The sequence below is a fragment of the Polypterus senegalus genome, chromosome 12 (genome assembly GCF_016835505.1).
Source record: "Polypterus senegalus isolate Bchr_013 chromosome 12, ASM1683550v1, whole genome shotgun sequence".
Lineage (NCBI taxonomy): Eukaryota > Metazoa > Chordata > Cladistia > Polypteriformes > Polypteridae > Polypterus > Polypterus senegalus.
In genome coordinates this window covers 26,182,126-26,300,577 of record NC_053165.1, presented here as the reverse complement: position 1 = coordinate 26,300,577, position 118,452 = coordinate 26,182,126, and the positions used below count along the sequence as shown (strand labels likewise).

Below are 118,452 nucleotides of genomic sequence, written 5' to 3'. Positions count from 1 at the left end.
ACCTCAGACTGTCCAGGAGCTCAGTGATGCCCTGGTCCAGATCTGGGTCCACAACACCATCTGTCATCTCATTAGAAGCATGCACCGATGTTGTCAGGCATGTATACAAGAACACAGGGGCCATACAAAGTGCTGCGTACAATTTGGAGTTGCTGCAATTAAATTTTGGCAAAATGGACTAGCCTGCCACATAAGTTTTTCACTCTGATTTTTGGGCGTCTTTGAATTCAGGGCTCTGTAGGTTGATCATTTTCATTTCCATCAAACGATGTGGCATCCTTTCGTTCCTAACACATTACCCAGTCTATATCAGTATAGATATCCAGGAGGATTTCTTTTTCCCATTGAGATCTGATGTGTTTTCAAAGTGTTCCTTTAATTGTTTTGAGCAGTTTATATATATATAAAGAACAGACAGGACCATATTAAAAATGTGGGGTGCCACCCTGGTAACCCCGTATAGCTGAGTAATTTAAAACATGCAACCATTGCAGAAATGTCTTCACAGACATGAGTTCATAACAGAACTGACTCAATATGGGGGATCATCCAGTTTTAAGTCCTTCAGGCAGGAAGATCCGGGACAAGGTGGACAGACACCGGAAGTGACCTCAGTGGTTACAATAGCCAGAACCCATAAGCTGTCCCTTCTGCGTGCACACACGTGACTACAGTACTGTATATGTATATGTGTATATAGGGTGGTCCAGATCTAATTATGCAATTTTCATTATGCTATAACTTATTAAGTTTATTACATAGAAAATCACCCAAAAAATCCCGGACCATCGAGAAGTGTGCGAACTGACGACATGAAGAATTGTCTTCGCGCCGAACTGGAATCGTCCCTGCATAAATCAAAGTCATCCAGACTGAGAATTAGATCTGGACCACCCTGTACTTATAAATGCAGTATATATTCTGTATACACACACACACTCACACATATCACCCCAGTATAAAGACCGTCTTTAAGTCTCTTCTTGTTGATAAGAGGCCAGCCTGACTCCGAGAGCTCGACTTCCAGCAGTGCTGTAACTCGCCGTTGCTGACACTGCACAGTTCACAATATTTTCCATTGATGTGGTTTCTCTGATGTTGACTTTATGGTGGCTCTACACACTTTCAGGCCTTTTTTTTAATTATTCCTTTTTAAGTCCTTCTTTATTGTCAAAATGTCAGATATTTGTGGCTGTAATTACTACAAATTGTTGCACTCAGCATTCCATAATGTCTCCATTGTAGATCTCGCATGTACAGAGCATGATATACATTTGAATAAAAAACATGTTTCTTTATTTTTTACACATCACCAGGGGGTTGGGTTTCATTTCTGGGCACTGCCTGTACAGCTTGAACATCCTCTTTTTGTGCATGTGGGGTTTACTCAAAGGTACTCCAGTTTCCCTCCGTTGATCTATTTTGTAAACCCACTTATCCAGGATAAAGTGAAAAGGCAAGGATTGGGCACAAGTCTTGAACAAGAATACACACACACATCAGGGCCCATTTAACACTGTCAGTACACCTAAATCTGCAACTGATAGAAGGAAACCATGCAGACATGGGGAGAACACGCAAGACAAAGACTTGCTGAAAGAGAGAAGTGCTGCCACTGTGCCGTCCCCAATGTTCCTCCTACCCTCCAGAACAATGAATGCAAGGCTAACTCACTGACGTCATGAGTGTCAACTTGGCCAAGACTGGTGGCTCATCAAAGGATGTTTCTTGTCTTGCGCCTGAGACTCATGGGGTCGACTCAAACCGATGCAACTCTGAACTCTCCACACATGACCACGGTCTAGAGTCATGATAAGCAAGAAATAAAACCAGTTTACCTAGCATGCTTCTCGTCCCCTGTTACCATACATATGGCTATACCTATAAAAGAGAAAAAAAATCTTTTCAAAGGTATGTGTGTCTTCCAGAATGTATTATCAGGGTCACCCTAGCTGCCTGTTCCTGTCATCTCCCCCTCTAAACACACTTTTCAACCATATCATTAAGGAGTCTGTTTGTACTCTCCGACTTCCATTATATTAACACAACATCAGCCAAGTGGAAAACAGTGATATGTGACTCAAGGCTTGCACCACACATATATACAATGCATTCCTTATGCCCGGCATATTCAGGAACACAGATCTGTAAACTGAAAATGCCTGTGTGCCTTCAAAAGAAGCTTCTTATTTTGCTAGAGTAAAGGAAGGAAGTTTGTTTTTCAATTAAATTCAATGCTGCTTATCTATCTATCTATCTATCTATCTATCTATCTATCTATCTATCTATCTATCTATCTATCTATCTATCTATGTCATATAGTGCCTTTCACATCTATCTATCTCTCTATCTATTATATAGTGCCTTTCCTATCTATCTATCTATCTATCTATCTATTCAATCATCAATTCACTTTTTGTAGCCACTCCTTCCATTTTCCTTTCTGTCCAGTCGTGGATTCTCTCTCCTGCCTACAGAGTTCAGTGATGAGTCCAATTAAGGTGAAGGGGCTGGCAGGGCGCCATTAACAACTTCCCCTGGGGCACCAACGACGCTGGCGCCAGCCCTGAATACATGGCATTGTCGCTATATTCATTATAAGACCTGATCTCGTGTGGCACAGTGGTTGAGGTTTAGAACTTTAAATCCTGATATGCTATGCGTTCAAATCCTATTAGTGGTACTGTGTGACAACTTCACCTGCTTGTGATCATATGAAAAAAAAATCTAACGAAAAATAAAGAAATGTAAGTAATTGACCTCAAACGTTGTAAGTCGACTTGGATGAAAGCGTCAGCCAAAGAAATAAATGGATTCGGCCGTTACGTGCTCCTTAAACATCGCGGTTATCGGAGTGCGATCAGCTAAACTAGCAGCACACCCTGAACTTTTCCAGTGCGCGTCTCTTGCCAAACGGAGCTGCCGCCAGTAGCGTCGGTCTGCGAATGACTAACTGTGGATTTGAACTTATTACATAAACGCCACCGCCAGCTCCAAAACAGCACTGGGTGGGGGGCGGCAGACCGTTATCTGGCCCGGCTGGCCTCCTGTTCATCATTGTGTTTACCGCATTTTTTTTTTCTTCCTATTTAGTGGCTGAGACAGGAGCGCCGGGGAGCAAGTCGAGCCCCCCAGCTTTCCAAGAGGCGGCCCGTCTCCAATTCCCTAAAGTCAGGGCCAGCGAATAGGGTAACAAATCAGGAATTTCCTTCTGCCACTCCTGCAGCAGAGCAAGCGAAGCAGCACTCCCAGTTGCAAACTCCCATTTCCGCCCCCAAAAGGCAGATGTGGGTTGCCTTTTCTTTGCTTGCTCGTGCTCTTTTTTCATTTCCTATTTTTGTCTGTTTTGGGAAATAAAATCTTTGTTTTTAATAGCATGAATTGTGTTCTCAAAAACACGTGACGGAATAGCGTAGCTTTGCAGCGATTCCCTCAGAAAGCCCCCTAAACGTGATGAGTGTGTCGAATCGGATCAGAGAAAGTTTATGATTTCTTCTGAACGAATGCATCTTGTTTGGCGAAGCGAGCAGGCAGAGCACAGGCACGCCAACTGGAAGAGATTATAAAAAAAGTCTGGATTCTGCCGCCACCGCGCCTCCTGAAAGGGACGACGGCCCGCAAATTGGCTTTCTTCTTTTCTTCTCTTCTGTTTCTTCTACTGGGATGACCGGATGGTTTACAGTATCTGCATCTCGACTCTCCGGATTAGCCCTGACCTCCATGGGAATATACTAAGTCTGCCCCGTCGGGATCGGCTAACTTTCTCCCGGAGTTTATTCTCTTTTTTGAAGGGATGACCGAGGAAAGGAGCGACTGTGATGGGGTCTCCTGTTGGACGACTAAAAAGAAGCCGAGCTGGGAAGTTCTGCTGTTACTCGTGTTGCTGTTCTGCCAAAGTTGTTCCCAGGAACTGAACCCCAAAGGCAGGAACGTGTGCAGGGCGCAGGGGTAAGCGAGCGCACTTTACGGGATTTCTCGTCGAACTATTGCTTGACATTCTCGGAAGGGGTCTCTGCATGTGAAGTTGGTTCTTTCTGCTTTGAAAAGCTTGCTAATAAATGAAGAAATAAAACCAAAAACTAAATCTTTAATGTATGGTAGGCTGCCTAGCAGGATACTTAGAGAATAAGAAACCCTGAACTTAGCCATGTAGTCATGGTCATTTAACCTTAAGGAGTCTGGTACGCATCCAGATAAATAAACGGTTCTTTCTGAAAGCTTCATGTGGATAATAATAATAATAATAATAATAATAATAATAATAATAATAATAAATAATACATTTTATTTATATAGCGCCTTTCCCATGCTCAAGGCAAGATGGAGCTCTTTGGAACCAAAAATGGTTCCCTTATGGCATCGTTCTGAAGAACTGTCTTTATTTTTAGGAGTGTATTGTATATAGCGCCTTTCAGGGCTTAGTAGTCAATAAGTCAAGGGTACTTGCCATTTGACTATTTTAATGCAGCAGCTTCAGACTAAAATATGTGCCTTTAACAAAACAGCTGTATTACATTTGAAGAGAAACAGCACTTGCGTGAATAGTTACACTGCTCGTATGAATAAATAAATACAAATAAAACGTCTGAAGTCTTCCAAGTCTTCCAAGTATAACGCAACTAGCGACCAGGTGTTTCTCCGAATGCCCCCAATCCCTCGACCGCAAGCCCCCCCACCCGGCCCAGGTGCAAAGCTGCTAACTTGTGGGGTCGAGGAGCCGAAATCCCCGCGAAATGCTTGGCCCAGCTGGATCCCGTTACAAGTGGCGGGCCGCGCCGCTTTTTGGGGGGTCACAGGCGGTGTCCAGATGTTGACAGCTGGACGGTCTGTCGCTGTAACCTCCACGAGGGGGCGCAGTGTCACTTCGTGCCACGCCACGTCCCAAAACACGAAATGGGAAGCGGCCCTGGCGAACGCCATCCATCCATCCACGCCATACATTCAAAAATAACGGATCTGTAATTGGGTGTGCGTGGTTCATCGTTAGGGCTTTTAATTTCGGGAAGGATCCTTTGCATATGAACTTTAATTTTCCTAATATGTGCACAAACCTGAAATCTTTCATGTCTAGAAGGCTACTTGCAGGATACAACTGATAAGGAAAATTCAAACTTAACCTGTGTGATTGTATGCAGCAAGAGCCCTTATAAAATTCTGGAGCCCATTGATATTTCAAAACATCTGTTATGATCTTTTCATGGCTATTTATGAAGCCTGATGCAAATCTAAATAAACAAAGGGTTTTCTTCTGAAACCCTCATGGCTCCCCTATCCAGTATTCTGCTTCAAGTCTCACATTTGGTCGTTGTCTACACTCTTAACAGCTAATGGCACTTTACTCAATGGTGTGGCTTCTTGTCGAGCCATTGACGCAACGTACTTACTGCTGGAACTCAAGAGTCAACTTCATTAAGACACCATAAGGCTCTCCGCCAGCAGCTGGCAGCTTTACATACCGCGTGTGTTATCTGGACAATGCCTGGCTGTGCGTGCGTGTGTGTGTGTGTGTGTGTCCAAAAATAGGAGCTCAAGGAACAATAAGGAGCAGCTGATTTGCCAAATGGAAAAAGCCAAAACAATAACTCATAGTTTTAGCAGTAACTGTGCACTGCCTTGTGGTATGTGACCTCCGTTCAGACAACATGTGCGTAAAGTTTTGCAGTCGTTTTCAGTTTAAAGCTTTGTGGGGAAAAATAAATAAGAATGACATACTTTTGCTAGGAATCCCACTGACACTCTATGTCAAGGTCCTCCTTTAAAAAGAGTGCAGCAAACACTTGTGTGCTTTGTTCAACTTACATTATTAGTTTAAGAGTCGAACTGGGCTGATTTTATTGTTATGAAAGGTGCTATATAAATAAAGATTAAGACAGATTAGATATGGGTTTATAGGGCCATTATTGTCACGTGTGTTTACTTGCATGTGCTAAATAACCTGCCAACACATCGCCACTCTCTGGCGCCATATTACTGAGTGTTATGACCTTTCCTTGAAATGTCTTCTTTCATACTTGAAATAACTAGCTGACATAAAGGCTTCTGTCTACTTTATCTGAAACAACTGTGTCACCTGAAAACGTTACCATACATACTGTAACTGTGCCACCTCAGAACGTATGTTCTATTTATCCACCTTAATTAAAGGATAGGGTCTGTGTATCTATGAGTAAATCTATGTGTAAATCCAGTAGCCCTGTCTCTGCCACTCAAACAGATGGCTCATCACAAACATGTGTAGTAATAAAATGCCTTGCATTTCATATTTTTTAACTGATGGCACATCACAAACATTAATACTGCTTTTACAAACCCCAGACCAAACGGTGTACAACAGAGACATATGCATTGGGTTTGTCATTCCAATACATGGTGCATCACAAACGTTTGTAGTAATAAAATGCATTGCATTTGTCATTCCAACAGATGGTTTATCACAAACATTTGTTGTAATAAAATGCATTCTATTTGTCATTCCAACAGGTGGCACATATCAAACACTAACACTGCTTTTATGAATCCCATAGAAAATGGCATATAACAAAGACATGTCCATTGCATTTTTCATTTCAACAGATGGCACATCACAAACATTAACACTACTATTGTGCATTCATACTAAGTGACACATAACAGAGACATATGCATTGCATTTGTCATTCCAACAGATGGTTTATCACAAACATTTGTTGTAATAAAATGCATTGCATTTTCCAATCTAACAGATGGTGCATCAAAAACATTAACACTGATTTTATGAATCCCATACCAAATGGTGTACAACAGAGACACGTGCATTGTGTTTGTCATTCCAATACATGTTGCATCTATTAGAATGACAGATGCAATGCATTTTATTACTACAAGCATTACAACATACATTCTAACAGATGGTGCCCTGCAAACATTAATACTGAGGACCATGTTTATTACTTAGATTTCAACCCATTTTAGACATGTAGCACTGCTAGCCTGGAATAACTGTGTTACCTTAAACCTTCTGTATTCCTTACCATTACTGTAAATAGCTATCCATCCATCCATCCATTATCCAACCTGCTATATCCTAGCTACAGGGTCACGGGGGTCTGCTGGAGCCAGTCCCAGCCAACACCGGGCACAAGGCAGAAAACAAACCCCGTACAGAGCACCAGACCACCGCAGCCTTAAATAACTATGCTACCTCAAATTGTCTGCCTTCTTTATCTAAAATAACTATGCTGGATCAAAATTTCTTATTTATCCACCTTAATTAAAGGACAATGACTGTATATCTATGCGTCCATCCGGTTGCTGTGTCGCTATCTGTCCAACAGATGGTGCATCACGAACATTTGTAGTAATAAAATGCATTGCATTTGTCATTCCAACAGATGGCTCATCACAAACATTAATATTGCTTTTACTGATTCCACACCAAATTGCAGGCATTATGTTTGTCATTCCAGTAGATGGTGCATCACAAACAAATTTATTATTATTATTATTATTATTATTATTATTATTATTATTATTATTATAATTATCATTTGCAGTAATGCATTTTTTTACTACAAATGTTTGTGATATGCAATCTATTGGAATGACAGTTGCAATGCAGTTTATTTCTACATGCATTTCAAAATTCATTCCAGCAGAGGGTGCACTGCAAACGTTGCCACTAAAGTCCTCATTGATTAATTAGATGTCAACCCATCTTAGACATGAGGCACATTTAATCTGAAATGACTATTTTATCTCAAAACCTCTGCCTTCTTTATCAGAAATAACTACCCTACCTGAAAACATCTGTCTGATTTATCCACCTTAATAAAAGGACAAGTGTCTGTTTCTGTGTACCTATGTGTCTATCTAGTGGCTCTGTCTCTGTTATTCCAACAGAAGGTGCATCACAAACAGTTTTTTTATGATTACAATTGTTTGTGATGTGCCATCTGTTGGAATGACAGATGCAATGCATTGTATTGCTACATGTATGACAAAATACATTCCAATAAATGGTGCACTGCAAACATTAACACTGAAATCCAGGATGATTGCTTAGATTTCAGCCAATCTTAGACGGGTGGCACAGCTAGTCTGACATAACCATTGTGGTCTGCACGGGGCACACTACCTCTCCAAGGCTTTTATTCAGCTGTTCGTTTCCCACCTGCACATCACAGTTACAAAGCACAATAATAATGCACACAGCACATGTTGTTGTTCTTCTTCTTCTTGTCTTTCTTGCTCTCTCTTTGTCTTTGTCTTCCTTCCACCTCCACTCCTCCTCCAGCAAGCTTTGTCTTCCATGTCCCGTCTCTGTTGCAGTTGGCTGCTTTTATTCCAAACCTGGGAGCACTTTTGGTTGGCCATTAGGGTGGTAGCACTTCTGAATGATCCCTGCAGCACCCATGGAATCCAACAAGGCTGTGCTGAACTCCAACTCCCATGAAGACCTGTGGGGATCCAAAGTACCACTGCAACCCAGGGGGAGCTGCCATCTAGTGCTCCGGGGGAGATAATGCCTTGTGTTTATCCTCTCCCCTGGTCCTTCCACCATGGAGGCATCCTGGCCGGGTAAGGGCACCAGCTGCCCACCACACCATATTACCTCAAAGCCTCTGTTTTTCTTACCTTAATTAACTACAATACCTCAAAACTACCGTCTGTCTTTTGTTAGCTCATCACTTCTGTCTTCTATAGCCAAAAAAAAAACCTCAGAAAATATACAAATTGCTTTCTAAGCCAACTTCTCATTTACACATAAAAGGGAATGGAGTTCATATTTCAGAAGACGCTGAATACAGTGCAGTTGCACAGTATGACATCTCTTCATTCACGTATACAGTTGGAGCTTGGCATGGTTTGCTCTTATCTAGAGTGGCACTCACCAGTTGGCCCAGTAAAGAGTTATAAAGATTGTAGAGCTTAAGTAGAGCACCTTTAACCTTCAAAAAATCTCAGAATGAATCTGTCCTATAACAAACTGAAAAAGAAACTGTATATTATACATTTTAGTTATTGTGAGAAGCAATGGAAGATACAGGATTTAAGATTGGTAGAAAGAAGTCGGATTATATGTGGTTTAAAGAAGAACTTTGAAAAGAGAGCATTCAGTTATGGTCTGAGAGATTTAAAAAAGTAAATGAATTTAAACACCTTGGTTCCCATGTGACAGCATATCGTGGATTAGATAGCGAGGTACACCGCAGAACCAGGGCAGGTTGGAACAACAGGAAACAGCTGTTTGGTGTGTTATGTCATAAAATGGCTAACTGTCACAATCAAAGGATGACGCTCTAAGACGGTAGTCAGACCAGCGTTGACCCATGCAGGTGAAACATGGCCGCTGAAGAAGGACCAAACAGAGAAAGCTAGAAATAGCTGAGATGAGGACGTTGAGGTGGATGTGCGAAGTGACAAAAATGGATAAAAATGAGAGGATAAAGAAAACAGCAAAAGTTGTAGAAATCTAAAAGAAGATGCAAGAGAAATGGCTGCAATGGTATGACCATGTTGAGAAGAAATGACGACTATGTAGGCAAGAGAGTGATGAGATTGGATCTTGAAAGAGGGAGAAGAAGGGGGAGACCGAAACAGAGGAGTATAATTAAAGATCTGAGGAAGAACGGGTTAAATGAGAACAAGTATTAAGATTGCAGAGTGAGGAGAAGTTCAGTCAAAAATAGTAACCTTCATATTCTGTAAAAATGGGAAAGGCTAAAAAAGAAGAAGATGAACAAGAAGGTTATGGTGGTAAAGCTGGTAGCGCTGCTGCTGCCACACAACCTCCGAGTTCAAATTCCAGGCCAATACTCGTAGACACAGTAGCCGTCTAGTTTAGACTGATAACTTTTAATGGGATTGCCTTGTGGGTTATGGGGGGGGGCTTTGCTGGTCAGTACCAATAAAGAAAGTCAAGTTAAGTGACTTTATTATCACACCATTGAACAGTGCATGCTCCCCAACCTGACCTGACCAGAAAGTTGTAAGGCACCAGTACTATCCACCTACCGCCACCCTGTATGCTAGTCAGTCAACGCTCTTCTGGATTCAACAGTTAGTGGCTGTAAGCCCATTCTTCTACACATTGAATACATAAATAAGAATAGATAAGAAATCTGACAAGCAGGGGGAGACCATTCAGTCCATCAACCCTGTTTGTTTAGCTAATAGCTAAGCTGTTCCAACATCTCACCTCGATTCTTCTTAAAGGTTATCAAGGTTTCTGCTTCAACTCCATAACTTGGTAGTTATTTTCCACAGTCCCAGAACTAATTGGTGTAGCCAGTGGATTTAGAAGTCCCATCATAAGAAGATAAATCTGACGAGTGAGAGGAGACCATTCAGTCCATCAACCCTGTTTGTTTAGCTAATAGCTAAGCTGTTCCAACATCTCACCTCGATTCTTCTTAAAGGTTATCAAGGTTTCTGCTTCAACTCCATAACTTGGTAGTTATTTTCCACAGTCCCAGAACTAATTGGTGTAGCCAGTGGATTTAGAAGTCCCATCATAAGAAGATAAATCTGACGAGTGAGAGGAGACCATTCAGTCCATCAACCCTGTTTGTTTAGCTAATAGCTAAGCTGTCCCAACATCTCTTCCAGATTCTTCAGATAGATAGATAGATAGATAGATAGATAGATAGATAGATAGATAGATAGATAGATAGATAGATAGATACTTTATTAATCCCAAGGGGAAATTCACATAATCCAGCAGCAGTATACTGATACAAAGAAACAATATTAAATTAAATAATAATAAAAATGAAAAAAAATTTAAATAAAATTAATGTTCGCATTTACTCCCCCGGGTGGAATTGAAGAGTCGCATAGTGTGGGGGAGGAACGATCTCTTTAGTCTGTCAGTGGAACAGGACAGTGACAAAAGTCTGTCACTGAAGCTACTCGTCTGTCTGGAGATGACACCGTTCAGTGGATGCAGTGGATTATTCATGATTGACAGGAGTTTGCTTAGTGCCTGTCGCTCTGCCACAGATGTTACACTGTCCAACTTTAATCCTACAATGGAGCCTGCCTTCTTAACAAGTTTGTCCAGGAGGTGTCTTTCATCTTTATGCTGCCACCCCAGCACACCACCGCGTAGAAGAGGGCGGTGAATAAAGGTTCATAAAGGTTTCCAAGGTTTCTGCTTCAACTTCATGTCTCTGTAGTTTGTTCCACAGTCCCAGGTCTCTAATTGGTGCAGCCAGTGGGTTTAGAAGTCCCATCATAAGAACATAAGAAATCTGACAAGCGAGAGGAGACCATTCAGTCCATCAACCCTGTTTGTTTAGCTAATAGCTAAGCTGTTCCAACATCTCACCCTGATTCTTCCTAAACGTTGTCAAGGTTTCTGCTTCAACTCCATGACTTGGTAGTTATTTTCCACAGTCCCAGGTCTCTAATTGGTGCAGCCAGTGAGTTTAGAAGTCCCATCATAAGAAGATAAATCTGACAAGTGAGGGGAGACCATTCAGTCCATCAGGCTCGTTTGTTTAGCTTATAACTAAGCTGTTCCAACATTTCATCCTGAAGGTTGTCAAGGTTTCTGCTTCAGCTCCATGTCTGGGTTGTCCCAGAACTTCATGCTTCTCCAGCCACAATGCCACATGAGGAGACCATTTAACCACTACCTCCGGCATTTGCTCGGCTCGGCATACTGGGCCACTTGTACTTCTTTCTTTCTCTTTATCTTGAGGTGGTCCGGAGCGACCCTATATAAATGGTTTGTCTAAGATTGTGCCTGTTGGGAGGACCCTCTTGAAATCTGAAAAGCAATAAGCGATCTTCTCTTACTTCTGATGCTAATCTGTATTTTGGTGTTTTTTTTTTTTTTAATGAGCCCTCATTTGACAAAGTGGTTTTGTTCCTGGACGGTTCCTTCACTGTTGCCTTTTGTTTTACATGACTTTCAGTGACAGAAGGATGTAATTAAAAGCTTAGACCTGAATGGTTAGCTGCTTCCGCTTTCTCCTGGCAGTCTCTTTAGTTGTTTGTTTGTTTTCTTGTGCTGGTGTTTTGCATGGAGAAAAAAAAAAAGATGACGAACACATGAAAACCATCTAAAAAACAAAAAATAAAGGAAATTACCATTTAAATTAGAGGGTCCCGAATGTTTTAGCCCTCCGCAGCCCCTTTTTATTTTGGTCTGACGCTTGGATGTATTTATACTTGTCTGAGTGAGAAATGTGTCTTGGTCCTAAATCAGACTCTTCTAAGCCTGCCACCGTGACCTTTGCTCGGGCTCTGTAAATACTGACGTTAAAGAGCTGTTCTGACTCCATTTTAGACAAGCCCTGTGGGAGCCGGGGAGGCTTTCGATGAATTGCTTGTCACTCTTCTTACCTTCAGGCCACAGACGTTTTAATTCTTTAAAATGGTTCCATGTGACTGCCTTCCCAAAGTCCTCCGCTCGACCAGAGCTGCAGTGCCTCTCCTTAAACGCGTAAATCAAGCCACTTGGATTGTTGGTGGTTCAAGAAGCTTTCATGTTTCTTAAATTCTCCCGTGTTTATTTTATTTACCCTTCCACGTCCTTCTTTTTAAACCGGGAATGGTTAAAAACTCAAAACTGAACACATCTGTGTGACATCAATCCACCTCAAGAAGGAAGAACTTGAACTAAAATGGTTCAACATTTGTTAAGATCGGAACTGTTTCAACCTGAGTGTTTAATTAGAAACCAATTGCGTTCATAAGAATTGCTTTGAAATCACGTATTTGTCTGATGCCTCTGACTTAGCGGTACGAGTAAACTCCCACATATGTTCCACCATTTGACTCGTCTTGATGTCTGAAGTAAAGCTCATGAAGGTTTGGGCCACCGAAGTGATCCCCATATAATTGCATGATCTTAAAGTAGTCTTCCTCAGACATGCGCCAAGAATTGACTGCCTCATGATGAAGGAGGAGCCGGTTCTAAGAGCTGGGAGGTGGAAGAGGTGGGTTCAGGTGGCTGGATGTAAAAAGGTCTGTCAAGGAGACGGGTTCTTAAGTGACAGTGCCAACCCCTGATTCGGAGTGAAATTACAGACTGTTAATCCCGGAAGTTGAGCCCCGCCAACTAACCGCACGTGTGTGACGCTAATTATGCAAGACATTAAGCTTTTCGGGGTTGCCTCCTGTTTTTGAAACTCTGTCCCCAAAACCACCTTCATCTGTACGCCATTTTTGGATCATTTTCTGTGCAGAAAATGACACCCTTAGGACAAAGAGAAAACCAACTGGTGTCTTCATCAAAAATGATCTAAAGGACGTGAAGTTGTGCTTGACCCCTAATGCAATGTGAGGGGGTCAAACAAACAGGAGTAACAAAAGAGTTACTCCTCTTCACAAAACTTAAAAAAACAAAATGTGAATCGGAACTATAGGCATGCAGAGTTTCGTTATAATGCTATTTAATGGTTTCTGATCATAAGAAAGATAATATTTTTGAGCATTTACCCGTGGTCGGACCCCCCTAAGAGCAAATTTCAAATATACACATGCAGGGTATCGTTTTAGACCATTTCAAGGTCAGCAATTGTGAATTTGAGGTTATTTTTGATTTTGGATGTTTTATGAGGGGTCTAGCCCTCTATGGACCTCTATTAGAGGATGAAAATGACAAATTTCTATTTGATTTAAATTGTAGCACACATTTTAATATTTCAAATTTGACGCAACAATTCATATTTATTATGTACTTCTAACTCAAGAAGTGAATCATTACATTTCTTATGAACACCCTGAATTAGAGCGGCTTTTGCAAATTCAGACTTTTTCAATTTTATGATCTTTTTAGTGTTTTTATTCTGACATGTCAGGTCATTGTGATATCACAGATTTTTTCCAAGGATATCATCTGCCTAAAGCAGAGTAGTAACTCTCCATCCTTCACTTTTTTGTCTTCAGTTTTCTTCCACATATTTTATTAAACCAAAAAGGTCACGCTCAGTGGTGTAAATGGAAACAGGTTAGATAAAGAATTGTTGGTTCCTTTGTCATTTACTAATAAGGAACCATTAAAACTGAGAATGTGGCCATTTAAGAATAAAAGAAGCAGTGAAAGGTGGGGAATCTTAACAGGCGAGACCACTAAAACGAAGCTGAAAAGGCAATAAGAGCTTTAACACCATTAAGAAAATGGGCTGGAACAAAACCCTGCAGTGACTAAGACCCCTCCAGCACTGAGTTTGAAGACCCCTCGTCCAGATATTAACTTTATGGGTCATTATTGTCATGCTTTAAATGGTTTTATACCTGCATTGTTCTATACAGGGGTAGCTTGACCTCTGCATTTGGAACTGGAGGCCATTCAAAGGCTTTTCTCTCTCCTTTCTGCATCTAGTGGAGCACATGGCCTCTACCAGCATCTTCCTCTTCCTTCTTCAATCCTTAGTAACGTGTTTGACCAACCCCTTAGGTTAGTCCTGTCTCTTTCAATTCCTGCATGTCGCAGGTCTCTTTGGGGTATCCTTTGTCCCTTGGAGTTCCACTCACGTGGCAGCCTGGTGATGCCCGAGTGGTCTTTTCTTGATGTATCTCCTATTCATCTCCAATTTCTTATCCTAATTTTGATCCATGTTGGTCATAGTTAAAATGGTTTCATTTGGGAAATGTGGCTGATGGAAAGAAAGCAGTTGGAAGCGGAGAGAAGTGTTGTCAGCAGCCATATCACATGCACCTCAAAACAGGTCATCCACCTGAAGCTAAGCATTTTCAGGCCCGGCCAGTACTTGGATGGGAGACCAACCAGGAAAAGCTTTGGTTTCTTTTGGAAGAGGTGATGATGAGGCCAGCAGGGGACGCTTACCCCGTGGTCTGAATGTAAACCCCAATGCTCCACTGCAGTGACGGGGACTCTGTGCTGTAAAAATGGCACTGTCCTTCGGGTGAGATGTAAAACTGACGTCCTGACTCTCTGTGGTCATTAAAGATCTCTGGGCATCCTTTGGAAAGACTAGGGTGGATCCCGATGTCCAGGCTAAATAGTCATTCTGGCCCCCTAATCATCCACTGTCATTAATTGAGTCTCTCACCACTTCTCCACCTAAGGGCTAATGTGTGGTGAGCGCACTGGTGCAAAAATGGCTGCCGTCACTTCATCCATGTGGGCGCTGTACATTACTCGTTGTTGAAGTGGTTCCTCACTTGCTATGTAAAAGCAATTTGAGTAATGAGAAAAGTGCTATAAATCTCAAGAATTATAATTATTAGGCATACCACACTGGTAACCTTGCTTATTCAAACAATAAAATAAAAAAACAAGCTTTAAAGACACTGATGAAAGGCTTTTTCATGTTCTGCTCTCTCTTCTATAAGCATCTCTGGCTCTGAGCAGACTCAGGTCCGGGTCAGCTTATAGACGCCACCTCCCTGTTCCATCGCTTTATATGATGGAGCGCCCACAAGGGGGCGGGGCTTACTCTGGATGTCACAGCTGGCCAGGAATATGGAGAAAGGACAGCATACCATTAGTGACAGTGCCCCCTCTCACCCAGAGTGGTATTGCTTAGTCAAGCTTGTTTGGGTACCCCCAGAATGCACACATTGAGCAACTTCAGGAGCAACATCTGTCTAACACATCTGGGTATTAGAAAGAGATTCTATGACTGAGCTGAGCAAACTGGTTAAGTCAAGTGGCTTTATTGTCATACCATCCATACAGCATATTGCAGCACATAGTAACATGAAATAACACGTGCCAGGACTGTGAAATACACATAGACACAGGAAAAGTGCAAGACAGATATAAATACATAAACTATGGGAAGGAAACCAGGGCATCACCAAGCCCAAACCCCGACACGAACACACAAGCACAGTCCCAAACCCTATCTCTAACCCTAACCCTAACCCTAACCAACTCCTCTCAAATATATCACAATAAGTACAAAAACATAGGTTTTATTCTCCTCACAGTAATTTTCTCACCACCACACTGCTCTCCTCCTTCAGTCAAGTATGGCCTCTGTACCTCCCACCTCCGATTCGCCTGGATGAGGGAGTGTGGTCCCTTTTATTACAGACCAGGAGTACTTCTGGTGCCAGGGTGATCACCCGATCAAAATACTTCAGGGTCACATGGAAGTCTATCACAGTAGGAAGCTTGTCTTCCTGTAGTGCCCTCTTGCGGTACCCTGTGACCCCAGTACAGTAGGGCTGCCCTGCCAGACTACCTTTCCTAGCATGCCCTGCTGAGTCCCAGCTGGGCGCCATCTAGCGTGCTGGGGGAATAAAAATAACCCAGCGATAATCTTTTTTTTTTTAATGGGGTCTCTGTCCACCCTTTCTGGTCATTCCTTCTAGGTCTGCTCCCTCTCCTGGTCGGGATGCCCGTCCAGCCCATGTGGCATCTACAACTATATTATACATAAATATATAATACAGGATTCTGTATTACCTGCATTACCAGCCAAGGTTCTTGCAGACATAAATCAGCCCCATCTATTTGCTTCTCTCCCAGTTGTCTTTTTCGTACCCCCAGATAAACAGAAAAGTATGGCGTTGCTAGAAAAATCACAAAATGCCAGAAATTCTGTATAAATAGGATTGTTATGAGTTATTTTCTTTTTCCTGGTTGTTGAGCTCATATTTTTCATGGAGTCTGGGAGTTTTGAACCCCAAGGAATATGAATTTCACACTGTTTTTGGAAAATGGTAAATGAGTTGAAGTTTAGTAACATGTTAATCGGGATGCTGTTTTGTTTGTTCATTGAATGTCAGCTTTTTGAGGAGCTGGCATTGGTTGTTAGCATAGCGATCTGTCCCAACAGTCCCTGGGTGTGTGTGGCACGTGACGTCATTGGGAGCAGCAGTATAAAAATCTGCTAAAGATTCCATGAGCACCCTTTATGATTACATGCAGCTATTCTCTCTCACTGACTTATTGATTTTTCTGGATTTGAGACGATCGGTTGGAGATACTTGTAGTGTTGATCTCGGCCTGTTTTCTGACCACACCATTTCTCAAATTTTCACTGTCTTGCCTTGAGTCAGCACAAAGGTCACTTTAGAAAAAATGGACAGCAACAAAAAAATGTTCAGTGCTTGTATCTTAAGCACGTGATACACAAGGCCGCTTGTACAGTTGCCACCACAGGCTCACTCTATCACTCTGAGCAAGTTGCAGAAGAAACCAGTGCCCACGTTTTTGATAGAAGTAGACAGTAGAAGCAGCTTGGTGTGTAGCACTGCGAGCACAGGCCAGGTTGCGCAGGCGTTTGTCTGTCTTTGTCACGCGTACATCCATCCTGTATCCCGCACTGTACGCTCAGCAGATGGCACTGCAGTTCCTTTCCTTTCTGCCATGTCACCCTCTTGAGTAGTTTGCTGTAAAAAAAGATGTGAACCACGATAAATTCTTGGGGGTTGCCACTACCCAAATTTTTAGCTTTCTAGTCTGTATCATGTTATAAAGCTTTCGATTAAGATCAGTGTTTTTATGGAGTGGATTACAGTCGCTCTCTGAAGCAATTTCTTATCAGCCTGAGCTAGAAGAGGTTCCTCGATCTTGGGTCAAGCAGATGGTTTTTCTGAACACTGTGAAAGAAGCTCTTCCAATTGATGTCAGCTGAAATGTCTACTCATCTCCCACCATCCTGGGCAGCACTTATAACACACTCCTTTCTCCACAGTGCAAATCCTACTGACTACGCCAAGTGTATTGCCATGGATTCACACCACAAGCCATCTCAGTTCACAGATTTGTAATGTGCTAACAGTGGTGGCCAACCTTGAACCTACAGCATGTGGATTACAGTCCTTCAAGCGATTTCTTATTGGCCTGAGCAAAAGGAGGCTGTCCCATCTTGGGCCAAACAGATAGTGTTTCTAAAGATGGTGAGTGGAGCACTTCCTGGTGATGTCAGCTGATGTGTCTACTCATTCCCCCACCATCCTGTGTGGCACCATTCTAACACTCCATCCTCCACAGTACATATCCTACCAACTACACCAAGTGTATTGCCATGGACACACACCATAAGCCATCTGAATTCACAGATTTGCAGTGTGGTAACAGTGGTGCCCAATCTTGAACCTACAGCATGTGGAGTACAGAAGCAATTTGAGCAGTCTGAGGTAAAGGAGGTTCCTCAACCTTGGGCCGAACAGCTAGTGTTTCTGAACACTCTGAGCGGAGCTCTTCCTGATGATGTCAGACCTCTTACTGCACAGTGCCTCCATAGGGGCCTTTGGGTCTGGAGACCCCCACCCCACCCCCCACCTTGCGTGGGTCGTGCCAATATCTGTAACACTAACGGCTAATGTAGAATGGCTCTTGACTATCTTTTTTTTACATTATGTTAATTTTATTAAAATCAAATAACATTCCATACAAGTTGGTCAAGTTTAACATAACTGGGTTCAAAAGGCTCTTGACTATCTTTTAAAAATAATAGTCACTAGTGGATGTCAAATCAAAAATCCGTTTACGGATCATTTAGGTTTTGATTCCATTTATCTCATCCATCCATCCATCCATCCATTATCCAACCCGCTATATCCTAACTACAGGGTCACGGGGGTCTGCTGGAGCCAATCCCAGCCAACACAGGGTACAAGGCAGGAAACAAGCCCCGGGCAGGGTGCCAGCCCACTGCAGTTATCTCATCTAGACAGATAATATAAAAATGTGGGTATCGAAAACAGACAAAGTGATATGTTAGGGTTGAAAAAATTACAGTTTATAAGAATTCTAATTATGTATGATATCACCTCATATATGACATTCTGCATACGTCATTACCCTTGCTTTTTCATGAATTTATGCTTCTTCGTATCTGAATAGCAATTCAAAGAGCTCAGCAGATAATTTCCCAGATCGCCTTACTTTATTTAGACAGAAGGGCTCGGAGAGACCTTGAGATAGGCCCGTGAAGGCTGCATGGAGATATTTGCGGCTGTAGGACATTGTGTTGGCTGGGATCAAGTCAATGCCCACGGGACGATGAGCAAACATTCAAAGTATTTAGATTGAAAGAATGGAGAATTGAAAAGGAAAAAAGGACTAAATGAAATAAAAAAAAAACGTCAACTTCCTGCCTGCCTTCAATCAGAAGTCCCATTGCAGGTTTAAGATTGAGTTGCAAAGATATTATCGTCTGCCTGTAGAATTTGTAAAGATAAATTTTGAGCACAGCTGCTAATAAATCCCTATGATCCTAATGGTGGGGGATGGATGAGGTCCTTTTGGTCTGACAGGAGATACTCAAATCACACCTCTGTTCCAGAAGAGCGCTAATCCAGTGACAGATGACTTGTTCCTTCAAGAGGATTAACTGATTATTGTTATTATTACAATATCAGCTTGTGGTTAAGGGGGCAGCCTGCCTTTTTTCAATGTGCCGCATGGGCTCCATTTGTCATGTTTCCGTGTAAGTTAATGAGCGCCAGAGGACACGGCCTACGCTGGTCCATTTATTTCACTTTTGCCTATAATACAGACGTTAGAGTGCCTGTCAAGTCTGAAGTATTCATAGAACGTGAAGGAAAAGCATATTTGTTTTTTACTTTTTCTATTCTTATTCTGCATACATAGCTAAAGGAAAGGTTTATACCTTGCACCCAGTGAATCACTTTACAACAAAGTGGTGAAAAAAGTAATAAATACACCTTGTACTGTAGTTTCTCAGGAGGCAACAATAAATATGGTCAGGAAGTTCCTCTATAATTTATAGACTAATAAGGGGAGAGGCTGGATATCTATCTATCTATCTATCTATCTATCTATCTATCTATCTATCTATCTATCTATCTATCTATTCATTGGTCAAGAGTCCTGTCTTTAACTCAAATTCTCAGTTTTACAGGAATGTCTGCCTGTTTATGACTTTTCCAGAATTGGGAGCTTTGGGAATATGGCGTACTGGGCCTAATGTTATATTCAGTCCTTGATAACTGAAGTGAAAGGTTGGCTCCCATTACTCCCTGAGTAAGTCAGACCCTCTCCCGGTGGCTGTGGAACTCTACCAGACCTGCTCTTTGTTACTAAATCTGTTCATAATTTTTATGGACTCAATTTCTAGGCATAACCAAAGGGTTGAAGGTGTCCAGTTAGAAGGTCTCATAATCATTTCTCTGCTTTTTACACATGACGTGGTCTTGTTAGTGTCATCAGGTGGTGACCCCAGAAATGGACTGGGGTGGTTTATGGCCAAGTGTGAATCAATCACAATGAGGGTGACCACCTTCAGGTCCAAGGTCATGGTTCTCAGTCAGAAAAGGGTGGAGTGTCCTCTCCAAGTTAGAGAAGAGGTGCTACCTCAGACAGAGGGGTTTAAGTATCTTGGGATCTTGATCACCAGCGAGGGAAGAAAGGCATGTGAAATCGACAGATGGATCAGAGCGGCCTCCACAATTATGCCGATGTTGTATCAGTCAGTAGCGGTAAAGAAAGAACTGAGCTGAAGCTGAAAGGCAAAGCTTTTGACTTACCTGTTGATCTATGTTCCTACCCTCACCTATGACCTAAAGCTTTGTGTAGTGACCAAAAGAAGTATATTGTGGATGCAAGCAATGGAAGTGAGCTTCCTTCGCAGGGTGTCTAGGCTCAGCCTTAGAGATGAGGAGCACAGACTTTTAGTAGAAGGTCAATGTAGAGGTGCTGCAATGGTCATTACAAATTATGTGACATAAGTAACATATAAAAATAATTTAATTGTTGGGTGTGGTATTCCCCACATATGACATTAATCTAAAGCCCAAGAAATGAAAAAAAAATAATTAAATAAGACAGCAAATTATAATGCTTCCCAGCCTTGCTCTTGAATGGTCAGTCATACCAAAACTACATTATCTCATAACTTTGTACTACACCGTTGTCCAGGGCATGTTGTGATCTTTTGCTTGTTCTCCCCAGACTCACGCTTTGAGCGTCCCTCTCTTTAAGGGTCGAGAATTTCTGCATTACTTAGCACCCTGGGGGAACCTTGGATGCTTCCACCCTTTCTACAACTCTTACATTTTCCTGTCACCTGGTAAACACACTGTGCATACAGCACCCTAGTGGACCCGGTGCTCCCACACAACAAAGTGCAGCCAGTGTGGATCTTACTCCGAGTCCGGTATCTCTGCAGTCCGAAGCCTCTATCCTGGAGCTTCAAGCAGGTGGAGTTAACTTTCACCACAGTACTTGTCATTATTTGAGTCAGATAACCCTCCCATAAGCCTAATGTTAACCACAGTTTGATGGGGCGGAGCTCTGGAAGGCTGCAGCTGGACTCTATGGGTGCATTGGAGTCAGCTCCACCCACCTAAACCACCCATTGGAGTCAACTGCACCAACCTGGACCACCCTTTGGAGTCAACTCCACACATCTGGACCACCCACTGGAGTCAACTACACTTACCTGAATCACCCATTGGAATCTTCTACACCTACCTGAATCTCCCATTGGAGTCAACTCTACGTATCTGGACCACCCATTGGAGTCAACTACACCTACCTGGACCACCCATTGGACTCAACTACACCTAATCAGAGCTCTACGCTGGAGGCTTGGGGTTGCAGATATATATACTGGTGGTTTTTCCCAGCTGACCTGAACCATGTTGGGGTTGCCCTTGCCCCAGAACTCCTCAATATTGCCAGCTGGGCACCCCTCCATTATATAAAACATTTTAATGTTCTATAAAACAAAATTTTGAATGATGCTCCCTACAGAAAGATCCAGCTGTGTATAAAATAGTGAGTTCACTTGTTTGTACCACATGGAAATTAAAGCATATTAAGCAGAATTAAAGCAGGTTGCATCCTCACACTAACCCCCAGGGATCACAAAGGGCCCTTTCCTTTTCAGTGATGTTTCAACAGTGGTGTTATAGTGTTTACACTGCAGAACTAAAAGCTCTTTTTCTTCTTCGATCCATCTTTTGTCTGATAGGCTCCATTTATGCTAGAATGCAAACTATGTCTGATCCCTGTGTTTATCCAGGCAGCACTTCAAAATGACCAAATCAGTGACTGTGGGAACTGTTGACATCATGTTTATGCCCAACAGTGGCACACAAGCAGTTGTGTTAACAAAGGGGATACCATTACCTTTTTACTTTTAAAGATAAGGGTTCTTTGTTGGTGTTTTTGTTTTTTAAATACCAGTAGGTATGTTATATGCTATGCTATGATATATTTTTGGAAATACCAGTAGTCTTCAAATCACTGATTTACAGTATAGCTTTAACTGCACTGGCACACTCATTCTGGTCTTTTAGAAATTACACTGAACTTGTCAAGTTGGGCTTTCATTCGATGTTCACGTTAGATACGACACTAATGACCAATTAATGATGTAGCAATATACAAAAATGACATCATAATGTATGAAGTATAGTTAATATGCTTACAGCCTGGGGCAATTTGTAGAATGCAGTTAGCTGTTTTGCACATCCCTGTGATGCAATGTGTGGCCTGACTTAAACACACAGTGCCTGAGAAATCGGAGTTGACAAGTGCAAAGACCTAACAGATCATGGACACCATACGTTACACACTTTCAGCTTTCACGTACCTTTAGTACTACAATGATATGATTTTTGTAACAGCCGTGGAAGGGACATAGGCTTCTACATCATCAGAATAGGTCTTGGTGAGTTCTTAACATTGACAGCTCATGTCTGCAAAGTTAAACAATGAAATGAACACAATTTTTACTTCTTCATAAGAGCATAAGAATGAGAGGAGACCATTCAGTCCACCAAGTCCGTTTGTTAAGCTAATAGTTAAGCCATCCCAACAGCTCATCCAGGTGCCTCTGAAAAGTTACTGAGGTTTCTGCATCCATGCCTTGGTAGTTTATTCTAGATTCCTGCAACTCTTTATCTTCAGCCTTTAATTTCCACAGGAGTCTGTAATTCACCATTTAGTTGAAACAATTCAGCTCAATGCATTTGGGAATTTTGAAGTCCTGGATTAGGACCCCACATCGAATCCTCTGCTTGAAGGGGACACCTGTTTTCCAAAAAAATGCGCATATTGCTTTCTCACCAGTTTCAATCAGTCCGTTCTGCACTGCAAAGCAAATTTCTGATTTGGTTCTGTACGCCCATATATTACAAACATCTAGCCGAGGGGTGTCTGCCATGCACAATTACATTCAGTCTTCTTGATGAGTTTGTGATTGAGTGTAATTATAGCGACGCAATTCCCTACATTTAATTTATCTCATTTGAAAAGCTTCCAACAGAGGCAGCAGACTGGAGTACGTTCAAGCCGTTCTTTTCCATTAGCACAATTTGTGAACTTAATTAGTAAATAGCAGTTCTTCACCAGCAGTTGTCAAAGCCACAATGAAGATCATTTTTTCACTTTGAATCCTTCCTGTCTATTTTTTCTTTCTACTGACATGATACACGGACAGGCACACTGTAAGCCGTCACATAGTCTCTCTCGTATCGGTGAGAATGGGAAATGCTTTGCAGTGATTTCAAAGCATTTGTCAGTCATTTTTGTACAATACAGTTTATTTTTTGTATAGCCCAAACTCACACAAGAAGTGCCGCAATGGGCTTTAACAGGCCCTGCCTCTTGACAGCCCCCCAGCCTTGATTCTCTAGGAAGACAAGGAAAACCTCCCAAAAAAACACTAGTAGGGAAAAAATGGGAGAAACCTTGGGAAAGGCAATTCAAAGAGAGACCCCTTTGCAGGTAGATTGGGTGTGCAGTGGGTGTCGAAAAGAAGGGGCTCAATACAATACAATACACAGAGCAAAACACAAGTAACCCTCAATACAATATAATAATGCAATAGAAATATGACAAGTACAGATTAGAACGAAACAGTAGACATTATCACATAATACAATTTGGATTTGTTCAGAGTCCTTGAGACATCGGCCATCAAGCTGCCTCCCCCTATTGGTCATTCCACAGCTGAGTTAGTGCTGGGCCAGCCAATCCGATAAAGAACCCATCTACCTGATGATTCCTGTGATCCTCCGTCAGAGATGATTTTACCTTAGGCAGGCAGAACAACTTGGCAGGTGGGCCGTGACACCAAGTGCCACATTTGAGTACCGAGAAGAGACACAGAAAATAGGTGAGGGTTAGCAAAATTACAACTATCATGTTACTTATGTTTAAGTGCTATTGACTAACAACAGAGATGCAGTCTGTACAGTTAACCAGCAGCTCTAGTCAGGGTATGCTAAACTGAAGTAGTGAGTCTTCAGCTGGGGGCATCTCTTATCAACGCAATACACATTATCGGTCACATTAAGTGACTTGTTGCTGTGGGGTCTATCAGATGTGCCGATCGCATTGTGACACCATGTCAAATTACACGACTCAGATTTGCTGCTCTGATGTGCCAATCTTCCAGCGCAGTCATGCTCGCCCCTTCTTCTGACAGCCAACAGTGTGTTTCCTGTTAGAGTAGCGTTTTATGAAGGGTTAACATCTGCAGCAAGATCAACAGCATCCTTTCATTCTTTTTTCATTCTGTTAGGGTATGTAAAATATGAGACATCAGATGGACGAGCTTCTTTTCTACTTCTGAGGTACAAAACACGTGTTCCTTATTCCTTGTTGTTGCATTGTATGCATTGTACAGTACTTCCAGATGAACTTTCGTTGGTTCATTTGGTTGTCAGCTCTTTTGTGCACACAGCCCACCCCTCCAACTAACGAGAATATCAGACCTAGTCATAGACTAGTTGGTCTCAGCCATTGGGTATGTCACATTAGGCGATCAGCTTCACAGTAGTGCCTCTGACTGGCTGAAATTATGTAATGGAAGGCCACGACTGATCACTGGAAAAGTCATCTAATGTGTCATAGGCTTTAGGCAAACATTTTTTTTGATCCCAGTGACCCATGATGTTTTGCAAGGCCAGCTGACATCACAGAGCTGTATAGCAGCAAGTACAGCAGCCGATCTGCTTTATGCATGCGTGATGTCAGGACCCATTTGATGCTCTAGCTAGATTTATATCCCATGTGTATAAAAATGAAAACAATCAAAGTAAATAAGCAAATAAATAACTTGCAGTATTTTCATTTGAGGGGTACGTTAGCTGAGCACAGTGAGTATTGCCACTGGATATATAGCACTGATCCCCGGGAGTTCCTTTGCAGCACTGCATTGCTAATTTGCATGTCATGCGATCTCAAAACAAGCCTTCGATCTCCCCCTCCTCGAATCAGAACAAGACCCTGTGAAACAATAAGAACTATGTGCAGGCCATTTCTTTGTTGTTGATGGAAGAAAAAAGTGCAAAGCATCTGCTCGGAAACAAAAAAAAGACGTTCCGGCTGCGCCCAGAGCTCAATGTGGCTCATTCATGACTAATGTTTATCTAGTGCCACAGTCAATGCATGTCATGTCATTTTCTAACCCGCTTAATCCAGACCAGGGTCACGGTAGGAGGAGGGCTGGAGTCCATCCCAGCTAGCATTGGTTGCAAGGCAAGAACAAACCTTGGACACTGTGCCAGTCTGTCGCAGGGAAAACAAACACGCACCCATTCACCAAACACATGCTCATTTAGTGTCACTAATTTAGCTAACCTGCATGTCTTTGGACTGTAGGAGGAAACTCAAGCAGACACGGGGAGAACATGCAAACTCCATGCAGGAAGGGCTTAGGATGTGACCCCTGGTCTCCTTACATACACAGCACAGGCAATGCACATCTACTCAATTCTCATATCACACAGCTTTTTATCTACTTTTAATCTAAACTCTATCTAAACCGTGAAGAGCAATGCGGTGCACATATGTAAGCGATGTCCAGAGGCAGGCGTTTCCCCATACCACAATTGTCCTGCATGTTAGACACTCCCAAAAGACCTCGGCTCCTCTAAATGCCAAAGAACAGGCATCGGGGAAATAAACAGGAAGTGACTAACATCGTGCGGCTGTCTGCTGGGCCACATCTGCTTTTAAGCTGTTCTGAGGAGCAGCCATTCTTCAGGACGATGGGCTTCACCCGCTTTGTTTTTCAAAGACAGTCAATACACCTAGAAGACAGACACATGTGCTACAAGGAGCCCAAAGGCTCAATCCATTGCACATGCAAAATCACAGACGGCACGTCACCTCAGTCAACCTGGCGGTGATCCCAACTCCCGAAGAGAGAGCTCACTTGGAAGGCTTCAGCTTCTTGCAGCTGTTGAAGATGCGCGGTTCGTGGAGATAAAACAGAGTTGAGGGATGTCAGCTTCTGGAAATATCTTCATGGTACTCTTATGGAGGGGGTGCAGGTTCTTTTGATGTAGATGATTCATTCCTATTAGACTCTCCCATGATTTTCTGCTGGGTTTGTCATATTTTTAACGGCTGTAACTTTATTTCAGTTGCCTTTTCTGTTTATGATAGTATTCCTATGATACCATGCTGTGATGCCTGGGCTGATGCGTCTGTGTTTAGGTAGGTGGTGAACAGGTGCCAGTCCACCAGTGTGTCCATCATAATGTACAGGGCAGCCCCCTTGGATAATTTCATGTTTTATTGTTACACAACATTGAATCTCAGTGGATTTACTTTGACACGGATCGACAGAAAAGACCCTTTAATGTCAAAGTGAAGACAGAGATCTGCAAAGTGGTGTACATGAATTCCAAATATAAAACACAAACTAACTGATGGCATTAAGTATTCAAGAGATGGCAGCCATGACAGCCTTGAGTCTGTGTGCTCAGGTCTCTCTTTCTCTATCAGCTTTTCACATCGAAACTCCACACTTGCTGTGAATCCAATCCTGGCTCCTCACATATCCACACAATGTGTACGAAGTGTGCAATCCAACAGTCCTTTTCAGATGTTTTCAGTTGCCATTAAAATGTGTGTAGTTACTTCACAGTTGTTTTGTTTTTGTCCTGCCTTATTCTGCATATAAAATCACTTGTGACCTCAAACCCACTATATGTGCACCATCTACATTATTGAAATGGAATCCCCAAATGTCTTCACATTTGCTTAAACAACTTCATAAAGAAAGTCAAATGTTTTTGAAAAATGCACTTTTGTCCTGATGTCAGACAAAATAATAACTAAATAAGCAGGGAAAAGGAATGTACAAATTCCTTGATGAAGTATGTAAGTGCAGAGGAAAAAAACATTTAAGGCAAAGACCAAATTTAAGAAAAGAATAGCAATGGTACCAAGGAAATATTGTCAAATATAGCCACAAATGTCAGGTAAGCGTCAGGCACTGGAAACAATAAAGCGAAAAATAAGGATGACAGCCTAAACACTTACTAAGATGTGCAGAGCCATCTGAGTGTGGAGATATACTGTATGCTTCCATGAAAAACACCAATTATTTCATTAAATATGTTTATAAATGAAAACACTTGTATGCTAGGGTTTTAATTGGCCAACAGTTAATGACCACCGGAAATATTTAGATATGCTTGATGAACTTAATATGTACTGTCACTGCCCTGGAGGTGAAATTTAAATAGTATAATATTTCTCATCACTTAATAATAAAATACCCTTGTGTAATCAATTTTTTGAGGGAAATGAGATTTGTCCCACAATACATACATAATAAAAATAATAATACTCTGGAACCACTGGAGGTAGTAGTGACGGACAGAAAAGATTAAAACAGACCTGAGGACCATTATAAACAATGTTGCACATCCTCTCCATAACACACTAGCACTGAGAAAAATGAAATATTCTGCAGAAATGTGTCAAGAAAACCTATAGAAGGGAGCTCACTGGGTCTGTAACTGGCAAGTCAGACATTTTCTTTCTTTTTAGTCATTCTGGTGCGTATATTTATTTATTAAATGAACTTCTGTAAAAATGCAAATATCCCCCTGGGGACTAATAAAATTAAATCATACAGTGCCTTTCATATCTATCTATCTATCTATCTATCTATCTATCTATCTATCTATCTATCTATCTATCTATCTATCTATCTATCTATCTATCTATCTATCAAATACTGCCTTTCATATCTATCTATTTTGACCTGCAGGGGGCGCACCAGCTGTCCAATCCCAAAACAGACAGATGCAGACACAATTTCCAGCACATCACAGGCTTTTATTCAGTATTGTGAAACACTTACCAAAAGTTCCCCACAAGTCAGCACATAGTATAAAACACAAGATACAATAATAATGAACACAGCACTTTCTTCTTCTCTTCTCACTTCTCCTCCCTTCTCTCTGTCTCTGTCTCTCTGTTTCTGCATCGACTCCTCTTCCAGGAAGCTTCATCTTCTCCCTTCCAATTCTGGCTCTTGGAGCAGCAGCAGTGGGCTTCTTTTATTCTGTACCTACACGCTGCCTGCACCCCTTCAGATTTGTGAAAGACTACCGCTGATTTGGTGGGGGACTGGAAAGCTCGGATGTCAGCATCAGCAAGCCACTCTGTCTCATCCAGACCTTGTCTTTCTCCCCCACTGCAGAGAGGTTGGTCATCATGCCCACATCAACTGTCAGACTTCTGGCTACTCATCTCCCTTTCGTACAGAGCTCCAGTTTTCTGTACAGTACCGGTGTCACTCACCTGTTCCGCCATATCTATCTGGGAAGGAAGTCTGCTACCAAGCCACCATAAGCACTCCTCCGTCTTCAGTCGCACCTTGGCCACCACCTCCATTCTCTCAATCATCTTTCTCAGCTTCTCAACGATCTGTAAGAGATCACGAATGGGTCAGAGCACCACTTTCAACACCCATACGCGTCACATCATATTAGTTGTTTCGGACCGCAGTGGACTTCGGCTTTGCTCATCCCCCACTACACCTGTGCTTCTCTATTGCAGGCTTAGGAGTGGATTGGCTTGTCACCAACTTGGTTTTGCTTGTACCGGGTTATCAAGGACATCCCAGACACCCCCTTCCCTCCTAACCTTTATCAGAAGCGACATATCTGTCGCTCATTTCCTCCTTTCACTTCTGCTTATTCCCATCCTTGGGGCTGGGCAGCAGGCAGTACAAGGGCCACCTTCTGTTCCGGTCTTCCCATACTCCTTTTCAGCCAGTGTTGTTGGTCTTTCATCATCTGGGGATGTATTTCGGCCATAGACGGGCATCCAGGCATTCACCATCTAGGAGGTACAGCAAACAAGAAAAACACTTGCAGGGCATATCATCCCTGAGCTTGGCACATACTTCTGCTTGGACCTTGTTCTCCAGCATTCTATTTTCCCGGGCAGTCTTGTTGCTCCCTGTGTTTAGGCTCCCCTATTGACGATGGCAATATGTGTTTGGCTCCTCCTGGTTATATCCGGACTGCCTACTCCTTTTCCTTCCTATCGTGGGTGGGTGAGGTCTTTGATGGAGTTCTGTGAGCCACAGTCCTTAGTCTGCATGTGCTGCTGCACTGCCATGTGTGTGTGCTCGGGCTGCTGTGTTGGGGTTTGCCACAAGAAATTTAATTTGCAGGTTCCTGCCTACCAGACGGCCAGGAATCCTGCCGACTATGCCACTTGTGGCCTTCAGGGGGTGCACCAGCTCCCCAAACCCGACACAGACAGACACAGACTCAAGTTCCAGCTTGGTCTTTTCCCTCCTGACTCTAGCTCCTAGAGCAGTAGCACTGAGCTTCTTTTATTCTGCACCTGGGAGTATTTCTGGTGGCCCATTAGCATGGTGCAGAAGCACTTCTGGGTGAGGCTGAATCCTGAAAAAGTAGGGCTCCACAGTTTCTGCAGCACACCCTGGCAGCACCCATGGAACCCAACAGATCTGTGCCCGAACTCCATCTCCCATGAAGCCCAGTGGGAATCCAAGTCACAGCTGCAACCCGGGGGGGTTGCCATCTGGTGCTCTGGCAGAGATAGGCCCTGTGTATATTCTCTCCCCTGGTCTTTCCAGTTAGAAGGTGCCCTGGTTGGACAAGGGCACCAGCATTCTGCCACACTATCTATCTAATGATTGAAATGAAACAAAACAAACTGCAGTTTTTGCACATTTCATTCACTCCATTTCCAGATCACAGTCTTCGTAGCACAGGGTCGTGTGACACTGACCCCTATCCATATTTTGTTTTTTTTAAAGGAGAAACAGTGAGCCAGGGATGCAAAGACCAGTGAAAAGCCAACCCCACTGAATATGCTTTGCCCCTGAGTTTGCTGAAATTATAGAAATGTTTAACTTCCCTGAGCTCCACGAAATACATCAAAGTAAATGGTGAAGGAGAAGCTGGACTTGTTTTAGTGCAGTGGTCTTTCAAGTGTCCCTGACCATCTGCCAACTATGCTGGATGGATTACTGTGGCCATAAATGTGACCTGAACTGTGAGGCAGCATTGTTTCACTGTGTCTTCCTGAGTTAAAATTCATAGAATTAAGTATCAGAACATACCAACAGGAAGTATGAATTCACTAAGGCTTGATCTGCACAAATTCCACAGCAGATATTCGCCTCTACTGAATCAAAAAGCACAGTTTGTTTTTTATTTCTGACATTTTTATTTGTTTGCTGCCACCGTTACCAAATAAGTGCAACACTATGGCCCATTGATTCTTCAGTCCTTCCTGTTTGCACCAGATACACAGCACTCTGGGTAATATTATTAAAGTGGTAGGCTTACGTGTTACACACAAGTCAAGTACAACTCCTTACAAAAAGACATTACCTTTAAGACCTGAATAGACTGACATGTTTCCAGTGTCTTGTTTAAATATATTCATGAGTTTTTTGCAAATTGTTAGCCCACTGCTAGGATCAGGATTCTGTATGCGGACTAGGCTACCCCATTTGACACTGGCAGCTACAGCTTTGTGATGTCACCTTGCAAAGCATCATGGGGTACTGTGAAAAAAGTTAATCAGAACAAATATCCAATATGTGTTGGGCGAATTTCTCCAACACATCGTTTCACGTGTTTTTACACATGTTTTTTAGTAAAAAAATACCAAATAAAGTACAGGACCAATTTTGACTTACATTGGCAACAGAAGAACGATAATAATAAGTTTTACACAGTATATGAAATGTCATGTGCTGCTGTTCCATCATTCCTTTGTTAACAATTCCAGTAGACCATGTCTGCAGACCTCCAGAACTCCACTCCATTGAGGAGGTTGTCGTTTTATATTACACGTCAGTGATACGCCTGGTTACACTATAGTTAAGATTAGGGTGGGGAGAGGGTCATCTGACTCAAGTCAAGTAAACTAAGTGGCATAAACCTGCAGTCCAGTGGAGTTCCTGAATCATAGATCTGCAGTTGGACCCATCTCAACGATTCACTGCCACACTCTACCATTATCAGACTTGCTAGATCTAATAAGGATCGAGTGTAGTGCTGGGTAGGAGGAGGCATTGAATTTTAAAAGTGACCAGGAGAAAAGACGTGGTCAAAAAACAGAAACGAGTCGAACACCAGGTGATCAAAAAGCACAAGACAAAGACAAAATTGAATGCGAAAGATTGTTAGGAACAAAAGGATTTAACAAAGGCAAAGGTTTGATTTGAATCCGCAAACTCGGACTGAATGTATGACCTTCAGGGTGAACTTTTATCTCGCTGCATTGTGATTGATAGTTCACAACCCCTGGAGGACACGCCCCTAACAATGTGGGTGTTGCCCTGACAACGGAAGATCCAAGTAATGCCACTAGTAAATAAACAAAATAGCGCCAAAGCAACCCAAATAAAATTAGGAAAAGAAACATAAGCTGTAAGGTGAGAAACTAATGTGACCACCAGAACCTTTGAGGTGGAAAACCCCTGCAGCAGCACTGGGTTCAAATCAGGAAACAGCCTTGGACAGGGTGTTAGTCCACTGCATTGCCCACAATTCAATGCCCAGCTTAATATTCAATTTAAATCACTGAGGTTTACACAATTAAAATAATGCACACTCTCTAAACATCTGACACACTTGAAAAGTTGAAAGGATGGCCAAGAAATTCTAAGCTATAACTTCTGAGTGATAAAACTTCTGACCTTTATCAAGCAAGCCTATCTTCTCTCATGCTCTGTTTGCTTTATTTTGACTTCTTTTTGATACTTGTTCTGCATGAAATTCATTTCCTTTATTAGTTTTCTGGAATTCCCATGTCTTGAAGGTCCAAAAAATGTTTTACATCTTCCTGTGACGTCATTTTGTTTCTCATTGATGCTACAATTCTGTGCAGCATTGTTGTAGTGGTTGCTATGGCGTTGCTATGGTGATGTTCGGGGTCATGCTGCACATGTCGTCAGGGGTCATAAAGGTATGAAGGGCATCTCCATGCACTTTCCGGTGTCCAAGATTAGATTACTATTATTATTGTTACTATGATAAAATGTATATATATATAAATATATATATATATATATAAATATTTATATACTTTTAATATAAAATATATAAATATACAGTATATAAGTACATATTTATAATATGAAATATCAATATTTATATTTAAATATAATAATAATAATAATAATAATAATGTATTTATGTCGTGCCTTCCCCATGCTCAATGCGCTTAAATCAAATTTTATTTGTCACATTCAAATTTTAGATGCAACACAATATGTGCCTTAAAGAATAGCATACAGTAAAAGGACAATAAGTGATGTGGATATCAAGGTATACAAAACTGTCTACTCTCTCCATCTCACCACTGTTGATAATGAGGAGATAGAAGAGTTAAAAATAATACTTGAATTATACAATATAATCAGTAAGGGGCTCCACCGAACCCCAGACCCAATAATGCCCAACAAAGTAACGGGTTCAAATAATGGATTTTTAATCCACCAAGTTGAATGTCACCCACTGTCTTACCTCGAGGCTCCTTTTATGGTGGACCCGGCCTGACTTAGGGGGAGCATTCCCGGGTTGTTTGAGAACCAGGCTAGTGAACAATAGCACCCCCTTGCGGCACTTGCAGACTTCCCATGAACCCCTGCAGCCACCTCCAGTGGACCTCTGCCACCTAACGTATAGGGCCTCCAGCTCCTGCTTGTCCATCCCCTGCCACCTTCCAACTTGACAAGAGGTCATGCCTTCATCCAGCCAGGAGTCCTCTCTGTCCTCCATGGCACTCATAACATTAAACACTCTCTGTTGTAATAAAATACAAAGAGGTTTGAAAGCCATCAAATTATTGTAATTTCCAAAAGTACACTTCAGTGTCACAAGAATAGAAAATATTATTATTACTGGGCTGACCCCGTTTTCCAAGGTAACTTACAACATTTCGCATAGATGTCTTTTATTTTTACAGCTGGAGCACAGACAGGTGAAGTGACATGCTCCTGGTCACCAGGTGTCAGTAGTGGGATTGGAACCCACACATTCAGGGTTTTGAAGCCCATGGCCTTAACTACTGTGCTACACTTCCTCTCATTGGGTTGGGAGAAGGGAGACACAAATGTTTTTGCTGTGTTTGCATGCAATCTTAAGTCTAATACCCCTGACAAATTCAATACCATATCATACCGTTTTCTAAGCCTGCTTAATCCTCAGCAGGGTCACAGAGCGATGGAGACTAAACCCAGCAAGCAAAGGGCACAAGGCAGGATCAGTCCCTCATATGGGGTGACAGCCCATCACAAAGTGAATACAGATACATGCAGTTGGGCTAATTTAGCATCATCAATCCACCTAACCAGCATATCTTTGGATTATGGAAGGAAGCTAGGGTACTAAGAGGAAACCCACAAGGAGACACAGGGAGAATGTGCAAACTCAGAGGACCTGGGACACAAAACTGTAAGACAGTAATGTTAGCATTGCACCATCTCTAAACTCAATGGCATTCATCAATCATTGTTTACACATCAGCACTGTCAATCTCAGTATATCCAACATTTCCTCAAGCACGTACCTATGCTTACTCAATTTAAATCATAACATATTGTAGCGGCACACTGCTGCTCTTGACATTACTCTTGTAGGTAACTGGCTGTCTTTAGTTGGACTGCACTCTGTTCATATGTGACTTTTGCCGGCCTGAAGATTTTCTAGACTCCCTGGAGCTGCTCATTTGAATACTGCAATCCCAGCTCCTACTGTTGGTAACTCATCACTGATCAGTGTTGTTACAATATTATTAAGACTATCTGTGCAACCCATCTAAGGTGCATTGTAATCACCATAGACATCAGTGTTAATGTTTACAGTGCACCCTCTATTGGAATGTGTTTGTTAAGGCATGCAGTAATAAAATGCATTGCATTTGTCATTCCAACAGATGGTGCATTGCAAACATTTGTAATAATAAAATGCACTGCATTTGTCATTCCAAAAGATGGTGCATCACAAACATCTGTAGTACTAAAATACATTGCATAAATCATTCCAACGGATGGCATATGACATGCATTTGCAGTAATAAAATGAACTGTAGTTGTTTTTTCAACAGACATCGCATCCCAAACATTTGTAGTAATAAAATGCACCGCATTTGTCATTCCAACAGATGGTGCCTCACAAACATTTGTATGACTAAAATACGCTGTATATATTATTTCAACAGGTGGCACATGATAAGCATTTGCAGTAATAAAATGAACTGTATTTGTTTTTTCAACAGACAGCGCATCCCAAACATTTGTAGTAATAAAATGCACAGCATTTTTCATTCCAACAGATGGTGCATCCCAAACATTTGTAGTAATAAAATGCACAGCATTTGTCATTCCAAAAGATGGTGCATCACAAACATTTGTAGTACTAAAATACACTGCATAAATCATTCCAACGGATGGCATATGACATGCATTTGCAGTAATAAAATTAACTGTATTTGTTTTTTCAACAGACAGCGCATCCCAAACATTTGTAGTAATAAAATGCACAGCATTTGTCATTCCAACAGATGGTGCATCACAAACATTTGTATGACTAAAATACGCTGTATATATTATTTCAACAGGTGGCACACGATAAGCATTTGCAGTAATAAAATGAACTGTATTTGTTTTTTCAACAGACAGCGCATCCCAAACATTTTTAGTAAAAAAATGCACAACATTTGTCATTCTAATAGATGGCGCATCCCAAACATTTGTAGCAATAAAGTGCATGGCATTTTTCATTCCAACTGACATTTGGTCAGACTGGCTTTGGTGTGATTGGTCAGTTTGGGTTTGCCGACCCTACTGAAAGGGGAAGTTTGAGTTTGAGACACACAAGGAGGAGTAAAGGTGTAGGAGGCACGCTGAGAGTCTCCTTCAATGATGGGATGTTTAAAGGTGGACAGAAGGTGAGCAAGGCACCTGGAAATGATAGAGTTTGAGAAGCAGGCTTTACAGGGAGGCATTCGAGTGATGGAGTGACGGTCAAGTGAAGTTCAGGTGCATGAGGATGCAGAGGAAAAGTGCTGAAGGTACACATGGGGCAAATAGTTTTAAATGTATGCTATTACCTGTAATATGACCCTCATATAACACCACTTGCAAATCAAGTATTTATATTTTATATCTCCTATGGGAAAAATAGGCATTGAAATAAAGAATAATAATTACTGCTCTCATCTCTGAGGGGCTTGGTGCTTAATAAAGCAACGCTAAAATCTGTAATGTGTGGGAAAAGTAAAAGACCTACTGTGCTATGCTAATGAGCTTCTCTTGAAATAAAAAAATATATATATCACTATGGCAGTAGTACATATTTAAAAATATTTATTAAAAGAAAACATGAGCATATGACTTTTAATGTGTGGAAAGCTTAATGCCGGAATAAAGCCATCCTTCAAGCAAAATTTATGAGAATGTGATTTTTATCAGATCTGGAATGTTTTCTTGGCACCGTAACAGTCAAGCAGTTTATGAACAAACGCTGAAACACAGAAGAAGAAATAATCTGTCATTGCAGTAGACGGGTCATTCATCATTCTGCAGTCCTGCTCAGTGTCAAAGTGCAAGGCAGTGAATGAGGCCAAGAGGGTTACACAGGGGAGGTCATTAATTAGCGGCCCTGAAAAATGACCACGGGTTAAGAGGCAGGCCTGATCAGGTGTCATTAGAAGTCATGGATGTAAGGAATCAGAAATAAAGAACTAAGGTGAGAGACATTTTAGAGGGTTTGTAGCATATCTTCTACGCAAGGGAACAGCTGTAATATTAACAAGTGAGGGTTTGGTGTGCTCGGTGGGTCTGATGAAGTATTTGCTAACAATGAGATATACGTTTGTGCTTCTGCCCTCAGATGTGTATGTCAAGATTGATTTTTATTTTAATTTTAATATGTCCTGACTGTTCCTGTTGTCTCTTTCCAGTTTAGTGTGTGTAACACGGTAGGTGAACCTGACTTGTAGATTTATTCAGCCTCCTCTTCCCCTGGTCTAAGATGTTTCCCAAACTATTGTGAACACCATGGTGGATGGACAGGCCGATTCCTTTACATGGACATGGTGGAAGTTCAGTATGGAGGGAGGCGAGATGGGGCTTGGGTCGTGTCCCAGCCAGATTGGAAGGACAATGGACAGACTCAGTCCTGTCCAGCGCAGTTCATCCCCCAGTGTGAGAGGTGGCAGTGTTCTGCTGGAGTGGGTTCAGCTTGTACACCCAGAAGGCTCCCTGGGATATGTCATGGAAAAGGATGTCCCTGTTGGGGTCTTTGGGTGCCACCAGAGGGATCTGTGGGAAGTGGCATAACACTACAGCACCAGGATACGTCCAGGTCCCACATAAAAGGAGCAGTTCTACCTCCTCCAGGCGAGTCAGAGTCGTGAGATAGTGGGTAACACTGACAACAGAGGTTTGAAAGGAGACTACTGAACAGTAGTGATGGACTCATCTTAAAGCCTGAGAATGTGTCTGTGTGTTATAAATACCTTTATTTTTAACCCTAAACTGTGTTTTGTGGACTTGCGTCTGGTGTTTGGGGCTCAGTGGAGCCCCCTTGTAATCACACCACATAGTGCAAAATAAGACGAGACTGGTTTGAACTTTACAGACTATTCAGGTTTTGTGTTTTATTGTTTTTCACATTTGTGGTATATATATTAATTTGCCAGTGGAACCTGTGCTCTTAAATTTATGTTTTCTGAAAAAAGTGCCTACCCCAGAAGCTTACAATTGCAGCCTGGGGACAATGGATTACAATGAAATAAATGACCTAAAATGTGCCAAATGCATAGTAATGCCACCTCAGTCGGTCACGCACTGGGGGACGCCAAAGCCAAACTCTGTCCTCCCACCACCATCCTTTGGCATCCATAAGTCGACGCCCACAGCCCTTCAGCTGCTCCTGCTTCCCTGGATGCTCAGCAGGGTGTGCCTTACCACCTCCAGACCGCCATGCCTCCTGACTGCCACACTGACTCGCACTCATGGTCTTCTCCTTGTCTTGCTTTTTGTCAGATTCTCTTGATCTCTCCATTATCCTCTCTGTCCTACTCACATCTTTCTACTCAATATCTCTTGAGGGTGGGTGCAGGTGCTTTGCATGATGAGAGAGTGTTAATGAACAAATTGTTTGCATGTGAATGTGCCATCAGCCAGTTTCCCCATTAAACACTATAGGGCTTTACACCACAACAGCGGCCTGCAGCAGCACCCGCTAGCCTAAGCCACACTGTTTTTATCTGAAACTGCCGCAGACCCCTAACATGCTTTACCGCATCATTATCTCAGTTTCAGAGTATGTGCCTTCTGTGCTTCTGAGTTCTGCTTACCTCACCAAAACAAAGCTGGAAGTCACGTCATTTTCTTCACGCATTCTTTGCATCTTTTTGGCGGAGGTATTCACATTCGCTTCTCTGTTCTCAGCAACAGGCATTCATGCAGACAGCCAGTGCAACAAAAGCTACGGTGCAAACCTGAAGTGCTGGAGTAGAATATCACAAAGGTGTCTGCAGCCACCGTTCTCCTTTCTTCCAGCTGGTAAACTGTATAGGACCACTAGCACTCTGACCAGGTTTAGGGACAGTTTGTATTTATGGATTGAAAGATTGCTAAACTGTCAGATATAATGACAAAAAATCTAAGAAATGATGAAACTTCATGGCTTTGAAAAAGTAATCAATACCACCCGAGATGAGAAGGGGCACCATCACCATTTACACCTGCAGTTCAGATGGCACACTTCCACATTCACCATCGAAGCCCCGCTTCGTCTAGGGGAGCACTATAAAGATGCAGGCAATTATTACAGACCAGCGGAGCTCTAATTCAGAAGAATCTTGCTTTTGCTTACGTAGCCCTCCATATTTTTGTACCCTAGTGTGTCTTTTCTTTTCAATTTACAAACACTACCATTAATTAGGGTTACTGTAGTGGTTTCAACAACCCTTCATTCTGACTCTTAACGGTGTATGTATGTATGTACAGTATATAATGTGACAGAGCTGACAAGTTTCATCAGCTTAAGAACATTCCATCATTCAAATGAACAGCTTCAGCGTCAGTTGCTGAGGATCATAAAAATGACAAGCCTGTGTAGCTGGAGAACGGGCGTCCTGGTTGATTGGAGGATAGTTCATTATCCGGATGGGTCACCAGTGGGAATGGCGGGAGCCGATTGGCCAAGGAAATAATTTTATAACCAACTGGTATGATGTCATGGAGGTATGGGAGCAGTTCCATCCCCCATACATTAATTTGCAGTGGTCCTCATATGTTAACCCAATCAGGACATCTGCAGTGGTGCTTGGGACTTGGAGCCTGGAAGGGGTCCCCGGGGATCGATAGAGCTTTGGGTCAGGGGGGGACCTCCCTATTTTTTCTGTGCTTCCACAAGGACTCAGCGTGTCACCAGAGGCATTTCCGGGTCTGACTTAAAAGGAGTCCACTGCCTCACTTCATTTGAGTCAGTGGGCAAGACTCAGCAGAGGTGGTAAGGAGGAAGAATTGCGTACTTTGTATCATTTTGTGGCTGATTACCGGAGAGAGGATTGTGAGAAGTGCCCTTATTTTCTTTTATTCTAATAATGTGTGGTGTATTGTTGTGTCTTGGGTTTGGGTCTCAGTGGCGCTCCCTTGTGGTCACACTTGCCAAGTCTCTACTTAGTGCAGCAACAGAGAGCGTTCCTCCTACAGAGAGAAATTTCTGAATATGTAAAGTCAAATTCTAAATAAATAGAATCAAAATCTGAATATATAAAGTCAGACTCTAAAAATATAAAGCAGTGTCTGAATATACAAAGTTAAAGTCCAAATATAGACTATCCACATACCGCTGTTCTGTAAACTCAAAAATCTGCCCAGAAGTTTCTGACTACCTAGGGTGGAATATAACTTGACCCCAGACAGACACCATGACACAAGTCCCAAAAACACACACTTTTAATTCTCTTCTTCAGGTACAGCACAACACAGTGCACAGGTCACCCACAAATATTACTCAGTCCCTTCTTCTTTTCCCTTTCTCTTCCTCTGTCTTTCCTTTCTTCTGCCCCCACTCCTCTCTCACAAGCTCTGTTTTCCACTTCCCAACTCCAGCTCCCAGAATGGAGTGAGGCGGCCTCTTTTATATCATACCTGGAAGTATTCCAGGTGCTCTCCGATTACTTTCCAGCAGTGCTGCATGGACATCCAAACGTACTCCAGGTGCCTTTGGACCTTCTTCTGGCAGCACTTCCAAGTGTGAGTCCAGGACTCCTCAAGTGACCAGGCACCAACAGGGCTGAGCTTCTAAACTCCAAGCCCGTGGTCCCATCATATTCCAGGGGGTTCGTCCTCTCGTGTTCCAGGGGAGGTGTTGTCCCCAATATATCATCTCCCCCAGTCCTTCTGTCTTCGGGATGTCCTGGTCAGGGAGCTTCCCTGGCCATCTGTCACACTGGTTACACTTGGAAGGATGATGGGAGCGAGAGTGAGTGTTCAGGAACCACATGTCATGATGATGAGTGGATTGTAGGAACTAAAAAGAGAGGAATAAACTCACTGCTGGGGTTATGTCACCATGCCACAACTGAGCGGGCGTACTGGTGGTCTTGCTGTCTTGCTAACAGGATTGTCTATGTCGTTCTTTTGTTTAGATCTTCAAGCCTGATATGCTGCCCTGGATGGAAACTACAAGGGGATGAGTGCATTGTGCGTAAGTATGAAAACGGGCCTAAACGTGTGGGCAAGGAAGACTAGGTCTTACCGATCGATCGATCGATTGATTATTTGCCCACCTCTTTACTTTCTCAACAGAATAAAGTTTGATTGACAGATAGCTTCAAGCCAGAAGATGTTAGGCTGTGATTTAAATGATTTAAGCGCTTTATGCTTCTAGTTTTTGGGCTTGAAAGGTGAAATGCTTCAAGAAGGTGTGCCAGATGAGTGGGCACACTTACATGCTGGTAATTCTTTTTAACTGGCTGCGTTGCTCAGAGGAGCAACATATATCCTTAAATAACTGGAGAAGAATCACTCTCTGCTTGAAGGCTGTCACATTATGAGTTCTAGGCAGCAGAGAATTTTAGTTTTAGACAAATGTAACTCTGGGTTATGTATTTTGTTTTATTGTTCACTGGTAAAGGTTATAATTATGTTCTGGAATGTTTTGCGAAAGGCTCATCTGAACGGTTGTATGCAGTACTGAGCTCCATTTCACATTGTTAGTGAGTCGTGATGAGCGAAACAGCCAGCTTTCGATTTGCGTACTGAAGCTAACATTCTCTCCTCAGGAAATTTCACAATGGCAAAACTCATTAAAGATTTGTTAGGGGGTTTAAAAAGTTTTTCAAGGTTGGAAAGCAAATGCTTCTTGTTCACACTTCACGGTTTACCTCTGTGCTCTGCAGCAGCGGTGTAACACATCTGTAAAATCAGTTATGTGTGTTGCTCTTATTCGCACCATCAAACTTCCCAATTTGTGATGCAAATTTTTTTAATGTAAGTTTAGAAAGTACAAAAATGCATTTAGGAATCATTAAAAAAAGACGACATTGTAACTGTAGAAAGCAAGAACAAACCGTGCCCCCAAAGGTACCAGAATCCTCAGAGTGTCCTGTAAAAAGGGCTCCATACAAAAATAAAAACTACCGATACCTGTGCAGACCAGTGAGACTGACACGGCGAGCCCCAGCGGAGTAAGGGAATAAGAGAAGCGGAAAATTAAGGATTAAGATTAATGGCGTGACGCGGACCCCTCACCAGCCGGCTCTGAACCAAATGCACAGCAGCTTGCAGTTCACTATACGGGGTGGTCCAGATCTAATTATGCAGATCCAGATCATCTGGATGACTCTGATTTATGTGGGGACAATTCCAGTTCGGGGCAAAGACAATTCTTCATTTCGTCATTTCGCACACTTCTCGATGGTCCGGGAATTTTCGGGTAATTTTCTATGTAATAAACTTAATAAGTTAAAGCGTAAGGAAAACTGCATAATTAGATCTGGACCACCCTATACTGGAGCCTGATGATCCACTGATCTCGCAGTTCAAAAAAGGTAAGGATGAAGAAAGACGATTACCGAGAGTGTGATGGTGCCCAGAGAGAATAACCTCTGCTGGGTAGAAGTCAAGGTAAAAGAAGAGAGGCCCATAAGAAGAAATACAAGAGGAGAAAAGGGAAATAACAGAATAACAGAAAAAATATTAGAAACATTCACCCAAAAAGCAGAAAGAGCAGTACACTATTTACATGCTGTAAATTTGACACATACCAAAGCATACCATACTAGGTCTTCTCCACAGGAAAACACAGTACACAGGAAGCCACCCTACTCCGTTACCTAACTGAGGATATGCACACTTTCAGTGTTTTTTATTTATTTATTTTTACTAGCAGTCTTTATTTAAATATTTAATTGAGAGACGGACACACGCTGAATTCATACGTGAAAACACGTCCCCTGTCTCTCTTTCAGTGTGAATGGCACACATTTTGACTGTGAGTTTCTGCTGCAAATTCAGTTCTGGGTGAATCATTTCCGCTCATCACTGTTAGGGGCTCACCAGCTAAGCTGCAACTGGACTGCTTCCTCTTCCTCTTTATCTTGTCCCACTTCTCTGTGGGGCTGACGTTTTATAGGTTTTGTGTGATTTTTTTTACAGTCAGATGCCTTTCCTGACGCCATTCCCATTCCATTTGTGGCAGTGTGAATGTTGTGATAGACAGCATTATCGTGGATATATCAAAAGTCTCTGGTGCTGCTCTGTTTAGAGATAAAGGCCATCATAGCAGACTAACTTACTAGGCTGCAATCAATCAGCTAAAAATACAACAGTAGTGCTGAAAGATGGATATTATAATGGCCGACTTGTTGTGAAAGGCGTGTGGTGACCCAACGGACTTGACTCATATCACCACAAAACAAGAAGATATGGCTGCAGCAGACCAATGAACACAAACACCAGATGATTAGAGGACTGGAAACACATTGCTTGACTTGATAAGACCCAGGTCCTGCTGACTTACACTGTTGGTGGCAAAAACTGTATACCTTCACGGACCCATCCTGCAATGTGTGAACAATAAAGACCTGTGGTGCTGCCCAAGTTGTGTGAAGTGTGGCTTTATGGCACCAACTGGGCCACTTGAAATGTAGAGAGCGACGTGTCAATGCTGTAGGGGGTCGGAGCTTATTGCCAGTGAAGTGCATACTTTTCATGCCAGTGGTGTACTCATCTGTGAATGGGTTTTTTTCACCCTGCATCACGGATGGGAAAGTCTTCCTCTTACTCACACCTGCAGATCTTCTGCTCTGGGGCCTCTTAATGACAACTGTGAAATCAGCTACCGAAGCAAACCCAAAACCCATGAGATATGTGACAGCTCCTCTTCTGTACAGGCCAGGTTGAGCAGTTTTCCATCCTAACTCTAGAAGTGGCCCACATTCAATGTCAGTGCTTTCTCACCCTGTTTGCATCCCGCTTGCATTTGCTGTACTTGCTAACTCAATTTGAGACCACCTGAAAGTCATTATGTATTGACTAAGGGTTTTCTTCCAGTGACTGGTGGTCACATGTAGAGACACGGGTGGCAGCCTTCTTAGCTCTCTCCAATACATCTTTATTGTTGCTATCTCCAAGATCATAACTGGCAAAGTGGGCATCATACTAACCAAACATGACAGGAAATTTTATTTTTTAATAGAAATCTTAATTTTAAGTATTAAATGACAGGGAGATGCATGTCGAATTAAAGAATATAAATGCTTCCAGACAGGACTAAACATTTCATTTTACCTCTGCGAAACTCAATTTAGATAGATAGATAGATAGATAGATAGATAGATAGATAGATAGATAGATAGATAGATAGATAGATATGAAAGGCACTATATGATAGATAGATAGATAGATAGATAGATAGATAGATAGATAGATAGATAGATAGATAGATAGATAGATAGATAGATAGATAGATAGATAGATAGATAGATACTTGTTTTACAAAGTGAAACATGGAGTTTTGCTGAAAATTCAATCTTACGCAAATTGTTTGGCTCATCACTGCTTTTACAGACAATGCTCATCTTCTGGTCTGCTCTTATTTCTTCCCTTGCAGTTTGCTGTACTGGTGGGTCAGTATGTTGAAAATGCCCATGATTTTAAGAAAAAAAGCAGTATAGTTGTCTTTATATTTCCAAATGATTATTGGAATAACTATTGGACTTGATCCTGCAATCTTATGTTGACCCGGGAGTACTACATTTGCTCTCTTTCATCATCTCACATGCAGCTACTCTAACACCATTTCTGGTGGTGATACTACAGATCATCTAAAGGCTGTAAATGATAGGGAGGGAATATCACCATTATATATAACCTGGTGACCATTTTATTTTATAATGAATTCTTTCCCACAGAGTATCTAAGATCCTTCTAAATGTTAGCCTTTTGGCCTTTCATCAATCTAGCTCTGGGCAGAAGTGTTTGCGCTGACTCTTTTTGTACAGCTTCATATGTGAGTCAGGAGGCGGCTCTCAACAAGAAGCTAGTCCATCACAGAGCTCACTTCCACTGTCTTGGACTAACTGTCCAAGCACTGAAGAGTTTCAAGGCCCGTAGTCCCAAACACTCCCAACTAGAGGGGGAATCTCACCATCAAACCCCGGCTAGAAATAAAGACAAGCACCAAATCTTTTACAAAAGGATGTCAATCACAATGAAGCACAAATGGCAAAATGGAATTGCCTGTAACAAAAGCAATACAAACTGAATAAAGTCCCAGTACAGAATTCCAAAGGCAAGGTCAGTAAAAGAGCAAAAAGTCAAAAATTCACAATAAACACAAGTGCGCTCACCTCCTCCCTAGCACATTCACAATGATCTACCAGGAACAGTGGATTACCTCCAGAATTATAGCAGTTCCTGCTGATGATTAGCAGGTGGCCCTGCCTCTTGGAGGACCGCCCACAAAACACATGGATGGAACAAAACAAAGGCATCTTATATGTTGTAAAAAGGAAAGGCCAATAGACATAAAAAGATTTGGGGATTGCCACCCCGTATATTGAAGAATGCAGAGCAGAAGAAAACACATCTTTACGGAATGGAGTTCAAAACAACTGCACTAACAGAGTGAGTCTGATCTCTACTGTGTATATATATATATATATATATATATAAATGGCAGGAACAGGAAGGGGTGGGATCAGGGAAGCAGGAATAGGAAGTAGGTGTAGGTAGCTGGGTAGGTGTAGGTGGGTAGATGGGTTCAGTAGGTGGGTTCTGGATACTGGAGGTGACATCATCAGAAGTGACGTCATCAGTGGGTGAGCTGGAGGTCTTCACCTGGGGCCTCGTGTATAAATTGTATGCATGCCCGTTTCCTCACACACTTCAAGATGTATAAAAACTAAACAATGCCCCCTACCATGCATACTGTATGCACATTTTCGCTTGGTTTTGCAAACTGGCGGCACCCAGCATCAAAGCAGTGCTGCTGTTTGTGTCATTTCCCTTCCTTTTTCAAATTTGAATCCATGACGTGGGTTGTATCAAACACACAGAAATTAACTACATCATCGTTTACAAATTTAATTCACTTGATTGTAATGATTCTCTAGCAATATAATGGTGCTCGGAATGGAAAAACTATTCCAACTACCATGGCTGCTTTAGTGTTGTTAGAAGACATCGCAATTGGAAGATCTAAAAGAGAGAGCATATTTACAGATGATGATGACTGGCTTCTAAGTCGATTTTGATTTCCAAGTGCTATTCTGTTGGAGTTGTGTACTGAAGCTGTGTGCAAGCTTTACAAAGGCAGACTTTGAGGAACTGTGCTTTACCTGCTCTTTCGTAAGTTCTGTCCACTCTCAGGTTTTTAGCCACAGGAACTTTTCAATGTGAACTTGCTGACGATCGGGTATTTCACATACAACACTGAGTCATTCCATGCCTGCTGTATAGGATGGGATTATCCGCTTAGCATCCAGATAGATAAGATTTCCTAACACTGTGGTTGAACTGGCAAACTTAAAAGTGCAATTCGCAGCAACGTATGGTTTTCCAAATGTAATCAGAGCAGTCAGCTGCATGCACATTGCTATTTCAGTAGCGCTGGACAAGTTACATCAGCCAGGGATGAATCACCAGAAGAATGAGCTGACATTACATCATATATAGCTGGAGAACCTATGAAAATGGCAGCTCTGCACAATAGCTGGTCCTTTTTCCAATTAGTGTGGCAAAATGCAAGCAGACCTTTTAAGGACATGGGGTCACCTCAAAGTAAAGCACAGAGAATCGATCCGTTGTGGCACTTGGTGCCATCGCTACACTATAAAGGCACCTTCAGGGAATGAATTTGCTTATGTAAATTAAAAGCAATTCCACTCTATTAGTGTGCTGCTGTATTGTGCACAGAAAGCGTGTTGCAGTGTGCATCAGATAGCATTACAACTTCATTTGAATGTAATTAGCAGAATGTAAAAACAGGTAATCAGATGCAGCATTTATTTTTTAAGCAATTCATTTGATTTGTGGTCAGTATTGTATAGTACAGCTTTTACATTCCTTAGTTCATTAGCCACATTTCTTACAGCATCCACTATTGCATTTCATGACTCCAGAACAATGTCCCTCACCACACAGCCAGATGGTTGCTTGGCGCTTTCCGAGGCAAGAGGTGTGTGCAGCAACACCATCAACATGTGGATTCACATCTTCAGCACGGAGGTCAGCTTTTGTAATATTGTCTGAAACAGAATAAACGTTGACTTTGATATCTGACTATTTCTTTTTTATTTCGGGCACTGTGTGACTTTCTGGATTTTAACTTTTGAGTGTCTCAACCACGCTGTATCACTCCATCAATTTTCTTTTGATGTTTATACCACTACTTAAGCCAACAAATAGTACTTTTTTCCTTGCCTCCACTTTGCATTTGCTGAAATTCTTTTTTTCCATGTACTTTTGCCATTGTCTTTTAGCAAAGCACTGAAGAAAAGGGGCTATTTTAATTGATTTGTATATCAAAATATGCAAAATTCTGGGAGGAGTTGGGGTGGGGCTGTAGGCACGTGCAAGTGCATTAAATTTCACGTTCATTTGGACTTGTAAAGGAGAAGTGCGTGGAACTTGGCATATGCACAGATTTATGCATCTGGATTGTTTTGTGCATACTCACATTTCCACTTTTGTTCATACGCCATGTTTTAGTTTTAATTCTATGCATGGCATTATACATGAGGCCCCTGGAGCCTCATGCATAACGCCGTGCATAGATTTTGCACTATAACATGATGTAAGCACAAAAGCTGAAATGTGCTTACACATGGAAAAATCCAGATGCAGGAATCTGTGTGTACTCCAACTTCCGCGTTCTTCATAAATCCCGGTCAGCGTGAAAAGTAATGCTCGTGCACGTGCATGCTGTCCCGCCCAAACTTCTCCCAGAATTACGCCTCTTTGAATTTGCAAATCAATATAAATAGCCCTTAAGCTCAGCGTTCTGTGAAAAGACAATGGGAAAAGCACAGGGGAAAATATAAGAATTTCAGCAAATGTAAAGTGGAGGCAAAGAAAAAATACACTATTTGTCGATTTAAACCGTGGTATAATCAACAAAAGGAAGTTGATCAAGTGACATAATGTGTCGGAGAAACTCGAAAGCTCAAGTTCACAAAGTCGCACAGTGCCAAAATAAAAATGAAGTCACATATCAAAGTCGCCACGAAAAGGGAGTCATAGCCCACCATCTGAGCTTATTAAGGTACAGACAAATAAAATAGGCACACAGTGGGAAAAAAACATGAAATGTCAACTTTAATCTCGAAATTTCCACTTTAATCACGTAGTTTATTTTGTCATTAAAGTAGAACATCGTAAACTTCATCCTAAAATCATTTAATTTACTAGTTTCTCAAATCCCATAGTAACTAAAGTAGCACGTTAAATGCTTTGTTTTGTATTTGGTCTTCAATGTGCTGTATGTGTGTGAATCACTACATGCTTCTGTTCTTTCTCTTTCTCTGACAGGACACAGAATCCATTACAGCTCTCTGAATAATTAAAATACTGAGATGTATACGTGATATCATTTTCATGATGATTGGAATGAAAGCATGTTATTAAGAACACAATGGTGCAGTGATTGTTCATGTCTCAGATGCTTGCTGCGCCATGCGTGACCTTCGATGAAATAATTTATTGTAGCAGTACTGTCTCTTTCAAACATACTAACCTCCAATTCCTACCCAATCACTACACAATCAGCTCTGTAATAGACGTTAAGCCATCTGTAAGCTTACAACGATGATTCTTCAAAACTTTTAAGGAACATTAAAATATCTTCATAGTACGTGTTTAATTATTCTATTCGTCTATCCTTCCAGTGTCACGCCAGCCCAGCAAATATACAGCGTGAGGCAGGAACAATACGTGAACTTGCTAGCGCTGCGGCACCGTGTCCTCACATGTTTAATTATTAACAATACAGATTATTTAAATGAAGTTTTATCTGTATAATATAATCAACATATTTTGTTGCATTTCATCTTACAAATGATACCGTCATCATATGTAAATATGCGCTTTATAAAGTGGTGCAGGTTGTGCAATATTATAACTGTAGTGCAAGTTTACAGTGGGGTGATTGCACTTATAAGTACAAACCGTTCTACAAGGAGCAATTGATTGAGTGCGTTTATAGTTCTTGGGATGAAACTGTTTCTGAACCGCGAGGTCCGTACAGGAAAGGCTCTGAAGCCTTTTGCCATGGCTTTGGCAGCGTGGGCTTGATGCTGTATACCGATAATTCTCTTTTTGATCAGCTGCTGTTATTTCCCAATCAGATACAGTTATATAAATACTCCGAGTGGTGCAGTGAGAGTAATATGGAAAAAGATGATCTGCTGTGGCAACCCTTAAAGGGAGCAGCCGAAAGAAGAAAAAGAAGAAGAAGGTGCAGTGAGAGTAACAACACTAAAGCAGTTATGGTATTTGGATTACTATGGCTATTCCCTGGGCCAATATATTGTTACAGGTAATAAGGAAGTCACTGCGCACTGGAGAGATACCGAAGGACTGGAAAATGGCAAAAATCATCCCATTATATAAAAAGGGTGACAGGGCAGATCCAAGCAACTATAGACCAATAAGCTTAACAAGCATCACAGGAAAATTAATGGAAGGAATTATTAAGGATAAGATTGAGCAACACATGGCAAGGACAGGAGTTATTAGGAACAGTCAGCATGGGTTCAGAAGAGAGAGGTTGTGTTTTACTAACATGCTGGAATTCTATAAGGAGGCAACAAATGGATACGATCAAAGTGGAGCTTATGATATTATTTATCTGGACATTCAGAAAGCATTTGATAAGGTGCCACATGAGAGGTTGGGCATCAAATTAAAAGAAGTGGGAGTTCAGGGTGATGTTTTTAGATGGGTGCAGAATTGGCTCAGACACAGGAAGCAGAGAGTGATGGTGCGAGGAACCTCATCAGAAGGTTGGCCGATGTTAAGAGAGGTATTCCACAGGGATCGGTGCTAGGGCCGCTGGTATTTTTAATATACATAAATGATTTAGATAGGAATATAAGTAACAAGATGTTTAAGTTTGCAGATGATACCAAGATGGGTGGATTAGCAGATAATTTGGAATCCTTTATATCATTACAGAAGGACTTGGATAGCATACAGGCTTGGGCAGATTTGTGGCAGATGAAATTTAATATCAGTAAATGAACTACACATAGGAAGTAAAAATATTAGGTTTGAATACACAATGGGCAGTCTGAAAATCGAGAGTACACCTTAGGAGAAGGATTTAGGAGTCATAGTGGACTCCAAGCTATCAACTTCCCGACAGTGTTCAGAAGCCATTAAGAAGGCTAACAGAATGTCAGATTATATAGCGCCTTGATGTGTGGAGTACAAGTCACAGGAGGTTCTGCTCAAGCTTTATAATGCACTGGTGAGGCCTCATCTAGAGTTCTGTGTGTAGTTTTGGTCTCCAGGCTACAAAAAGGACACAGCAGGACTAGAAAGGGTCCAGAGAAGAGCGACTAGGCTGATTCCAGGGCTACAGGGGTTGAATTATGAGGAAAGATTAAAAGAGCTGAGCCTTTACAGTTTAAACAAAAGAAGATTAAGAGGTGATATGACTGAAGTGTTTAAAATTATGAAGGGAATTAGGAGAGTGGATCGAGACTGTTATTTTAAAATGAGTTCATCAAGAACATGGGGGCACAGTTGGAAACTTGTTAAGGGTAAATTTTGCACAGACATTACGAAGTATTTCTTTACACAAAGAACGATAGACACTTGGAATAAGCTACCAAGTAGTGTGGTAGACAGTAAGACGTTAGGGACTTTCAAAACTTGACTTGATGTTTTCTTGGAGGAAATAAGTAGATAGGACTGGCGAGCTTTGTTGGGCTGAATGGCCTGTTCTCGTCTAGAGTGTTCTAATGTTCTAATGTAATCTACAATCAGATGCATTACACTTATAAACAATATGCGGTTAGTTTCAGTGTATTTATAAAGCCGCGTCAGAAATGTGGATCTAAGAAATAAAGAGTAACCACACAGGAACAGTAGCACTGCTTTGATGCTGGGTGCTGCCAGTCTGCAAAACGGAGCGGAGCTTGCGTGCGACAGGGTATGAGGTACCGTGGAAAAGTGCGTGGCTTTATGCCAAGTGTAGGTTTTATACATCGCGATTTGAACGTGGAAACGTTCTTATGCAACATTTCTGTGCGTACGCACCGTTTATGCATGAGGCCCCTGGTCTGCAGAGGGACAAAAGGAGAGAGAGTCAGATGACAGATGATTGAGAAATAACACTATTTGAGCCCATAAACTGTCTGCCATGTGCACATGTATATATAGATAAAATCAAAAATAAAGAAAGATGCACATGACCAGCATAAAAAGAATCCCAAATGAACGAAGGCGACATCAAACATGAATTTGAACCCCAGCCATAGGGAGAACCCTAGCTGAGACATGACATCCATATTCAATCACACTGAGCCAACTGACTGTTGTTTTTGAGTAATGAAAGGAAAAGCAGAGCATCTACTGTATTTGGTCTAAGTATTTGGACCTGAGTGTTTGAATGTAAAAACCTTGAAGAGAAAATTGCAGTACCGCCTGCAACTAGAACAAGTTGGACCAAGTTGGAGAAGGAGAAGAGCTCCTGAACAAAGAAAGAAAAGCACGCATTGACACCCTATAGGTGACCAGGACAGGAACAAAGCCTCACTTACTCCAAACCTCAAGTACACCTGCTTTGATTTCAAGAACTATTAATTGTAACTTAATACAGTAGTATTATGGTTTGATGCCACACTAACTGGAAAGTAATAAACTTTATGAAGGACAAATCTTTAACTGTTATATGTTTCTCTCCCTAAATCCAGTAGGAAATTTAGACCAGCATCTCCCACACACACAAACTTTGTATGGCGGAGTAAACCAGTGCAGACTAGTTGTAAGCAAATCAACACTAGACTTTTGAAGCTTAATAACCAGCTAAAGAACTTATCCATCTTGACCACATGAATCGAACACTCAGAATTCATAAGTTAGGTGCTTTGTCACACATGTGTGCCTGGGGACCACCTTCCTGGCTCTGAAGAGGTGAGCACTTCCGCCCCGGACCGAGAGGGGTCACTCCTTTTCCAGAAGCACAGGACAATGCACCAACAAAGCCCCGCCCCTTCCGATCCAGATAATAAAATAAAGGCATCTTAATCTGGAAGAAGGTATCTCATTTGGATCCTAGCCTTGGAGGAGGACGGAACTCTGACTAGTTCTGGCTAACCTTCTTTCTTTCATTGCTGGCTCTTTAAGAAGCCCCCTGTGACTGTTTGCTAGTCCAACCTACTAATTTTCCTTGGTCAGCTTACCCACCTGCACTCACATCCTTTTTCTATAGGACAGAAAAAGACCAAACTAAGCTAGTGTAAATGTATGTTTTGCGTTGTTTTCTATTGTCCTTCATCTATATAATTATATTTTGTCAGGCATTTGTGCCAGAGGGTTGCCTTCCAGGCTTACCTATGGCATCACCACCAAGATGAGATGGGGTTGGGAGGCTCTGTCGCTAACAGTCTTGTTTCTTCTGTTGCTCGAGAATAATCACCTCTTGAGGGCAACAAAGACAAGGAAGCTCCATCCCTTCCGGTTTACTTGGCATAAAATGGAGACACTCAAGGAAGGTGGTGTCTTTTTCTGGACCGGACCACGATAGTGAATGAGAGAGAGAGACAGAAAGAGAGAGAGAGAGAGAGAAAAAAGAAAAAGAGAGAGAAGAAAGTACGACTTGGAGATAGTACTGATTCAAAGGAATTATCCCCAACAAAGAAGGGAATTATTCCTAACAAAGAACGTCTACAAGCGCGTGTTTTTGTTACCTTTTTATTTTTCTGCTGGAATTAATCAGGTATTTGCTTGGTTGCCACTCCAAGCATTTGGCTTTTGCCCTGCCTCATCATTCGTCCCACTATAATCTATATACATAAATATACATTGTGACCACTAGAGGTTGCTGTTGCCCCTTTAACCCCAACAGACAGGACACAAAGTAAAAGCACCAAGAAGATATTTAATTATTTTCTTCTCAAAAATAGTGCTCAAAGCACCACAGCCACAATATCACAGACAAGTGAAATATCAAGCACCAAATAAACACAAATCTTTCTTTAACTTCTCCTCAACACCTCCCAGCAAGCTTTGTCCACCTCCACCCGACTCTGACTCACTTGCTTGGTCTTCAGCAGTCCTTTATGTAGTTCTTGACCCGGAAGTGCTTCTGTATTTCTGTCCTCATGACTTGACAGCACTTCTGGACTATAAGGGAAGCACGACTACCTCAGTCCTTCCGTACCACCCACTGGCAGCACCCGCGGCACCCAACACAGGCCGAGGTAGCAAACTCCCAAAGTCCCAAGATGCCCTGTGGGAATCCGGGGCACCGCTATACGCCAGGGGAGCTGCCATCTAGTGTCTTGGGGGAGGCAGTGTCTAAAAGTTCATTCTTGGGGCGTCCCAGCCGGGTTGAGCTGCCCGCCATCCATCACAGCATATATCCATCTTCAATTTTCCTTATGCTATGAATAAATTGTATTATTTGGTTCACTGTAGCAAGCATGTTCATGTTATTCATTGAAAAATGCTCTATTACGTCAACCGAACCACAACAGAGAAAACGAAAGTGATCTAAAGTAAAGTTTTCATAAATTGTACAGATCTCTTCATATTCCTGGCATCCCCTGCTGGTGTCGTGATCAGAGCTGAAATTTAGGGTCTTATGGTATTTTCAAGGGGTGTCGTCTCCAGGGTCATGACCTTGAGTTCTTCAGCCCATCGGGATAAAAGGTCAGCATCTGTCCCAAAATTGATCGGATCTGTGGAGAAATCCTTTAAAACTTTAAAAGAAACCCTCTCTTTGTTATTGATATTTGTGATTTTTGCCTCTCATCTGGGTTTGCGTTCACTTTGTTCATTTCGTGTCTATTTTGTTTTGTCTTTTGCATGCATTTCAAAAAATCTACTGTCTGTTTCCTGCTGAGCCAGAAGAGCTGGAAGGTAAAACAGAGACCCCTCCCTCACACCTGCACTGAGGGGTGTTCGGAAAACAATCCCCCCGGTGTTGACTTCAGTTTTCGTTTAATGGCTCCTCTCGCAGTGCTGTTAGCTATCTTTGTTCTCTTACTGGACTTACAGTACACGTGTGATAACTTTGTTCTTTTACTGGAGCCACCTTGTGTGTCATGATGTTCTCTGAACCACTTATGTGTGTTTCATATCTGCAGCAGTTGTTGAGATCAATAAACGATAAAGAACTCTTATTTTCACAGCCGTCTGCGAGGGGAATTTTACCTGTACGGACAACGAAGTGTGTGTGAGGCCCAACGAATGTCGCTGTCGCCATGGGTACTTTGGTGCCAACTGTGAAACCAGTAAGTGCAGAAAGATTTTCTTTTATGTTTTTGATGTGGATGATTGTAAATAAATGTTGTGATCTGAACTTTCATTCATTCATTTATTTATTTTCACCATTTATCTAAAGCTCACAGTCTTGGCAGTGAGCTCCAAATGTCCTTTTGCTCAGCCACACTTGCCAAGTCATACTGTGGGATCCCAAAGTGTTCCCAGGACATCATCCACCAAGTAAGCCCTGTGTCTTCCCTGGGGTCTTCTTCCAACTGGTTCTGCCCATAAAAACTCCACAGGGAAGCGACCATATCAGATGCCTGAACCACCTCAATTGGCTAATTAGAACCAAATGTGGTTCTCTAGAGTGATGCCATAGGGGAACCATTATGTTCCATAAAGTTCCAACCACATGTAGGTTCCAGAATGAACCTTTTATTTATTTAGACCTGTAACAGGTTCCATAAATATTCATGATTAGATGACAACAGATTTGTGAAATGCCAGTAGACCCCTGATTTTAAAAGGACTCTTGCCTCATGCAATAGCACAAGTTAAGTTCAGGTTGTCTTGACCATTCAGTAGCCTACCAGACATGAAGGATTTCTGTTTTATCCACACATTAGGAACATTTTCAAAGCACAAAGGACTGAACACTTCTCAGAATGAGACGGTTCTTGGTCAAGTAACAGTCCCTTGAGGATACACACAAGTGGAAACTTGGAAAGACAAAGTTAGACACAGTCACAATCCTGAAGACCCTGGCCAACTGGCTTCCCATTTGAATAATCTGACACTGCTGCATCTTTGACTTAAATGCTAGACCAACGGTCCAAGATTTATCACGGACCTGGCCAGCTTCTATAGCATATGAGTCTTTTATGTGTTTTATTACTACGACATTCGGGTTTTCTTTCTAACAAGCCAATAAACCAAATAATGACTCTAAATTTCCTTGAAGTGACTGTATGTTATTCTGTCTTTTCGTGAATGTCTTTATTTCTCCAATACCTAAACACGTGTCTGGATAGGCTCAAGGTGCCCGGATTATGTGCATGTACAGAATGAATGACTGAAAAAACATTTCAGATAAACAGATTTTATAAATTGTCTGAAACACATCTAGTTCTGAAGATTCATGCCAGTTTACCAAGCTATGTGTAAGTCAGTCCTTATTTAGAACTTTTATTCTCTACCCCACTCTTGACTTTCTATTTCTTGTCTGCAGAGTGCCCAGGTCAATTCTGGGGTCCTGACTGTAAGGAGATGTGCACTTGCCATCCCAATGGACGCTGTGAAGATGTGACAGGGAAATGCACATGCAACGCTAACCGCTGGGGCGCCAACTGTGAGCATGCCTGCCACTGCCAGCGTGGGAAATGCGACCAGGAGACGGGAAAATGCACGTGTGATACGGGCTGGTGGGGGCCGCAGTGCTCCAATGCCTGTTACTGCAGCAGCAATTCTGTGTGTGAGCAGAGCTCGGGCCGCTGCATCTGCCAGCAGGGCTGGTGGGGCCGCCGCTGCAGCAACCAATGTGCCTGCCACAACAGTCCCTGTGAACAGTTTAGCGGGCGCTGCCAGTGCCAAAAGAACCTGTGGGGGCCACGCTGTGAACGGTACTGCCAGTGCAACCATGGTACCTGCAACCCGACTGATGGCTCCTGCACCTGCGAGCCAGGATACCGGGGCAAGTTCTGCCGGGAGCCCTGTCCAGCTGGCTTCTACGGGCTAGGCTGCAGACGCAAGTAGGTGGATGAATCTTTAATAACAAAATCGTCACAAGGCCATGAAGTTGTCATGTAATAGTCACTTTCTTGATGCTGTGGCTTCATGAAGTCAGTCTGGTTGCTGTTGCTGAAAAGCCTTTGCAGATATATGGAAATAAGATGTGGTAGATGATATTTCACTAAAGTGCTTTGCCAGGGCATAGAGACATACAGAAACCAAAGCAAGCAAAGATCATCAGACTCATTGAGTGCTCAACTTCTGTTCTCGCTATGTTCACGTGTAATCAGTTAACGATTTGCAGAACATCCTTGGGGTTCATTTTTACCCCATCAACCTTTAATGACAGTAACTTGATTCTGCTTTTCCTATTTCAGCCAAGTAGGTTTTTTTTTTCTTGTAGGACCTCCTCCATGTTGATCATTTAGAACCAAATGTGGTTCTTCAGAATAATGCCATAGGGGGACCATTATTTCTCATAAAGGTCCATCCACATGTAGTTTCTACAATGACCCTTTTCTTTATTTACTTAGATCTGTAACAGGTTCCATGAATAGATGATAACAGATTTATGAAATACTAATGTTCTCCTGTCTCATACAATAGCACAGGCCAAGTTCAGGTTTTCTTGACCTGTCAGTATGCTGCTAGACATTAAAGATGTCTGTTTTGTACACATTTTGCAGAACATCCATAGGCTTCATAGTTCCTCCATCAGCCTTTAATGACTTTAATTTGGTTCTGGTTTTCCTGTTTCTGCCTTTTGTCTCTGTGTTCATCAACCCTATTAAGATGGTGAATGAGGAATGATGGGCTGTTTCCATTTGTCCTCACTCATAAGCTCCTTGGTTTTTAATTTGGTAAAAAATGCCCAATCCTTTCAAAAAGTACTCAGACCCCATCACTATTTTGACAATTTGTAATTTTGTGGCCTTATTTTAAAATTATTTCAATTAATTTTTTCTCTCATCAAATGACACTCAATGCCCCTAATGATAAAGCAAAAAACATGATTTTAATATTAAAATAATATATATATATATACAGTGATCCCTCTCTATATCGCGCTTCGACTTTCGCAGCTTCACTCCATCGCGGATTTTAAATGTAAGCATATCTAAATATATATCACGGATTTTTCGCTGGTTCGCGGATTTCTGCGGACAATGGGTCTTTTAATTTATGGTACATGCTCCCTCAGTTGGTTTGCCCAGTTGATTTCATACAAGGGACGCTATTGGCGGATGGCTGAGAAGCTACCCAATCAGAGCACGTGTTACATATTAAATAAAACTCCTCAATGATATAAGATATGCTTCCCGCGTGGTGCTTCGCACACTTAAAAGCTCTAACAGCCAGTATTGATTTTTGATTGTTGGCTTTTCTCTGCCTCTCTCACTCTCTCTGACATTCTCTGCGCCTGACGGAGGGGGTGTGAGCAGAGGGGCTGTTTGCTTAGAAGATACGGACGCTCCTGTAAAAAATGTTGAAAGACTACCTTCACATTGATCCCTTCATTGCGCTGCTTTATCGCGGTGCTTCCCATACTTATAAACAAATAAATAAATAAAACTCCTCAATAATATAAGATATGCTTCCTGCGTGGTGCTTCGCACACTTAAAAGCCCAACAGCCCTATTGATTTTTGATTGTTTGCTTTTCTCTCTCTCTCTGCTCCTGACAGCGCTCATTTGAAGAGAAGATATGTTTGCATTCTTTAAATTGTGAGAAAGAACTGTCATCTCTGTCTTGTCATGGAGCACAGTTTAAACTTTTGACTAAAGGGTGTTATTTCATGTCTAGAGGGCTCTAATAATGTTAACAAACGTATTTAGAAGGTCGTAAACAGGTTTTCAATGCTCTAACTGAAAAAATATTAGATTTAAAAAATAAAGAATCCTACTTCTTGGAAATTCATATATCTGTCTGGAGCGGATTAACTGCGATAAACAAAGGTTTACTGTATAACTGTGCGGAGAATATTTATAAACAGTGTGGAGAGTTTCTAAGGGCTTAAAATATATAAAAATAACCATACAAACATATGGTTTCTACTTTGCGGATTTTCACCTATCGCGGGGGGTTCTGGAATGCAACCCCCGTGATCGAGGAGGGATTACTGTATATATATATTGTGCACAGCGTCAGTCCAATACTTGGAACACTCACGTACCTACAACTAACCTAATATTTGTGAGGAAACCAGAGGAGCTTGGGAAAACACCTCAAGGAGAAGGTGCAGACTCTACATGGTCATGGGGTCAGTATTTGAATGGAGGATTGTGGGCCTATGATGTGAAACTGCTAAACATGGAACAAATGTGCTACTCTGAAATACGGACAACGTCCAATTCTTAAAATTGATGAATCAGGCTTAGAGCCTAACCTGTTAGCATCTTTCACAAGTGATAGGGAGCTGGTCTTGGACGAGACCCACTGATGGGCACACTCAGAAGGATCCCTTTATTATCACTAATTGAAATAACACACACATATCTAAGAGAAAAAACAGAGTATTGGGAGAAAAATCCACAGAGACACAGGGAGAAAATGCACATTCCACACAGGCAGAATTAGAATCCAAGATGGTGAACCCATAAAAAAGGCAAAGCTAGCTTGTTGTAGTGTGGTCCTGCCCTTAACTATACATCAAAACTGAGAAAATATCTTTGATTGTTGTAATGTAATACTGTATAAGTATCATAGATATAAATATTTATGTATATTTTGGTATATGGGGTTTCTATAAAAATGGTCATCAGATTTGAGCTTTCATGTCTTAAGAGTCTTCTTCTCCTCATTGTCTTGTAACACCTGCAGATGTGGACACTGTAAGGAGCTACAGCCTTGCACCATTTCAGAGGGGCGCTGTCTGACATGCGAAGCTGGCTGGAACGGCACCAAGTGTGATCAGATCTGCTCCCCGGGTTTTTTTGGTGATGACTGCAAGGGAGTTTGTCCTCCATGTCGAGACGGCCACACCTGTAATCATGTGGATGGCAAATGTTCACACTGTAATCCTGGCTGGCTTGGAGATCGGTGAGTACACTTCGATAAACCCTTCAGTTTAAGAATATGCAATGTGTGCTGTGTTGGTCCGGTGACATCACTCCAAGAGAGGCCCACCAATGTAACAAGCTATCTAGTTATAGGACTCACTCCGGACCCCCTGGAAGTACTGGTGGAGAAGAGAATGAAAACAAAACCGAGTGCCATTATGACCAATGCTGCACATCCTCTCTCTGACACACTGCTGACACTGAGGACTTTCAGCCAACAAATTATTAAGCTGAAGTGTGTCAAGAAATACCACGGGAGCTCCTTTATACCAACAATGATACGTCTTCACAATGCCTCACTGGGACTGAGACTGGCATGTCAGAGGTTTTAATTTCTTTCCGGGGTGTGTGTGTATATATATATATATATATATATATATATATATATATATATATATATATATATATATATATATATATATACAGTGCATACTATGAGGGACAGCTGGGGCCTTTACCCGGATGGGACACCTCTGTATTGGAAGGACATGGGAAGAGAGCGTGCATAGTGCTTTATCTCCCTTGGAGTGCTAGATGGCAGCCCCCCTGCCATCGGTATCCCACAGGGCATCATGGGATTTGGAGTTCTCTGACTCAGCCCTTTTGGGTGTCATGGGTACCGCCAGGGAGTGCTGTGGGAACTGGGGAACCTGGAACTGTTCCCTGGCAACATCTTCTGGACACTGGAAGTACTTTAGGGGATTTACTTAGAAGGAGCTGCCTGCCACTATTTAGTGAGCCAGAGTCAGGAGGAAGAGGGATGAAGCTTGTTGGCAGAGGAGTGGAGGCAGAAAGAGAGAAGAGAAGACAGTGAAAAGAAGTGCTTTGTGCTGTAAATATTGTGCTTTGTGCCATGTACTGTACTGTTTGGGTGGAAACATTTGGGAAGAGTTTCCCACAGCTAAATAGAAGCCTGTGTTGTGCTGGAACTTGTGCCTGGTGTCTGCCTGAGTTTGATTTGGGGAGCTGGTGCTCCCCCCAATGGTCACAATATATATATATATTGATTCATCTATCTGTTATTAAATTCAATATGTTCTGTAAAAAGCCAAATTTCCCCATAGGGACAAATAATAAGGGTCTGTTCTATTCTATTCTATTCTCCAGGCTAAGCCTGGCTCCTGGCTTGTTTTGTATTAATTTTACAGAGGCTGATGAAGCCCCCTGTAAAAATTCACGGTTGGCCTAGCTCTGTACAGTTAGGTCCATAAATATTTGGACAGACAACGTTTTTCTAATTTTGGTTCTGTACATTACCACAATGAATTTTAAATGAAACAACTCCGATGCAGTTGAAGTGCAGACTTTCAGCTTTAATTCAGTGGGTTGAACAAAACGATTACATAAAAATTGTGAGGCAACTAAAGTATTTTTTTAACACAATCCCATTCATTTCAGCGGTCAAAAGTAATTGAACAAATTAAATAACTGGAAATAAAATGTACATTTCTAATACTTGGTTGAAAACCCTTTGCTGGCAATGACAGCCTGAAGTCTTGAACTCCTGGACATCACCAGATGCTGGGTTTCCTCCTTTTTAATGCTCTGCCAGGACTTTACTGCAGCGGCTTTCAGTTGCTGTTTGTTTGTGGGCCTTTCTGTCTGAAGTTTAGTCTTCAACAAGTGAAATGCCTGCTCAATTGGGTTAAGATCAGGTGACTGACTTGGCCATTCAAGAATTTTCCACTTCTTTGCTTTAATAAACTCCTGGGTTGCTTTGGCTGTATGTTTTGGGTCATTGTCCATCTGTATCATGAAACGCCGCCCAATCAATTTGACTGCATTTAGCTGGATTTGAGCAGACAGTATGTCTCTGAACACCTCAGAATTCATTCGGCTGCTTCTGTCCTCTGTCACATCATCAATAAACACTAGTGTCCCAATGCCACTGGCAGCCATCACACTGCCTTCACCATGTTTTATAGATGATGTGGTATGCTTTGGATAATGAGCTGTTCCACGCCTTCTCCATACTTTTTTCTTGCCATCATTCTGGTAGAGGTTGATCTTGGTTTCATCTGTCCAAAGAATGTTTTTCCAGAACTGTGCTGGCTTTTTAGATGTTCTTTAGCAAAGTCCAATCTAGCCTTTCTATTCTTGAGGCTTATGAGTGGCTTGCACCTTGCAGTGCACCCTCTGTATTTACTTTCATGCAGTCTTCTCTTTATGGTAGACTTGGATATCGATACACCAACCCCTGGAGAGTGTTGTTCACTTGGTTGGCTGTTGTGAAGGGGTTTCTCTTCACCATGGAAATGATTCTGCGATCATCCACCACTGTTGTCTTCCGTGGACGTCCAGGTCTTTTTGCGTTGCTGAGTTCACCAGTGCTTGCTTTCTTTCTCAGGATGTACCAAACTGTAGATTTTGCCACTCGTAATATTGTAGCAATTTCTCAGATGGGTTTTTTCTGTTTTCACAGCTTAAGGACGGCTTCTTTCACCTGCATGGAGAGCTCCTTTGACCGCATGTTGTCTGTTCACAGCAAAACCTTCACATGCAAGCACCACACCTCAGATCAACTCCAGGCCTTTTATCTGCTTAATTGATATGACATAACGACGGACTTGAACACACCTGCCCATGAAATAGCCTTTGAGTCAATTGTCCAATTACTTTTGAGCCCCTGAAATGAAGGGATTGTGTTAAAAAATACTTTAGTTGCCTCACATTTTTATGCAATCGTTTTGTTCAACCCACTGAATTAAAGCTGAAAGTCTGCACTTCAACTGCATCTGAGTTGTTTCATTTAAAATTCATTGTGGTAATGTACAGAACCAAAATTAGATAATAGTTGTCTCTGTCCAAATATTTATGGACCTAACTGTATGTAGAAGCCATGCCAGTCTGGGACTAGGGGCTAGTGATATGTGAAATGATTTGAGTAATAACTGAATTGGCAGTATATGTCAGTGTTTCACTTCACAAAAGATTTTGTGCTATAAATTATATTTGCCTTCCATTGAAATTTGTGGCATTAACACAAAAAGTAAAACATTTAGTTCCTGACCGGAAGCTTTTTCATGTATTAATTTCCATGTGTCTGTCTGGTATTTAGTATTTAAATAAAGATCTCTAGCAAAAGAAGAAATAAATCAATGAACATGTGCATATCCTCAACTAGGATGAGGCAGTCAGTGGGTGGCTTCCTATGAAGTGAGATTTTCCTGTGGAGAAAACACAATAAATGTGCACAGCGGTCCAGAATACTTGCAGAAGAAAACAACGATAAACACAGAAGTGTGAACGAGGCTCGAGCGAATGGAATTCCTTGTTTTCCAACCCCCCAAAAAATTTTTTAACACTCCCAAATATTTGTCTGTGCTTTGCAATTGAGGGGTATTTCTGAGAATGGGATTAAGAATTATGTGCATGTCTTGCTTGGACTGTGTAGCTTCAATCAGGATGTAGCCCTTGTGTAACCATTGCAGGCCAGCTTGGTGCAGGTGACAACTTTTTTGAATTCAAGTCAAATACCATTTGTAGCTGTCATATAGGTGTGCATTTACTAAACCTGTTAGTTACTAAAAAGTGACAAATGGAGCTGCAGGACTCTTGATTATTAAAACACTGGAGATTTGCATTCTGAGGATAACATTAGTGCGACTACGATTCCAGCAAAATATAGCCAACTCCTCGACTCCAATTCCAACTCCACAGCAGTGGTCTATACTGAAACACATTGGGACTGTGTCACAAAAATACATCTGGCTTTCTTACATCGCTTAATGTATTGAAAAGTATAGCGAATTATGGAGGCAGCTAGAGTCTGAATTAAAATGCATGGATAATCGTATCCTTATCAGCCTGCTGTATCCAATTATTGAACACCTCTGTCCTCCACACATTCTTGTCCTTTTGTTTCACTTAAACCGCTCCTGTTCTGTCACGTTGGCTCTCATTATGCAAACATTTATTTTTTAGGTGTGAGAAGAAATGTCCCAATGGTACATATGGTGAAAACTGCGGAAATGTCTGTAAAGACTGTTTTGATGGAGAATGCCATTTTGTCACTGGGGAATGTCACTGCAATCCTGGCTCTCATGGGACTCAGTAAGTATGGTTAACTAAGGGTGAACCACATACTCGAGGACTTGAGTGGAAATTAAGGGGGCGTGCATTTAAAAGTGAAGCCACTACTTAATGCAAAGAGTTGTGGGACTCTGGAACCAACTGGCCAAGACATGCAGTTGAAGTAGAAACCTCGATAGCCTTTAAGGAGAATCTGGATGAGCTAGATGGACAACTTAGCCATTAGCTAAACAAACGAGCTTAATGAACTGAATGGTCTCCTCTCATTTGTCAAATTTCTTATATTCTAGCTGGGAATAGATAGCAGAAAGAGATATTTTTCATGTGATTAAATAAAACATCTGCAAATCCCACTTTTGAAGGTTAGGGAATGACATCTAACCAAGCTTCTGTACCCAAGACACAGGTCTCAGTTTCTATTAAGCTGTCTCTTTTGCTCAACTTGGATTAGATTTGCCAATAAATGTGCCTTTTTAACCACTAAAAATGTCTGTTTGAATCACACAGTGTGTTTTCTTTTACACTCTTACAGCTGTAATATGAGTTGTCCAGCTGGTCAATATGGCGTCAACTGTGCCTTTTCTTGCTCTTGCCATGAGGATAACTGCGATCCTACCACGGGGACTTGTTACATGGGTAAGCCCTTTTCATTGCTATTATTTCTGAGAGGTACATGCTTACGGTGGGAAACTTCATGTGAGTGATCTTCAGATGGTAACTCCCAGTGAGATGATTCATATAAAACAATGCTATCCAAATTTGTGAGTGGTGACTTTTTAGTTTTTTCAGTGTAATAACTACAGTAGGTCAGCCAGAAATAGCATTTTTTGCGGTCAGATTCTTCTCGTAATCAGCCATTTATGTATTCATCTTCCTTCCTTTTACTTGTTTTGAGAGTTTTGACACTCCATTTGGGAGTTTGTAAGGTTGCAGATAGTGTGTCTTTCATTAGTTCTTTGCCCCGACTCGGCAGGAAAACAGATAACTTAATTTCGTGAGTAAACCAAAGTGACCACAACTCAGACGAGAGTCAAAAATCAAGGTCAAAGAACAGGCAGTGAGTCGAAACCAATGTGAGACAAGAAGAGTAAACACACAATAAGTCAAAATGGAAAAAGTAAAAATAAATAGATACATTATAAAAAATAAGTGAAATAAAAAAGAATTAGTAAAAAGTAATACATAAAAAATTATAAAAGATAAATAATAAGAGATAAATAAGTAATAAAACAATAAGTAACAATAATAATAAAGTAATAAGTCAAAAATGATAAAAGATAAGTAACAAGAGATAATAAGTAATAAAAATAATAATGAGTAATAATAATTATAAAAAAGTACTAAGTAATAAAGTTATAAAATTTAAAGTAATAAGTAAAAAAATTATAAAAAAAAATAAAAATAAATACATTATAAAAAAATAGGTAAAATAAAAAGAATTAGTAAAAAGTAATAAATAAAAATGTTTAAAAGATAAATAATAAGAGATAAATAAGTAATAAAAATAATAAGTAATTATAATAATAAAGTAATAAGTAATAAATTATAAAATTATAAGTAATAAGTAAAAATTATAAAAAGAAATAAAAATAAGTAAAAATAAATAAATACATTTTATCCACAGATCGGATAACGCTCAGAGCTTTTATGCAGATTAAGTCAAAATAAATAATAAGAGATAAATAACTAATAAAAATAATAAGTAACAATAATAATAATAATAAAGTAATAAGTAATAAATTACAAAATTATAAGTAATAAGTAAAAAATTTTAAAAAATAAATATAAAGAAGTAAAACTAAATAAATACATTTTATCCACAGATCGGATAACGCTCAGAGCTTTTATGCAGATTAAGTCAAGGTCATGGCCCCTGAGACCACAGCCCTAGAAACACGGGAAGTAACCATGACAACAGTACACAATATGACTTCTCTAGCTACAAAACGTCAATATTCAGCTTAAACCTTGACAGTTTTCACATATAGAGCTTATTTCCATCTATCCATTATTCATTCCGCTACATCCTAACTACAGGGTCACGGGGGTCCGCAGGAGTCAATCCCAGCCAACACAGGGCGCAAGGCAGGAAACAAACCCCGGGCTGAGCACCAGCCTACTGCAGGGCTAGAGCTTATTTAATTTGGTGACTTTCTTTCTACTGTCATCACCACCGTACGGTCAGCACTGCCTTTTGCTCCTGTACGTACGGTCGTTCCTGTGTTAGGAGCGGCTTTTGGAGGTTTTTACCTTTGATTAATTACTAGCGGGGTTTAGAGTTGCTCAGAAGTTCATTTCCTATCGAGCTGACGAAACCCTTTCTCGTTTTACAGTTTCTTTTTCTGATTTTTCTGGTTTCTCAACTCACGTTAGTATTTTTGACTTTGTTTCTCGTCACACAATTTGTCGTTGGTTACGGTGCATCTGATCTTCTGGTTAATATGACTCTTTTTGGCTTTTGACTTTGTCTTTACTACTGGTTACTTTTTCAACTACTTTTATTAGATTTTCACGTAGGACAACAGCATTCATATTGCATTTGTTTGCGTTCTGTTTTCACAAAAAAAAAACAACAGTGAATCTTATTTTTAAAATAATTGCTGTGCAGTCCAAGTACTATATCAACAAAAACCTTACATTTCTGACTGGAAATTCAAATGAGTATAACAAATTCAGATGGTAGTCGTATCACAAAGCATAGGTCGCAGTAAGACAAAAGCAGTTTTCTGTGCATTCCAAAATGCTTTGGATGGCACCAAAAAATGTCGATACTTATTCAATCTTGCGAAAGTGACGATTGAATTCAATTTGCAATTGCAAAACGTTAAACACACTAAAAAGAATTTTTGTGGAGGTGGAGAAAGAGAGGAAAACAGGGAGTAGTGCTTCCCAATGTCTCATTCAATCAGTCAGTTATCCTCCAACCCACTACTGTACTGTATATCCTAACACAGGGTCACGGGGGTCTGCTGGAGCCAATCCCAGCCAGCACAGGGCTCAAGACAGGAAACAAACCCTGGGCAGGGCGCCAGCCCACCGCAGTGTCTCATTCACCCTTACGTATTTACCTGTGTTTATTTTCGCAGAAGCAACCCAGTCAAATTAATTCTATTTATGCCTCTCATTCACCTTAAAGTGGAGAAGCGCAGTGCATTTTGTAAAATATTTTCCACGTAACGAAACACCAAAATGCACCATTGTGCGCATTACCCAGTTTTGTCGACAGGAGAAATTCACTTCACAAGAAGCACCATCACCAACACCGTAACCTAGCAGCCACCCTTGATTCATCCAGACATGCACTTTCCAAGTGCCACGGAGCTTTAAGTTTCTTTTATGCCTTTGGTACATCTTTAGGATTACGATGGCCAAGATTATCATCATAAATGGCAAAGTGGTGATCGTACTACTGGAACACATTTGGTAGCTCAACAAAATGTCTAAACTTGACAGAAAATAATTTAGATGACTTTTTTGTCACTAAACATCTTTGTTTTAATGCTAAGTGATAAGCAGATGGAAGAAGGATTACTGCATGTAAACATTTCCAGATAGGAACTAAATGGTGTCACGCATGCCCATCTGGGGACCACCTTCCTGACACTGGGGAGGTAAACAGTTTTATCCCATGAAGATAAGGTGTGTTGGTGTGAATATCTTCTCCTTCATCCTCGAGCCAAGAAAAGATGCCCAGGAAAGAAGCCTGACCCCGACCCCACCACCCAAAGAAAACCCTGCCCTTCCATTGTCAACCCTATTAAGGTGATGTCAGATAACCAACTGGCACTCACGAAGAACAAAGCTGCCCTTTTGACTCACGCTTTGTGGTCATTTCAGCAGGTTTCACTCCCTCTGCCCAATGAAATCTTACTACAGCGCTTTGTTAACCAATGGTGCAATCTCACAGTGGATCGTCCATGTTCATTTGATTTTGGCTTCAACTAGACTAATGACAGAGCGATGTGCTGTACATGTTTGACCTACACGTATGCCACCGTGAATGTGGTGCATTTTGTCAGCTGCTATCTGTTGAGGGTACCGTGTAATTTTCAAATTTCCTTTACCATTTGATTCATCCTCGCAATTCTTTGTGTGTTTTTGGGGGAATTGTTATTACATTTACTTATATCATCCATCCAGTATCCAACCTGCTATATCCTAACTATATTGTCACGGGGGTCTGCTGGAGCCAATCCCAGCCAACCCAGGGCGCAAGGCAGGAAACAAACTTTGGGCAGGGCGCCAGCCCACCACATACTTATATTATACTTATTAAATATCCATCTTGCAACAAATAAATTACTATCTATCTATCTATCTATCTATCTATCTATCTATCTATCTATCTATCTATCTATCTATCTATCTATCTATCTGTTATATAGTACCTTTCCTATCTATCTATCTATCTATCTATCTATCTATCTATCTGTTATATAGTACCTTTCCTATCTATCTATCTATCTATCTATCTATCTATCTATCTATCTATCTATCTATCTATCTATCTATCTATCTATCTATCTATCTATCTATTAAGATTTGCAGACCTATTCCTCGAAATCTTCTTCTCTGGTTCCTTTACTACTGAATGTTATTCATGTTCCTTTCTGCCAGACAGTTGTAGCTGATGGGGTGACATTTTCTGTCTAGTCAAACTCATGTTGTCATTTCGCTTGACTTTTCTTCCACATTTTCTAGTAGTCCGCTTTTCTCTTTTGCAGAAGCTAACCAGAGGATGGGTGTGATAGCAGCTGGAGCACTGGTGGCTTTCCTTCTCCTCCTCCTCCTCTCTCTGCTGTGCTGTTGCTGTGTCTGCCGCAATAAAGACAAAAACGAGTAAGTCTAATGGACGTCTGTTGGGCTACAGGGTATCGATTCAGCTCTGTGAAGTGAGCCTCAGGCCAAGACCACACTAATATGGATAATTTTGGAAACACATCTTGTTTTATTCATTTTGGCCTTCCAGTCCCACTGGAATGGCATTTCTGACCACAGAAGAAGTATTTTTTTGTAAAACTTATGTAAATTTGAACACACCGGGTCTCACTCAGTAGTGTGGCAGGGGAAATTGTAGCTTTTAGAAAGCCCTACCATATAATTGTCATGTGATCAGGCAGTAGTTTCAATCTTTATATACTATGTATATAAAATGTACATAAAATATACTATTTATATGCTAACTGACGGCTTTGTGATCTCATCAGTAACATCAGGATTGCTCTGTCCTAACATCTCTGCAGTAGCTAACACCTAGAAACAACTGAAAAATTCCCAAATATTTAGCAGGAAAAAACACACACACACTCTGGACGATACTTTCCAAGAAATTAGTAATTATACACTCAGTTGCAAAGTTTAAAGGCAGTTGCACTCCATTATCTGTCCAGACAAAGAAGTCCTTGTTTGTTTCTTCCTCATTCTTTCTGCGTTTCACTTTACTAAGAGTTTACTTCATAAACAAATGATGCACATGGCTGATAAAAGATTTACATGTTTTTGATGTTTCGGTGTCAGAAAATGATCGAAAAAACGATAGGGTGAATGGAAAACTTCTAAACGAAAATAGCGTTTTCAAATGTTAGTGTGGCCTAAGCCCCAGCCAGAGTGATGAGGTTATTGCGGACTTAATGTCATAAGAATATTGATTAAGACACTCAAGAACACGTGATGGAGGTCGTACTCCGTCATAATCAATAGGTAAAGGAGAGTGGCGCACACAGGGTTCTTTGCCATTTTATGTCGTGCTTGTATATAATAAATAAGACAGTCGTGATTTGTCTTTCACAGCTCTACGAGACATTAACAAATGAGTTATCAGGTGTTGCTGAATTGTAGAAGTATGTTATTAAGGATTTGTTAAATCCTTTATAAATGTTTAAAAACACAATCCCCTGCCACTACCTACCGACTGACTTATCCTAGTAGAGGATTCCGGTGATTTTTATTTTTCTCCTCTACAGATCTTCACTTAAATACTAAACTTCAGGCAGGCACATGTGAAATTAATGCATGAAAATACAGGGAGATTCTAATGGGCGGGGCTCCGAGTTATGATATGTTACTCACGTAATAATGAAACAAAATAAATACAGTGTATACTTCGATAGATGTGTAAATGATCCAATCACATTTGGTGTTGGAAATGGTCGCCTTCTTCTTGCAATCATGGATCGACATACGGCATTCCATATAGGCAAGCATTGTAGGGGTGATGGCAGCAATTACCTGTTCAGTGTTTCGCTGTAATTGTTCCAGTGTACGTGGCTTGTTCTTGTACACTTTTCCTTTCAGCACTCCCCAAATGAACAGATCTGGACCGGGGAGTGAGGTGGCTGTTGTCCATTTAAAATGACTCCATTGCTAAAAAAGATTCAATTTGTGCCATATTGTAAGCTGACATGTGACAGGTTGCCCCATCTTGCTGGAAATAAGCTTCACTGATCTCACGGTCATCCAGTTCATTCACAAATAAGTCTGAACACTTATCCAGGAGTACTGTGATCTTTATTTAATTAGCATCAACCTTTTAGCTCATCACTACACATGAATTATCATTTATAAGATGATCTATCAATCTGTCGAGTCTTGTAGAATGTGGTTATTGTGGCCAAGCAGGAGTAAGGATCAAGTCCAAACTAAATGCTGGGATACCCGCTAGGTATTAAATCCAGCAAACAAATTGCAAACAAAACAAACGTGCGATGACATTAAACAGCAGAAGTTGCGGGTCTGGCACTGAGGAGCTCTTTCTTCCATTCTGGATCAAAACCAAAGTGAGACGCCTCTTTCTGGGAATGCCCGGCTATATAGGACCGGGTTGAGGTCAGTTGCCTTTCCTGGGTGTATTCTCAGAGGAAGAAGGAGGTGATAATGTTGGTGACAACACCCACTCTCGATGAGCCTGGAAGGTGATCCTCCAGCACGCATGCGTGACACTATTTGTGACTAATTAGTGGAAGTTATTATAAAGTGTGACCACTTTTTTTGCACTTTACTCAGCTCTTTTAATCCTTTCAGGTTAAATGGTATATGGCCACCTGCAGCTCCTCAGAGATGTGGTATCCAACAGCTGTCGGGCTGTTTGCTTATTCCATAAAAACATCTGCATCGGATATCCATGTGTTGTCAATGTTAATTTTTTTTCTATTTATTTTGCACTGCAGCTCAGACAATGAAAGCTCTGGAAAAGGAAAGACCACTCGAAGACGATTTTGTGGCCGATTTAGCCGAATCAGCACCAAATTACCAAGAATTCCACTGAGGCGGCAAAAACTTCCAAAAGTTGTGGGTAAGTCTAGTCCTCTTTGTTATCATTTATGTTTATTCATTAAAGTCATTCTCTCAACTACTTATTCTTTTTTGAAACATTTAATGTACGTAGGAGCACTGGCTCCAGTGCCTATCCCAGAATTCTGGATGGCAACCAACATTTGACAGCAATGAAAAAATGATTAAACATAAATAGCAGAAGACTGAGGCACAGAAATGAGATTCACATTTAAATATAAATACAAACATATTTTCTAACAAGCAGAACATGCAGTGCTAATGTCTCAACATAAACAGCAGTTTGTCATCGGTAGCCATATCAGCTGCCTCACTAGGATGCCACTTTTATGTAAAAGCTCGCAAGCTCAGAGGCATCTTGTAAAATTTTAAACCTGGAAAGATCAGAGCTTTTAAAATTATAGCAGATCTTATTCAGTGTGCACCTGGAGGTCTTCCTTCCAGTTCTATCATTAATTGACCTAGCAAGAGATTTACCAGACCCTTTTCATTTTGCAAGCAAGCGGTGCAGTTCCCACCTCCTTATTTTATATGGACCACCACTACTTCAAAAGTCTGACGACTTAGAGAAGCCCTGTCTTATTCTGCCGAGATTATTTGGAAGCCACTGTTGTGTCCTCTCCAAAATGTAAAGTAAGTTCTTTGTCCTGCCACTTTGTTGTCCAGATGTTTGTTAGTCACTTGTGCTTAAGGAGTGACCAGAAACTGAGGAAATTTAGAGATCACACACATATCAAAATAATTCTTCACTATCCTCTACTTTTGCATAACTACTCAGTAACGGCTTTTTTGTAATTTGCAGCGAGAGAGGCCTCTCCAACTTTACTTGCACTAAGCCAGCCAGTGTACTTCAAGTGAAACAGTCCAGCATATGAAGAGTGATCAAAACGTTTTGAGTCTGGTCCGTAAAAGAGTAGTCTATGCTGTTTTATAAGTTCTGTAAAGATTAGCATCTGTCGGCTAAAATATGAGGGTAACGCAAAAAGAAAAAGCAATCTGAAAGTTATTCAGTAACTGCATTGGGAAAAAAGCTGACGCAATGCAACAAATTTGCAATGGCTTATGGGTAGTTCATACACACACAGCACAGCACTGCCATTATTCCGGTTGAAGCCAAGGTCAAATGAACATGGACGCTCTGCCATAAAATGGCACCATGGTTGAATAATGCACCGTAGTGAGATTTCTTTGGGCAGAGGGAGGGAGTGAAGCCTGCTGAAATTCCATACTGGTCCAGGATGGTGAAGCAGAGGAGGAGTTTAAAGTCAAAACGCTTGATTTACCAGTCAATCTACACCCCTGTCCTCACCTATGGTCATGACCTATGGGTAATGACTGACAGAACGAGACTGAGAGTACAAATGGCAATAATGAGGTGTCTTCAAAGGGCCACTGTGCTGACACTCCATGACAGGGTGAGAAGCTCAGCGAATCGGAAGAGCCAGGTAGTAGAGGACATGTCATAAATATTCTTCTCTCAGCATGTCCCATTGGGTGGAGTCCCTGCAGCAGACTCAGGACAACACTAGAGGGTTTTAGTCTCTTGACTGGCTTGGTAATATCTGAGAAGAACTCGAATCTGAGGTTGAGCTGAGGACGGGGAAGTTTGGGCGGACCTTCTTGGCCTGCTGCCACCATAACTCACCTGGAAAAGTGATCTCAGAAAATTAGATGGGATGAGATGAGATGTAGAAACCTGTTAAATTATTTTGTAAAAGAATTTGTTTTATTTATGGCTCTGGCTCACAGCAAGGAGTCATCTTTTTCTCTTCTGTACTTAATTAAATACTAGCTATGTTACACGTCAAAGATAGATAATACAAAAAATCAAAAAGTATTGGCTATCCCCTCATGTACCCTCTATGTTTTGCCTACACTTCCCTTCGGTATCCTCTAGTGTGCCTGTTCCTATCTCAATTGCGCTGCTCACCTCCTTTCTGCTTTTGGCCTACCACCAATGGTAGACGGGTCCGCACTGTAAAAACATCATTTGTATTCTTTTAAATGCTTCCCATCTATAAAGGCAACTCTCAGCGTTCCTCTTACACCTTTTCTCAGTATCGTCATTTTTATCAAACCCTCTTGCCCATCATTTCCATTTTCCTTGATTGTGTTCCTGTAAAGCCTGCTTGTCAGACTCTGTCACTTCAAGATGCCTTGCTTATCTCCTTTCTGCTTCTGGACGACCACCAATGGTAGATGGACCCCCATTACCCACTGTGAAAACATTATTTGTATTCTTCTTGTCTTTGAATGCAACTCGCAGTGTTCCTTCTACACCTTTCCTCTGTATCTTTGTGTGTCTCAACCTCTGTTTCCTGGCACTTCTTCTCTCTATCATGTTCCTATAAAGTTCATATCAGACTCTGTCATTTGATGGACCTTGCTCACCTCCTTTCTGCTTTTGGACTACCAGCAATGGTAGATCGGTCCCAATTCCCCATTGTGAATACCTCAATTATATTCCTGCAAATACTGTACCTTGCATCTTAAAAGACGGCTCTCAGCATTCGTGAGTGCAGGGCACTTCTCTCGATCTTTTTCCCATAAAGCCTACTTCTCAGACGCACATTTCGAGGTGTGTTGCTCACCTCCTTTCTGCTTTTGGACTGCCACCAGTGGTAGATGGGTCCCCACTGTGAAAACATCATTTGTGTTCTTACAAATACTTCCTGTCTTTGAAGGTGACTCTCAGCATTCCTCCTACATGTATCCTCGTGTGTCTCAACCTCTTTTGCCCGCCACTTCTCTAGATTGCATTCCCATAAAAGCTGCTTCTCAGACTCTTTCATTTCAAGAGGCGATACTCACCTCCGTCCTGCTTTTGGACTATCACCCGTGGCAGACAGGCCCCCACTGTGAAAGCATCAGTTGTATTCTTGTGAATACTTCCTGTCTTTGAAAGTGACCTTCAGCATTCCTCCTCTGCCTTTCCTTGGTATCCTTGTTTGTGTCAACCTCTCAAGCTCAACATTTCAACTCTCTCCATCATGTCTGATGGAACAACCAATCAGATTGCTCGGAGGGACCAGACAAAGACACAGACAGTAACATCTCATTATATAGTAGATAAGATTAGAACAAATGGACAGAAGCCGGTTTTTCTAGCTTGGATGCAGAACAAATGTTAACACACCTTTGTCCCTGCTTCTCCACTGGAATATCCTCCTCATGCTTATTTTCCTCTTCTTTCTGCATGGATCAAGTGTCTTTAGTGACCAGATGGCACAGTAAGCCATAGCTTTAACTGAACAGTTATAGAAACAATATGAAAATGCAATAAATTGGAACAAGGCTTCAGTTGCTACCGTTCTGATGTACCTCCACCCACTTGCTGCTCTTACATGAACCATTTAACATTCCAGTGCAGTCAACAGGTATCAAAGAAAGAAAGCAAGCCAGACTTACCAGCACAAGACTAGCCTGGAGGCCTATGGGAACTCTCTGAGGACCCGAGAGGAGACAGGGGGTGTGAGACCTGCGCTTATCCAAAGAGTAAGCTCATTAGAGGTAGCCAGGAGAACAATGGAGGACCTGTGTTTCATGGCGGGTCATTAAAGAGATGTCGGTTTTAGACCCCATTTGCAAGGCACTTTCAGTAAAGTCATTTTTCCAGCGTAGAGCGAGCTAAAAGAAGTGTGTTTTTATTGCCAAAGGGGTATGTTATTCAATCTGAAAGGAATGCTCTGGTCCTTTGCCTTATTTGTCTTGGCAGTTGGTGTGTGCCATGTGTTCATATTATTATAGGCTTCAACTGTTCTTTCTAAAGCTGCTTTGAAGCCAAGGTGCAGTTATTAGGCAGCTGGGGTGCTGGTGACCGGATGAGCCTCGGAGAAGCATTCAGCCAGGAGAGACCTCTGCATCAATAGGAGCTTCAAGTAACCTTCAACCTGAAGTAAAAACGACAGACAGACAGACTCAAGGAAACCCCTGTGCCAGCTGTCACTTCCAAAATGGTGCTGTGGCCCAGAAAAAATTTATTTCTACAAAGCAGTTTTTGAGCAAATGCCAGTATTTTCTGATATGATGCAGAGGCTCAGCACCCTAAAGGCACTAGCAAAAACCTTTCTTTGTCCCCTTGATTGAGGGCAGAGGTTGAACCTACGAAATGCCAGCCTCTTTGCAATGTGAGGGGAGCCACGTCTGTCTGTTGTTCTTTTTCTCTCCGACATCTCTGATTTCCTCATTGCTCGCAGAACGTGGCTTGCTGTTGTGTGAAACCCTATCCCATCAGGGAACCCAAACCCAACACATTCCATACGGGGGCCTCTGGGCCTCCCATAGGAAGTGGCCAAATTTATCCCAGCCATTTCAGCTCAGTGATTTATCTGAAGCGAGGCCAACAAAGCAACAGATGTTAAGAGACAAAAGGAAGAAGTCGAAAGGAAATCGTGTGCTCCTCGGTGACTCTCTCCGATTCCTTAGAATACACAGGACAGAGAAATGTGAAATTTCATCTTTACTTGTTTTTGCTATAATTAGCTTTCCAATTTGGAAAAGAGCAAGCCATGATCAGCAAACCAGAAGAGCAGAAGTAATAACTCTGGAGAAATTGAACATTTCTTCTAATGGGAAGAGCATTTGGGATTATCACCTCTGCTGGTACGCAGGAGAAAATGCACTAAAGTTGTCGCCCTTTGATCTAAATTCCAATTCCAATATTATTGTGAACATCTGCACGATTGAGTTTGAGTCATTGTGTTTAGTGCAAAATATTATAAGATGGCTTTTTCTTTGATAATCTTCTTGATCAGTTTATAATGAGGAGCTATTTTATAATGTGCAATGGCCATCCAGATTTTAAGATGCTAATTGAAATTAGCAGACTCATGTATAGTTTTCACGAGAACTTTAATAACGCCATCTATCTTTAAAGGCTTATGAGGGATAGTGTGTGAAGTCTCCTTATATCAGACAAAGACTGAAGGATAAGATGCCATTACCTACATGATGATGTCACCAAAACCTTCAACACCATCCAGCCATCCCTGTGAAGGGGTGGTAAGTTCAGAGATATGCAGGCTGATGAGCCTGTGGTGTCCTGGATAACGGACCATCTGTTCAGAAGACCACAGTTTGTGAGGCTCAAGGACCATGAGAGCAACACTGGAGCACCACAATGAACAGGCCTGTCTGCTTTTTTCTGTACACCTCAGACTATAAATATAGCAACAGGTCAAGCAACTTGCAGAAATTCTCAGCACTTATGGGGTGTGTTGACAAATGGGATGAGACAGAGGAGGGGAGTCAGGTGGAGAACTTAGTGCAAAGAGAATTGTCTACAGCTTAACATCAGCAAGACCAAGGAGCTGGTAGTTACATTTCCCCACACCAAAGAACCTCTATGTCTGGTCACTGTTCAGGGATTGGAAGTAGAGGTGGTCCACTCCTACCAGTTCTTCAGGGTCCATATTAATGGCAGATCGGAGAACTTTGAGAATTGCCTGCCAGTTAACATCAGCAAAACCCAGCAACTGTCACAACAAAGAGCTTCAATATCCAGTCCCAATTCAGGGAGTGGATGTGGAAGGGGTGCACTGCTACAAGTACTTGGGGGTCTGCATCAATGACAGATTGGACTGGTCTTATAGCACAGAGAAACTGTAAGAGCAGAGCATGCTCGTTTTTATTGGGAGACCGCATTCCCTTAATGACGTGTTTCAAATGTTGAACAACTTTGTGTTGGGCAGTTGTAGCATTACTACCTTGGAAAGAACTCCATTTCCCAGCAGCCCAAGGGGGATTACCCACCTAGGATGAATGAAACGGAAGTAGGGGCTGCTGGGCACGAAAGAGGCCAGTGGGAAAGTTGAAAAGGGGGGCCTGGCAGAGCAACAGGAGATCTGTGTTTTTGTGTATCCTGTCCAGCGTGTCATCTGAAAAGCCAATTGTGCCCTGGATCATTTCCTGTTAAGATGAATAGACTGCCTCATGCCTGCCTGTCATGTGCAAAATGGTGGATTAACCGATGTGCGTCTTGAAAAGGAGCATTCCTGTAAATCTCACTCCTTGCCGCTCAGGACCACCAGTAGGACTGTTTCACTCATTTTCTACGGAAGCTGTTCTTGGGACTGTCATCTTCACACCAAACCATTTCATCCACTTTTGTTGTATTGGACTGTATAAGGCCATTGTCATGAGAGTTTATTATTGTGGTTCATTGTTATGTTACAACTGTGCCGCCATAGGGGAAAGGGGATGTTTGTCTGATTGTTGTTGTTTTGTATTGGGTTTTCATTTAATATATTTATTCATTCATTGGTTTTGTGTTTCTGCTTGTGAGTGTGTGCGGGTCAGGCCAAGGCTGGGTGAATCCCTTGAATTTCCACCAAAAAAAAAAAATAAATCACTGTCTTATAGACGGTGTGAATCTTAGCCCTACACAGTAACATCACTTAACTCTTTCAAGGAGAATGTCGATTTTTTTCAAAAGGAGAGATCGAAGGCAGTAATCAACTGTAAATGACGACAAAACCCAAGTTATGTTTTAGTTGGATTCTCCTCATTAGAAGGAAAGTTAGCTTCATTAATTTGACCGAGATACCATGTGCTCAAATAAGTAGCGAGGAGCAAACAACAGCAAAAATGGCATCAACATTGCGCCGTTGATCAAAGTGACCGCATAAAGCGAAATATTGTGTGGATGACATCTTGCATATTGTCGCTGAATTAGACTCTCTGACTTGTCGGACTCTGATTTTGATCGAAGTGATTGAAAACGAATGTAAATGTGAGGTAGTAGTATCAGTTGATCGGTCCCCAGCTATCGTGGTGCTAAACAGGTTCGTGTAGCTGACACACCTATGGCAATGTTTGCCTGGTAGGACCACCACTTACAATGACGAGAGGTCCAAACCAGATTGGGATGCACCGTGGCCATGACCACCACTACCATCCCAGCCCCCTGCCATGCAAAGACAGACCGGCTTCCAGCCTGCCACACATTTCTGGCAAACTGGCAGCCACAGCACGCAGAAAGCTTATTAAGAAGGCAGTCTCAATTATGGGATGCTTTCTGGACCTGCTGGAGGTAGTGGTGGAGGACAGAACTGATGGCCATCATGAACAATGCTAATTTGACATGCCTCTGATGAGTCTGGAAGGTGCTCCTCCTACACACATGCATGACACGTTAATGTAGATTTTATCAATATCCAGAAACTAATATTGAAGATTTACATTTAACAAAATGTCTGTCAATAATTGTTGAAATAATGTATTTATCTTGTATGGGGTGTAATAAAATCCACTGGAGCTCACCCTGCCTGTCTAGCTTGAATAGTTAGACCGCAGGACGAGTGAGGTGCTTACTGAATATCAGAGAAGGAATACACCATTGTTTGAACAATAGAGTTAATTGGGGCCTACATGTTTCGGTAGCTACCTACTTGAACTACTTTACGTGAGTTAAGGGGATTTCATTGGGACAACTTTATTCATTCCAGGTAAAAGATAAACACACAGTATACTGCATGTGTTGTGCACAATATATTTGGAAATTTGTTTGTTACAATCAAATAAGTGAGATATATATTTCATTATACTTCATTCCAGGTATAATCTTAAAATATATATATTTGAATTGTATATATTTGCATTATATGGAAGATATGTGCAAGTACTTATTGGACACACTGCAATATATTTCGTTTCTGCAGGGGCAGGCTGGTTACATATGAGACGAGCTTCCACATATTGAAGCATCTGCAGTGCCTTGACAGCACGTGCGGGTACTGCTACCAGCAAGCAGTTGACGTAATCAAGGCATGACGTGACCAGTGCCAGGATGAGATGTCAAGTTGTACACTCTGTCAGATATGATCTGATCTTTAGAAAGTTATAGAAGGAAGTTTATGACAAGTTTCAGTCTCGGAGCTTTGTTCTTGTTGTGTAAGGCACTTTATGAAACACAAATGATGGTTTTGTTGATGATAGTGACGAATGGGCAGCATCCTTTCTTGCAGCAAAGATTTCAGAGTCCTGGGTGCTCCCTGCTGTCATTTCTCAGTTTCTAATTCATGTTTTTTGATTCTTTCGTTCATTCTTGATTCTTTTATTTATGTTGATTATGTGAATTATTCTTTTTTTTTGGCTTTGTCTATGTATGTAAGCTGCTTTGGTTATGTAACATGTATTTTGTGGGTGGTACTACAAGAGGTGGGTCCACCTGCAAATCACTTCCAGGGAAATCCTGAGGGTCTCCCACAGTTACTGGTGGTTCATTATGAGTTAGTTGTGTTTTTGCTGTGCTTGTGTTGTTCATATTTTGTAAAGACTAAATCTTGTATTTTATAAAGATTGTAGAAGATCCTTTTTGTGTCTTGCCAGTGTTTTTGTTGGGATTTCTCTCTCTAGTGGGCATTCTCTGAAGTGCTTTTGGACTCCTAGTTCATGCCACTTGTGTGGAGTTTGCATGTTCTCCCTGTGCGGTTCCAATCTCCTCACACAGTCCAAAGACATGCAAGTTAGTTGGATCGATGATGCTAAACTGGCAAGTGTGTGTTTGCCTTGCAATGGATCGGCATCCTGCTCCTGTTGCTTGCTAGGAATGGATCCCCCTTCTCCACGACTCTGCCCTGTATAAGTGAGTTAAGCAAATGGATGGATGGTAACAAGATGTCATTTTTTTTTTTTCACTTGCAGTTGCACACCATGACCCTGAAAATACATTTAACTGCAGCTTCATTGAACCTCCCTCCGTGGCGGAGCAGCCATCCCCCTCCTGGTCATCCCAGGGTTCTTTCTCTTCATTTGAAACCACTGATGATGGGCCTGTGTACTGTGTACCTCATGAAGGTAGAGTCTTGATCTTTATTTTTGTTTTGTGTTTTGGAAAACATGACTAGATGACTGCCCCCACTCCACGCTGCTTCTTTACTTGAGTTTAAAAACCACAAGCAAGCTGATCCAAGAGGAAGGGTGTGTGTAACGCAACAGAATACAATTACGACGAGGACTGGTTGGACTAGCAGTGCAGTGCAAAATGACAAAGCCAGAGAAAGCTTAGGTCACCAACTGGCACCGCTAACATCCAGCAACTTGGGAAGGTTCTTTTGAGTATCAAACACACAAATAAAACACTTAGTGACTGAACACACTGAGATTTTTAACTAACATCATCCAACATTTTTAGCTTACTGCTCCTAACACACCTCAACCTTAATATTTGTTGAATTGAAATATTTGAAATCTAAGCAGTTTTATCATCTTGCATTTTTTTGAGTTCTTGCTCCTTCCTTGGCTTTGATTCTGCTTTACTTCATCATATGTGTTTTTCCACTCACTTTCTTTCTTTTAGAGTGTGAGTTGTGGCTCTAAGGATAAGGATACGACTTCAAATCCCATTACTGCCAGAAGGGATGCTACCCCGTTGGGCCCTTCAGCAAAACCCTTAACCTGAAAATTGCCCCAGGGTGCTCGTACAATGGCTGACCCTGTGCTGTGAACCCCAACAGTTATCCATTTCCCCTCGGGATTATATAGTCTAACAAAAAAAAAATATATATATATATATATATATATATATATATATATATATATATATATATATATATATATATATATACATGGGTCATCACTTTAGCATCTAAACACATGTTGCTATCACCATCACAGTTCCTCAATTCCAACCATGTGCAGCTACAAGTGTTCAACAGAAGGCATCTTCCAGGAGGAAGTTGGCAGATGATTCCAGCCCAATAGGTGATCACAGCAGCACTTGTGGACATTTAGCAATGTGTCAGCTAAGAAAATGAGTTGCTGGAGCAAAACACCACAGTAGGCGACTGGAGAGAGTGGTGCGTGTTGCCCGTTTCTCCTTTCAGACGTTTGTGTTTTCTCATGTAAAAGGATTACTTTAACACGATTCTTACTTGGGATCAAAAATAAATGAATTAATTGAAACAGGTTGAACTCAGTTCAGAGGACTCTATTTTCTCAGATGTACCTCGCATTTCTCCATCAGCAAGTGTGCAGTGGAGTCCGCCACCTGCTCGGCTTAAGAGTGGTGAGGGTGACAAAGAATATTTTGGGAACCCAGCTGCCTTCCACACAACACTTGCTGCTTTATAAAGGCAAACAGAGCAGATCTTTCAAGTGTGCATCTCTCAGCACTCCCACCAGATGATTGTGAGTTTCTGTCCACCATTTATAAGGTTCATAATCAACCAAGTATAGTAACACATTCTATACTGTAGAATAAGATGGTCCACAAACCAATGCAAAGAGTTGATTTTTGTAGGTTCATCTCTCCCCAAGGTTTGTCCATTAGGGCTGGCCTACTTATTACCTTGCTTACTGTCGAACAGAGTGGTCCATTGATGTTTGTAGAATGACCTCTCCACAAGCATTGTCCTTAGGGATAGCTTGCTTACCTGTGAATTTCCAGCCTGATTGTTAAACGTTTAGAGGTCACTCCATTTTGAACATTTCATCTGTATTGTTATCACTATGCATGGGCTTCTTAACTGACTAAGTGATTAGTTATTAACAAACAAAGAGGCAAATGAGGACATTCTAGTCCTAAGGTGGAGTTTCCAGAACATTCTAGTAGTAAGCAAGGTTGCCAGATCCAGGAAATATTTCCAGCCCAATGACAGCTGAAACCCCACCTAGCCAGTCCAATGAATGATGCTGTTGATGGCCCGGAGGAGTTTTCGTGCTGTGAACATCTGAGTTGGGTCCTCCTTGGAGTTTGACTACCATCAACATCCATTCCCCTTGGAGGTTATAAGGTATACCCTTAGAAAATGACAAAAACATCTGACTTTTTCCCCTCACAACATTTTCAAAAATAGCCAAATTTACTGTGAAACGTGCACATCTGGCAACGCTGGTAGCAAGAGGAAGTTTCCAGAACATTCTAGTGTCAAGTAGGAGTTTGTAGTGAGTAGGTGTTTCGACCTCTAGTTCATTCACAGTCTATACAGAAATTTTTAGAAGTATCTGGTAATGACGGTCGTCTATATAAAGTGTTGAAAACCTCACGACTGATAAGTTCTAACAGTCTTAACGGTGTGTGACTTTAATATAGGAGTAATTGAGCTAAAATGGCTTCTTCTGGAATAAGAGCTGATCCAGAGGATTGGTTGCTTTGAAAACCAGCAGGACCATCTTATCTTGTGGACACAATGGGCACTTGCCAGGGGCCACCATTTGGAGCAAAAGCTCAGTACTACAAGCAAACAAAAAAAAAATCAACATGGATACTTCTTCAATGCTTTCTGTCATGTATGGTCCATTCACTTCTTCTTTAACAGATTAAAGTGATTTGTCATGTAGCGGGTTGAGGGATCACTCCAGGCGAGACCAAACATAATTGGAGTGCCAACCGGGCAAAACCCCATTTAATAAGTTGTCGCCAAAGGAGTGCACAATGGCGCAAAAAATGATTGGCAAGTTGCCATCATGCAAACCTTCCTCATCAGGTCTGAATTAGATAGATAGATAGATAGATAGATAGATAGATAGATAGATAGATAGATAGATAGATAGATAGATAGATAGATAGATAGATAGATAGATAGATAGATAGATAGATAGATAGATAGATAGATAGATAGATAGATAGATAGATAGATAGATAGATAGATAGATAGATAGATAGATAGATAGATAGATAGATACTTTATTAATCCCAAATAAGAGGAGCATCCCTCCTTTATACTGCCAAGAGCGGAAGGTGCGGGGCTTCTTTGGCCCCATTGCCCTCAAGGTCTGGTTCTTTGAAGGCTGTGAGGGAATAAGAAGACAAGCCTGTTAACGATAGCATCCCCCTCTCATCACAGGGTGGTACCACATACCTTATGTGATCCCAGAAGGAGATGCTCTGATACGCATACATGACAGTCATCAAAATTCAAGGTGAGCTTGTCAAGTCACTTTGGAAGAAGAAGTAATTGAGTTAGGAGCTCAGCAGGATGGTCTGGTTTCCATGCTCATCTTACTTTAATCCTATTCTATTTTCTATTAAGGCTTTGCTGCTGTGCCTGCTAGAAAAGCAAGACTGACAGATCTTCCTGGCACTGAAACCTAAACTGTACTTTCTTATTTTGGAGGATGATAAAGATAAAATTTGAGACAGTGAGTTCCTGAATAAATAAAAATGTCTGTTACTTAACCAATGAACATCTCAGAGCAGAGCTTTGTGTACACACAGAACCCACTGACATGGCCAGCCTCTGCACTCCACTGATTAATTAAACTAACACAAACAGGAAGTGTGATGGAGGGCAAATGCGGTCTGCGGCGGCGTTCCAAAGTATGACTCACAAATCTGAGACTGATAGAGACTGAAAGAAACGGACTGCAGGAATTTCAATCTCTCCACTCCAGCTCACATGTACAGCCCTGACAGACTGTCCACCCTGCATTTAGAAGTTTCTGTGCATATACAGTCCATTCACAACGTATTCAGACCCCTTTGTTCCCTCCACACTTTATTGTGTTGTAGGTTCCATTCTAAATAGGTAAATTTGCCCATCAGTCTGTACTCAATATCCTATAATGACAATGTGAAGACTTTCAGAAAGGTTTGCAGATTTATTAAACATCAAAAACTGAAATCTCTCATTTCTAGAAGTATTCAGACCCTTTGCTTTGGTACTCTAAATTGTGGTTAGATTCACCCTGCTTATCCTAACCCTAACCCTAATTCTAAAATTTCCCATTGGATTAATAGTTTATCTAATCTAATCTAAATTCTTCTTCAGATCTGTCTAGAATTTGATTGGAGTCCACCTGTGGCAAACTCAACTGATTACAAATCATTTAGAAAGGCACACGTGTACCTGTGTGTAGAAGGTCCCACAAATCTTATAGCAATGAAGTCCAAGAAGCTCTCTGAAGAACCTCCACGATCAAATCTTGGTGAGGCATAGATCAGGGCAAGATGATAAAACCACTTTAATGTTCTTAGTGGCTTCTAAATTGTGACATGGAAGAAGTTTGGAACCACCAGGACTCTTCTTAGAGTTGGCCAACAGGCCAAAGTGAGCATCCAGACATGAACAGCCTTTGGACAAGTAGATGAGCAGAAACCCAAAGGTTACTCTAATATAACTACCAAGATCCTCTGTTGAGATAGAAGAATCTGTTGGAAGGACAACCATCCCAGCAGCACTCCATGTTTTTAGGTGTTTATGGTAGACAGAAGACACTCTTGACTAAAAGACATAGGACAGCATTTAAAGGACTCTGATAGCATGAGGAAAATGATTAACTTGTCTGATGTGGGAAAAATTGAACACTTACAGCAGAATTTTAAGCACTATGTCTGGAAAAGACCAGGCACTGCTCAACCCCTTCCTAATACCATTCCTATGTTGAAGCATGGTGGTGATAGCATCTTACCATGGGGTGCTTCTCAGCAATGGGGAAACTAAGACTGATCAAATGCAGAACCAAACACAGAGATGTCCTGGGGTGATGGTTCACCTTTCAGCAAGACAATGACCTGAATCATACAGCCAAGACAATGCTGGAGTGAGTTTGAGACAAGTCTCTGAGTGTCCTTGAGTGGCCTAACCAAAGCCAAGGCTAAAACCCCACAGAATATCTGTGGAGAGACCTGAAGATGACAGTTTATGAATACTTCCCATCCTAATGGAGCTTCAGAAGGATCTGCTATGAAGAATGGAATAAACTATTCCAATCCAGGTGTGGAAAACCTTGTAGAGACTTATCAAGAAGACTCAATGTTGGAATTGCTTCTAAAGGGGCTATGAATGAGAGATTCCAGTCTTTGAATTTTTTTTATAAACTTGTAGCCTTTCTGAAAACCTGTCTTCACTTTGCAATTATGTGTTATTGAGTGTAGACTGGTGTCCAAAATGGCAAGTTTATGCATTTGAAGATCTTCTGAATACATTCTGAATCCCCTGTATGTAGGTGAATATTGTCACAGGTACAGAGTAAGGTGGAATTCTTATACTCATGATTACTGAGTATATTGTTACTACCATACCATAAGTTTCTGATTTTGGTGCCAGAGCATGGTGACGTGTAGCATATTCATTAGCACACGCCAGTTAGAATGTCACTGGACTCTGTAGATGTGACAATGATGACCCTATAAACCATAAACCTACTAACCTACAAATAAAACATAATTTGGAAATAAGGCAGTGCTCATCAGTAAACCAAATATGTATTAACCTTCTGCTTTAATGGTTTGTAGCACAAGATAGATGAAAATTATTTAACTTTAAGGTCATTGTAAGTCCAATGATAGTAAGTCCAGGCAAAAGGTGGAAAGATCAGAAAATATAAAAACTTCACAACCCTACATTGACACTTAGTTCGGTATATGTGATATGTGACCCATGCGTGCCATAACTGTACCAGAATTAAATTCAGAGTTGCACAAATCAGAGTTTAGGAGAAGGTCCTTACTGCAGCCATCAGATTGATGGATGAATGGATGGAATATTCTGTTTATACAATAGACAGAAGGAAAAAATGAAAAACCTGGAAGTGTGTAAATAATTAATCCATTCCTCAATTTTCTAAGCCTACATAAGCTCTGTTCAGTGCAAAAAGTGCAACTATGGAATTCCCCCCTCAAGCACACAAATATATATTTAAAGTGACAAATCAAACTAATATTATGTCTTTGATCAGAAAACAACTGTGCGTCCACAGTATTACCCATTCACTCGTTTGTAAACCAGCTTAATCCCTTTCAGGATCATAAAAACATATAACCAGGTCCAGTTACATTTATTTATTTGGCTGACGCCTTTACCCAAGGCAGCTTACACCATTTATGATACAATTGGTTACATTTCTTTGCATTTTCCAATTGGAGCACAGGCAACTCAAGTGACTTGCTCAGTGTCAGCAGTGGGACTTGAACCAATAGCCCCAGGGTTTGAAGTCCAAACCACTACACCATTACATCAACCTCAAGGTAGGAGAGAAACCTAGAAGGCCTTTCTGGTCACTGCATCACACATTCACACAGATACCCACACTTGTCCACCCAGTGCCAGTACAGAGATGTCTTTTAATGCAAACCACATATCTGAAAAGTAGCAGGAAAAGCAGAGAATTTCCAAAGAGAAGCTCACACAACAAAGACATTTAACTCTGGAGAATATTTTTATATAAGATATGACACTCAAAATATTTTACAAGAAAAATACAATTACAAGGGATACATAATTAACTAAAAATGTAATACATTTTAAATAACACATAGCAGGAGAATGTATGATGTCTGCACAGACAGTGGTGAGGCCAGAGTCCTGGAGCTGTGAAGCTCCACTGTGATCACTGTGCAATGGTGATGCTCACCCATGATTGTGCCTACTCTAAAGTCTACAGATTTATATATCAGTTTCTGAAATATTACCAAGATTAGTCAAAATAACACTTTACACAAGTGTAACAGTGCTGTGAAAATCTTCTGTTAAGGTCATGGGATCAGTAGTGCTAGAGAAAAGAATCAGGGATGAAGTGGAAGTTAGCAACATTTGTGCCTGCATAGAGAACAACAGATGAGATCTTTGTCATTAGATGTATGCAAGAAAAGACTCAGTTGAAAGAGAAAGAAGCCGTGTGTATGTATTTGTAGATCTGAAGAAGACGTTCCATGAGATGTGCTGAGGTGAGCAATGAATTGATATCAATGTATGGGAAGACACGAATGGTGGTCAGGACAGAAGATGGGGATAATGAATGCTTTGGGGTGACAGCAGGGCTGCACTAGGAAATCCGTTACAATCCATTGCTTTTTGTGATAGTGGAGGCGATAACCAAAAAAGTGAGGAAAGGATTGTCATGGGAGCCTATGTACACCAATGACTTTGTGTTAATGGCAAAAAGTAAAGCAGAACTGAAGGAGAAGATACTGAAATGGAGAGCTAGTTTGGAAGGTAAATGTGTGAGCAATGATAGCTGGCTGCAAAGGGATAGGAGGCATGGAAGAGGTGCGTGACGTGGGTGGATAAAAACACGATCCATTGCTTGGGTTGCTGAAAGTGGGTGTGCAAAAGGTGTAGAGAACTTAAGAACAATCTAGATGAGAAAAAGCCATTTGGCCCAAAAAAGCTCGCCAGTCCTATCCACTTAATTCTTCTGAAAAACATCAAGTTGAGTTCTGAAAGTCCCTAAAGTCTTACTGTCTACCACACTACAACAACAACATCAACAATATTTATTTATATAGCATGTTTTCATATAAATGATGTAGCTACTTGGTAGCTTACTCCACGTGTGAAGGTTAGTCCACAGTGCGACCTTTGTTTCTAGAAAGTCTCTGAGAGGAGTGCGGAATGTTGATAGCTGTAGTAAATGTACATTTTGATATTGAAAATGGATTTTTGGAGAAAGTAGGGATGTTGTGCTACTTAAATGGCATGTTGAGTGGAGACAGGGCACAGCAGAGACAGGCAGGTTGAGAAGTACATGGAAGTCCCACATCGTGACTTCTAAAGGAGTCTCTCTGACTTTAAAGGACAGAAGTTTGTGAAAGCGGTGGGAAGAATAGTATAGTCTATGAGAGTTAGACACGGTAGATAAAGGAAGAACATGAAGGAAAGCAGGATAGAACAGAGTTTAGATGAATACATGGAGGGTTACTGAACTGAGTGCTGGTTTAAGACAAAAGCTTTGTGTGGAGGGGATCAGAGTTGTGCTGAGGAGAAAGAGACTAGGCAGGTTTGGACAAGTGGAAGGAAAGTCAGAGGATGAGTGGGTAAAGTGGTGTAACAAGATGGAGGTGACGGAGATGAGGTCCTTTGGGAGGCCAAAAATGATGTGGTTGGAGGTGGTTCTGGATGATATGAAAAGAACAGGCCTCACCCCAAAAGGATGTTAAGGACTGCAGAAAGAAGAGGAGGAGGAAGACTTGAAGGTCAATCAGCTAACCCAGGAAAACCTAGGAAATGGTCATGAAGTAATGTTGAGAATGAAGAGAGATAAAAGCCTCCCATGCTACATATATCTTTGTTTAGGTCTCTGTTTTTTTGATGTTCCCACTTTTGTGGAAAATTCAATCCTATAGTAGGCAGTTAAACTTCTTGTGCTCATCCAAACGTACACTTGTTTCAGAAGTTCAGTCCTGTTTTTTGATGATACAAGAATTTACAAAATACAATATCTTAAAATATCATCTTAATATATCTAAATGTGTATCCTTGTCTTTTCAGAATCCATAACTGAGAATAAAGACAAAGGAAGCCAAAACGTCCTAGAAAAGGTCGCTCCACCAATCAGCGAAGAAGATGCTGGTGAATACACTTCCCTAAAAGAAACTAGCTCACCCAAAGCTTCTCCCTGGGACAACACTAGTGAAGTGCCTGTGCTGAAATCATCAGACAGTGATGGCTCCAGCAGCGGATCAGAATCCATAAGTGGTGCTCTCTATGCACGGATTGCCAGATTGTCCAAACAGTCAAAAGAGGAAGATGATAGCATCATCAGTGATATCAAGGGCAACGGGAAGCCTCCATCACCAGAAAGAGCTAAGCCTCGCCCACCCGACCCTTCCACCAAACCCAAAATCTCATGGATTCATAGCAAGTTTGATACCAGCCAGTCATCTGAGACAAGTCAAATGTCTCCTTCTAGCAAGGATAAGAAACAAAGTGACACTTCTGACAAAAGCAGGGAGAAGCACAGTAGCCGGACAAAGGAGAGGTCTGCAAAGCTTGGCAAGGAACAAAGTTCCCCAGACTCCAGTCAATCGCCAGACAAGCATCGATCTCGAAAGGCCAAGTCTGGTCATGAGCAAATGGAGCATATCAATGGTGCAGTTCAGAATGCTTTGAAAAAAATCGGCAACTTCCCCAGGGAGAGGAAAACCAGTGAAAGCAAAGAGGGCCCCAAAGGTCCAAGTAAATCTCGATCGGAAGTTGTTCACCCACACCTGAGCTCAGAGGCAGCTACTCTTTTAGCTGCCCAGCTAAAAGAGAAGACCCAGACCATTAACCGGAATGAAGGCTCCACTAAACAGAATGGGGTGGCGTCCCCCCAAGCCCAGAGGGAGAAGCCCACTCCTCCTCAGAAAGCCAAACGTTCCATATCCAGCACCAACCAGAGCCCCAGCAAACCTCTGCTGCCCACTTCTAACAATCTGCAGAAGATGGTTGCCCCCGTGTCAGAAACCTTGGCGTTGGAGGCCAAGAAGAGTCTTGAGAAGCAGGACTCGAATAACATCAAACAGGAAACGGAGGACTCGACACCCAAGAAGACGCCAATCAAAAAGCCCCCAAGGAAGAAGGGCAGGGAAGGAACTTTGGACTCTGAATTTAAATCCCACCCCAAAACTGCAATAATGCCCCCTCAGATTGTAAAGTAAGAGACTTTGACACCAGGGGTGTTCAAAACATCTTTGAATAAACTCCGAAAGAGTTTTTTTTTTTTTAAACATAGCAGTGTTTCGGAGAACTAAACGTTTAGGATTGTCCTAAGGCTGGATGTGACTATTTTCTATTTTTTTTTTGTACACATTTTGTATTGAATCCAAAGTTTCTGTACATTCTGGAATCCTATTATGGGGAAGAAAAAGGCACGCGCTTCCATATTTTGTTTTGTTTTTTTATAAGCTGCACAACAAACATTCGACAACTTTGCTTAAAATTCGGAGAACAAGGAATGACAATTCCATAGAGCTCTTTGAGAAGATCTCCAAAAACATAAACACAGATAGACAGATTGTTCTCCTCTGCCCTGAAGACTCATGAAGTGTCTGCGTTGTTACAGCGTGTGAGATTTTTGACAGCAATTAACAGCTCAGCCATGTGTGTGGCTGCCGAAATTCTGCTGGTACTAAGTACGTTCAGTAATGTGATAGCTCTTCATCCAAAAGCTTGATTACCATATCAATGTTCAAAACGACTCCCATGAAGAATGGTAGGTTCCTCTGCTACAGCCATATCCAAAGTGTCATTTTTGAAGATCCCGCCAAAGTACAAATGTTGCAAACAAGCACCAGTAAAGAAATTTAGATGAATTCCAGATAAACATGTACTCAGCTCCTTATACTCATCTCTCGACCATAACCTGAAACATTTGGCAGATCAATGAGGAGCGATGGATGGTGCACACTGGTCATGCTTATGTCTGACCGCCTCAGAATGCTAAGCCCATTTTGGTACTTGAATGATTCATGAATCGTAAAATATTTGAGTATACTTTCCGAGAATTTGTCCCTTTAAATGAAATACCTGTGACAGCCTAAGGGAGAGGACAGCTTGGCACTTCTCAGACATTGCTGCTAAATGTTAAGATGGCAGTTGTCTACACCTTAAGGGTCACGGCCACAGCTAACATCTACCTCTTAGCGGGTTGTGATGAATTGTAGCCACTGCTTATCGACATTTGGCTTTGTTGGAAGTTGCCGTGCCATTGTGCTTAAGAGAAGTCGAGTCCAAACTGCAATGGTGCCATTCATCCACTTCACAGAGGATGACAGTCTAGATGGTTTGATTATGTTATAGAAAATACATTTATAACCATAAAGTGTCATTTGGGGTAAATGAACTCCACCGAAACTCCATGAATAGTCCTGAGGTGCACTTTGGTGTTTAACAAGGAACCAGAAAACATTCAGATGGGGCCAACATTTTAATCAGACCAGCCAACAGTCTCACTGCCTACCCCCGGATTGCCGTTCCTATGTTAACACCTACCCTGCATTTGCCATTTTTCTGTCATTGTGATGCGAATGAAACTGTCTAGTCAATAAACTTTCAAAATAAATATGGAAATAGTTCAGATATTTGGACCCTAGGAAAGCCAATCTACAGGTCATCTGTTTTTTCTTGCATCCTGGACTGTCAATGATTGGGAGCAAAAGTGAAAAAGGAGCTACATTCAGGGTACGGTTCACTGGACTGTAAGTGCCAATAAAGGGAGACTTGTGCCTGGAGCTCTTCTATCAGTATTGAAGCGGGGGAGGTGGCGGGGGCATCGTGCCCACCAAGCTGTTTTTTTTTTCTGCGCACCAAGAGAGAGCATGGAAGGTACAGCCGTTCTCCAGGCTATGTGCTCTCCTTGTGCCTGCATTCGAAGACTTGACGTGTGTTTTGACAGTATTATTGTTAAAGGGTTATAAGCTGTGCTTATTAATATAAATCCATTGCTACTTCTGTTTTATACTAGTGTCAATAAACTGGCTTTTATATTTCATTCAAGACTTTATTAGCATGCATGTGATTCATTCTGCCATTGAAAGAGGATGAAGGATTTCATCTTGGGATTCTTTTCCGTTTAACAGTGAATTTACTCCGGTCACATTCCACGATGTTTCCTTCACTGCTTTCAGTCGTTTATATCATTTTAGAGAGTCGGGGCAGTCAGGGTGAGCTCCAGTGACCTCCAGTTGTGTAGCCTGACATATCCAGCAGCTCGATCCAACAAGTATGCGCTTCATCCCGACATAATTCCATCCAACCATCCATTCTCTAACCCGCTGAATCCGAATACAGGGTCACGGGGGTCTGCTGGAGCCAATCCCAGCCAACACAGGGCACAAGGCAGGAACCAATCCTGGGCAGGGTGCCAACCCACCGCAGGACACACACAAACACACCAAGCACACACTAGGGCCAATTTAGAATCGCCAATCCACCTAACCTGCATGTCTTTGGATTGTGGGAGGAAACCGGAGTACCCGGAGGAAACCCACGAGACACGGGAGAACATGCAAACTCCACGCAGGGAGGACCCAGGAAGCGAACCCGGGTCCCCGACATAATTGAACAGGTTTAATTTTGCCTTGAATCACAGGGGCTAACTCTCTGTATGTGAGAGCTGACCACTAAGTATCACCCACCTGAAAGTACAATGCATATAACATGGCTACAGACACTAAGTAACATGGTTGTTTTGGACCTGACAAACACAAGAGAGATCATCTTCTTATATAATACGCTACTGTGGCTGTCTGTTTGTCTGTCCAGGATTTTAAATCAACTGTAGCTTGAAAACCGTTTGACCTATTGACCTGAAATTTGGTATACATATACTACGTGACCTCTACTGTCCGCGTTCGGGGTGATGATTGGCCTCCAAGGTGATTGCTCTTTTTATTTTTATTTTGTTTTATTCTAGAATCAACTCTCGGCAGTGGGCAGCCGTGCAGCGCATGTGTACAGGCGCCATTCTCATCTCTACCACCTTTGCCGTCACTTCCTCTACCTCTTCATATCTTAAATCATTCTTGAGGCAGATTGAAGACTTAAGTGACTGTTTAAGTGAAAAATTAAGAAAAAAGTACTAAGTAATTGCAACACAAACACTGAATTAATCAGTTTTAACGTGAAAACATGCCGACGGAAGAAGAGAAGAAACCGGCCGCTAGGGTGGAGAAAACAAGACCTGCTCAGGAAGCAGCAAGCGCATCAACCTCTGAGTAAACAAATGCTAAACATACAGAGGAAGAGGATGAGAGCTTGGAATGCTCAAGTCAAGTGGATTCACGGCACGTTATCGTGTAGTGCGCTGTGACTGGTCTGCCTGATATTGCGTGTTTTATATACCAGAACAGAATGTTATAAAAGAAAGAAAAGGGCTGAGTTTGCAATTGAGCTCACCATACCTGTAAAGCCTTTGCACAGACACTGGTTCAGTCATGGAGCACATAATTGGGTGTCAGAAAATGGGGTGAGCTCGTGATTCTCTGGAATTGTGCAACCGTGCCGGAAAGTTGTCACTCAGTCCTCCAGACATGTCCTGCCATTTCTAGTTGTGCTGTTTGACATCCGACCCAGCGACAGCGGCGTTTAGGGGTGGCAAGTGGCACGACCGCCCCAGGCTCCGCGCCTAAGTGGGCCCACTTTTGAGGTCCACGTGTCATATTTGTCAAGTTATATTCTCCAGTTTATACAGTCCACACATATCAGTAACAGCGTCTGACGTAACCAGGCCCGCATGGTTTTGGTCAGCCCTAGGCCCCACACATCCCATAAAGGCCACTTCTGCGTCCCAGGGTGAGACAGCACATTTTTTAATGTAGAGCACCAGGAAATACAACATGTATTCAAAAGGCAAGCTAACGTCTTTCAAACAAACTGGAGATGTCAAAAACCAGTAGTAAGAAACGAGAAGAAGAGAGGTTTGAACTTAACACCAAACACCTTTAAGCTGTCACTCCAATAATACAGAAGGGCAGTTTTAATGGGCGAGTGGCTTGCGAATTCTCATCATAGGATCTTCAGGACAGCTTTCTGCAATTCTGATTTGTCTAGCGAGACATTTTACAGACTGTGTCTCAGATGAGAAAAGTGCAAAATCATTGTAAGTCATCCTCTTAAAAAAAAAAAAACAGTAAAAAGTCGTGGTGAGGTTCTCCTCCCTTTTTGAAACCCCAAGCCATGGGCTTTATATTTGAAGATGTTTAGTGACAGCATTGGGTCTTAACAGCTTCCTACTGATCTCTGCCAGTCAAGTTATAAAAAAAAAGGGAACAAGTCATCTGCTCTTAAAATAATTGCTGTTTTACAGCTCCCAACCCACTGCTGGCTGACCCTTTGGAAACAAGACCATCCATTTAACCGGGGGCGCTTTGCTGCAGTCACATCAAACGAGTGCAGAAACTGGAGCCGGGGACTTGCTGCTGGGCTGCACCGGGGGATAAGAGGCCCATTCATGGCTGAACAGTCAGTGCAGTGTGTGTGTGGAGGGCCAGTCGGCGCACATCATGTGCCTCGCATTTTGGGGCTGGAGGGGTTGGGAGGACCGGGCATGTTAACCTGAAAACTGAGAAGATGCATCATGTGGCTTCTAATTGAATCCAGATCTTGCAAGGCCCACTCTCCTGACGTGAAACTTGGAGGGCTGCTGTTTGCCGGACAGACTAAACAAATCATGCGACCTGCTCTGCTGTTGGTTGTGTGTTTTATATGGCAAAGCCCCGTTTGCTTTTGTCCGCTATCTCCAGTAATCCGCTGAGAGTTCTACACACTGTTGCTGAAGTGTGCTTGTATTTGGATTGATGGTAGTCACTTCAAGGTGGCACAGTGTTGAAGCTGAATCTCTGTTTGGCTTGTGTCATTATGGCTAACACCCATCAAGTCGGTGGTGATCGATGACCAGCCATTCTTCAGTGATCGTGTTGCTAATGTCTCTCATTCTTGCAGATTCTCCCAGCAAGATCAGACCGAGAATGCAGCACAACTCCTAGTCTTGGCTTTCATACTCCTGGCAGGTGTCACCAAGTTACTGCAGATGATTCAAAATGCATCCGCATGTCTGGTGTTCAAGCACATGTCAATCCTCTCTTCAGATTACCACATTGGCTCCCTGTGGTAGCACCTACTGAGTTCAAATCCATGATGCTTGAGTAGAGAGTAGTCAGTAGGTCAGTGATGTGAGGTCCTATGCTCCTTCTCACCCACTGAGGTCTGCTGATGAATGGCATCTGGTGATGCTACCTCTGCGTGGTATTAAATCTCAGCCCAGAATCATTTCATGTGTAACTCCTAGCTGGTGGAAGGAGCTGCCCACCTCTGTTTGGACTCCCTCAATGTGTTTCTGAAGTGTTTGAAGACTCTCTTGCTTGGTCAATTTCTAACTGGTTGGTTTCATAACCTAGGAATTGTAACTCAATTGGTCTGAGATTCTTTACTTGGAATCTGGCCTCCCAAATAGACCCTTCCAGACTGATGTTTACTTGATTATGTTGATCTTTTTTTGTAAGTCGCTCTGGTAGGTGAATAAATGACAAAGGTTCTGCCTCAAGCAGATTGCCTCATTTGCATATCCCTCAGCTCTGTTCTCCACACGTCTCTGGCAGATTGGCTCCGCCTAAGCAGATCATCTCATTTGCATATCCCTCAGTTCTTTTCTTCACACATCTTTGGCAAATTGGCTCCGCCTAAGCAGATCATCTCATTTGCATATCCCTCCATTCTCTTCCTCATAAGTCTTAGGCATTAGACACTTGTGCACAGACGACATAGCACTGTTGTGTCCTTTTCTGGCACCACAGTTACCAACGTTTCAGCAGAAAGGGGTCAGAAAAGAGAAAACCAAAATGTCTTCTCTTGCTGCCAAGCTAAACGTATCCCGGAATCTGGCTTGTAACCAAGTCCCAGGCTTCAGGAGGAGCTGCTAGGCCAGAGCAAAGCCTGTCTAGAAGCCAGATGCCTAATGAGCGGCTGGTCACCATGGCGACGAGTCGGAGCTCAAGATTCACATCTGGTAGCAATTTTGACTCTGAAAAGAAAATGCAAAGGAAATTTATGACTGGAGAGAAAAAAAGGCACATATTTTCTGCAGAGCATAGCACAATAAATGCCAGGGCCGTCCAACGCTTCAAAATGTGAAGGAGTTTGCTTCTTCTTAAAAAATAAAGTTGTTTTTTCTATAAATCAGGAAATGTGGCACTTCCTATCAGAGATTACTGTCTGCTTTGTGGCTAATCAACAATCCAGATATTCATGGTCGAACTACCATAGATTGGAGACACAAGGCACTCTAGACCACCACATGAACCTCCCCTCAGGAGGCAGTGCCCATATATAGCAAGAAATGATCCGGTCTCCATATCTCATCTTTAAGATAGCTCAGATCAAAACTAAGCAGGACAGACACCTCTCCTCACTTTTCACCTTTACCCCATCAGTTCAAAGGAAACACCACCCCAACTCCTCAAGACAACACTTTTAAGAAAATCAGATTAAGCAAAACCAGGTAGACCTCCTGAGGAGATACACATTCCACCAATGCAGGTTGACTCCAAGCCAGTATGACCCAAGAAACCTCAATCAGAAGACATCTACCACCTTCAAACATGGATAGCAGGCACCTCTCCTCAAGAGACAGCAGGTTAACTCCAAATAAATAGAACCCAAGAACTCTCAATCAGAAGACAACACGGTTCCTACCTACTACCTTGAAACAAGACATCTTTGTTAGCGAGCACCTCTCTCCTCAAGAGACAGCGGTCTCCGCGACAAATCATATTAGTACTAGCATAACTGAGAACTTTCCTACTGTGAACGCTCAAGGAAGACTGGCATGAAGTTACATGACCTGGGTGAAGATGTTCCCATTGTGCTCACGTGTGATGCTAGCCATAATTTCACATGATCTGAAATGAGCTTTCTGACCTTTATGGTGGCGTCAATAATGTCAGAAGCCTGCAATTCCCCTTCTTTCTGGGTAATTTTATCACAGCGACCCTAACTAAAATGTCACTGCAATGGGGACAACTAAAATAAACAATCATGATGTTGTGGTAAGATATAATAATATATTATATTAAGATAAGATATAATATAATTGTTAATGATTGTAGGAAATGAATAGAGCACACAATGCCCAGTTGTCACTATTCACAAGACATGATTCCATATGAACTAAATGCAACTCATTTAGCATTTTAACATAACAATTATGATAACAGCAACCTCAAAGCAAGCTGGAATGAAGAAGGCCAGGCAGATCTTCTCAAATAATCCAGACACTAAGAAAGCGAGTGAGATCGAGGGAGGTGCGGGCAGGTGACATCCCAAAGGTGACAAAATCAGCCTGTCCGTCTTTATTTATAGAGTTCATTTCATAGTAAACACAGACAAGAAGGCTAAAGGTGACCACAGTGTCCTCTTAGAAGACCACCCCAGCTCCGGCTCAGCTAAGGTGGAGGAACATTGCGAAGAGGTGTATGCTTCATTTGCCACTTTTCTCCTGCAGTTTGCTGTCTAAAACAAAAACTAAATATTTGTAAAAGCAGCCTGCATTTATTCAACTTTGGCAGAGCTCAGTAGGACTTGTGTTAATTCCCACCCTGGATCTGAGCTGAAGACATCTGGACTGGCAGAACAGGCGAAGAGCGAGACAGGAAGTCCCAGGGCTTCCTGAATGCTGAACTTTTCCTATGAAATTACTCTCCGTGACAAAGATGTGAAAACAAATCGCCGTCTGGTAGTGAAACCTGAGACGGCAGTGACATCACATCCCCGGGAAAGCATGCTGACATGCGTGCCCCCTGCTCACCGGCTTCACCTACAGTGCTGGCGTAAGCAGGGATCCGAGCAGCTCTGACGACCAGACACAAGAAATGCTTTCAATAAAGCGGGCAGTGCACGCTGTTTCCTGGAGTCATTAAACGGAAAGAAAAACACGGCTTGTGGAGGCACGGCCCCTTTGAAAGCTGTTCCATTGATGGTCTTCACCTCAGTGGCGTCTGCTTCACATTGCATAGAGATCTACTGGACATTCAAGTGCTTGATGTTTTCACACTGTGCTGGCTGCTTCTGAATATTCTGTCCTCTGTCTCTTCCTCCTTGCAACTTTCGCCAATCCATAAGTGATGCCCATCACCCCTTTGAGCTGCCCTGGAAACAAATGCCACTTCCACTTTATCAGATGTCATACATGCACATGTGCAGCCATGACGTAACACTGTAAATATATACTGTAAAACATAACATTGTGGAACCCACCTAATCCTGTGCAGGGTCACAAAGAGCCACAAGGCAAGGCAAGAAGCAGCCCTGGACAGGAAGCCAGTCCATCGCAGGGTCCACACACCCACATGAGCCACTTTGGTACTTTATAACTGATTAACATAAATGGGCCCCAGTACTATCTGTCCATTAAATAAATGTTGAACTGTGGCCAGTTGATAATGGAGGAGAGAGAAACAAAAACTCCAGTCAGCAACATCCCTGGAATTTAAAAACCTATGGAGCTCCATGGACAAAGTCGGACAAAGTCACAATCCTGAAGATCTGAGCCCATCCAACTCCTATGCATTTCATAGCAGAGTCTCCACTGGGCTGTCTAATATTTCCACGTGTTGAATCCAAGGGCTCCCAGTATCTCAGGTGTCTTTTCCATGGGCAGGAAACTAAATGTCATCCTTCAATCTGCTCATCCACTTTGAGATCCTCTTAATCTTAATCCAGTTCAATGGAGAACTGGTGCAAGGCAATACAAACCGAGGGTCAGTATTGAAAACATGCCTTCATGGGGACCGAATGGGAAAACAGCAAGTCACATGAGCCATAAGAACAACCCAGTGGAGCAGCACTTGGGCAACAGACACCTTAAGAGATTGGCTTATACTGTCACTATTGTCACATGTACAGGGTGCAGTGACATTCTTACTAGTATATATATAGGGCCTTTGACTAATCTGTCTTGGTGTCCATGTTTGTATCCAACTCTCTTGCCTGTCGCTTCTCTCTGAGCAAACACCACCAAACTGACCAATCAGACCAAAGCTAAACTGACCAATCAGATTGCTCTGAGGGACCAAACAAACACAGAGAACTTAGAGTTGTGTTATATACAAGTAAGTAGATAATCAAAAGAAAATCATTGATCTTGCATATAAAACATATTCTTATAATCTATCTATCTATCTATCTATCTATCTATCTATCTATCTATCTATCTATCTATCTATCTATCTATCTATCTATCTATCTATCTATCTATCTATCGGTTATATAATAGGGTGTGCACACGTCATTACATTCATTGTTTTCTTTAAATTCCCGTCTTTTTGCTTGTTTTTTTAATTTCTCTTTCTTAATTTGCATAGATTGATCCTTATGGTATTACTTTTTTTTTTTTCATTTTCCATTATTTTTAAATTTTGGTAAATATATTTGGGTATTTTATTGTAAGTCTTCACTCTGTCAATTGATTTGAATAAGATGCTCATTTAGAAAAATGCATTTTTGTGTATTTAATACAATTTACTTTTCTTCTCCAAACTTTGTAGATTAAGTGTTTGACTTAATTTCTGCCTATTCCTTATTGTTGTATCTTTATATTGTACATTTCCTGTCAATCCATCTGGTCCATCTATCTGTGTGCTCTGAAAAACGTTTAGCCTAATGGTATGATGCTTTCTTACTGTTCACAGTGAACGGCGCCATATAAAGGTGATAAAAAGTCCAATTCAAGACCCACATGACAGGAGCAGCTTGTCTGTGTTATTCTGCGCGGTCTTCTTGGACCGTGAGGTTTCTTTTCTGCTTCTTGCTGGACAGCTCCTCCTCTTCCTCCTCCTCTTGTGGTCCACAAATGCAGTTCCAGCCTGAACAATTCAGACACTCTCGTCTGAATTATACACGCAACATCCTTTCTTTCTTTCTTTCTTTTTCTTTCACTGCTGCGCCGTTCTCCAGCCCCTGTTTCACTGCTGCGCCGTTCTCCAGCCCCTGTTTCCCAACTGAATTGTAATTTTTTTCGGACCCACTCTGCTAAACCAACCCGCCTCCTCCAAACCCCAAGTCAGTCCTTCCATCTGTAAGAATTCAACTCAAATTCCTGAGAGATTGCACTTTCTGTTTCCCTCTCGTCAGCACTCTTTGCCGATGTTTTAATAAAGACGATCTCGGTTTAATGAAAAACAGGCTGATCCGCTCGCTCCTTCTCTCCCTCTCTTTTCTGCAGAGGAAATGCTGCGGTTCTAGCAAACGGGGCACGATGATGCAATCTTCTCGCAGCAGGGGTGGCGCGCTCTAGAGGGGCCCACAAGTGGATGTCTGGTGCTCCTTTTTTAAAGAATGCCATGGCTCCCCCCACCCTCGGCCCATCTACTTGACCCACTTCTTAGCTCGTCTCTCGAGTTCTTATTTATGTACCGATCCTACTCTCACAGGGTTGCTTTGTCGGTTGCTTTTGCAAAGAGTGAGCACTGGTGCCCTCTGCTGGCTGCCGTACGCAACGCACTGAACGGTCATCGAGCCGATGCAGCGGCTCCTCTTTGGCATTCTGCGTCCTTTTGCACTAAAACGTCAATTCAGTTCCCTAAGTGGGACATTTAATTTGTCAGCAAGTTTTACAGAAAGACCACGGTGTGACAATCAAAACCCATTAAATAGGGAACGCAGCCATCAAACATAACTAAATGTAATAGTGAGGATAATACTTAGGGCAGGAGTTCCCAACTCCTGTCCTGGAGCGCTACAGTGGTTGCCGGTATTCATTCTAACCCTTTTCTTAATAAGTGATCAATTTGTTCTGTTGTTTTCCCTTCATTTTCAATTACTTTTTCTTTTTAAGATTCAGTCCCCTAAATTGCTTCTTTTCCTCATGCAAACAGGCGCCTCGCATGTGTTCCTAAAAAAGATGAAGCAAACTGACAAACGCGTCTTCTGTTCTCTTATTACTCCGATAGACAAATTGAAGTGGATTTAATAAAACCTGCGTTTTCTCTGTCGGTTTTTACTTTGTAAGTCCGTCAAATGATTTAATAACCAGTGATGTCAGAGCCACTCTTCTGAAGTCATTTAAGGTTTTGGGGGTTTTGTTTTTAGCTACTGGAATAACACCAGCCTGTTACCGCAGCTTTGGAGCCTTCTGCGGTGTTAATGACAACCTAACAAGAGGTCATGTCATGCCATTTTCTAACTTGCTAAATCCAGACCAGGATCCCGAGGGCTGCTGGATCCCATCCCAGCCAGCATAGGGCACAAGGCAGGAACAAAACCAAAAAATGGCACCAGTCCATCACAGCACGAGCACACTCTTGGACACAGCAAACACACACACACAGGCCAACTTAGTGTCACGTCTCTTTGGACTGTGAGAGAAAACCCATGCAGGCACAGGGATAACATGGAAACTCCACCCAGGGAGGAACTGGCACTGTGAGGCAGCAGCGCTACCACTGTGCCAACTGTGCTGCCCACCATAAGAACAGAGTAAAAAACAAGATAATAAGAATAATAATAATGGAGCTGAGCTGCTCTGCACAAGATTTCAAGAGTCTTCTACCAAGGTCTGGTCCAGGACTTTTCATTTATTTTTAAATTTCTAAAAATGTTCTCTACATCCATTTAAACAAAATATATCTCTGCCTTATTTTAAACCTTCTGCTTTAGGTGCTGCAGTTGCTCAGTAAAATCAAACTGCTCAGATCTCCTGTAGTATTCTATAAATCCAATGCTTGACCACAGAGCTCAAATTTTGTGTGTACAATGACTGTTCAATTTTATTTTTATAGTGAAGTTTAACGTTGTTAATGGCAAAGTTTAAACTGCCTCTGTGCATCACATGCCTCATTAATATTACTTTCTCTTAAATCAAGTTTCTTTTTAGATTATAACTACCATATGCAAATAAGGTGATCTGTTTAGGTGGAGCCAGTTTGCCTAAGACCAGTGGAGAATAGAGACGAGGGATATGCAAATGAGGTGATCTGTTTAGGCGGAGCCAATTTGCCAAAGACTTGTGGAGAACAGAGCTGAGAGACATGCAAATGAAGAGATCTGCTCTGGACGAAGCCTTTTTCATTTATTTGCTTAGCAGAGCGAATTACCAAAAAGATCAACATAATCAAGTAAACATCAACTTGGGAGGGTCTGATTGGGTGGCCAGACCACGAGATGGATTCAAATCCAAGTAATCAACTTAGACCTCAGCATTAACACCTGCAGTACACCACATGTTTTATAATGATTGTCATTCCAATAGATGACTTATCACAAGCATTTGTAGTAGCAAAATATATTACTGCAAATGTTTGTGTTAGAATGACAAATGCAATGCAAATGTCTCTGTTATGTTTCATTTGGTATGGGATTCATTAAAGCAGTGCTAATGTTTGTGAGATGCCATCTGTTGGAATGACAAATGCAATGCATTTTATTACTACAAATATCTGTGATGCTCCATCTGTTGGAATGAAAAATGCAATGCATTTTATTACTACAAATGTTTGCATTGTGCTATCTGTTAGAATGTCAAATGCAAAGCAAATGTATTTCTTATTTATTATTTGGTATGGGATTTGTAAAAGCAGTGTAAATGTTTGTGATCTGTTGGAATTACAAATGCAATGTATATGTATTTGTTATATGCTGTTTGGTATGGGATTTGATCAAACTGTTATAGTGACATTTGAATTACATGTCTGTCATATGCCAATAGGTATAAGAATAGTAAAAGCAGTGTAAATGTTTGTGATACGCCACCTGTTGGAATGACAAATGCAATGTATTTTATTACTATAAACAGGTCTAAGCTGGAGACACTCTGCAGTAAAAAAAACAAAACTTAAATTGCTAGAGAAGTAAGGAAGTGCACAGACTTAAAGATACCTCTGTAGAGTTTAGTTATGAAGTGCCAGAATCATACTAACATTAAAACATCTTCAAGGGACAGCGCTTCTACTCTTACGCGCTGGCTGGGAATTCATTCAAACGGAAATCGTTCTGACTTTTGTTCCGGTGAGGCAGTGCTGATGAGTTTGGCAGAAGTGCCGGCAGTGCAAATGAACATCTGTGTGGAATAACACGGCCGACACCAAGTGCATGTGTGTTCACCGTGCTTCCGGAGGTCACTGCCTCTTCTGTTCCTTCCTGATCCTGGGAATGTGATGTGAATAACCTACTGCTAGGGAAAAAGCCGATGTCTCTGTTGGTCCATTGACTTGGATTTCTTCTGGGGCAAGTATTTGTCCTGAACATGGTGGTATTAAAAATTATAGGCTAGAATATACTGTACAAGTGGATAATAATCCAGCAATAACAATAGTTTTTCTCAGTAGCCTAGACCGCTTAATCAAGTGCAGATTGGTGCAGATGATCAGTTCGAAGCATCGTTTTAGTAAAACAGCAGACATCTCAACACAACATTTGACCAGATTATTGACTCGAAGATGCACAATTTGGCATGGAAATGGGCAATCATTACAAATCTGGTCTTAAACAAACCAGCATACATACACTGTAAAAGGGGTCGGTGATTGTGTATCTTTATTTAAGGGGAAGAGTTTAGATACAAGATGCAACAGAGGAGTCTCTTAATAATTTTTGTAATTTGGTGTTTCTTCTTGTAAAGCACTTTGAGCTAGATCATTTGTATAAAAACATGCTATAGAAATAAATGTTAAATGTTTCGCTTTTTAATATTATGGTAATCATGGGTGTTTACGTTTTTTTTTTTTTGGTATCTACTCATTATTAAAGTAAGGAACCCCCTGCAACAGGGCACTTATTTCCTCAGTGGCCATCATGTCACATTCTCCGCATGTCCACCTCTAAGAACTGCTTGTTCATCTCATCGTTGTACCTTCCTGTTGCATATTTTGCTCATTTTTATCTCTCCAATTCTATTCTCCGTCCTGTTCTTTCCTATTTGATCTTTTGGATGTCCTCATCAGCTCACACAAATATGTTGTATCCCCATCTTTACAGTCGGACATGTTGCCGATTTAAAATGATAGAAATCCTGAACGAGATCGTGCCTGCAAGAAGTCGATTTTTCAAAACGTAAATGGCGTGTGCTGTGTGGTATAGCGGGTCTGCGCCTTCCAATTAAAAAGGGTCGGTTTTAAATCAGTATAGGCGCGCAGTGGATGTGTGTGTATATATATATATATATATATATATATATATATATTGTAATGACCCGCAGTCAGCCCTGGCATGGTGCATTGTGGGTAATTCTGTAACGTTCACTGTTTGCGCTGGGCAAGCAAGGCAGTCGATTTCCTTTTGTATTGGGAATGTATATGTGTATTGTGTTGCAGTTGCTTGGGGGGTTTGGGACATTTGTAGCCCAAATATAATAAGTGTAACAGTTGCCATCAATGAGAAAGATGTCTTCAGAAATGACCTTGGCAATGGCCTTGCAATATGTTGAGCTTTGTTTCTGACTATCTGCTCTAATAAAGAGATACAAAAGGACAGAGCTGTGTGTTGCTAGATTTCATCTATGCAATTATTACGGAGACACTCGGAGTCGTGCGGTGTATGGGACACGAGTGCTCGCCTACTTAATGAGCTGGGTACAGCTGCGTGCATGACGCTGGCATTCCGCTCGCCGATAGCTTGGGGAAGTGCGCAGAGTTCGGCTCGAAAACTTCAATACTCAACCACGGGTTGCTACATTGGTGTCAGAAGTGGGATTCCAGGCTGTTTAGAAGACGCCGTTATGGAACAGAGTATTGACGAATTAGAGCGTGCCATCCTAGAGAACAGCGTTATGCTAGAGCGCCTGATCAGTGGAACTATGCGGAGAAAAGGGTCACACTGGCCTGATGGTGCCAGTATTCCCCGGACAGTGTTACGCTCTTCTAGGCACGGCCAGAATGAACCTTCAGCTGCCGCAAGCGACACCCCAAGTCACCAGTCGGCGGTCCTCCTCACACGGTCACCTGCTAAGCTACCGCGATACAGCGGGTTGACGCCCCTGGAGCCATACCTTGCACAGGTAGATCTGGCTGCCCTCCACGATGGATGGAGCTGCGAGGAAGCTGCGACACACTTGGCCCTTGCCTTGGAGGGTCCCGCACTTCAGGTACTCATTGATCTGCCACCTGAGGAGTGTCGTGATCTTCAGGCCCTCACCGCTGCTCTCACCCGTCGCTTTGGACAGAGAACCTCAGCGGAACACAGCAGAGAGGAGCTGACTAACCGACGTTGGCGTGAAGGTGAGAGTGTGGGAGCATTCGCAGCTGACATCAGGGTCTATGCACGAAAAGGTTACCCTACTTTCGACAGCAGTGAGGGAGGAACTCAGCCTCCATGCTTTCCTGCGGGGCCTTACACCAGAGCGTCTCCGCCAGCATGTCCGTCTGTTGTCACCCCGAGATTTGAGTGAGGCACTGCGGGAGGCTGAGCGGGCTGAGGAGGTGCTACAGGCTGGGTCACCGACGGGTCGATCGCCACGCCCGCGCCGGCTAACGAGAGCAGTTGAACGAGGGGTGGAAGGAGACCAGCCTGAGGGAGTGGAGGTCAGTCGCGCCCAACCAACATCAACCCCCCGACGGAGACAAAGACTAGACCGCTGTTTCCGATGCGGAGAACCAGGGCACTTTGCCAGGGACTGCCCTGCTCCAAGTCCCCTGCCTCGTACAACATCATCTCCGGGAAACGACCTTGGAGTGAGGCCGTGAGGGGACCCTCGCTCCATTTTTCAGCACCCCTCCACAATGACTGCCCTAAAGTGGGGCGCTGTGGGTTTTCCAGTGGACTGTACTTAGACTGCATTATTGACGGGCGGCCATGCAGTGCCTTAGTGGACACGGGGTCCACTATTTGTTTGCTACAAAAAGGAGTGTTGCCCGAAACAGCTGGTCCTCTTCCAGAGGACTGGACCCCCACCAATATCGAACTGCGCACTGTTACAGGTGAACGGACAGTAATGCCCGGAAAGAAACTGTTGTCTGTGGTGGTGGGGATGAGCCAGACCAGCCACGAATTCTGGCTCGCTGACATCAGAGATGAGTGCATTATTGGGTTGGACTTGTTGGCCCACTGGGGAGCACGTGTTGATGTGTCAAGGGCCGTCCTCTGCCTCAGTAATGAGACTGTGCCGCTCCGGTTGGGCTGGAACCGTCCTGGAAGGACTGCTAACTTAAATTCACCTGGACACCCCTGCTCACCAGCTCCCGACCGTTGCTTGGAAGTTACAAGGACTCAAGAGGACCCCCAGGAGAGTATTGCAGCTCAGACCAGTGTTTCCCAACTGCTTTCATCACACGACCCCCCATCATCTGAGACAGTTGCCGCTGTAGTGGAATTGGGCCGTCGAAGTGGTGAACATCTGAGCGCGCCACAGCAGGAGCAACTTCAGCACCTATTGAAAGACTTTGTGGACATTTTTGCGGCCCGAGAGGAGGACTGTACCAGGACAGCTCTAGTGAAACATCACATTGACACTGGCCACGCCGCTCCCATTCGTTTGCGCCCCCACCGATTGCCTCTTGCGAAGCGTCAAGCTGCTGAAGAAATGATTCGTGACATGGCAGCTAATGACATTATTGAGCCTTCGGACAGCCCCTGGGCTGCACCTATGGTCATGGTGCGGAAGAAAACGGGGGGTTGCGCCCCTGTGTGGATTTCCGTAGACTAAATGCAGTCACTCGCAAGGATTCATACCCACTGCCACGCATCGATGATGCATTGGATTATGTGGCTGGATCCTGTTGGTTCAGCACCTTGGACTTGCGCAGTGGGTATTGGCAAGTAGAACTGGCATCAGAGGACCGGCCCAAAACTGCATTCACCATCGGACAAGGGCTGTGGCAGTTTAAGGTGATGCCTTTTGGACTTTGTAACGCACCGGCCACCTTCGAAAGACTGATGGAGCGGGTCCTTAAAGACATTCCCCGAACCCGCTGCGTAGTCTATTTGGATGATCTGTTGATCCATGCCAGAGACTTTGACCAGGCTGTTCACAATTTAGGGGAGGTCCTGACAGCCATCCGTAGCGCCGGGTTGCGGCTGAACCCCGCTAAGTGTAACCTACTCACCCGATAGACCCAGTTTCTGGGACACGTGGTTAGCGAGACTGGGGTGGCTACCAACCCAGCGAAGGTGGCTGCCGTGAGCAACTGGCCCCCACCAGCCAACATCACTGAGCTGCGGAGCTTTTTGGGCTTAGCTTCATACTACAGAAGGTTTCTCAGAAACTTTGCAACCATTGCCAGCCCCTTGCACCAGCTGACAAGTAAGGGCCAGCAGTTTGGGTGGTCTGAGGACTGCGCAGCAGCTTTCCAGCAACTAAAAGCCGCCCTCATCAGTGCACCTGTCCTGGCTTACCCTGACCCCAACCAACCTTTCCTTGTGGACACTGACGCTAGCAATGTGGGGGTTGGGGCCGTACTCTCCCAGAGGGGGGAGACCAGAGAGAGAGTGGTGGCCTACTATAGCTGCAGCCTCAGTCGACCAGAAAGAAATTACTGCGTCACCCGGCGGGAGTTGTTGGCAGTGATCCTGGCAGTATGGCACTTTAGGCCCTACCTCTTGGGTACTAGGTTCACGCTTCGGACTGACCATGCTAGCCTTACTTGGATGTTAAATTTCCGGCAACCAGAGGGCCAGGTGGCAAGGTGGATGGAGATCCTCCAAGAATACGACTTCGAGATACAGCACCGACCAGGGCGGCAGCATGCCAATGCTGATGCCCTCTCCAGGCGTCCATGCCTCACCGGCGAGTGTCGATATTGCGTCGACAAGAAGAAAGAGGTCTGGGGCCATCATCAGCATCAGCAGGGCTAGATGACACTGATGGAGCAGGGAGCCGTTCACCACTGACCAGCTGAGGCAACTGCAGGTGAACGACCAAGTGCTAGTGAAGGTAAAGGGCTGGCTGGAGACCCAAGCATGTCCCGACTGGCAAACCGTGTCCTCCCAGGGGCCTGAGATCAAGTCACTTCACTCCCAGTGGGGCAACCTGGAGTTGCACGATGGCGTGGTCTACAGACGGTGGCAAGCACCAAGGGGGGGAATTAACCGTTTACAACTTCTGGTTCCCCAGGCTCTGCGCAGAGGTCCTCCGTTGGGTTCATGGAGCAGCTGGATCCGGCCACTTTGGGAATGCTAAGACAGTGCGACGGCTGCGGCAGCGGTTCTATTGGCCAGGGTGTCGGCAAGATGCAGAGCTGCATGTCCACTGCTGTGATATCTGTACCGCGCAGAAAGGACCCGGCCAACGCTCTCACGCCATTGCAGCAGTACCTAGTCGGGCACCCATGGAGAGGATTGGGGTGGATGTACTGGGTCCTTTTCCTGTCACCGAAGCCGGAAACCGTTTTGTCTTGGTCGCGATGGATTATTTCACAAAATGGCCAGAGGCATATGCAGTTCCTGACCAGAGTGCCTCCACAGCAGCTCAGCGGTTAGTGGATGAAATGTTCACCCGATTCGGAGTACCGGACGAACTTCACAGTGACCAAGGGCGGAATTTTGAGAGTCGGTTGTTTAAGGAGGTGTATCAGCGGCTGGGGGTGAAAAAGACCAGAACCACTCCCCTTCACCCTCAAAGCGATGGACTGGTCGAGCGTTTAACCGCACCCTGGCCACCCAACTTGCAATCCTGACCAGTCAGCATCAGAGAGACTGGGACCAACATTTGCCTCTGGTCCTGTGGGCGTATAGGACAGCAGTACAGGAGTCAAGTCAGTGCACACCGGTGGGGCTGATGTTCGGGAGAGAACTTCGCACGCCAGTGGATTTGGTGTTTGGCTCACCCCCTGAGCCTGAGATTGTTGGTGGGCCCGAACTGGACTATTTTAGGTGGTTGAAGGAGCGTCTGGACACCGTTCATCAACTGGCCAGGGAGGCCTAGAGGAAGCTGGAGCCCGCCAGAAATGGGCATATGACACTCGGGCTCATGGTCCGACTCTGAAACAAGGGGACAAAGTGTGGGTGTTTTGCTCACAAAGGAAGTGGGGACTGTCTCCCAAAATGACTCACCATTGGCAGGGACCTGTGGAGATTTTGGACCAAATTTCAGAGGTAGTTTTCCGGGTCCGAATGCCTGGACGGGGCAGACGGGTTGTGCTGCATAAGGACCGGTTAGCACCATACCACCCATTGACCCCAGTACAAGAAAGACCTGAAAACCAAAGTAGATCTCCAACCTCCACCCTCGGAGCCGAGACAGACATTGACAGACTCAGGACTGAGCCTGGCACGGGTGATGGAAAGTCAGGCAGGCCAAAGCGTGTCCGTCGCCGGCCAGGACATTTGTTAGATTTTTATTGTGAAGATTAGGGTTGTGGGGACACTAACCCTCTTGGGGGCTGTGTAATGACCCGGCAGTCAGCGCTGGCGGCATTGGTGCATTGTGGGTAATTCTGTAACGTTCACTGTTTGCGCTGGGCAAGCAAGGCAGTCGATTTTCCTTTTGTATTGGGAATGTATATGTGTATTGTGTTGCAGTTGCTTGGGGGGTTTGGGACATTTGTAGCCCAAGTATAATAAGTGTAGCAGTTACCATCAATGAGAAAGATGTCTTCAGAAATGACCTTGGCAATGGCCTTGCAATATGTTGAGCTTTGTTTCTGACTATCTGCTCTAATAAAGAGATACAAAAGGACAGAGCTGTGTGTTGCTAGATTTCATCTATGCAATTATTACGGAGACACTCGGAGTCGTGCGGTGTATGGGACACAAGTGCTCGCCTACTTAATGAGCTGGGTACAGCTGCGTGCATGACGCTGGCATTCCGCTCGCCGATAGCTTGGGGGAAGTGCACGGCAGAGTTCGGCTCCAAAAACTTCAATAATCAACCACGGGTTGCTACAATATATATATATATATATATATATATATATATATATATATATATATATATATATATATATATATATATACAGTATATACATACGGGTCGACACCAGACCAGAGAAGGAGTGGAAGAAAGAAAGAAAGAAAGAAAGAAAGAAAGAAAGAAAGAAAGAAAGAAAGAAAGAAAGATGGAGGTGGCTGGAGCAAGCAGGACGGAGGAGAGATAGAGAAAAAAATGGAAGGATCGGGAAATAAATGGTGAAGAAAAAGGAGGTTAGAAGACGTGAAGAGCCATCTTAGCAGCTACGATCTTGCCGCCCTGTAAGGATGAGACAGCACGAGCTGGGGCCTCGCGAAGGAGCGTTAGTTGGCAGCGCTCTAGGGGCTAGTTCGCCCCACTGAAAGTTTGAGTGAGTGGGGTGAGCAGGACAGGTCCTCCCGAAGGATCTGAGGAGCAACTGTGGGAGTGTGAAAAGATGAAGGGAGGAGAGCCAACCGTGGACGGTCTGGCAGTGACGACCGTAAGGAGGCCAAGACGGAGGTTGGCTGAAGGAGCAATGGGTGAGCCGGGGAGAAAGAGAGATGGAGGTGGGTCGGAGAGTAAAGGCAGAGACTGCATTTTAATTTCTGCATTTTTAACCTTGAGATTTAAAGGATTTATTTATTGATTATATCCTCAATGGACACTCGTTATATGGATTTATTGAAAACTGTTGCACTGCACTATTGACTTTTTTTTGGACATTGTTTGATTTTAATAAAAGCACTTTAGCATTGTTGGAAATATCCCCTGGCTTCATTTGAGAACTGTCCTCACTTGTCAGCTCAACTCGGTGACATTACTGACAGTGTTGGGATCAGGTGTCCCATAGGGACGTTGGGAGGGTGGAGCGAATCCGCATCATCACATGCTGCATTCACAAAACGAGCTACAGGTAACAAAGTGAGGTGCAAGAGCCTGCTTTCTTTTTCAAATGACCACATCTCATAAAGGGTTTGATTTCTTATTTACTTATTTTTTTTTGTCACGCATGTGCGCGTGGGGACCACCTTTAAGGCTCTGATGAGGAAAGCAATACCAGTCCAGGACGAAAGGGGGCGCTGGATGCTAACTGTATCTTCTCTTTCCGCCGCATGAAAACCAACGATGATGCCTAACTCCACCCACTGAGTTGGCCCCGCCCCTTCCACATCAGACACCATTAACAGTGAACTTTCATTTTGGTCCATCAGTAAGGACAGAACTGCCACTGACAGATCTTTTTGCTGCAAGACTGAATCAAACTCCCCCTTCTTTGTGTCCGGGGAAAATTTTTGTTGTTTTTTTGGTTTAATGGCTAAGTAAATAATAATTTCATATTGTAATAATAATCATTATCAATATTAATTAACAATTAATATTTTTTAATATTAATAACATTTGTTTTTGTTGCCTTCAGTCACACTTTCTAAACCAACATTGATACTCTGTTTCATAATATCTGTGCAGTCTCAAAGACGGTGGTTAATACCTAATAACATTCTTGTCTTAAAAATGGATGCCCTTTTTTATGTTTGGACCCACCAGCCCCATTGCAAGTATTTTTAATATTTTTTTTTAAAAAAAGCCTTCACTTTAGAACATAATTTTATTTGACAAATTCATTTATATATCATAATTATGAAGAAATCACTTTGACTTATCCTGTAGAGTTGAGGCCAAGGAGGCGGGGCCACCTAATGATGCAGGCCATGTGACACCTCACGCCTTATCATACACCATTGATGGGCTTTACAGACCACTCTCTGTGTCCATGGAGGAGCAGAATCCCACCCTCAATGACCCACACTATGTAATCATATGGGACATATGCCATGGATTCAGGCTCAGCCAAACATATCAGTGAAATTTCTTCCATCATATTCCCCATTCCTCAATTCATTTTTTTCATTCATTTTCATGAATGCTACGACAGAGGTTTGCCAGGTGTTCACTCTGTTAGGGCTGATTTAGACCTTCCGTGAGATATTTCAACCAACTGCAATGTTAGGTAGCATACTCAGTGTGAGGTTGATGAAGCTATGCAACTCACCACCAGGGACGAAATAGATGAAAGGTGGCCATTATTGTGCTATTCTGCTATTATACATCGTGATCAGTGGACAGATTGTGAGGGAGCTAAGAAAATGGCAGAACTAATACTAATAATTTACAGGCATCTGGCCACAGGAGTAAACAGAAAAGAAAAGATCACTCAATATTTGAGCTCAAAAGTTTTAGGCAATGAAGTCATTAATGATGGCACAAAAGATAAAGGGTCCCATCAGCAGGAGCTCCATCTCCATTGGCAGTGGTTCCAGAATAAGTGGCCATCTCCCGATGACTGCCCAATTTTATATCATGTCCCACCCAGAAGGGGCTGAAGGGCGACGCTTCCACCTCTCAAAATGGCTGCTTTTGAAGAAAAAATAATGTTAATGACGGGCAGCATGGTGGCGCAGTGGTAACGCAGTTAGGAGACCTGGGTTCGCTTCCCGGGTCCTCCCTGTGTGGAGTTTGCATGTTCTCTCCGTGTCTGCGTGGGTTTCCTCCCACAGTCCAAAGACATGCAGGTTAGATCCGTTGGTGATTCTAAATTGTCCCTAGTGTGTGCTTAGTGTGTGTGTGTGTAAGCGCCCTGCGGTTGGCTGGCACCCTGCCCGGGGTTTGTTTCCTGCCTTGTGCCCTGTGTTGGCTGGGATTGGCTCCAGCAGACCCCCGTGACCCTGCAGTTAGGATATAGCAGGTTGGATAATGGATGGATGGATGTTAATGGCAGCGCCCCCTCTCGTCACAGGAAGGTCACCCCCAAGTGAACATCAGTAACACTCACGCATGACATTATAATAAAGGTGTCAAGAGTTTTCTATACTTGACTTGCTTTTGCAGGAAGAACCTGTTAAATGTCCTTTGGTGTAATAAAACAGCATTTATTTGAACTCTTGACTGTGGCAGTACACTTGTGTCTGGAGCCTTGGGGTTTGGGGGGGGGCACCCCTTTGGGCCACCACCAGTTTCCCTGCAAGTCACAGGCGTACCGCCAATAGAAAAATCAACCGATTTAATAATGAAAATAAATCACTCCTCTGACAACTCAAGAGTCAGATATCCATGAGCGCGCTGCTCCTCTTTACTTTACACTTTCACATGACATGAAAACACTTTGGGTTCTCCTGATACCCATAATGCTTTCAAAGTCGCATTTTACGTTAGTTTGGAGTAGTTGCTGAGACAGGGAGGTGACGTCTCTAGGCTAGGCTGCTAAATTTGGGATATCGTGTTGGGCGAGTGCTTGGCTAGTGTGTCATGTGAACCCGGCACTTCCCTTCTGTGTACTTTCCCTAATTGGCCGGACCGTGCCCCCCATGATTATGGCTTGTCTTGTGACTGTTTTAGAACAGATGTGAGAGATTTGGGGTTGGAGAGCGGATCTAAACTGAGGCTTGCTTCAAACTAAATGGCATAGTTGTTGCCACTGTCTCCAGACTCCTTTCTCGCGTTGGGTTACACAGTCTGAACAGTGCCCTTTCATCTGCTTGTGGTGGGTATTCATGTGATTTTCTATTTCTTTCTTCTCTTTCTTTTTATTTTTTCTTTCTTGGAGTAAAGAGAATTATGTTAAGGGGATTGCTCCCTTCTAATAGGAAGAAAGGGGGAGAGAAGTGCTCCGGCACCAGCTGTAAAGGCCAAGTTGGCATTGAGTTCATCTGTGGTAAAGCAACTGAAAACCGAGCTCCTGCACTTCTTGGCACTGCATGGCATTTAAACAGACTGCATGGTGCTGACATGTGAACTTTCACTGAAACTTTTATTTTCTGTATTCTCATAGCCCAACACAGGGGGAACCAACACCTATTAACCCTTGAACCACCGTAACCGGCTATGATCAGTTCCCAGTACAATTTGTCAGCCCGCCGGAAACAAGAATATTCGGCGACATTCATTAGTTGAACACCGCAATTGGCTATAGGCGGTTCATATTTCAATTTGACAGCACGCCAGAGCCGATCAGTCCGTGCCGTACATTTGTTGAGCAGCCAGCTCATGACCCCTGCCAACATCACTGTCCCTGGGATTCTGCACTAGACTAACCAGCATTGGCCTCTGTGTGCTTGTGTGCAGCCAGTTCATGTGCAGTTGGCTCGGTGATTTACTGAATTTCATCAATGGCGTCAGTTGCACCTTCTACATATAATACGAGATTGTTGCAGTAGTTTTTACAGTTCATTAGCAGTGTGTGAAATGATCAGTGCTGCAGTAATTGTGATGCTCTTTGCATGAAAAAACTATGTGTTCCATTAAAATTTCACTCTTAATGAATTGTGACGTTTCCTTAAAAAGTGCAGCAAAAACGTATTTGGTGTCCAGGGGGGTGCATTAATCCCCCAAGTATGTGGCAGCCAAAGGGTTAAGAACACCTAAGATTCCAACACCCTTAAAATAGTTACATCGCTATATATTACCTTTACTTAAATACAGTGGTGTGGCGGACAGCCGGGCCCCTTCGACACTTGGTCCAGGGAAACAGCCATGGGCGACATACTACTTCCCCCAGAATGCATGGTTGCAGCCCCCCTGGGTGGCATCGGGGTCACAGACATGGGACTTTGGAGCTCAGCCCTGTTGGGCTCCATGGCTACCACCAGGGGGAGCTGCACGGCTTCCTGAGCCCGTGTGAACCCCACCGTTATGTACCATATGATTGTGAACACCGGCGGAGCCAACCAACTGGACATCATTCTCCACGAGAGCAGCAAGAGGCAAAGTGTGCTCTTCAACACAGCCATTCCAGATGACGTGAACATCTCAGTGAAAAAGGCGGAAAACTCAGGCAATACAAAGACCTTGAGATTGAAATTTTGCACATCTGGAATACACAGTGTCACAAAAACCAGAGACGGGAGTCATAAAAGGTTTGGGGCAGCCACCTGTAGAAGGTTCACTGGCTAAAAAAAAGGGGAAATTAATAGCACTGATGTGCATAGATTGAAGTCCAAAACAGAACTGATCAGGTTAGTCGAATATGGCGGCTTTAAGGCTCTGAAAAGGAAGTGATGTCATCAAGGGTGGAGGCGGAAGGGTCCTCTTCCATAGCTCGGACCCGAACGTGATGTCATCAAAAGGGCCGGAACCGGAAGTCTCTTTATTCATGGGTTCTCCACTGGAAGTGATGTCATTCAGGTCAGAACTGGAAGTGATGTCATCAGGGCCAGGTGGAATTTCCCGTGAACGCTCTGCAGGAAAGTGAGAAAAAAGGTCAGTGCACTCTTCCGCCACCCCCTGGTCTGACGTGGAATTACTCTCATTTAGACCCTTTAGCTGTCTCCCATGCTCACATGTGTGACAATAGGCTCATGTGATTGAAGAACTTGAAACCACTCAGCTAGCTCTCCTAAAATGAAGAACTGCCCTCCTTGGAACTGCTCACATACTTGGTGAAGTCCTTACCACCATCGGCCCAAAGGAACCCAGTGGATTCCCAGTCAAAGAGGTAGTAAATTCAGCAAATGCAAAGACCTTGAGTTTGAGATTATGTGCAAGTGGAATACAAAGGCTTGTGTGATTCCGGTTGTAATCAGAGCACTTGGAACTTCTTGACCACACAGAGGCAGAAGATCACCCTCCTCAAAACTGTCTACATATTTCATAAAGTCCTTACCATCGGACAATAAGAAGTCCTTACTGTTCGACAATAAGACCAAAGGAACCTACTGGACTCCCAGTCAAAGAGCTAGAAAATGTAACAAATGCGAAAACCTTAGCATTGAGATTTCGCACATTTGGAACACAAAGGCTCATGTGAGTGAGATCGTCATCGGAGCACTTAGAACTTCTCAACTAGTTCTCCAAAAATATCTTGATAAACTGCCGGGTAAAGTGAGTGCCACCCAGAAGCAGAAGATCTTCCTCCTTGAAACAGCCCAAACACTTCATAAAGTACTCACCATTGGATAATAAGAAGTCCTTACCATCGGACAATAAGGCCAAAGGAACCCAGTGGACTCCCAGTCAAAGTGGTAGAAAACTCAACAAATACAAAGACCTAAGGTTTGAGAATTCACACATGTGGAACACAAAGGCACATGCGAGTGAGGTCGTCATCGGAGCACTCAGAACTTCGCAATCGGGTCTCCAAAAATATCTTGATGAGTTGCCAAATCAAGTGAGTGCCATCCAGGAGCAGCAGTGCCCACATACCTGGCAAAGTTCTTCAAAGTCACACACTGAACCACTTTTAATCCCACAAGTACATCAATAGGAATGTGAAGAAAGGCAAAACGGATTCAAATAAAAAATCCACAGACATCTACCCAGTTGGTAATTGTACATGTGGCACAGTAGCACTAGCTTTTCATCTAGTGACAATTCCACAATATCAGAAAGGTGTCTTGCCATTAGTGACAGCGACCACTGAGGTCTGAGGTTAATTATCCACCAGTCCTTTAACCTGTCAGCACTTTGATCCAATGTTACATCACAGGGCGTGGTGTTATAACCAGCCTTGAAAGGAGTGCCAGGCCACCATGGGTCACAGTTACGCACATACTCCCACATATGTAAAGACCTGGCAGATGTGTTGTAGGGATATGGAAGGAAGCCAAAGTATCAGGAGAAAGACAAAAGGAAACATGCAAATTCCACACTAGCGTTGAGCCCAGGACTCTAGTGTAATAAAGGCAACAGTACTAAACTCTGCACCACCACACTACACCTTTAAATGAAGAGTATGTCACTTGTGTCACTCAGGGAGGTTTTAAATGTGTTCTGAAGAAGAAATGCTTAGTGGTCTTTAGGGTGTTGGGAGAGCTCATCTTTTTTGGTACAGCAGTAGCACATCTGACAGCCATTTAGAGTTTCCTGTGGCACCAGGACGGGAGGGACAGCCCTGCTCTCTGCCGCCAACAGGAGATATTTATAAGACATCTAAAAAAGAGGCTAGCCGATTTGGCGGTCCAAAAAGAAAAAAAAGAATGGAGGCATTCTAAAATAGGAGCTAAATGGATCAAAGCTGGGTATCTGAGGACTGGTGAGCCCAGGAATTGCGTCTCATCGTGAGACTCATCAGGAGGTGTCAGCTTGCTGCTCCCTCTAAAATCATCCCACGGACTGCATTGCTGTCTCCTGGTTTTTGTTCCTTTCTTCACTCAATCTCTGTTTTCCCAGTTTGGATGTGTGATGTGGCCAGTGTTTGGGGTGGCAGCCAAAAACGATTATACCCAAAATTCTCCTCCACTGCTTCATTTTGTGTACCCAGCAGGAAATGAAAAACTGCCAAAGCGAGCAAGTTTGCCTTTTATTTACTTACCATTGCTGTGCTACGAAAACCATCTGCTGCCAGCTAACACATGTGCCAGGCTGGACTTGAAACCCAGGGGGCTTCTACTTCTCTTCACTTTACTGCAGCTTTGCAGGTTGAGACCACATGAAATGTCTGGAGACTGAACATATTAAAGAAAGAAAGAAAGAAAGAAAGAAAGAAAAAGAAAGAAAGAAAGAAAGAAAGAAAGAGAAAATTTCCAACACAGTGAATGGTCATCACCATAAGAAACACTAACTCTGGTGGCCCTTGTGGGTATCGAGCAAACACAACATTTCAGTTCTGACAATTTCTTGGTCATATGAAACATAATTGGTATTGATGCATCAAACCAGCTAACACATGTGCCAAGATGGATGTGGAACCCAGAGGGTGTCTTCATCATCTTTTCATGTTTTTACCTTTTCTTCTTTTTTCTCACCTTTTCTTCTTCTTTTTCTTCATCATCATCCTTTAATCTTATTCACCTTTTCTTTTTTTTCTTCCACCAGGATGCAGTCAATGGTAGACTTCTTGGGTGTAAAACAAGAATGCTCTTCTTCTTTACCTTAGCTTTGCCTTTTCTTATTCTTGTTTGGCATCTTTTCGTCTTCTTCACCTTTTCTTCATCATCATCGTCTTTTCACCTTTTTCACCTTTTCTTCTTTTTCCTCATCTTTTCTTCTTTTTCTTGTCTCCACCTTTTCTTCTTGTTCTTCGTCATAATCATCATCCTTTCATCTAATTCACATTTCTTTCTTTTTCTTCACCTTTTTTCACTTCTTCTTCATCCTTTCATCGTAATTATATTTTCTTCTTTTTCTTCACTTTTTCTTCGCTTATTCTTCATCATCATCATCATCATCATCCTTTGATCTCATTTACCTTTTGTTCTTTTCTTCTGGCAGGATGCAGTCAATGGTAGACTTCTTGTGTGTAAACCAAGAATGCTCTTCTTTTTAACCTTATCTTCACCTTTTCTTATTCTTGTTTGGAATCTTTTTTTCTTCTTCACATTTTCTTCTTTTTCTTCATCATCATCATCTTTTCATCTTTTTCACCTTTTCTTCTTTTACTTTGCCCTTTCTTCTTCGGTTTTTCATCTTCTTCACCTTTTCTTCTCTTTATCTCCTTCTTCTGTTCACTTTACAGTGACAAACAATGGAGATTACATCAAATGTCTGTTGCCTACACAATTTTTAAAAAAATGGACTTTTCAACAAAGTGAATGGCCACCACCATAAGAATGGCTAACTTTGGTGACCTTATTAGGCATGGAGAAAACTTGGCATTTCATCTCAGACCAATTTCCAGAGCCTACGAAACATGGATGGAGCTGGTGCATCAAACCAGACTGAACCTGATAATCCTAAAAGTAATGAAGATAATATGGAACAGTGGAGGAGAGCTCCTGAGGACAAGTAAGGCAAGACTAATGAAGAGGGTGCCCTCTGGAGGATGAACCTTCCATGAGGCCGATAACCTTAGAGCAAGGCTTCCTAAACTGGTCCTGGATTGGCACCTTTGGGTTGCGAGTTACTGCTGCATTTAAAGGTAAATGGGTGACAGATGGATTGTGAAGTGGTGGCCGTGGGTTGGTTAAGCCATTTACTCTGACAAAGTTTTTCTTCACACAGAGAACCACAGATACGTGGAATAAGTTGCCAAGTCGTGTGGTAGACAGTTGGACTTTAGGGACCTTCAAAACTCGACTTGATGTTATTCTGGAGGAGTTAAACGGATAGGACTTGGGGAGCTTTGTTGGGCTGAACAGCCTGTTCTCGTCTAGACTCTTCTAATTTTCTAATTTCAATTTCAGACATGACTGGCTATGTTAAGCTGTCCCCTTCCCCTCAGGACATTTTAACTAGATTTGTTTTTTGTCAACCTTTTACGTTGCAACCGAAGTCTGATAGAGTGGCAACAGAAATCAGTGAAAGAACGTTATTGTTAACAAGATCCGGCAGTCACTGTCACATTTATCAAACTAACACATTTAACTAGAGTCCTTAAAGAGTATTTTATGAGAACTGGGGGTCCACAGAAAGTATCCCAGCCAACAATCCCCCTTAACTCCCAGTCAAAGCACAGCATCTTAGTCTGGACTGTGTCCTTCACTGACCATGGCTGTTCAACTGACTTCATAAGCGGCTGTGACTGTATTTGTGCTGCCGAAGAGTCTGAGCTCGACTGTGGAATACACAAAGGACAAGAACGTTTACTTTGGATAAGCCAAGCTACATTATTGTGCCGTGCAGGTTACCATACCTGTGCTGCACACTCGCTGTGCGGACCCCAGTATGTATGAACTCAGCGGTCAATGCACTGCTATGCAGCCCCTTTTGTTCTCATTCTGTTTCTCTGCAAAAGCTGATTTCTTTCATTTTCTTTACTGAAAGTGCTTCACAATCTCCAGGATTACCTTGAAGGTCCCAAATGTCTCCAGTGGTATCCTTCATTGAGGTTTCATAGTAGGGCTTCATTCAGGGCACATCTGCATCCAGCATTATTAGTAGAGACAGACTTTCCCATAGCCATCATCTCGTTAGCCAAGAAAATCTGCTTCATATCTGCTCTGGCGTTCTGGTGCTCTGTTTTGTTTTTGTTTTTTTTTTTCCATTTGCTTTGAAAACCCAAGGAACAGAGAGTCCTGTTACACATTAACTGCAAAGGGACCAGCTGCTGTGACCAAGTGACCTGCCTTCACCACTGCGCCAGGACTCCACATTTTCACCAGCTGTGGGATATGAATGCTGCCTTTCCTGCCTGCTAGACTGAAAACACGTGAGCGGGCGCCCCGATCGCCCTTCTGTTTCCAGGCCTGACCAAAAACATCTTACATTTCTTCAGATCTTGGAGCGTCTCCTGCTCTCCACGGCCATGCAGGTACTCCAAAAACAAGAACACTGGGCACAAGCATTGAGAGCATGTGTGAAGCAGTTCATTCGTCTAGATGGAGCATTGGGAACATGGCGTGGGGATCATGTGTGGAGCAGAGACAGAATGAAACTAATCAGATAGGAGAGGGCACAGGGCAACTGCAACATTTAATTACTCTGCACAACTTCATACCAACCATGTCACTTTACTAAACGCATAGAATGAGAGAAGCTGGGACTCTAAGGTGGATAATAATGGGTTTTTTTTAACAATTCTGTATACATATACACACGCATACACACATACTGTATACACACATATATTATAGGATGTAACAGTAGGAGGTGCTGTCACTTCCTTGAACCCTTAGGTACCATGCCAAACACCGGGTAAAAGTCCAATTATTACTGTCTTTATTATGATAACGTGCGCCAAGCACTCTCCACTCCACTATATTCATAAACACAATCAAATCAATAATCAATACAAAATCCTCCTCTCCCAGATGCAATGCCACCCTTCCACCAAGCTCAACTCACTCGTCTGGGGTTTCTCATAGTCTTTTATAGTCCATGACCCGGAAGTACTCCTGAAACCCTGTCCACGTGACTTCTTAGCACTTCCGGGTCGGATAAAACTCTCCTTCTTCATCCCAGAAGCACGTCATTTCCTCTGTCACTGTGACTGAGACGTACTTCTGGGTTATAGTTCACATGCAAGTCCTTCAGCCTCCCTGCAGCGTCCTCTGGTGGGCCCCACGGCATCCAGCAGTGTTGGGAATAGAAACTCCAATTGTCCAGGATTCCCTGCTGGTCTTTGGGGCACTTCCATGCTACAGGGAGGGCTCCATCTGGCAGCCTGGGGGTATTGGCCAGGATGAACAGCCGGCCATCTCCCACAAGGAGGAGAAAGAGCATCCCGGTTAGGATGGAGGATGATTCATTACGGGTGGCGAGGTGGGTAGCGCTGCTGCCTCGCAGTTAGGAGACCTGGGTTCACTTCTCAGGTCCTCCCTGCGTGGAGTTTGCATGTTGTCCCCGTTTCTGCGTGGGTCTCCTCCGGGTGCTCCAGCTTCCTCCTACAGTCCAAAGACATGCAGGTTAGGTGCCTTGGTGATTCAAAA

General features: G+C 42.5%; 1 protein-coding gene and 1 pseudogene across 1 annotated transcript; both read left to right on the top strand.

The window, feature by feature from the left end:
• Window positions 1–3,123: 3,123 nt before the first annotated feature.
• On the top strand, window positions 3,124–89,342 carry scarf2 (scavenger receptor class F, member 2). The gene is made up of 11 exons (XM_039770659.1): window positions 3,124–3,948; window positions 39,800–39,858; window positions 53,018–53,119; window positions 54,322–54,841; window positions 57,642–57,860; window positions 61,805–61,933; window positions 62,445–62,548; window positions 66,637–66,751; window positions 69,079–69,203; window positions 77,846–77,998; window positions 86,353–89,342. The coding sequence occupies exons 1-11, from the start codon at window positions 3,794–3,796 to the stop codon at window positions 87,501–87,503; spliced, it is 2,832 nt and encodes a 943-aa protein (XP_039626593.1). The 5' UTR covers window positions 3,124–3,793; the 3' UTR covers window positions 87,504–89,342.
• A 14,815-nt stretch (window positions 89,343–104,157) lies between these two features.
• Window positions 104,158–110,944, top strand: LOC120540198 (annotated as a pseudogene).
• Window positions 110,945–118,452: the final 7,508 nt, after the last annotated feature.

Coding starts and splice junctions, on each gene's coding strand:
- scarf2 (XM_039770659.1), top strand. CDS start 3,794: ATGACCGAGGAAAGGAGCGACTGTGATGGGGTCTCCTGTTGGACGACT. Junction 53,120..54,321: donor TGGTGCCAACTGTGAAACCA/GTAAGTGCAGAA, acceptor TCTTGTCTGCAG/AGTGCCCAGGTCAATTCTGG. Junction 57,861..61,804: donor CCTGGCTGGCTTGGAGATCG/GTGAGTACACTT, acceptor TTTATTTTTTAG/GTGTGAGAAGAAATGTCCCA.